General features: G+C 32.2%; 3 protein-coding genes across 8 annotated transcripts in view; 2 read left to right on the forward strand and 1 right to left on the reverse strand.

Annotated features, from left to right (window-relative positions):
- Nucleotides 1-323: 323 nt before the first annotated feature.
- LOC139489592 (calcium/calmodulin-dependent protein kinase type II delta chain-like) lies at nucleotides 324-90,165 on the forward strand. 4 transcript variants are annotated; one of them, XM_071276172.1, is made up of 20 exons: nucleotides 332-446; nucleotides 7,629-7,723; nucleotides 12,610-12,669; nucleotides 19,167-19,221; nucleotides 19,671-19,736; nucleotides 22,532-22,604; nucleotides 40,756-40,858; nucleotides 44,581-44,664; nucleotides 45,861-45,955; nucleotides 48,648-48,770; nucleotides 52,468-52,551; nucleotides 53,764-53,806; nucleotides 63,301-63,390; nucleotides 64,235-64,252; nucleotides 70,703-70,768; nucleotides 75,150-75,225; nucleotides 80,992-81,086; nucleotides 81,860-81,974; nucleotides 83,403-85,530; nucleotides 86,508-90,165. In XM_071276172.1, exons 1-19 carry the CDS (start codon nucleotides 385-387, stop codon nucleotides 83,518-83,520), a joined length of 1,521 nt encoding a protein of 506 aa, XP_071132273.1. In that variant the 5' UTR covers nucleotides 332-384; the 3' UTR covers nucleotides 83,521-85,530; nucleotides 86,508-90,165. The 4 variants fall into 4 exon arrangements, with proteins under 4 accessions (XP_071132274.1, XP_071132273.1, XP_071132275.1 ...); XM_071276173.1 differs by lacking the exons at nucleotides 64,235-64,252; nucleotides 70,703-70,768 and having other exon boundaries at nucleotides 324-446; XM_071276174.1 differs by lacking the exons at nucleotides 64,235-64,252; nucleotides 70,703-70,768 and having other exon boundaries at nucleotides 52,471-52,551.
- Nucleotides 90,166-99,815: 9,650 nt separating this feature from the next.
- On the forward strand, nucleotides 99,816-110,057 carry LOC139487721 (uncharacterized). 2 transcript variants are annotated; one of them, XR_011655871.1, is made up of 5 exons: nucleotides 99,830-99,964; nucleotides 101,649-101,777; nucleotides 103,080-103,108; nucleotides 106,177-106,293; nucleotides 106,914-110,057. XR_011655871.1 is itself a non-coding variant. In XM_071272751.1 (4 exons), exons 2-4 carry the CDS (start codon nucleotides 101,654-101,656, stop codon nucleotides 107,000-107,002), a joined length of 330 nt encoding a protein of 109 aa, XP_071128852.1. In that variant the 5' UTR covers nucleotides 99,816-99,964; nucleotides 101,649-101,653; the 3' UTR covers nucleotides 107,003-110,057. The 2 variants fall into 2 exon arrangements, 1 of the variants encoding a protein (XP_071128852.1); XM_071272751.1 differs by lacking the exon at nucleotides 103,080-103,108 and having other exon boundaries at nucleotides 99,816-99,964.
- A 19,284-nt stretch (nucleotides 110,058-129,341) lies between these two features.
- Nucleotides 129,342-144,179, reverse strand: part of LOC139489593 (probable ATP-dependent RNA helicase DDX5) — an 18,969-nt gene continuing 4,131 nt past the window's right edge. Inside the window, exons 4-14 of one of the 2 annotated variants that reach the window (XM_071276178.1) lie at nucleotides 141,242-141,375; nucleotides 140,947-141,012; nucleotides 140,462-140,603; nucleotides 139,976-140,136; nucleotides 138,132-138,304; nucleotides 137,862-137,972; nucleotides 137,474-137,535; nucleotides 136,859-136,918; nucleotides 132,565-132,798; nucleotides 131,526-131,596; nucleotides 129,342-130,617 (exon numbers count right to left, since the gene is read on the reverse strand). In XM_071276178.1, coding sequence (XP_071132279.1) covers nucleotides 131,568-131,596; nucleotides 132,565-132,798; nucleotides 136,859-136,918; nucleotides 137,474-137,535; nucleotides 137,862-137,972; nucleotides 138,132-138,304; nucleotides 139,976-140,136; nucleotides 140,462-140,603; nucleotides 140,947-141,012; nucleotides 141,242-141,375 — 1,172 coding nt within the window. In that variant the 3' untranslated portion in view covers nucleotides 129,342-130,617; nucleotides 131,526-131,567. The remainder of the gene's footprint in view (nucleotides 130,618-131,525; nucleotides 131,597-132,564; nucleotides 132,799-136,858; nucleotides 136,919-137,473; nucleotides 137,536-137,861; nucleotides 137,973-138,131; nucleotides 138,305-139,975; nucleotides 140,137-140,461; nucleotides 140,604-140,946; nucleotides 141,013-141,241; nucleotides 141,376-144,179) is intronic. The other variant, XM_071276177.1, reaches the window with a different exon arrangement.

Raw genomic sequence — 144,179 nt, forward strand, 5'->3', positions numbered from 1 at the left:
TTGTGCCCCCATCTCAAATGACTGAATGATCGTCCCAAAAAGGGGATTCCACCCTCCCCCTTTTAGGATCCGCCACTTCTATCTAATTTTATATAATGACATTTTTAAAAATCCAAAGTTTAAAAAAAAATTGTGGGTATTAAATGTCGTTAAACACCGCAGTAGAAGTAAATTACCACTTTCACTAATTATTCAAAACTAAATTTATTCTACAGGGTTCTTGAAAAATTAGAACCCACATATATACGCGGGTGTATAAAGAGCTAAGGAAAATCTTCTTGTGTCATCTGTTCTGTTCTGGTTTATGTAGAACCAGGAATTATAGTACAATCTCGCCTATGATACGCGATTACACGAGAAAAACTATGCTATTTCAGATTCAACATGGCGGCCCAGACAAATTCGAAGTTTTTCGAATTATATGAAATGAAAGAAGAAATAGGAAAGTAAGTCTTCAGTAAAGACTAGCTCTGTGTAAAATAAATTCCCACGAAAATCACAGGATAGCTGCAAATTCCTATCTGATGCTTATGAATTTTAAGTAATCCCAAACATGAGCAGAAATTATAGCAGAAGGCATAACGATGCTGTTATCATTTTACGACATCTTCTCGATAAACCTTCTCATTGAGAATCGAAGGTCGTAAAATGTTTTATGACATTGTCAGTACATTGTAGACCATTCCAATTTAATGTTTAAATCAATTCAACAATATGAAAAAAACACTAATTTACTCTTGAGGTTTTGCTATTTCACAGATACTATCCTTGATTTATACACATGATCGCTTATCCTGGATGACCCGGCCGCTTGAACTTTTGACGTCAACAACAATCACTTTTCCATTTGTGGATATTTTGTTTTTTGACGTCAAAGTTTTACGGTACCCTGTGTGATATCCAGTAATGGCGGACAAATAGCGATAAGGTGTATTGTTAACCCTCCAAATAGGGGAATTATATAAGGGATACACAGGACAATTCCTCATGCAAGGGATTCTCAGGAGAACAAATGCTTTCTTGGTTTGAAATTTATAAAAAGATTGTGCATAAAATACTCTTATACTGTTAAATAGATTTGTAATATCTTGGACAACAGTTTATTCTAATTCCTGACAAAAATCTGTCACTGTCATAATTCATCATAAAATACCCAGTCCCCACAAAGGTCATAATGCTAAAGAAATTGAAATTCATTTGCAAGAAGACCATGTTGAACCCTTGATTAAAACAGTCTGCAATAGAACTTATTTTTATTAAGGAATCGGTGACACTTAACCTGAGAATTTTGACAAAAAAACTATTGACGTCATACAACAATCACTTTTCTGATTTTAGACATTTTTTCTTATGACGTCAACTTCTATTGGAACTTATGTGATAGCCAGTATTCAGTTTGCAGACAAATAGCAATAAGGTGTATAATTTGTAATATTGAAATTTATGACACATGACATGTGCATGTAGCAATACACCTTATTACAATTTGTTTGCCATTACTATACATCACACAGGTTCCCGTAAAATTTTGACGTCATAATACAAAATATCTGACGCCACAATGGAAAAGTGATTGTTGTATGACGTCAACAGTTCAAGCGGGACAGATTCTCTGGTCTGCTGGAATAGCAAAAAGGTGTGTAGGCTATGGGGTAGAAGTAAGAAAAGACCATTGACTTGCCCTTGAGTTTTTAACTTGTCCTACCAATGCGGAAGACAAAGCCGTCTGTGGTAGGGGGGTCTTTGGGTGAATGAAGGCTTATCATAACAAAACTTGCACTTTTACAAAAAAGTAACAAAAAATTTTAGATGTATCTGTTAGTGATTTTAAGGTTCTTTTTAATTTTGAACTTCTACTTAATGACGGAGTACATGTTAATATGGCCTGTGCTGCTATTTTGGTTAACACAATCGGTTTCCATTCTGTATAAATAGTTACTTTGCCTAGCTACCTATAGCTAATGTATTGAAATTATATACAATTCTGAAGAAAAAGGGCATGACGTCAAGTTGTTGTCTCTTTTACACATTATTCATTTCCATTCTAAATTTTATTTATACACATATGTATAAGATGGGCATCTCTGTCCCATGGATACAATCTTTTTTTATTCTCACTCCACACAGTCATAGGAGTCTCTTGCATCTTGTTTTATTTTTTAGAGCTTTGATCAATGTATTATTTTCCCATTCTTTCATCAGACCACAGCCATGACAAGGCAAGGAAACAGCACCTTAAAAAGATTCTAAAAAATAACAAAAATGTATAGATTTTTTGAAAATATAAATTAATGAAAGCCTAAATGTGTTCCCTCTATTCTCCCTGTTGGGTCTTCACTTCTAGTCTTTTACCCTGTAAGGCTGCCAGGGGGAAAATACTTATCCATTAAATTTTGAAGTGTGGTGACCTGGGACTTCAATTATCTTTTGCTCTTGACAACATGCAGATGTTGGAGATTTCATTAGTACATGTAATATTAGGTGACATGTACATGTATATCCACAGCTTTTTTTCCATCAACAGAATAAAGGCCCCAAATCTCAATAAGAATAAAGGTTTCTTTTTCCCCAAATTTTTCAGCAGATATGAATGATAATCTTGAAAAGCAAGTCAGTGAATTTCTCCTTGTTATATAATTATATTGTTATGCCGTACCCTCATACATCAGTCTTCACGCGGAGTGGCAGCCCAGGCTTGTTAAATTGCTCTCGGGCCTGTAAAAATCATATATACAGGCCAACAGAATCTAACTAAAAATTTTCAAAAATTGAGCTCCGGGCCTGTAGATTTAACAGTTCATTGTGAAGACTGATACATAGGGTGGCATATACATGTAGTTGTCTGGTATGTGTATCTGTTCTTCTGACCCATTAATTATATATATATATATATGAGGCTTAAATTAAAATATTGTTTGTTTGCCCTTTACCGACCGACCCTATCAATTCGTTCCGCCTGAAAATCTTTTATTTGTATTTACCAGCAAGATTTTATTTTATTTTATTTTTTCGTTCCTACCAAAAATCTTATATTCGTATTTCCCGCTCAAAACTTTTTTACCGGAATCCTCGGGTTTTATCTTTACGTATAAGGTCCAGTCCGTTTGGTATCACCTGAGCGTTTGACATGATCACTTGCATATGAAGTTTCAAAGCATTTGTTTGAAATCGATGTTGAACGCTTTCTGAACTCATGATATGAAGTACGTTACTCTGTACCTTTAAACTTAAAGAGCAGGGTTCATTTACAAAAAAGTTCGTTTGATACAAAAGTATTAACGTCGTGTGTACAAACTAATTTGTAAACGGACGTTGTATTCTATGTAGGGATGGCCTTCTGTGATCCGCATATCAGAATTATTATGTTAACGATGCCGCTAAATTATTTATATCTGACATGAACCAAAAGTGACAAAAACCTGTAAAGTGGAGAATATCTGGCAGTAAAATCGCCAAGTTTTCCATACAGATCATTTATAAATGTGATGCAAAATACGTGACAATTGAGTTTTAAGTCTTATAGCATTTTTATTGGAAAAAAAGGCACACACGAAATTTGTAACACTCTAGGGACTTTTTCTACTAGTAATATATGTCTGCCCGGACATTATCTAACCAGTACAAAGTCATCTCTTATTTTTTTTTTCAAAACTAATAGTCCCAGCGGAAAACTTATTTGCAAAAACAAAACGGACAAAAAAATGACATTATGCAGATTTTGTATCTATAAAATAAAATATTTTACCTACCTACCTACCCATGACAAATAATATATCGAGCCAAGTTATTTTTTTTGGGAAAAAAATAAAATATTTTACCTACCTACCTACCCTGTTTCAAAACATAGGGTCGGAAAAGGGCAAACAAACAATATCTTAATTTAGGTCTGAGGTTAAAATTTTGGCTGAATTTGTCAAGGTTGTTTACCATGAATTTATGGCAGCATCAACTTAAAAAGACATGATCTCATCTGTAACACTCAAAGCCACAAATTTTAAAGCAAGGATGTATAAAAAGTGAAACCCTTAGGCCCCTTATATGACCAAAAGGGTCCCTCCCTAAAGATAAAAACCAGATCTATCTAAGGTCAACTTTGTCTGATGAAGTTCAAAAAGATAAGTACATTATGATGTTTTTTATATATGCCAAATTTAGATTTTCAACCAGATTTCTTGGTCAAGTGAACATATTCTTATTTCAATAAAATTAGTGCATCTAAATGTATCTGATAAGTTCCCAAAATTGTTATGCCCCCACCCTAGTGGAGGGTGCATTAAGTTTTACCTTTTACTTCTGTCTGTCCATACGTCCCAATGTCCCAAAATTTGTTTCTGGTCTCTAACCTTAGTTTGCCTTAGCTACCAAATGTTATGAAACTTTAAACACAAAGATTATTACCCCTTTTACAGTTCTAGACTTATGCCCCTTTAGAAATGTAAAAATGCTGATTTTGTTTGTTTGCATTATCTAACTTTAGTTTGCCTCTGACAACTAAATGTTATGACACTTATCAAACACAATGCTCATTACCACAAAACACAGATCAAATTTGAATTTTGGTGGTATCACTTTTACTTTCTAGAGTTATGCCACTTTAGAAATGGAAAAATCACTAAGATATATTCGTTTCTGTTCTCTAACTAGAATTTATCATGTCTGTTCTCTAAATAACTTTGCCTCAACCAAATGTTATGAAACTTATGGTGAATGCTTATTACCTCAAAATACAGAACAAGCTAGAATTTTGGTAGCATTACTTTTACCGTTATAGAGTTATGCCCCTTTAGAAATGGAAAAATTGCTGAATGTGGACTAGCACAATTTTGCTAATTTATGATTGCCTCTTAGCACTTGGTATGTGCTTTGATATAGGAAGATGTGGTGTGAGGGCCAATGAGACAACTCATCCAAATAACAATTTAAAAAAACGGAGCCTTGGCTCACACCGAACAACAAGCTATAAAGAGATCAAAAATTACTAGTATAAAACCATTCAAATGGGAAAACCAACGTTCAAATATATATAAAATAAAGAAACGAAAAACACGTATAAATTACATAAACAAACGACAACTTCTGTACATCAGATTCCTGACTTAGGACAGGTGCAAACATTTGCAGCGGGATTAAACGTTTTAATAGATTCAAACCTTCTCCTTTTTTCTGAAACAATAGCATAACATCAAAACATAGAAAAACACATGATAAAATATCAATTGGCAGGCTTAACTCAATCAAAAAATGTACATTAATACCTGTCTATTTAAAGATCCATTGTGGCTGTATGTACATGTACATGTATATGTTTAAAGAAAGTATTTTTTTGTGACTAAACTATTCAGATTTTTTCCTTTAGAGTCTCTGTTTTATGCACATAAAGCAATACAGAACAATACATAGATAAATTACAGTGTTCTCCCCAGGATTTTTGGATAGCGCTGTGGTAAGCGCGTGATTTTCGACAATTCTCAGTAACTTTGTCGCGGCGCGCGGTTGGTTTGTAATTGATTTGTTATGTTTTTTTCTTACATAATGCTATTGATGTTTTCTCTTGTAATGATGTCCTCATCATGCTCATAGAAGTTACCCCTTTGTTTGCTAATGTTATTGTCTGGATATAGACATGATAGAAGAAAAGTCTTTTTGTCTCCATTGTAAATACATATAATCCTCATATCATCTGTCTATAAAACCCAAGGAGAAGTCTTTTCCATGGTGGGTCTATACCAGACTGCCTAGATGTGAAGATTTCTTATCACTAACAGGTGATGTTGCAGAACATGTAGGACCAACAATAAAGTCATTGTCAGCTTCTGTGAGAAAGTTTTCTATGACAAGATTGGTATTTTTTACATTTACTTTTATTAACATTTCTAGCAAAGTACAACTTTTCAATAAAAATGAGTATAGTATTTCAAAGGAAGAAATGAAATTGACCTTTTAATAATATTCAAATCTTATCAAAGACTTGCTTAAAAAAAAGGCTAACCTATTCCAATTATGAATATGAAAGAAATCCTTTAAAAATATTTTAAAGAGATTTTTTTATTTCAAAGGTGAATTACCAATCAAATACATTATGTATTCCAATTGAAACAACTACCACCTTTAAAGGTTTTGTTTGATAATTTTATAAACATTTGAATACATGCCACCAGATAAGTTTGTCAAGATTTGACAATACTTCTTTTAGGTCTTTCCCTCCCAAATTATCTCCCTTACTGGCTGACATAACTTCCTGTTTACACCTGTGTCTTTTTTTAGCATTAAATACTATTCCTTATCCAAGCCATCCTCTGTTTACATTAAATTTAAAGCAATATTTAATTAAGATATATTGATGATTGGTTGACAAATATCGATATTTTATATATATTTACACAAAATTTTCGTTTTGTTTTATTCCCTTATCCATTTGAAAAAGAGCCATGTATGGTCAAGTAATCGTAAAATACGGGCTTATAATGAATCCCTTGATAACAGGGATGCTTCTTTCAAGCAATACAGGTTCGACAGTTCGGTTGTAAACGCAAAAAAAGTAATGATATAATCGTAGATGGTTCAAAAAATGGTCGCGACAACGTTGTCAGAGAAGGGGGTAAAACTTCCCTTATATAATATAGAAATGAACTTTTCAGCACCCGAGACATGTATTATATGTCTCTGTTAGCACTGTCCGTTCCTTTCATACGTTTCGGGATCTTTATAAAGCTAAAAAATGTAGCAGTGTTCTGTTAACCTTACGACGTTTAACTTGGCTTCACCCAAGCTGGACATCGAGAAAGTGAATTTCTCAAGTCTAGTATCAGCTTGGGGTTTGTTTTTCTAATCATATCCTCTTAATTGTTTTCAAAGGGTAAAATTCATTACTGTAGAATTGCTGATTAAACAGGTATTAGTTCGATTGGGTGATAATTAATACTTCAAAGACTAGCTCATTGAAGCCAGTTTGATCGTTGTTAAAATCAGTGTTTGTTCAAAGTTCGTTAAACAAGTTTGTGAATGTCGTTGGGAAATGCGGTCAATTTATTTCTTCTCATTTCATTCATATATGCCTCTATATATTCATTAAATAGATGTCAATGTTGAAATCTTTGTTTATTTTGATCTCTCAACGACGCCATTTTGTAAAATTTATTAGACTGGTCCCGCGGAGTTACTTTAATACAACGGAAATAATTCTTTCAAAAATCGTTAACCAGTCAATCACGTGATCCGAAAAGAAAAATAAGCGGGAAATTTTAAAAAATACGAAAAAAAATATAGCGACGCGGTTGAACGGGATAGCGACGCGGTCAGTGCAATAGGACAGCGGGAAATTGAAATAGCGCTGAAAATCGCGGCGCTAAAACGGCCTGGGGAGAACACTGAATTAATGTTACATAATAAAAACAAATAATAAATGATGTGTTAACTTTTCTGTTTTGATTTAGAGAAGAAAATAATTATTCAATTTGATATTTTTATGCACCAAAAAGAATGAAGGAGATGCCAAGAAATTTTTCTGTAGCTTATTACCAAATCTAAATATTTTATGTATACATTTGTATTTGTAATTTGTTAAGTCCTTACATTGTAATTAATAACCATAATACCTGTCTCATTGTTGACCCTTTTTTTTTTTGCAGAGGAGCATTTTCTGTGGTTAGAAGATGTATACAGAAAAACTCACTATTAGAATTTGCAGCAAAAATAATAAACACAAAAAAATTATCGGCTAGAGGTATGTTATTTGTCTTGCTTTGAAGTCTATCATATCATAAAGTTGCACTTGTTGTTCAGTGTAACTACATGTAGCTACATGTAAATGTATCTACAAAACCTGCTTTAAATTAGTATGTATAAACTAATGTGCAGATAATTTATATAAATTTCATCAATGACATAAAGCCCTGTAAAGTTTTTGTTTTTTCTAAAGTGTACATATCAAGACCAGATTTGTGTCACCTGACAGTGTCCAGCTGTAGTGACAAATCATCCCTGCAATTATCTTGTCCACCTCCGCATCCTTTGTCAATCTGGATCCCTGAAATTTCACAATAGCTCTCTAGAATTCAACACAATAACAAAAGTGATAATGGCTACCCTTATTTTATTGAACCTGCTAGACATGGCCATTAATACATTCTGTTATCCCCTGTGAGGTCAAAATATAGTTTTACTGTAAATTCATAGATTATTAGATGTACATGCATTTGTTATTACAATTTTTCAATAATGAACAAAAATGAGATTTTGATTGTTGTGATTTCAAAAAATGTCTGCAGAAAAGTTATACAGATCTACATTTAAGTTATCAGAATGTGAGTTCTTATTATTGCGATACTCATCCATTAATAAAAAAAACCTCGCAATAATTTCTAAATTTACAGTAGACTGTGATTAATTTTTTTTAAAGATACATGTATCATTACATGTATATCAATAACTTTGTTAGAGCTTCTTGGAAAGTCATGAAACTTGGACAGAGCTTTTTAAAAACAAGAAATAACATCTGAACAAAAAACTTTAATTATTTTAAGTTTTGTCGAGCTTTTGTTGCAGAAAGCTCGACATATGGATAGTGATCCTACGGCAGTGGCGGCGGTGTTAGCTAACTTCTTAAAAGCTTTATATTTTAGAAGGTAGGAGACCTAGATTCTTCATACTTTGTATTTGGATGACTCATGTTACAAAGTTTCCGTCAGTCACATGTCCAATGTCCTTGACCTCATTTTCATGGTTCAGTGACTACTTGAATAAAAAGTTAACATTTTTTGTAATGTTAAATTCTCTCTTACATGTATTATAAGTAATAGGATAACTATATTTGGTATGTGCGTACCTTGCAAGGTCCTCATACCCGTCAGACAGTTTTCACTTGACATCGACCTCATTTTCTTGGATCAGTGAACAAGGTTAAGTTTTGGTGGTCAAGTCCATATCTCAGATACTATAAGCAATAGGTCTAGTATATTCAGTTTATGAAAGCACTGTAAGGTGAACATGTCCAACTGGCAGGTGTCATCTGACCTTGACCTCATTTTCATGGTTCAGTGGTTATAGTTAAATTTTTGTGTTTTGGTCTGTTTTTCTTATACTGTATGCAATAGGTCTACTATATTTGTTGTATGGAATGATTGTAAGGTGTACATGTCTATCTGGCAGGTTTTATTTGACCTTGACCTCATTTTCACAGTTCATTGCTCAGTGTTAAGTTTTTGTGTTTTGGTCTGTTTTTCTTAAACTATAAGCAATAGGTCAACTATATTTGTTGTATGGCAGAATTGTTAGCTGTACTTGCCTGACTGGCATGGTTCATCTGACCTTGACCTCATTTTCATGGTTCATTGGTCAATGTTTAGTTTCTTGGTAAATGTTAAGTTTATGTGAAAGTTTTATATTTAGTATTTAGGACTATCAACATATATCAATGATAAGAAAAGAAGGCGACATTTCAGCGTGTGCACTCTTGTTTCTGTATTGTATTGATAAATAAACTTAGTGTTTGCATTGGTAGTTAACATAATACTTTTACACTGACAGCAGCAACGTCCGACAAAGTCGCAGGGTTTTGTTGTACCATTTAACCTTTCTCTTATTTAATCTAAGCAGTTTTATATTTATAATGTCCCAACATTAGGAAAAGCTTTTAAATTTACTGGGTTTTTTTGCCAATGAATAATTTCCCCCACTTACATGTATATGAAATAGATATAATTGCTTGATTGAGTCCCCCTATGACCCGAAACTATGTGCTGTGAATCTTATCTTTTAATCCTAACTTTGAAGAATTGTCATGATTGTATACACATTTTTCAGTGTCTTTAAAAAAGAATAGTGAATTATCAACCATCTCAATAAATGTCACAAATATGTGTAAAGGCCTTAGAACTAAGATCGTGGAACCCTTAAAATTTCACCTGTAATTTCAGGAATTTGCTATAGTATTAGTATTGTTCTAATTTATAATATTGATTGAAAGTCATTACTTTAAGGGATAGCAGTCTGGTTGATATGCACTACAGTTACAATAAAGTATCTCCATTGGACAGCCATTACCACATAATCTCCATATCAAACAGGATGATACATGTAATTAATTGTTATCATTAATTACATTGTAAACCAATAACAGTTGGTTAATTACTATATCTATTATCATTGCACTACTTGACCTGTCGATAATATCAATAAGTAATTTTGAATACTAGTTACTATGTTAAGTAAGTGTTAGACGTACCCCTGAGGGCGTAAGCTAGATGAGAGTTATTTAATTTACACCATGATATTATGGTTAATGCTAAATTTTAGCTTTCAATAATTTAGAAGGGGGTGGGGTTGGTTCCGGAGAGGGATCTCATTTAAAAATAAAGCATAATAAATGCAGAACATTTAATACATTTAAACAGTATAAAAAAGTTTTGAATAAATTTAATAGAAAACATCCCAAATAATTCCTTGACTTCCATCTGAGTTATAATTATTAATGATCAAATAACATAAAGGAAAGGGACAGGCGAAGTTGTAAAGTGCTGTGTTGAATATTAGAAGAAATGGCTGTTAAATGGTATTTTAAGATACCTTAACTGCAAATGTGATAATATCGTTATTGTCAAAATTGAATTTTGTCACTTCTTATATATATATATAGAAACCCTACATATATACAGTATTGAATATTTTCATAATTTCCTCAAAATTTTACATGTACATCTACATGTATTATATACAATGTATATATTTGTTCATGGAATGACTTATCCACAAAAATGCAAGTTTTCCTCAATCCACAAAAATTGGTACCCACATAAACAATGAATCCACAGTACATCAAAGATTTGTGAGATGAAAATCAGAATAAACTAATAACAACCTCTATGTTTAAGATATAGTAAATCTATGCAGAGTTCGCGAAGTCCTTGAAGAAAATCTACTGGTCCTCACTATTAATTCTATTGAAAAATACTAAAATTGTGTCAGTCCTATATATAGATGCAAAATTTTGGTGATAAAATCCTGAGGACTGACACTTTTCGCGAACTCTGTCTATGTATATATGCAACTGACTTGCACATACATGTACACTTTATATTTTTTTATAATAAACCATGCATGTTTCCTTTTGGAAATTGTCTAACTAATTTGTGCAATGCACTTAAAACTTTTCATTTACATTTTAAATACATTTCTAAGATTGTTTACACAGATAACCATTTCATCAGAGTATCATATTAATTGAGGAATGCACATGGATCATGTTTAAATAATGGACAGTCTTTCAGACAGAAACTGAAATGTTTGTCTCATTTCAAATAAATTTATTAAAAAATAAAAAGGCTATTTTTTAAGATTTGAATTCTTGGGTGTGGATGAAATTTCAAACATGTAAAAAAGTTATAATCATGGGACTATGTCTGTTCTTTTAAGTACTCCTACTTACTTGACCTGGATTGTATAATAAGGTTATTAAATAATGTTTGATAGTAAATGTGTGGGAGGAGGGTGTGTCATTTTATAATTTTCTTTATATTGTTTGAAGGAACACTTCCCCTATTTTATTACTAAGTTATAACCATAACAATTGATAAATATGAATTTCATAATGTCTCAACGCCTGTTGTAATGTATATATTGTATAGATTGTCTGATATTTATTAAAATTTACAAGGACCCTTAACTTTTACATTCTGCATGGTCTTTCGTAAGTAAAAGTTTAAAAGACCACAAAAGAGGTATTTTTAAATCTGTGACCAATATAATGCCCACTATTCTGACTACTTTGTCTGAGATAACTCTAATATCATGACTGAATGGCTGTTTGTAACTTGGAGAGGAGGGGGGGGCTATGTATGTCACATACAATGTAACCCACTGACTGTGGGTTTTTTTTTAGGGCGGGGTTGGGGGGGGGGGGGAACAAACATTTGAACCAAATTTCGCCTGCTTTATTATTGAATCAGATCTTGTTAAAATAAAAATAAAACACTTTTTGATAATCCATTCTTTCTTCTGAAATGTCAGTGGATACATTGCTAACGGTGTGTAGGTAAAGCATAAGAATTGGATCATGTCACAGTCAAGGCTACAATTACTAAAATGTTGATTATGTTTTGACAGATTGCATATAGTAAACAGCTGGTGTCATCATCTGCATTGTTTACTTTGGCATTGTTTATAATTGAAGTATCAATAGTTCTTTTGTTATCTGTATTACATAAAAGTAAGATTCTCAACCATAATGTTATCTCAGTGATTATTGTACATTCCACTTATATATTACATATAGTTCATACCATACAACTTTAAATTCATTGATTAACTATTACATTGGCAGATCCGGGGGGGGGGGGGGGGGGGGGGGGGGGGGGGTTCAGGGGGTTGGAACCCCCTTTTTTTGGCCAATCAATGCATTTTCTCATCACTAGCTTAGCTATAAATCTTAGCTTATCCTTTAAGCATTACAGATTCTATGAAAATTAAGTGTATAGAATAATTTTGTAGAAAAAGGAACTCCTGTAGAAATGTATGATACTGATGCAGCTTAAGAATGGACGAAATTGAAAACCAATATGTTTACGCAAGCTCTATTAATTAGGTTCTTTAATTTGTATTATTATTATTTTTCAGATCACCAAAAATTAGAAAGAGAAGCTAGAATATGTAGATTATTAAAACATTCTAATATAGGTCTGTATAAATTGTAAACTTTACATTTTTTATTATATTTTGAATTGTATATGAAACAATATTGGTAGTGCAATGGGCATATTTGATATCACTTAGATGTAGCACAGGTTGCTGGTTTATATAACTATACACCATTATGTTATAGACAATTACAGATCTTGCAGAAGTTAGAAGGCTTTCTTTGTCTGAATTAACAGAGATTTGTGGTTGCTTCAACTGTGGTATGATTAATTTTGTAACCATGTCTTATCAGAAATTGGGACATCAAATCTGAAGCCTCTTTTATAGAGAGAGTGCTACTGTCTGTAGTTATGAACCCTTGCAGCAATTTTTTAGGTGTCATTAAGTAACCTGTTGCAATGTTCAATTTGCAGAACTTGCCTGAAATATTTGCCACTGGATGTAAAGTAGACTACAATCATAATGAATCTCTATAGCTATACATGTATGCAAGGTAGTATCTAAAGTATGCATTTGGAAACTGTTGCTTGTGCCAATATTTTGGCATTTTAAGTGTTATACATGTATTAGTATTTGCGATGAAAAATTAATGCAATTCATAAAATATTTTGTAGACTAAAAACTGTCAAATGTCAATCTTGTTAACAACATAAGCTGTATTACTGAACCAGTAAAATTTACATTTTTTTTAAAAATGTCCCAGATGTTCCAAGATTATAATCTGTTTCTCAAGATTATAAACAACAGCATGCACATCTAAATTCTCAGAATTAAACTGTCACATAGAATGAAAAATTTATTTCATATTGAGTTAGAACAGAGTTACCAAATTCATGAAATGAAAATGTCAAGACTTATCCAGGCAACAACACTGACACATACTTATCCAGACATCACCACTGACACATACTATTTAAGACTACATCACTGACACATACTTATCATGCATAACCACTGACACATATTTATTCAGTATACACCACTGATACACTTATTCAGTCTATGTTGCTGAAACATACTTATCCAGGCTACATAACTGATCAGTATACACCACTGACATACTCATTCAGTCTCTGTCACTGACACATACTTATTCAGTCTACACCACTGACATACTTAGCGAGGCTACACCACTGACATACTTATTCAGGCTACACCACTGACACATACTTATTCAGGCTACACCACTGACACATACTTATTCAGGCTACACCACTGACACATACTTATTCAGGCAACACTACTGACACAAACTTATTTATGCTAAACCATTGACACATACTTATTCAGTCTTTTCCTCTAGATCTGACACATACTTATTTAGGTGACACAACTGACACATACTTATTCAGTCTACGCCACTGACATATACCTTATTTATTCATGCTTATTTCTGAATCATAATTTAGTCTACACCACTGATACATACTTATGCAGGCAACACCACTGACACATAACTTGTCCAGTCCATGCCTAATCAATTTGTATATACTACTTAATGTTGTCTGATCTATTAAAGATCACAGGACAATGGATAGATGATATAGCTTCACTTCATTTATTGAATGCTTGATAACGGCTATCACATTAATGACTTAGCGATGATCAATGGTATTTAAAGTTGGATTACACTGCATTGTTAACCGAGAAAAAATCGGATGAATTATTTATTCCAATTTGTTCTGTAGTATTCAATATTAAAACAAAGTAAGGAAACGGGATATGTTCTAGTAAAACTGTCCTCAAACATTTTAATGATTACCAATAGATGAACAAATGTTTGTTTATTTAAACGAATTTTAAGGTCACACGTTCAATGTTTGTGTAGTTGAGTAGCATGTTGTAAACTGATGAGTTTTCAGTCAGAAACCAGGAAAGCTTTTTATTCTGTTGATTTAATCCATTTCTTCTGATAATTGCCATATCATGCTTTGAGGATATGTGTGTGTGTTTTATTCTATTTATTATTTCTTTTAAGTACTTGATTTGGAAGATGTCAATATATCTGGATTCTTTAAGTGTAAAGCTGCACAAGGAAAAAGGGAAAAGCAATTTTTATGGAAAATATTGAATATATCAAAGCTGCTGTCAGGAATAAAAATTAGGTGACCCCAATTTAAACAGAAAAAGATGAAAATACAGACTGATCTAAAAAATGTTGTACAGCACAGAAAACTAAAAATGAGTTTAATATATATAACTACTTTAAAATCAGCCTTTGCCTAACTGTTTTAGTGTTAACCTGACAGGAAAAGATATTTAATTTTTTTCAAAATTTCTATGAGGCCAAAAATAAAATATTGTTTGTTTCCCCTCCCACCACCGACCCAGTAGAATCGCGGTGACTCGAAAAATTTTATTGGCCGTTCTTGCCCCAAATTTTTTTTTTGCTATGTTGGTTTTTGGTGATATCTTTTAGATGCTGTAGTAAATGTGCATAGGTTTTTTGTCATACCTTTCTTCTGATGCTGTAATCAAGAAGCATTTTAAATCAAAGCATTTTTGCATTGTAGCGTCTATATGATTCGGAATTAAAGAAAAAACAAACTGCCTTGCTACACGATTTGTGTTGTGTGCAAGGGTGATATTTGAAAATAAAATAATCTGAAGCATCTTTCAACCCACTGAGTGCACCTTGATTGGCTTTGTCTTTTACCTCTGTTCCTGTTTAAAGGATAAAATCTTTGAGTAAAAATGGTCTGAATCGTGCTTTGAAATCAATCTACTTTGTCTTCGACTTTAAATAGGTTGGACACAAGTCAGAAAATGTTGGATACATGAATTTCATGCTTTCACCTCTTGTGTAAACAATACCAGTTTAAAATAAATGTGTTTTTATTTTTCAATTTATGGCATGAAATTTACAAAAGGGCACGTTTTACGTTATAACTGCATCAGTTGAATTTGTAAATACTTAAAGTATTCTAGGAACAACAAAACATATAAGTGAAGCCTTGTTTTTTCTAGAACTCGAAAAAACATGCAAATCTTTTGTTAGGAATTAATTGACCAAGCTGCATGATCCAGATGCAACTGAACATAACTGAATTATGGTCACTGCTATTGAAAATTTTTATTCATTAAATTTTAGTTTCCATGTTATTAACATATCTTTTTGTCATCTTATAATTGATGATCAAGGTATTAATTGGTAAACAGGAATTGTTTTGTTGTGAGTTATGCATCAAATTAGACTTGAAATAAGCTTGATTTTTAACTTATTAAACACTTGCTTTCATTACACATTGTTATCACATGAAGGATGTGTGCTTTTGTAGATTTCATACCATAAAATGAATAGGAAAAAGGAGGTCCCTGTATACTGTTTTTAACATCAGTAAACTGGGGTGTACACTGAATACAGGGAATACCCCACTTTTCTTGACTTATCTTACCTGTTGAATTTTGTAAAATTCAATATAGAAAAATTATATCAAGAAATAAAATAAAATAATTTGCCTACCTACCTACCCATACCCTGATAACCTCAGTCGGGGAGGGGAAACAGATATTTTTAATGTTGGCCTGATAAGTTGTTTCTACTCCTCTGTTGGTACCATGATGTTATTAGTTAATGATGAGGGAGAAGGGGGTTAAAGTTAATGATGGGGGAGAAGGGGGTTAAATTTAATGAGACAACAACTCAATGACACAAATAACCAAAAGACATCATGGGGTTAAATAAAAACATGGTAAGACAATATTCCATGATGTATGCATTAAACTAGTGGTGCAATGAGAGTTTTTTTTTCTATTTTTGATGGCCTAGTTGGGGCTCAGATGAAGACTGTTAAACTAATTTTATTTCTTTTGTAACATTTCTAACACCATGTCCAAGAGATACAGCATAGTTTCAAAGACAATGAAAACAAAATAAGATATTGGCAGAAAGCTAGTATAAAATTGTATAAAACATAAAGGTGACTGTGGGTTGGTTACACTACCCCGATCATTTTTTACTTAAAATGAAGTAGTTTAGGATATTTAGTTGTGACATAACAAATTATGTGTCAAAAGTTTCTGTTCAGAATTCTTAGAAGTTTATATTTATAGATATGTTTATTTTTACCTTAAGTAATTTCAGTAAAGTATACAACAGGGATTAGGCAATATAGGAAAGGTGTACTGACATAAGTAGTCTCTAAACACATTAGCTCCAAATGGAGCTTTCGTTAGTAGAAGCCATATTAACTATGTGTATCAGTGAGAAAAATGTAAAAGCATAAAAATATAGTATATATACCAATACACATAATTAACAGCGCCTGGTGATGTTTTATAGCCTGACCGGTTTCGGTCCGAAACGGACCTTCATCAGAGGCAGAATGATGGATTAATGTTTGCACCCTATTTATATAGATATGGTAACCGGCGGTTGAGTTAATCGGCGGTTGAGTTTACCGGCGGTTGAGTTAACCGGCGGTTGAGTTATCCAGCAGTTTAGATTTAACTGGCAGTTTGTTTAACCGGCGGTTCAGAGTGAACCGGCGGATCAAAGTTATCCAGTGGATAATAAATAACATAAGTATGGCTTTTTGCTAACCTACGGTTACATATCTAAGTAAGTCAAGAGCAAAAGTCACACAAACCCCAAGAAATATTGGAATTAACCTTGGTGCTTTATCAGTAACTCCCCTCCACGTTGAAATGTTAAAATCTGGTAATGTCAAATACACTGGTAAATGGTAAATAATGACAGAAACAATGAATTTAATGAGGACAGACAAACCATACAAAGCACAGTGTTCTAGGATTCCCATTACCCGTTACCCAGGGTAAGTGGATTAGGACAACGGGTAAGTCATTTTTTAGCCTTTGTCACCCGGTGGTAAGTCAATTTTTAAGTTCGGGAAAGCCGAAAAACTCTTGAAATTTCCCGGTCCTCTTCAATTTTCCCATATCTGCTTTTTATTTTTATTAAATCACGAGAAAAAACTTTGATAAAAGATCGAAGATTTTGTCGATGTCTATCGGCGCTTTTATTCAAGCACTCGTTTACTAGGTGTAATCAAGCGCAAAAGAGACCACATTCTTCTCCTATCATTCTAAAAGTCGGTCACGGTGTCGGTAAAATCGGAAAATCCGGATTGATAACTGGTGCTTAAATCGGGACATAAACGATTTTTTTTCTTGTCATCGGAGGAAAATAAACTTACAGTTGCATTTATTATAGCTCTTAATAAATGACATAGTAATAACTATAACATATTTGTCAAATTTAGTAAGAAATCGTTTTTTTTAAATTTTGTACAAAATTCAATCGTATCCAAATCCAGCTTTGTTCAGACAAACTTCACAACATATAATTTAAAGCATGTCATAAAAGTTTTTAAATTTAAAATCTATGTGCAACAAATGACTTATCCTTAATCATTAATGTTCAGTGAATCAGCCTGAAAAATATTCAGTATTTTATAAAGAGCATGTCTGATTTTTAAAAAGAGTTGCATGTAAGTCCCTTATTTTTTTTACAGTGGATTATTGGTATGAAAGTCAGTGAAGTACTGTTATAGTTCAATGTACTTTTCTGGTGGTATAGGTATATAGTTACAATTAAGCCATATATTTCAAAACTTTTCAATACACTTTAGTCATCATTGCTTCATACAAAACATCATTTGACATCACAAAAAAGGGTACTTTCTGAAGCATGAAAAAGGTGCCAGGAAATGGCTAGAATGCAGGATTTTGCATCATTTATCCCAGAGCTTATGGGGGCCTTGAGCGGCCCCCAGACCCCCAGCCATAAGGGCGGGCGCTTTGCGCCGTCCGCATTGGTTGGCGGATTTAACTTTTAGATGTGGGTAAGTAATTTTTTTATTGATCTTACCCGTGGTAAGTCAAGGTGCCAAAAAAATCCTAGAACACTGAAAGCATATAGCCAGATCAAATCATTATAGCCATCTAGAAACTTATTAATTTGAAAACTTCAAATTTGAATGTTTTGAAATACAGAAAATGTTTCTATAAAACAGGAAAACATGAACCTCTGTATATTTTTATGGTCAGGTTCTTTTTTCTCTTGCATTGTCAGAAGTTTTAAAGCTTGAGTATTCTGTCTGTGAAGACCTAGGTGATACTGACCTTATATCCAATCTCTTGCATTGTCAGAAGTTTTAAAGCTTGAGTATTCTGTCTGTGAAGACCTAGGTGATACTGACCTTATATCATAGGATAGAAATGGGTGCCTTAAGCTTGTACCTTGTATAGACTATAGACATGCTTTAAGTTACCAAGTTTCCATGTCATATTATATCCATTGTCCTTGTAATAGAAGTAAGGAGATACTGATTGCCAATCAGGCACTTTTCCACAAGAGACCAAATGATGTGATTCAAGGTGTGTTAGCAATTACAGGTTACTGTTTGGCCTTCAACTATGAGAAAAACCCATACTGTAAAGTCAGTTATAAAAGCCCCCCAAAAAATGTGTTTAAACAATTCAAATAAAAAGTAAAACTGAGTGCACTCAGATTGGATGTAAATCTAAAGTATTGATAATTTGGTTGAATGTTTTTACTTAATGTCTAATTTCAGTACGATTACATGACAGTATACAAGATGAAGGTTGCCATTATTTAGTTTTTGATTTGTAAGTATACAGTTTTCTTGGCCAAATTATAGAAGAAAATCATGTTCTTTGTACATGTAAGTGCATGTATTGCTTTTCTATGATGATGTTTATATATGAATACATGTAAATACCAATAATTACTTTTTTTGCAATTTATTTTCATTATTATCTTTATGTGTTGATTTAAAGAGATTTTTTATTTGACTGGATAAATTTAAACATTCTTCAGTTTTTCAGTCCTGATTTAAAACTTCCATTTTACTTACCACCGTCCAGATACCAACAAGAAGTAATAGTAAATTATTGGTTCATATAGATTTTCAGACATGATACAAATTACAACTGATCATGACATTGTTTCAAAAAATAAAAAAAATTGACGAAGAAAAATCATTCTCAAACACTAAGATTAGTTACTACTTCATATTTGTTAATAAAGTAATATTTTCTTTTTTTTTTCTTTTTAGGGTAACTGGTGGTGAATTATTTGAAGATATAGTTGCTAGAGAATTTTATAGTGAAGCAGATGCCAGGTATATTTATTTCACACACATACATGTATCTACTATAAAGCTTAAAACAGTCATTATTCAAGGATTAGAATATTTTCATTTAAAAGCATTTTCTTCACGCACACAAATTTCATTCATGTAGTTTGCAACCATACCACATCTCTATCTTTATATTTGAAAAATTAATACATGTTTATAAAGATTGTCTACCAGAAAAGGATAATTGATTTACAAATTTGAAAAAAAAATCAACTATCAAATAAAATTACTCCTTCATAGACTCTTTATTTTATGCCTAGTTTAATAGTGTAAATCTACTTTGTCAGACTTAAGAAAGATGGTTTTGGATTTTTCATAAAAAAATAAATAAAATAGAAACATATTTTCAAAGGTCTGGATGAGGAAGGGTCTTCTTAATTCTTTGATAACTTTATCCATTTTTCTCTATTCATTTGTTTTTTTTCCTTTTATTCTCTGTTTTTTATATTCAACACCCTTTTTTTCTGTATTCTTTTATGTTTTTGCCTTTTTTTTACTATTCTTTCTTACCTTTTATTGTGCACTTTTTTTTGCCCAATAAGGTGGATCGAGACTATTCAACTGAGCATAATTTCACAAATGAATTACCATGCACACGAAAAGTTTGTGACTATAAAGATTAAAATAACAAAGAATGCGGCACTTCTAACAGAAACTTTGAAAAGGCAGGAGCCACCTTAACCTCTTTTCTACAAACCTTCTCCAGCCCGTCAAATTTGTATACATAATTTTGATAGTTTAACATTAGTATATGAAAAGAGATACTTTCATGCAGACTTGTGCCTAATTTTTGTTGTTTAGAAGAGTGCTATACGAAATCATTTTATTTTAGCCATTATACATATTATATATCAGCAAAATATTCTCACTTGCAGTTTGAGAGGCTTTAGATTTCAAATTCTTATTTGAATATTCTCCCTGACTATGCATGGATTTTGTTTCAGACAGGCTGTGTATATACTACTGAAGAGTTATGAGAGATTTTCTTGAATTCACTTTCATAAATGAATCCAGGTACATTCAGAATAATATGTAAACTTGATCATTTCAGTCACTGCATTCAACAAATCTTAGAAGGTGTAAACCATTGTCATCATAATTATGTTATACACCGAGATTTAAAGGTTGGTCTGCCGTCCAGTTCTTGTTGCATGTCCCCCGCTGGCCAGTGATACTGTAGTCATATGATTTCTTAAAGCTTAATGATTTAGGGTTTTGTGGTAGTGAAGACATAGCAAAGCTCTTTAAATTTGAAGAAAAAACAAAATATGCAAATTTCACCTTCAGTGTTTGATATAGAAGATGATTGTTTTCCCTAATAGGGCCGGAACATTGTACAATATTGGACTATTTTAGACAAAAACAATAAGGTACTAAGTGCAAACAGTTTGAATATACATTAATCTATATAAGAAGACAGTTCTTTTATTGAATTTCGGTAACAAATCTTTTTATAAAGAAGCTTTTAATGATGATATGAGTAAGTCTGGAAAAATAATTCAGTTAATAATATTTTTCATTATAATTTCTATTAAGACATGTGCTAAAGATATATGCAGACTACATATAAAAGCTATTTCATATCAAGTCAATATCTCTAAAATATAAATTTGATGTAAGACTTGTGTTCATTTAACTAAATATATATACTCTCATGATTTTGATTGAAAAACAGTGGACATAATCAAAACTTATTAAAAGAAATTGGTTCAGATTCTATAAAAGATTTTGTCACTTTCCTGCTTGAAGTTGAAAATATCAGATAAATTGTTTAAAATAGAAGTTTAAGGAATTGACGTGTGATAGAATAGTAATTGATATTTCCTTTACACAAATAATCCTGACTTTATCCATGATACTATTGATGGAAATCATGTTGATGCAGGTATTTTTTTTGTTATTTAGTAACAATTAATAATAAAATCAATATTTCATGAGTTAAGTTAGGCTTAAATTACGTAAATTAATTAAAGGCTAAATTATAAAATAAAAGAAAAAAATCCTTATTAAATTATAACTTAAATGTAGGATTTTTCGTATAAGCGCCATTACCAAAATTATATATGAAGCAGATTCTTCATAAATAGTTTTGTGTTTGTTGTCAGACGTAAATTTCTGCAGTTTTTCTACAGGACTTCTTTGCAAAGCTTAACTGTGTAGGCTGTTTTGCAGTATGGCATTAATTGCTAGCTTGAGTGAAATTGGAATGATTGAAGCTACAAATGGTTCATTTTTTTCTGCTTTGATATTAGAAAAAAAAATTATTTTTAAAGAAAATTGTTCATTAGGGATTTCATAAGTTAATGATTGGTTAAATAAGACATTTTTTCACAAAATCAGATTCTAGATAGGGATTTTGGTCTAAGGCTGCAGCCATGATATTGTTGTTTTTAATTCAAATTTTAATGAACTTTACAAGCAAACAAATTATAGGTAAATTACTAAAATTGAGAGAGAAGGATTAAGAAATCATATGGCAATTAACAAATGAATGTGCCTAACCTAATGTACAAATCATTCTTATGTTTAACTTGTGTTTTATCTCATAACACATTCATTTGACACAAAAACCATTTGCAGTACATTGAAAAAAATTCTGAAAAATTTCAAATTGAATTTTGAGAGATAATAAAATAGATTTTGACAAATATATCCCTGAGGGTGTTATGAGTTAGAAGATAAGTTAGTGTGTACAAGCTGACGATAGATTAGGCCGCATGGCCTTTTTCAGCTATTGAGCTATTGTAACATTGTAGTCTGGTAACTTGTTATTTCAGTCACTGCATGCAGCAAATTTTAGAGAGTGTTAACTATTGTCACGAACATGGAATCGTTCATCGAGATTTAAAGGTAAGTTACATGTCCTTTTTTGTCTTTTAACTGTTGTAACTCATGAAGAACCCATGTCAGTATTTCCTTTAAAATTTTGTAAATAATGTGTACCTACTGTAGCCCATTTGTTTATTCTACATTAAACTTCGTTGTAACATGTGGGCTATCCCATTAATCTTTTTAGGGGAGGGTAGGCAGATAATTTAATTTGGGATGCGGATCATGTGTCAATTATAGCTGTACGTCCATTTGATGCATGCAAACTTGCAGAAAGATGTTGATTGTGAGGTGAATGTATTTTTGAAGCCCCTTCCTATCCCAAACATACTTTAAATATAAATGTATTTATATATATATGACTTGTTCTTCAGTCTGTTTTCTTATAAATACTTAAGCAAATATTAGAAATATAATAAATTATATTGAAACAAGAGGATGTGGTATGAATGCCACTGAGACAAGTCCCAATGTCACGTGTGAAAAGTAAAAACAAAGTTTAAATTACATCCTTCAACATGCTCACACCAAACCGAAAGCTATTTAGGGCCCAAAATGACTAGTGTTAAAACAATTCAAACTGGAAAACCAACATATTGTAACGTTTTCGCTCTGTGTTGCTATAGCGTTTTCGTTACCCTGAAGTGAAACTCTGACCCACTGACAAAACTAGACAATTCGCCAGACAAACTAATACTCGGCAATAAATACTGTTTCAAATGACTGCTCCCTTGGGTTAACTCAACCCTGTAATCCAATAGATGTATTTAAAGATGCGTTAATTCAGAAGACAGAAATAAATAATTCGTTTAAAGTTAATGATTTAATGAAGTGTTACTATGATCAGTTATATATATATATATATATGTAATTCAGACAATTTCAATATTGTATCTCTTTTTACATCAGATCAACACAATAAATAACACTTAAATAGTATGCAAGCTAGTGAGTACTCTGGTCAAGTTCTATATACACATGTATTAAATAAACAATCTTATTAACAAGTAATTATAGAAATCTCTATAATTATATAAGTTATGTCGACTTCTCAAATGTATAAGTTGCGACTCCGGGTTTTACTGTACTTTTTGTGAATATTTGACTTCGTAATATATATGTAAAGAATCGTTAATAATTACAGTTTCTATACTATTGGTATATCGAGTAAATAATACAAGAATAACTTTAACTGTTACTTTCTCTGAAGAAAAACTATATTGACGTCTTATTGAATAGCGACTTTAAGACTCGAGACTGCGTCGGTGAGTCTCTGTATAAAATATGGAATATTTTATATTTCTGACTTTTCTGTACTTTTCAGTATATAACTTTTTGTACGTGTACTGATCTCTAATCTTTAGAGTCTCTTATAATATAAAATTATAAATCTATGTTTTACATAAAGTAAAACTCTGACAAAATATTTCCTAACCTTTTAAAAGTGCAAGACTCAAGTTGTAAGTTACAGTGAAAAAGGATTTATTATTAGGCTTGTGATTGTAAGCAACCTTTTGCCACGGTAGTCCGATCACGACTAACGCGCTCACTGGTAGTGCAATATATATACAACAAAAAGACTTAAAAGACTTCATATTGACGTCAAAAGCGACTCGAAAGACTCTATTTCAACGTAATATTGCCGTTCACGACAGTGCACTTTGACGGTTTACGGTAAAGCAACTCAAGTAAACATGGCGGACATTACAAGGAAAAAGAGAGACTCTGAGTCTCTAGAAACTTGACCAGGTTAACTAATTCACTCAATATAAATATATATAGAGATTAAAACAACATAATACAATCATCAACAAATATATAAAGGTAGGTCCAGTATAAGGAAATTCTGTATTTACACTGTACAAAAATAAATAGAAAGGCGACTCAGTTTCAGGGAGGACTTGACGTTATTTTTATCTTTGCTCAAGTTACTGTTCATAATAAATATCTAATATAACTTATTCTGATTAAAAGAAACATATTCAAAAATTTATAAGTATCCAATACGGTTTAAACAGAAATTTAATCTTATAAAAAGTGAAAAGGGGGAGGGGACTCAAACTGTTGAACAACGAGGCCGAAATCCATTACAATATAATAAACAAGTAATGAGAAACACTTATGTACCAGATCAAGAAATGACAACAACCAAACAACAGGTCCTAGCCAAGCACAGGTGCAAACAAATGCAGTGGGTTTAAATTTTTTAACAGGCCACAACCTTCACCCTAAACCTGAAACAGTGGTGTAACATTACAAAATAGAAAGACACACTATAAAATATCAATTGAAATGGCTGACCTCAATCAAAAAGACATATCAACAAAAACAAGTAAACATACACTGAACGAATAAATTTGATCTATGACACAATATAAAAACAAACTTGATTTTTTTTTTATCAGTCAAAGTTGTCAAAAATATTGAAATATATTGTACTATAAATGAGGAAGTTTGCAGTTGCATTATTTTGTGCTTAGCTAAAGCTGGAATCTTTTGTATATACCTTATTGTGATAAGGTTTTAACATACCTCATAAATACTTCAAGACAATTGCTAAATTTTCCATTGAAAATATTAATTGAACATCAACTTTTTTCGCAATAATAAAAACACTGCAATAATTTCTGAATTTACAGTATATATGTGTGGAAAAGGGAGAGAAAATACCAGTTGGATACCTATTTTGACAAACTATTGTAATTATTTTTTGACAATTTCAAAACTTGTACAAAAGAAAATGATGAAAAGGCTAGCTAGCAACTGTTAACAAAACTACACAGAAAACTTAAAGCAACAACCCCACCAAAGTCAAGGGTTTTTGCCAACACAATATACTAGTTTTCGAAATATAGGTTCACATAATTACTTGAAAATACCTGTAGTTATCAATTTTTTAGAAGACTTTTGCCTGGTTTGTGACAAAGTTGCCCAAATGGAGAAAACTTATTTTGCAGCAGGGAGACAAAAGTATATTTTTGTGATTAGGTTTCTCATATACAATGAGCAAAAGGTCAATTATTTTTTAGGAAACAATTGCTTTCAAGCAATCTGTAGACTTATTCCATTGACTCAGGTCCATGCCCTCACGTCACCCGTTTATTCTAAACATTAAGGAACATGTCAGATTCTTATGATTGTCTTGCCTTAAAAGGTAAAAACAAACAAAAGGATTGAACTTAAACAACTGTCCTATAATGTTCTTCTCATAATCTTCATGTTTCGATATTTCCCTTGACTTATATGTGTGTTTTAACAACACGGATAAGCAGTATTTATATAGTGTTTTTATAAATTTAGAAACATGTCAGAGGGAATTCCCCAGTTTTGATAAAATGCGAGAGTTCTCTGAATTCCGATAAATCTATTTCTGTCATATAAGAACTGAAGTGAAGTTTTTTTCTTATATGTCACCGTTATGAAACTGATATTTGATATTATACTCTCATAAAGAAATGGAGAACCATCTAGGTCGTTTAATTAACATTTGATATACGTTCTTGCTCCAAATCACAAGTCTAGGGTTTGTTTAGGTAATTATGCGCATGCGTATAGTTTTCTTGACTTCAAGGGGTATCAGATTGAATGGTTGCTTTGGATTCCCCACTCCATTGATTAATTTGAAACTCATGGGATCCTTTCATCTGACCTCCTTTCATAGTTTGAATTTTGACCCCACCCCCCATATTATGATGTCTCATATCAGTGGCGGATCCAGAACTTTTCCTAAGGGGGGGCCCGCTGACTGACCTAAGAGGGGGCCCGCTCCAGTCATGCTTCAATAATTCCCTATATAATCAACCAAATTTTTCCCACGAAAGGGGGGGCCCGGGCCCCCGTGGGCCCCACCCCCCCCCCCCCCCCCCCCCCCCTCCTGGATCCGCCTATGAATATGGAGCAAAATTTACAATTCATCATGAATCTCCTGAAAGAAATATAATAAAATAATGATCTAATTCATTTTAGAAACTAAAAGATAGAAGATCAATTTTTTTATTCTATATCAAGAGATTTGAGAATATTAGCCTAGTTATACCTCAGCTATTTCCAAAGACTTAGGGATTTATGTTTGAACATCAAAATGTCACAATCAAGTAACTAGGGTGTGGCATTTGTATGTCAGTATGCTGCATTCTCTATTTGTTATTCTAAGTTGGTCACCTTCTGTCTGGAAAGACATAAATAGAGATATCATGTCTGTAATCTCAGTGAATATAATGCCAGTTCTATGTCTATTTTGAATGTACATGTATTGCCAGAACTATTTCTATATATCTTCGTTCTATGAATAAGAGTTAAATCTGGTTTACAGCTGGTTTTCAGAAATAGAATGGACCTTCAACCTTGTAAGTTGATATATTGATATTGTTGGTCAACAGCTTTGTAAAGTTTTAAATCCTTGGATGAACTGTGCAACATGTTGTAGTTGTAGGTAGTCCAGCATTTGTAAAACAACATTCAATAGATATTTCTATCATTTGCTTAACTTAAAACATGCACAAATTATTTACCATTAGATGTTAAGCAAACAACAATCAATCATTACTTAACGATAGATCTTAAGGTAAATCACATGGTCAAAGAATCCAAATGGTACATGTCTACCCAGTCATTAATGTCAAGGACAAGTATCTCTAAATAATTTTAGTTCAAGGACATTTTTGGTAGTTGAATGGTTTGTTAGTTACGGATGAGAAACGCCTATAGCTATAGAAATGTTTTTATTTCTCCTGTTTGTAGTGATACCAAACTTCTGATTTATTGCTGAAATTGGAAGTAAAACTTCCTTCATGATGTTTTTCTACCACAACAAATCTGTTCAGTGTTATGAATTATTTGTAAAACAAAACACTGTCAACTGCTTTTGAATAGATCAATACTCTCGTAAAATGTAGTAATAGAATAAATGAAATCTTAGAAAAGCTATGTTTTATATCCATCAGTAATAGAAGTCCACATTAAATACTGGTTGTAGATTTGCTCTTTAGATCTCGTTGACAGAACGCTTTGATCATTGCATAATATGTGAGATTTACATGACCTGTATCTCACAAGAAATCGCACCCTTAGGAAATTGCATATTAACGTGCCACCAATATTGATTAAAGGCAGTAGAGTAATTCTAGGATGGCACAAGGTTGGAAGGTTTGATGTAAGTGTACTACGATTAACTTCCAGAAACGTTATACAGTTTTATAGCAAAGATGAAATTAAATTATTCATAGAATGATATTGACAATGAAATGCACAAATTCAAGTGATATGTTTACATATAATCAATGAGGCAGTACGATTAACATTCTTTGTATGTCTGTAATGAAGTTATAGGTAGATCATTTGTTTAGCATTAGATTTGCATCCAATATAAAGGAATTGCTACTAATAAAAATTTCTGTGGTTCTTGATTTGCTTGGGATTTTTAGTAAGAAAAAAGAAATACTGCACTTCGTCAAATAAATGGACAATGTTGCCTGGTAAACTTAAAATTTCTTAAAGGCCTGTCTCCCTTTATAATGGGGGTCACATTAATAAAAAGTTGACATTTTGGATTCTGTAAATTCAGAAATTATTGCGTACATTTATTGTTGCGATTTCGTAATTTAAGACTAAAATATGATTTCAATTTTTATGCCCCACCTACGATAGTAGAGGGGCATTATGTTTTCTGGTCTGTGCGTCCGTCCGTCCTTCTGTCCGTTCGTTCGTCCGTCTGTCCGTTCGTTCGTCCGTCCGTCTGTCCTGCTTCAGGTTAAAGTTTTTGGTCAAGGTAGTTTTTGATGAAGTTTAAGTCCAATCGACTTCAAACTTAGTACACATGTCCCCTATGATATGATCTTTCTAATTTTAATGCCAAATTAGAGTTTTTACCCCAATTTCACGGTCCACTGAACATGGAAAATGATAGTGCGAGTGGGGCATTCGTGTACTGAGGACACATTCTTGTTGCGATATAAAGAAAAGTCCTGTTTTATTCGGATAAAAAAGTTGAAAATGCTAGATTTAATTATTGCGATTATAACCCTGTTGCAGTTTTGGCAATAATAAAAACATGGCATTAATTTGTGAATTTACAGTACCTCTCTATAACTCGTGTATCTACTCGCAACTTTAAATCAAAGTTACTGTTACGATATTTGTTAGAGCAATTTTAATCTTTCCTGAAATAGCATCCTAATGCAGGTTTGAATGATTTGGATGTTTCATTTGAATATTGCCTTTTAGATCAGATGTTCTATCTTATGTATAATGAAAAAATGTCAATTTTCATGCTTCAGATGCATATTTCCTTCTGAGTGGGATATTTAGAAGCAATTAGGGGAAACACATTCTCATCTATCTTTAAATTTGAAGCGGTAGTTTTTCCTAACTTTGCTACGATTGTGATAGAATTTTGAGAAAGTTTGAAGCTGCCAATATCAATAACATATACTAAAATTTCACAATAAGAACAATGTTTACATAAACCCTAGAATTGCTAATTATGATTCATAACTCATATTGTGTTATGTGTCTGGCTATTTCATTAATTATGCAGTGGGTTTGTTTTCCAAACTATGCTGATGGCTTTGAGAAACAGCTGTGAAATAACCCAGATATATAGATATTAATGATAAGTTATGCATGTACATAATGTGTTGTTGAATATTTAATATTTTTTTTATAAATGAATGCATTTGATGCCATTAATGGTCAAATGTCAAAATTTTCAAAACCGTTAATTCTATTTCAACATAGAAACATCTCAAACAATCATGAAACGATTCCAAAAATTTACATTTTTTACAAACCTATCTAACAAGACTGATTACTTCTGTGGGACTTTGCTGTTGAAAATGGAACTTTAAGTCATTTCAATTGCCAATCTATTTACTATTATTTATTCTTGATTAATAATAGTGTTTAACATCTTTTCAGTTCCATTTTCTCACAGGATCTATCAGAAGATGTGAACCAAGTTTAATTCCACCCAATCTCTTTCCTCTGTGTGACATTTACCTGTAATTGATCTGAGCTGCTGCCCAGTTAATATAAAAAAAGAAGATATGGTATGATTGCTAATGAGACAACTTTCCACAATAGACCAAAATGACACAGAAATTAACAACTATAGGTCACCGTACAGCCTTCAACAATGAGCAAATCCCATACCGCATAGTCAGCTATAAAAGGCCCCTAAATGACAATGTAAAACAATTCAAACAGTAAACTTATGATCTTATTTATGTACAAAAAATTAACAAAAAAAAAACCAAATATGTAACACATAAACAAACGACAACCACTGATTTACAGGCTCCTGACTTGGGACAAGCACATACACACATATTGTGGCGGGGTTAAACATGTTATTGGGATCGCAACCCTCCCCTAACCTGGGACAGTGGTATAACAGTACAACATAAGACATCCAAATCAAGTCATCATAGTGCGAATGACAAACATCAAAATTTTGTCTGTTTGTCAATAAAATAATTTACGGTAAAGTGTGAAACATCAACAATCTTCTAAATGTAAAATTGAAGTTAAAGAGAGATGGTATGATGTATACTTTATTTACCATTCTGGAGTCAGTTTCACAAATAACTTACGACTAAGATTGATCGTAAGTCATAAACAAATCAGTATACTTACTATCAATCTTAGTCATAAGTTTTATTGCGACACCTACTCCTGTATTTTTGTTAAAAAATAGTCTTGAAATTCTGAAAATGGTAGTTGCGAACTGTTTAAATGCAAAGATAAGTATACATTGACCACAACAGCAGATCGTTGTTGGGAACGTTTTTTTTTTCAAGAAGGTTTTAATTAGTATTCACAACATTTAATTAGATATTCAAACACAGCATAATAAACAAGTCCTTTTAAAGTGTGATAGATTGATTTTTGAGCCTGCAAACTTGCATTGACATGTCATATGAACAAATGTAAATAAGTACTGATATATTTGAATACCAGTAGAAGAAATATTAGTCATCATTAATGAGGCCCTGATTTAGAGAAAAGTTGGTTCATGCCAGTCAAAGCCATGGGATGACATCTGTGTATTTGTTTAATGCTTTATTGTGTTTTTATTTGGGGTTTCTATCTCCTTGATGTGTTCATCCATCTTTAAAGTCCACAATTCAGTCAAACTTTGATAATCAGGATTACAGGAAGAATTCTCATTCTGTTTGAAATTTGCCATTATAACTCCATATAAACACACGATAATTATGTAGCCATCTAATTAATCTTTTGATCTGGCCATTTTCCTAATCATTATCTTTCACTTTGTTGATAAAAATGATGAAAATCAATAAATGAAATTCTGCCAGACTGAATAAATGACACTAATTGTGACAAATGTTTTTGTATTAATTATCATTGTAAAATATCTGGGAGTCGTGATTCACAACTGCTCCAAGATATATTGGGCTTCATTTATACTGGTTTAAACCAATAAGCATATTGCCAGATATCTGTTATTTCAATATATAAATGATTTTTTTTTCTCCAGACAAAATTTGAATGTAAGAGGAACATGTGTTTATTTAAGATGACACTGACAAAACTGCTTTAATATGTTATGCATCACAAAAAGAAGTGAAAAATATTTTTTATCATGTACTGATAGTTTATCTGACAAGAAGGGGTCATACTGGGGTAGCTTTATCCCCCTGAGAGGGAGATACATTCATAACATTCTACAGACAACAACTTAGCAAACAATAGCATTGTAGTGCCTCTATTCCAATGAGACCACATCACTTGAAGTTTTGGACACTTTAAACATGTGACTGTATGGAATATGTTTTGTTCATTGACATTTTTCATACCCTTAATTGAACTTGATCTAATGAGTAATGGTAATGTCTAGTAGTCTGTTTGGCTATTAGCATACAATTTTCCCCTTAAACAATTCAGACCTTACAAAAGTTTGGATGATATGTATGTTTGGGAGAGTCTGTCTTTTTGTTGTGATAGCTTAACAAAGATCAGATCTAAAGAGCTACAATAGACAGAAAATTTGGGTTTTTGGTCATTATAGATTTTCTTTCATAATGATCAATATTAATAACTCATATTTGATGGAAAATGTTTCTAAGGAAAGATAAGAAGATTGAATTAATCCAAAAATACAAGGTTAAAGCAGCTATAAACAGGGGAAATTAAATTTCCTGATGTTTAGAATAATACCTTCAACCTTTACTTGCACATTTTCTGTAGTGAGAAAAACATTATTGATTGTTAGGTTACTAGTTATATTGTAGTATTGAATATTACAAATACCAACATTTTCTCTGCAATGAATGTCTTCCTCTCTAACAGGAATAAGAAAGGATAATGTTACTTCTATCAGGAAGGAAACTTCAGGAAGTGACATGTACATTTATTGTTTAACCTGAAATAATGCAATAAAAACATATTTGCTTATGCAGCATGGTGAAATTCACATTAACGAATCTATTGAAAATGAGGTTCACTAAAATTTCACTTTATTTACACTTGTTTAGAGATATTCTAAAATAAGAAATTGCATAGATATTTCTTACTTGTACCAAACCCATGAACATTTAAGAATCTTTCAAGACCCATAGTATAAATTGCTTGGATACAGGAGCGTATAAGAAAAGAAAAGTAAGATTTATGATGTTAACTGAAGCAAACTTTCCATAGATGCATTACAATAATCCATTAGCAGACATATTCTATGACAATCAGTAGGGTTTCATCACATGAATTACCATCAGTAATCAAAATATACAAATCTCATAGTCTAATCTTTTACTATCATTACATATGAAGGGTTTGTCAGTTTAATTAGTCTATAAGTCCTAGGCTTACATAATTTGTTATGCACAGAAAAAGACGTAATTTAATTTGTTATGCACAGAAAAAGACGGACATATTTTGATGTTATGGCGTCATTAAAAGAACATCAAGCAATCATTACAGTAGGCTTTAATGAATCATTAACAAGTGTTTAGGTAATGCTAGATTCCATTAACACAATTAATACTTTGAATTTGATAATTTTTAGTTATAAATGAAACTTTGATGATTAAAAATGGAGCAATTAAAATTGAGAATGGAAATGGGGAATGTGCCAAAGAGACAACAACCCGACCATAGAAAAAAACAACAGCAGAAGGTCACCAACAGGTCTTCAATGTAGCGAGAAATTCCTGCACCCGGAGGCGTCCTTCAACTGGCCCCTAAACAAATACATATTAGTTCAGTGATAATGAACGCCATACTAATTTCCAAATTGTACACAAGAAACTAAAATTAAAATAATACAAGACTAACAAAGGCCAGAGGCTCCTGACTTGGGACAGGTGCAAAAATGCGGCGGGGTTAAACATGTTTGTGAGATCTCAACCCTCCCCCTATACCTCTAGCCAATGTAGAAAAGTAAACGCATAACAATGCGCACATTAAAATTCAGTTCAAGAGAAGTCCAAGTCTGATGTCAGAAGATGTAACCAAAGAAAATAAACAAAATGACAATAATACATAAATAACAACAGACTACTAGCAGTTAACTGACATGCCAGCTCCAGACTTCAATTAAACTGACTGAAAGATTATGATTTCATCATATGAAGATCAGGCACAATCCTTCCCGTTAGGGGTTTAGTATCATACCATCATAACATATATGAGAAGAACATAACCTGTGTCATGCCAACAACTGGTTTTTGAATAAATGTGTTTAGTTCCGATGCAAAGACCCTATAAGTGAATCAATATTAACGCCAAAATATGCAATCTTTAATCACCTGACAACAGTATCGTAACTATATCCCTTCTTAATAAGTCTATTCAAAGGTTTTGTTAGTTTTTGAGGTGAATACTGACACCTTTGTGCTTTATAAAGAATATTTCCATAAAAAATTGGATGTGAAATACCTGAACGTATAAGAAGTCTGCATGTTGAGCTATATTTACGAATGATGTCCTTATACCGATGATAAAATTTAGTAAATGTTTTGACTAGTTTGTGATATCGAAAACCCTGGTGTAATAATTTTTCAGTAATACATAAATTTCTCTCGTTAAAATCTAAAACATTGTTCACATGTATCTGTAAATATACTCCTCAAACTAGTATATAATGCTGCTCTAGAAGTAAATATACTCCTCAAACTAGTATATACTGTTGCTCTAGAAGTAAATATACTCCTCAAACTAGTATATACTGCTGCTCTAGAAGTAGAGGATATATTACTATCAATATACTCCTCAAAAACTAGTATATACTGCTGCTCTAGAAGTAGAGGGTATATTACTGTCAATATACTCCTCAAACTAGTATATACTGCTGCTCTAGAAGTAGAGGGTATATTACTATCAATATACTCCTCAAACTTGTATATACTGCTGCTCTAGAAGTAGAGGATATATTACCATCAATATACTCCTCAAACTAGTATATACTGCTGCTCTAGAAGTAGAGGATATATTACTCCTGAAACTAGTATATACTGCTGCTCTAGAAGTAGAGGATATATTACTATCATTTTATCTGTAAATATACTCCTCAAACTAGTATATACTGCTGCTCTAGAAGTAGAGGATATATTACTATCATTTTATCTGTAAATATACTCCTCAAACTAGTATATACTGCTGCTCTAGAAGTAGAGGATATATTACTCCTGAAACTAGTATATACTGCTGCTCTAGAAGTAGAGGATATATTACTATCATTTTATCTGTCCAAGCACATATTTTGGTCACTCTTTCCTCAGTAGCTTGACAATGATGCGTTGTGAGTTGGAGCAAATAAGGATCTGTCAAGACACTATCTTCCTGTTGGGCAATACTTGAAATTTTTCATTATGTTGAATACACTTTATGGTCAAGTTTATTTTGGAACATTTGTCAGGACATAGATTAATTGTTGCATTGAATAACTTTACAATTATTATTAGCGCTGGTAATTGTATTGTAGGGTATATGTATCCTGAAGCATTGCGGGAAATAGATCAATAGGCTCGTACACATTAGAAATTTGATGAAATAATCAAATACCCTAGTGATTAGGTTATAACTTTATCATTCTTTGGTCAATGTCTATTAATTTACAATGTTAGACAATTACTTAACCATACCCACAGAATAATATCCTGGTGAATTGAATGTTTGTAAATCACTTTTTTTAATATCACAAACTTCATTTTTCAGGAAAAGATAAAGTGAAATGAAACACTGCTTTATTCACAGGGGGCATTTGAATGATAATTGAATTGTCTGTCTATCCATTAGTATAATTCCTCATCTTTGTCAAGGTGCGAGCTTACTATTTTGTGATGGATTTTATGAATTAAGAATTTCGTTTAGTGTGACAATAATTTATGAGGACAAATGTCTTTGCTCTTATAGATATGCTAAGCAATTGTGATGTCCATAAGGGAGTTGACATTTATAAGGATCTTTTTCTTTCCCCATACTGTAAATTCAGAAACTATTGCATGCTTTTATTATTGCAATTTTTGCAGAATTGACAAAAATGAGAGAATATCTATTGTGCTTTGGGGTAAAGCTGCATACTGATATATCTGTCAGATATCAGAATGCAAGTCTTATTCTTACAATTCTATTCCAATATTCAGTGACTGATCCAAAACTGTTTTATAAGAGCGCCCACTGACTGACCTAAGGGGGTATGTTCCAGTCATGCTTCAGTGATTCCCTGTAAAAGCATCCAAATTTTTTTCCACAAAATGGGGGAGGGGGGTCCTTAGGGCCCACCTGGATCTGCCTATGGTATTGTATTATTGGTAATCATTAAAACCTTTCAATGGTTTCTGAATTAACAGTATTATAAATAGAGGCCATTTCTCATTGAATTCGTCTACTGGTCAGGTCTTCTTTCTGTCTAACACATACTAGTTATACTTTTCTCATGTACTACTGAATAATATGAATCCATATTTTGTTAGCAGACTAACAATGGTGAGTAGTTAGTTGTGACACCAAACAAAGTGAGAAGAAACTTTTGACATTTAGTCAGTAGGTCCAAGGTCACAGTAGCTAAAAGACTGAAAGTTTAGAATAACTTTGTTTTAGGACAATTTCTATTGAGTCATAAATCAGATCTTTGTCTATCTTTTTTATATAATATGCCATAGGGTTTTTGATTTTGTGTCAAAAAATCTACATGCACTGAATTTATCACTAATCAACAGTCTAAATTTTTTTTGTCAGCTGCGTAACACGTTGTAAGGTACATGGAAATACTGGGCGTCTGTGTGTCAGAGTGTCCCTGTGTCCATCCAGTCATGTTAGCGTTCTCACATGTACTATTCTTGCCAGATTTTTATAAAACTTATATTATAGGTAAATATCAGAATTGTCTCGGATATGTTACATAATGGTGGGCAATCAACTTTTTATACGACCGTTAAAAAAATTTTGGGATCAAATGATGGTTTGATGTCTTGTCGTCGTCCGAAAAACACATTGGTTTCTGGATAATAATTTTAGCTTAAGTGGATAGATCTTTATGAAATTTTTTCAGAAGGTCCAATACCACAAAAGGAAGGTTGGTATTGATTTTGGGGATGATGGTCCCAACTGTTTGGGAATAAGAGCCCTAAAAGGGGCCCAAAATAAGCATTTTTCTAGTTTCATGATAATAACTTGTGTGTAAGTGTATGGATCTCTCTGAAATTATACCACAATGTTCCATATAACAAAGGAAAGGCTGGGATTGAGTTTTGGGGTTATTGCACCAAATATTTCCATTTCCTCTGAAACTGTACCACAATGTTTAATACCACAAGTAGAAGGTTGGGATTCAATTTGACGGTTATGGGGCTAACAGTTTAGGAATTAAGGGCCAAAAACAAGCATTTATCTAGTTTCCAGACAATAACTTGTGTGTAAGTGTATGGATCTCACTGAAATTATACCACAATGTTCCATATAACAAAGGAAAGGCAGGGATTAAGTTTTGGGGTTATACTCCAAGGGTGGTTTCAATAAGTTTGGGAAGGGGGGGTGTATTTTTAGTTTACAATTTTATTAAGGGATTCATAATTTTTTTTCCAAATTTTTCAAATTTCCAATTTTTGAAAAGTTTCAAGAAGAAATCTTCAATTGCATAGTATTGCCAAATAGATTTGTAAAATCTTTGACCAGATTTATTTTGTGTCAAAAACCTATGTTATGTCAAAAATTTGATCAAAACAATCCAAAATTCAGACGGTATCAATCTTGAATATTGTGTCCAAATTTGTCCCAACTGTTCAGGGTTCAACCTCTGTGGTTGTATCAGGCTGCGATCAGTGAAGCATTTTATTTTAAAGAGTTATGCCCCTTGGAAATATAAAATTTATGCACGGCTGGGGACATTGGAACTCTGTTCTTTACAATTATTTGTGATTTGTGTTGTTGTAAATATAGAGATTTATCAATGGAATAACCAATCTTATGTTGACAAAAATGAATCACTACATTGAGATGTCATGAATGGCTATTAACTTCACATGAGCTGCAGATTGCTACAGATCGCAGCAGATATAAGATAGCTTAGAATGCATTGTGACGATTACTTTATAGATATATTACTACAGATTAGTAACAGTAGAATAGCATTCTTTTTTATGCTAAACACAATTAAGCAGTGTTTATACTTTCATTTCTTGTCAGATTTCTATGTCAGATGGTGAGTTGTGAAGTCACGATACAATTATCACATTTCTTAGAATATAACAATGTGTTAAGTTTTGAAAAAAGTTCAATTATAAAACACACGGCTTTGAGTGTGGTAAACTTAATGGTATTTGAATAGTGAGAACAATTGATTGTCATTTTCCATATAATAATTCTAAATAGTCTATATATATGTTAGTGTTAATTTTAAAGTTAATGTGATAATTAAGTCACATCCTCAATTGTGGACATTGACATCAAAATTTGAATAACTGCGACCTTAACGACATAAAGGATTGTCACAAGTTATTACCTCTTCCTATGATTCCTAGGTGTGAATGTAAGTCAGAACTTAAGATGTGAAAGGCTACAATCATAACTGTTTCTTTAGTAATTTAGATAATTATTAGCAAAAGTGTTACAAAGTCAATATCAGCTTATGATATGATGAATGTCGCTGACTGCAATCAAAATTTTGGTTTCCAGACAAACTATTTTGAGCCGTCTTTACTAATGTTGGCTTGGTGTTGCCCCATGGGTAAAGAAAGACTTCTATTGATTATGGGGACACATGATAAAAGTTCAAGGTCATATCAGCTATTTATAGATTGAAATTTAGGAAGATGTTTGGTTGCCTTATGTTATTCTTTGAACGATTTGTCTGAATTCTACCAAACACTGTTTGATATTGTCCCATAGAATGAGGATGACCCTGTTTAATTTTTGGTAAAAAGGTCAAGGTCACAGCAGCTATTTAAAGACTAAAATTTGGCTTAATCGCGGTATCTGAAGGTTAAAAAATTTATCTCCAACTAATACTGAACTTGCTATGTTACTCTAATTGGGATAGAGACAATACCAACTAATTTTGCCAACTTTTAACAAATTTGATTTGGTTGTCACCATGAGATAAAATCTTTTTAATTTGTTATCACTAGGATAATGGTCAAGGTTTCAGTAGCAATAAATAAACTGAAATTTGCAACATTTTGGTTTTGGGGTGTTATGGTTTGAATCCTGTTTCAACATTACCAAACTAAACTAGAGAACATCACTGGGAAAGTAAAAAACCCTCATAGTTTGGATGTTATCTTATGAATCATTTGTTCAACCTTCACCAAACTGAACTAGAGAACATCACTGGGAAAGCAAAAGACCCTAATAGTTTGGATGTTATCTTATGAATCATTTGTTCAACCTTCACCAAACTGAACTAGAGAACATCACTGGGAAAGCAAAAGACCCTAATAGTTTGGATGTTATCTTATGAATCATTTGTTCAACCTTCTCCAAACTGAACTAGAGAACATCACTGGGAAAGTAAAAGACCCTAATAGTTTGGATGTTATCTTATGAATCATTTGTTCAACCTTCACCGAACTAAGGTTACCTCACTAGGAAAGTAGAAGTCACTAATATTTTTTTAGAATTAGTAGGTGGAAAAAAAAGTCCCAGAATGGTATTTATACAGAATATAGAGAAAGTATGTTTCAGTAACTCTTTAGAGTCATATATAAGATATTCAGAAAATGTTATGGGCTATGCAATTAGTTCATGCTTCACTATGACTTGTTGCACTGTCTTTTTCATGACAAATATAAATATTTTGGTAGAAATAGAAAATGAAACATATCTGTAGTCATTTGTAACACAGATATTCCATAACAGTCAAAGCTATTCATGGTGATGTTGATAAAAGTTTCTGAAGTGAAGATTGTGTGCTGTACTGTATGCTTGTAATACAGTTAGTTCAAGTGAAGATACTGTGTAGGAAGACCTGACCAGGTGTCACTGAAGAATTATATATTGACTAGCACTAAATCAGCTTATGTTAATCTTCTGAAGCTTCGATAAATAAAGTCATTTTACCTCATTTCTGAAAAAGGATTACTTGTAGGTTTTAATTAGAATACTGGTAGAATGCAACCGACAAAATACTGATAAGGAATTTATCATCATTGGTTTTGTGGGGAAATTGATTTCCATATAAAAATGACTGTGTAGTTGAAAATTAATTAAAATTGACATTTGAATATCCTTATACATGTAACAGTAAAAATGAAGATACAAAATTTATTATAACAGGAGATATAAGTTTCATGGAAAATGAAAGGGCAAAGCAGTTCATGTTGCCTGGGTTCTGCCTTCATTTTTGGTCATATCACCTGAAACTGAAAAACAAAATGTAAATTCTCATCCAAATCCTTTAAAAAAACAGAAACAGACAAAAGGAGACATGGTATTTTATCAGTAATTCTTTGACTTCTTATTCCTTTACTACCTTGTACAGGCCACAATGAGTAAACCTATACCCTATTGTAAGAAAGAAAAAGGCCTCTGCATGTCAAAATATGAAACGTGTTTTGTCTATGCTAAAAATAATTTCAATGAACTAAAAGCAAATACTGCAGACAGAAACCAATGAGGACAACTAAATGACTGACTCCTCCTATCTTTTGACAGGCAAACGCAGAATATGGTGGGGGTTGTAACCATAATTTTAAGTGCTCAACCCTTCCTAACCTTGGACAGTGATGTAACAGCATTAGATCAGAAAAATCTGTAACTATCAGTTGAAAAAGGCTAATTGACAGAGTGGGGGCTATATTGCATTCACCTTGTCTGTTCATGTGTCCAGCAAAGATATCTGTCATACTTTTCCTTAGGATCTATTGAACAGAATGACCTTGCATGTAGCTGGCAGTTTACCAGGAATGAGTTGTGACGTTTTAGCACTTTTCTGATCTGTCAGACACCTACTTCCTGTTTGTCGATACTTCAAATTTTTGATATATTGATTTGAATGTTTCAGGCCAGTAGATTAGTTGACAAAGTTTTACGTTCCATTCCCGTCAAATTCTTATGATGATTTACTCCTTTAAATACTCTTAATGATATGAATTATCAGAAAAATCATGAAAAGACATCATTTTTCTAGAAGGTTTTAGGGTTTGGAGAGGAAGTGAGGGTTCTGAAATTGTTAAGAAATAATTGTCTGCTACCATCCTCTAGTGATGACTGATGTCAACCTGACAACTTGTAATTTGAAATTTATAATTTGCATATTTAAAGTTGTGATAACTAATTTCTTTTACTCTTAAACATGGAGGTATACCTAGAACTGTGGAAGTATGATATATATGGATATTTTTGTGCTAAAACTACCAACATAAAATTTTATACCGCTAATTATTCATCGACAAATAATATCGAAGTAGTCCAGCATTTGCCAGATGTGTATGACTACAATCTTAATTGACTGGGATTGTTAGGGCAGTGGTTCTCTCTGGTCACTCCCACTCCGCCACTTATAAAAACTTACTGCTACATAAATAGTTCAAAAGTTCTGAAAGGGGCATTAAACACCAATCGATCAATCATAATCAATACTATATAAGTTGTTTCTTTCAGAATAAATCTTTTAAAAGGATGGTATTTGTATGCATAAACCAAGTTTATATCAATTAATCTAATTAGAGACCTTTTTTTTTTTGCTATAATACTTATTTTGAATTTGTTATAATTTCAGCCAGAAAACTTATTATTAGCCAGTAAAGCCAAAGGAGCTGCTGTTAAATTAGCTGATTTTGGTTTAGCCATAGAAGTTCAGGGAGATCAACAAGCATGGTTTGGTAATAATACATTATACTATATAGACTCATTTTAACCTTACCGGTTTGGTTCTGATTTTTTTTCTCAAAGATTCATCAATGAATAAAATTGGCTAGATCAATTTCCCAAAATATCGTAAGATAAAAATACTCGTAAGTTATGATAATTCTATTTTAGTTGTTTAAATTTTTTTTAAAAACAAGCTACAGATACTAGGCACAGTATGAATTCACTTACTTAAGGATTCCAAATATAGAAAGAGTGATCAAATTGAAGAAGAAAAAACAAAAATAGACATAAGTGACAATGTAAAGATTTTTCCTGTATTTGAGATTCTGCTACTGATAATATAAAAATAGATGTAAACCATGTGCTGTAGAATTTCACTCTCATTATTGTGGTATACCTGGACAATTAATCTGCATTTAGTTGAAATAATATGATAGTTATTGGGTTATTGAATATTTAACCAGATTTTGTAATAAGATCATTAACATTTGAAATAAAATAGGATTTTTAATGATAGAGGTTGTGCATGACTTGCAGTCATAAACCATTTTACAACCTGAATATTACAACTTTATGTAGTTTATGTTGGAATATTACAAACTCTAGGAATAATGAAGTTAATACAAGCACCTGTCAGTAATGGTTCATGAATATTTTTCAATTAGTCCATGAAATATTAGATTTGTCTTTGTATTGTCAGAGATTGGCTTACAGTTGTCCTTCTTTGTCAATAAAAGTTTATTTTATTTCTCAGAAAGGATGATTGTTAGACGAGATCAATACAATAAGTGGTAGTTTATCAGTCCAATTCATCAGCTGGTTTATCATTCCATTTCATTGTCTGTCTGCTAAATTACTTAACAATGCATCTCATTCAACAGAAATGTATAGTCTGAAATAGTCAGCTTTTTGTAATTGATCTCTGATAGCATTCTGTAGTGAAAAAACATATACTGTTTGATTTGTTTTCCTCATTTTATACCCAGCTCAAAAGGAGGTGTATTATTCTGTTTTACCCTTTCTGTCACATTTTTTCTCATGATCATCAAACTTCGGGTGAACCTGTTATACAGTGCAATGCATTTTCATATATGTTGCTCCTGAACTTCCTGTTAACTGAACACTTAAGGATATTATTAGTGATCAATACCTCGCAATTTTCTGTGGATGTTGAATAGAATTATTGCAGATTCTTCCATGGCATTTTTGATATTGGGATTGGTATCAGCGCTAGAACTTAAGCTTGGGGGTTAATGCCTAGGACAATGTGAAAATTGACTTGGAATGATCTATTTATCACATATATTTACACATTGATTTTATAATCTATAATAATTTTTTCTATATAATTGACTTTTCTGGTAGGACTATTAAGTAGTTTAAATGGTCAGTCAATGTTTGATTGGCAAAATCAGTTTTGTCAAGCCTGCGACTTTTGTTGCAGAAAGCTAGACATAGGTATAGACTATAATGAACGGCGGTGGCGTTAGCTAACTTCTTAAAAGCTTTATAATTTAGAAGGTGGAAGACCTGCATGCTTCATACTTTGTATATAGATGCCTCATGTTAGGAAGTTTCCGTCAGTCACATGACCAATGTCCTTGACCTCATTTTCATGGTTCAGTGACTACTTGAAAAAAAAGTTCAGATTTTTTGTCATGTTAAATTCTCTCTTCTTATAAGTAATAGAATAACTATATTTGGTATGTGTGTACCCTGCAAGATTATCATGCCCGTCAGACAGTTTTCACTTGACTTCGACCTCATTTCATGGATCAGTGAACAAGGTTAAGTTTTGGTGGTCAAGTCCATATCTCATATACTATAAGCAATAGGTCTAGTATATTTGGTGTATGTAAGGACTGTAAGGTGTACATGTCCAAGTGGTAGGTGTCATCTGACCGTGACCTCATTTTCATGGTTCAGAGGTTATAGTTAAGTTTTTGTGTTTTGGTCTGTTTTTCTTATACTGTATTCAATAGGTCTACTATATTTTGTGTATGGAATGATTGTAAGGTATACATGTCTAGCTGGCAGGTGTCATCTGGCCTTGACCTCGTTTTCATGGTTCATTGGTCAAAGTTAAGTTTTTGAGTTTTGGTCTTTTTTTCTAATACTATATGCAATAGGTCAACTTTATTTGGTGTATGGAAGAATTGTACATGTCTGCCTGGCATGGTTCATCTGACCTTGTCCTCATTTTCATGGTTCATTGGTCAATGTTTGGTTTGCTTGGTTAATGTTAAGAATGTGACAGTTGTAATCCAATAAAAGCTTTATATTTAGGACTATCAACATAATATCAATAATTAGTAAAGAAGGCGAGACATTTCAGTGTGTGCACTCTTGTTGTCTTATTTAATTATCATACATTTTTTTTTTTAACCACTCTATAAAAAATAGACAAAAGGAGATTTAATATTAAGTAATAGCACCAACATCTCTGTTCTGTTTGTTTAGTTTGCCTTACATTACACTGCAATTAAAATTCAGGACATCATAATACAAGTTAGGACATGTACTTCAAATTCTGTGACTTCTGTTTTGAGATACATGTATGAACATTGAATGCCAAATTTTAGTCATTTTATGGTATTTTAAGAAGCAGTTTAACTGCAATTCAAAACCTTAGGTTAAAAAAAAGACATTAGCACTGTGATTTTGAAGGTCAGTAACTATTTATGTATTACAGGTCTCAAAATAGAAATGTTATGTATTATTGTTCAGTCATTACAAACATGCCTATCATTGCTAAATATCAGATCAAAAGGAGAAATAAAACAGGGTCCTGATTTCAATAATTAAGGTCAACTCAGAAAGCATAGTGACTAGAGTTATGATCAATGTACTTTTATTTTTTTTATGTGTATATATGTTTGATATGTTTTTGTGTGCACAACACAGAAAAACTGGAAAAATATCACAAGGTTAGCATTTAACCAAAAGTTTTGAAAGGCAAACACTTTAATCGTTTGAAGAAAGCATAAAAAGAGTCCTGAACAAAATTCTCTTAGGTTAATACTACAGCACAAAGGAGTAGGTTCAGTAAGACCCCTTTTTGGCCCCAAAATATAGCAATTTTACAAAATTGTTTAAATGTAAACTTTTCGTTATGTTTTGGAAAGTATAATGCCTCTACTACATAATTATGGACTGTTTTTGGCATTACCATACACATATATCGGGTACTTGCATCAGTAAAACATGCTAAATTACTGAAATCTTTAAAATTTCAGCATTTTAGTCAAATTTTAGACGGTTTCCGTCATAAATGAAAATGGCCGCATTCGTGTTCATTCTTTATATTGAAATGTAAGTTGTGTTTAATGATAATACATAACATATATAAAGGTCGAGGATGAACACGGATGCGGCCACTTTCATATTTGACAAAAACCATCTGAAAAGTGACAGTTTGTGTGGCATATTTGATAGATTTTTCATATCTAAGTTAGAATCGGAGCGTTTTTAATGAGTGAATCAGTTTAAATCTTTCACAAAAAATAATTGAATCAATTGAAATAGACATTTAAGTGTTTAAAAAGTGTCCAAAATCTTTCGTCAGATGAACTTGAAATTTGAGGCCAAACCGGCCCTTACCGAACCTACTCCTTTTAGCACAGTTAAATTATTATGTGAACTAGAAATTACAGACCAAATGAAATGTGTATCATTAAATAGGATACCTTCACATGTATTTATATATCAATATGTTTATTTTATGTTATTTTAGGATTTGCTGGAACGCCTGGTTATTTATCACCAGAAGTTTTAAGAAAAGATCCATATGGCAAACCTGTAGATATTTGGGCTTGTGGTAAGTGTAGCATCACTTCTCGGGAACTGTCCAGGGGCAATTCAGATAGGGGCGTGGCAGACGTGCAAACTTTGCAAAGCATGGGTTGTCTTCAGCTTAATATAGAAGATTTATGGTTATGACCAACTCTGCAAAAATTTAGTTTGCACCCCCCTAACCTAAAATCCTGGATCTGCCCCTGCTGTTTAATTGTAAACAAATATATTATTGTGTCATTTACCCAATAAAACAAAGTTTATATTTATATTTAAAAAAAAAAAAACCGCACACAAATAGAATTGACTGTTGAAAGAATGAACATACATGTAAAAGGGGAGATAATCTAATTTGTGTGAAAGGTACATTCATAAATTGTTCATTTCAAAAATTACCTTGATTTTTAAAATCAACACAAAATAATCAAAAGAAAAGCCTTGATGAACTTATACCTGCAATATAATTATTTGTAGAGGATATGGGTTTATCAATCTTACTCTTTCTCCTGATGACGCCGCATTAGCAGTGAAGCATGTCGACTTAATATAAACCTGTGCCTTGTGGTCTTTGTTTAGTATATAATCTTAATCTTTGTACAATATAAAGCCATGAAATTTTGTGTTTTGAATTATAGTTATTGTCAATATTGGTATATGTGGATGCATTTGATTGTGAAGGAGTATTTTTAACTCAAATTTTTTGATGATTTTCTGTGATATTTATACTTTAATATCAAATTTAAAAACAAATTCTATCTCTAACAGTATAAAAAAAGATCTTTGACATTCGAGTGAATGGATTTACACAGCAAGTATCAAAACATTAACCCCATGGAACCTTGTGAAATGAATTGCCTGGTTCTCAGACCCTGACTTCCAAATTATTGATGAGGGAGGGTATACAATTTGATTTTGTATTGATATATTGACAGCAACCAGTATTTTGTTAGGTTATGTTTATAGAAAAAAACATAGAAAAACTCACAGACTGACCATTACATCTCAAAACAATACACAGAAAACATAACATTGAGCTACAAACCTGACATATTTAACTTCTACTTGGTATTTTCATTATCCTGAATATTTTAATTATGCAATATATGTATGTAATATTTGCCACTGGACATCAGTAGATCATAAATCAACCACAAAGGGCTACCAAAAACTAAAAGATAATTCATTCCAAAAAGACGATGCTTATATGTTTTATTATTTCAGGTGTGATATTGTATATATTGTTAGTTGGTTATCCACCATTTTGGGATGAAGACCAACACAGATTATATGCTCAGATCAAAGCAGGTGCATACGATGTAAGTAATAGTTGTGGTTCATAAGTGTTTCTCGTTCCTGTTTTTATAGGACCCCAAAAAAATTTTGGGATCGTATAATGGTATGATGTCGTCGTCAGCATCGTCTGTGTCGTCGTCGTCCGAAGACACATTGGTTTCCGGATAGTAAGTTTAGTTTAAGTGAATAGATCTTCATGAAATTTTTATGCCCCACCTACGATAGTAGAGGGGCATTATGTTTTCTGGTCTGTGCGTCCGTCCGTCCGTTCGTTCGTCCGTTCGTTCGTTCGTCCGTCCGTCTGTCCCGCTTCAGGTTAAAGTTTTTGGTCAAGGTAGTTTTTGATGAAGTTTAAGTCCAATCGACTTCAAACTTAGTACACATGTCCCCTATGATATGATCTTTCTAATTTTAATGCCAAATTAGAGTTTTTACCCCAATTTCACGGTCCACTGAACATGGAAAATGATAGTGCGAGTGGGGCATTCGTGTACTGAGGACACATTCTTGTTTCAGAAGGTTCAATACCACAAAAGGAAGGTTGGGATTGATTTTGGGGATGATGGTCCTAACCGATTAGGAATTAGGGGCCTAAAAGGGGCCCAAAATAAGCATTTCTCAGTTTCAGGATAATAACTTGTTGTTACAAGTATTTCAATTGCTCTGAAATCATACATCAATGTTTAAAATCACAAGTAGAAGGTTTGGATTCAATTTAGGGGTTATGGGGCCAAGGTTTAGGAATTAAGAGCCAAAAAGGGGTCAAAACAAGCATTTTGCTAGTTTCAAGACAATAACTTAGGTGTAATTGTATGGATCTCTCTGATATTGTACCACAATGTACCATATAACAAAGGGGAGGCTGGGATTAAGTTTTGGGTTAATTGCCCAAAACATGTAGAAATAAGGGGCCAAAAAGAAGCATGTTTCTAGTTTCCAAACAATCATGACAATAACTTGTGTTTCAGTGTATGGATCTCTCTGAAATTGTACTCCAAGGTTCAATACTGCAATGGAAAGCATGGGATTGAGTTTAAGGTTTATTGCTCCAAGGGGGTTTCAAAAAGTTGGGCGTGATTTTTTGTTTACCATTTTTTGAAGGGCTTCCTTTTTTTTCAACATTTTTCGAATTTTGAAAAGTTTCAAGAAGAAATCTTCAGTTGCACAGTATTGTGCAATAGATTTGTTAGATCTTTGACCACATTAATTTTGTGACAAAAACCTATATTATGTCAAAAATTTGATCACAATCCAAATTCAGACAGAATCAAGCTTGAATATTGTGACCAAATTTGCCCCAACTGTTCAGGGTTCAACCACTGGGGTCGTATAAAGCTGCGCCCTGCAGAGCACCTGGTTTATATAGAGTAGGCTGTTGGGGTTCCTGTTTGAATGGTTGTACACTAGTAATTTTTAGGACCCTTTATAGCTTGCTGTTAGGTGTGAGCCAAGGTGTTGAAGACAATACTACGACCTATAATGGTTTGAGTTTGATAATTGTGACTTGGATGGAGAGTTGTCTCATTGGCACACATACCACATCTTCTTATATCTATCTACAGATTATTATATGGATGTGAGTTTTCGTTAGAAAACATTTTAGCTTAATGCTTAAGCTATTAAATAATGCAAACTCAGCATATATTATTAAGTCAATTATGTTTCCTTGAACTCTTTGTAAATCCCTTTTATACCTGAAACCAGTTTTACCAATAGTCTGACAAAGGTCTGGGATAAATTGTCCGTTTTCTGTTTCCCAAAGGAAGGTGGCATTTTGATAGGAAATCCTAGATGAAAGAGTTCATTTTGTAGTTCTAATATAAACCAATTTGCAACTCATATTGATGAAATGTCAAAATACTTTTGTAAGATCATTCTCAGTGTTGTATTAGTAAACTTTTACTTGTTTACTTGCCTGCAATGAGAGCTGATTATTTCTTCAAAGTACTTTGTGCTTATTAGATATAGCAATTCTAAACTGATGAACAATTTATTGTTTATTTTTAAGTTAATCTGCCTAAGAATAAGGTAGTGTTGAAAACATGATAAACAAAAAACTTGCTCAAATTTACATTAATTTAAGTTTAGATGTTAAATAACATTGTTTTTTTCCTGTACTCTTATTTCAAGATATAATTTGGTTCAAATGCACTGAAAATTACCAGTTAAGGGGAGTTAACCCTGTTATTTGCTATCTATCTAATCAAACATTATCTGGAGATTTCTCAAACTACCTAACAAGCAGTAATAAAAGACCTGCCATTTATAAATTAGGATGAGGGTAACAGTTAGTGGGGCAGGTTTTTTTCTGAGTTATGAAATTCTTCTAAATTGCCGATTCTTAAAAAGACTGCACTTATACATTTGTTGATATGTGAGACATCACAAGCTAGATTACCATGGCTCATTCAAAGGTCATTAAAAAAAGTATATGCCTTTCCCCCAGTTCAAAGATGAAGCAGAGATGCCTTTTTCATAGCACAATGATTTATCCAACACTTAAGGAAGTGACATTAATACATATAAATGACACTTTAGTTGAAATGACTTAAAAACTTTAAAACAAAATTAAATATAAAATTTTGTTTTCCTTAAGATGGTTTAGGCAACTTTATTAATTATGCTGACAGGGCTTTAAAAAAACAAACAATTTTAGGAATGTTTGGATGGATTTAGTTCATTTTAGATTAAAATGCTCTGTTTTTCTGATTTCAGTACCCATCACCAGAATGGGATACAGTAACACCTGAAGCAAAGAATCTTATAAATAGTATGTTAACAGTCAATCCAGCAAAACGTATTACAGCACTAGAAGCTCTCAGACATCCTTGGATCTGCGTAAGTTGCATTCAAATTTGTTTGGTTTTCCTTTAGATATAACATACTGTAAATTCAGAAATTATTGTCATTTTATTATCATTATTGCAAAAAATGTAACAGCGTTATAATCGCAATACTTTAAACACTCGTTTTGAAATTTTTTGAAATGAGTTAAATAGGTTTTTTCTTAATACTGCAAAAATTAAATTTGCAGTTTAGTCTAAAATGAAAAAAAAAGCAATAATAAATGTACGCAATAATTTCTGAATTAACAGTATAGTATTATTATAAACTTTAAGTCCTTGTACCATAGAATATATAAATTCAATATTGTTACTTGTTAATTTGAATTTTGGTTGCTCTCAACTTGCAGCAAAAAGTATGTTACTTAAGATGCCATTTGACAATTCAACGTTTCTCTGATGTTCTTTGTACATTTTCTTAAGATTCAGAATTTTTTAATTGCTGCACTTGACAGTGAAAATCAACACGATAATTGTGAGAGTTATATAGTAAAAATATTTTCAAACATTATTTAAGTTAAAGGAATAAATTTATATGATTTAAAAAAAAATTATGTATAAAACATTGCTCGTTCAATTAATATGTCGTTAACTTGTTACATTGTAAGTTAATGTCCTAGTTTATTTTAACCATTATATTGAAACTACCTGAATTCGTAGGTCCATCAATCTATTAATTATATAAGATTTATTCTGAAACCCTCCTTAAAAAGTACATTGCAGGTGGGGCAATATATACCTGTAAGAATTGTTAAATATCTAAAAGATAAAATATTTATCAGTTATTCATATTCCTAATCTATAAGTGTTTGATAAACATTTTTTGAGATAACATACTTGTTAAATTGAATAAGGTAGGATCTTTTGGTAATTAAAGTTTTTAAGCTAATGCCTGAAAATCTTATCACGGCACTTTTAGTTGAATTTAAAGTTGCCTATCTTTGTTCATGGGATAAATTCAGTACAACTTCACTGTTAACTAAAGACAAAAAAATAATTCACAATGATGAGGACAAAGTTCATTCAGATAGGGTTTATATTGTAGTATTATAATAGATTGGTAATTGAATTTGAACAATGGTTTTTATACGACCGCAAAAATTTAAAATTCTACCTTTTAAAACTTTAGTATCAGTTCATTAAAGTCACAGCTAAAAAAAAAATTTTATATAACCTTAATTCTTAAAAGTCACAACCAAGGAAAACCCCAATTCATATTGGTCACAACAAAGGGGGGAAAAATTAGTAATGGTCACATTTTTGGAAAGTATTTCTCTGATTTTAAATTTTTCTAAAAAAGACCCACCTGTTAAACTAATCACATGCACAATTAATTTCCAATAAAGACCTCCAAAGGTCAAAATCTACTCCACTATTTCACCTAAATGGCTGTATTTTTATCTCTGCATAGTGCATGTGATATGATCTGTTTTCATTAAAAATGTTAAGCCATTAGTCAACATTGTTTTGTTGACTTTTCAAACAATCAGGTATTAGTATGCTTAGGATTAATGAAAAGGGTCCCTCTAAACCTTCTCAAAGGGATGTTATTACAAAGGTCTTGTCCTTAATACTTTCTATGTAACTTGTATGAGGAAATCATTGTGCTTATATACTTCAATATAATGGTTGAAACTAGGGCAGACTGACCATGAATACGAATCTACTGGTTAACCATTTATGGGTATATCAGATAGCCATGTGTAGATAATACAATACGTCAGTTGTTATAAAGCTGGCAATCAGATGTGTTATGTACATCGATATACTTCATTCATAGGAGGAATGATTTATTGCTTTGATTTAATATTAAAAAAATAATTTAAAAGCAATTTGAATAAGTTTCAAATGGAATTTTATAGCTGCTTATATATATATGTGTTACTGTCAAGTCCAAACACCATGAAATACCATACTATTAGAATAAGAATTCTGAGATGTCCCTTTTATCATAATTTACTCACTCATTCAGTTTTGATTAAAGGGACTTTTTTCTAATGATTATTAATTGTATTGTATTTCATATAGTTTCGACTTGACTAAATATTTACAAACTTTGATTATCAATGAAGGTTGATTAAAAAATCTTATTTAAATCAGACAAACATTTGAACTTACAAAATACTTTTTGTAGCAGTTAATATTACAATCATACCTATGTTGCAAAACATTTTGGCTTATTTCATGATAAATGAATTATACCTGTCAATAGTTCTAATCAGCTGTAATATTCTTTTGTTCATAAAATCATCAAATTTTAGATACCTTTTAACAATGTTTAAATGTTCAATGCATTAAATCAGTCTTTTGTGATTAAATGTATTGTAAAAAAGTTGGTGTAGATGAACCTATGATTTGACATATGGATTATTGTGGTGAAAGTTGAATTCTGCATCAGATTAATTAAGGATATAAGCTGGATAAGTAATAACTTACTTTCTTTATTGAGGCAAAGTCAAATTATATTTTATTAGATTTTTAAGTTAAACTACTATTTTTCAAAAGTAACAAAAAGATAATTTCAGAGAGATGAATGAATTTGACTCATTTATCAATTGTTCACTTTATGTTGTGATAATCTTTGGAAGGGGGATGAAATTTAAACAGTCAAAAGTAATGATTTAAGTCGAATGAAAATCAGGTGCAGGTTTCAGTATGATGATATATTCATTATGAAAAGTTATCTTTAATAGTATATACTGTAATCATGGAGATTTTTGCTTAGGGGATATTTTCGTTCTTTTCATGATCATATAAAATGCATGAAAATATCCCAGCACAAATAGTTTGTACAAATCAACCATAATGATGTGATAAATACAGTTATTGTACACTTGTTTGTGTAAAAATGTTAATTTTGATATAACAAAAATCTCCATGTTTACATATGATATTGTAGAATTTGTAAGACAAATATAACCATTATTATCGCTATTTTGTGCATTTTTCCTTTGATCTTTTTTTGTGATAATTTTTCATATCATGCTTCTCGCTTGAGATGGAAAATTATCGCTAGAAACTAAGCAGGCACGTGGCGTTGCTAACGAAATTGACAGAAATTGACATGAAATTGACAATGTCGTAATAGGTAAAATAGCGATAAACAGATTATCATTGGTCATCTCAACTCGATTGCCTTTCTCGAGAAAATCAATCTCGTTGAGATGATCAACGATAATCTATAAATATCATAATGATTTATATCTGTCTATATTTGAATGTATACATTCACTTATATCTATTTAAAAGTAATGATCTACTAAAACTTATAGCATTATATAGTATCTTAACATATATCATTAACAAAAACTTGTAGCATTTTATAGTATCTAAAAATAACACTTGTAGCATTATATACTGTAAATTCAGAAATTATCTCCATGTTTTTATTATTGCGAAAAATGCAACAGAGTTATAATCGCATTAATTTACACTAGCATTTTGAAATTTTTTCTTTGAATTTAATAGGATTTTTCTCAATATCGCAAAGATAAAAGTCACATTTTAGTCTTAAATGACAAAATCGCAAAATTAAATGAACGCAATAATTTCTGAATTTACAGTAGTATATTTATTATCATGCTTAGTATTAGTTAGTATTTAAGAAGTAAGAATCTACTAAAACTTGTAGCAATAGAAAGTATTAGTAGTGCACATCTTTGCCAATGATCTGTGTATTTTTGTCTTTTCAGCAGAGAGAAAGAGTGGCGTCGGTGGTACACAGACAAGAAACTGTAGACTGCCTCAAGAAATTCAATGCCAGAAGGAAACTTAAGGTATTTATTATAATTTAAGGTCTAAACTAAACCAAATCAACATAAACTAGAAATTACCTTTAATTGTGCCAAGACAAACAGTGACTATTCTTCAATAATTTAACCTGTGTAAACTGAAAACCTGTATAATTCTAACAAAAATTGAAAGAGTTTGGGTTGAAAGGTTATACTGTATTGTAAACACCTTCTACCACAAATAAATAAAGATGCATCTCTGCATTTGCTGATGAACTATGTTTTGTATATTAAATACAATGTAACACTTGTTACCATGCTAACATTTTTTTGCATTCTCAAGAAAAGATTTGATCTTATCAAGATAATAGATACATGTACATGGTTTATTTGCCAATTTTTTTAGTAGTTCTATTTATGTTTCTCTTGAATAAAATCTTGTCTGTTGTCTAGAAAGTGGTTTAATTTAGTATATGTTGACTTAGTTTGGACCATTGATGATAGAGAATTATCATTTGTTTTCATTAAACCTTGTTTTCTGTATTGATAGTACAGGTGAATGCCTTAATAGATCATCATTAGATAAGTAATATCTGGTCAACAATCTATCCTCAATTAAGTAGCAGGTGCTTGATAAATGTTTTATATAGATATATGTTTATATATCAGGTATAAAACTAGTATGGATTGATACATTGAGAGATTTTAATACAAATATATGTGTCATTATTGTTAATCTTAAGTCAAAGCTTACAACATGATTTTCCTGGGAAATATGAATGAAGGGTACATTTGTTCAATATTTTGGATTCATTTAATTTGGTGGATCTCACTCATAATTTATAATGTCAAGTATAGTTGATTTATCATTTCTTTTTATTAAAAAAACCAACAACATATTTTTACAGTTCAATGTATGATTTTGAAATAATGAACCACTTTGCTCTATGTAATACATGACAATTGTTACCATTGCAAAGAGAATTGTCATGAATAAATACACCTCATTCTTTATGTTTCATTCGATTAATTTGCATGGTGGTGACTTGAGAGCAAATGTACTAATGAATGAAAAAAAAAGAGGTTTTTTTGTTTGTTCATGTTATATTTCCTTTAGAAAGGTGTTGCAGTAAAAATTTATGATTTATGGTTTGTTTGTTTCTGGTTAATCTAAAAAGGAGTAATTGATTCACTGTATCTCTAAGCTATTGTACATATTCTTACCGTAAGATCTTATTGTTATGATTTATATTCTAGGGAGCTATCCTGACCACAATGCTGGCCACAAGGAATTTTTCCAGTAAGTAAATAATTGTGGATTAATGATGTTGTCCCTGTATTTGACATTGTCTCAGCCATGTGTATTTCTAGCACTTCTCTGTATAAGCCACACACCTTTTACTATAACCATGTGTGTCAGTCTTCCATTTGAAAATGAGATTTATATTTGTAATGGAAAATTTATTGATATTATTTTTGAAGTTGTGATTTATTGTTGGTTTCCTGAGATTTTATTATAGAGTTGAGATTTATTGTTGGTTTCCTGATATATTATTATGGAGTTGAGATTTATTGTTGGTTTACTGAGATTTTATTTTGGAGTTGAGATTTGTTGTTGGTTTACTGATATATTATTATGGAGTTGAGATTTATTGTTGGTTTACTGATATATTATTATGGAGTTGAGATTTATTGTTGGTTTACTGATATATTATTATGGAGTTGAGATTTATTGTTGGTTTACTGAGATCTTATTTTGGAGTTGAGATTTATTGTTGGTTTACTGATATATTGTTATGGAGTTGAGATTTATTGTTGGTTTACTGAGATTTTTTTTAGTTGAAATTTATAAATTGTTGACCTGCAATTTTTTTATGAAGTGGTGAGTTGGTTTACTGATATATTATTATGGAGTTGAGATTTGTTGTTTGTTTACTGAGATTTTATTATGGAGTTGAGATTTGTTGTTTTGTTTACTGAGATTTTATTATGCAGTTGAGATTTATTTTTGGTTAACCAAGATGTTATTATTGAATTGCAATTTGTAGTTGTATGATTGAGATTTGATCATGGATTTGAGATTCATTGCAGCTTTTCTGAGACAATATTATGGAGTTGAGATTTATTGTTGGTTTACTGAGATTTTTATTATGATGTTGTAATTATTGTTGCTTTACTGGATTATATTTTGGATTTGTGATTTGTTGTTGGTTTACTGAGATGTTTTAAATATATTGTTGGTTTACTGACATTTTATCTTTGAGTTGGGATTTATTATTGGTTTACTGACATGTTATTTTGGAGTTTGATATTTTTTATTGGTTTCATTTACCAAGAAATTTATTATGGAGTTGCTATTTTTTGTCATTTTATTGAGATTTTATTATAGAGTTGAGATGTATTATTAGTTTACTAAGATTTTATTATGGAGTTGAGATTTATTGTTTGTTTACAGAGATTTGATTATGGAGTTGAGATTTATAGTAAGTTTTTTGAGATTTGTTGTTTGATTATGGAGTTGAGATTTGTACTTAGTTTATTGATATTATAATTATGGAGTTGAAATTTATTGTTTACTGTGATGCCATAATGGAGTTGAGATTTATTATTGATTTACTGAGATTTTATATTGAGCTGTCATTTTATTGAGAGTTTGTTATTGAGTTGATATGTATTGTTTGTTTACTTAGATTTTTTTTATGGAATTGAGATTTATAGATGGTTTAATGAGATATTATCATAGAGATGTGATTAGTGGTAAATGTTTTCTTTACACAATCTATTAAAACTTGTTGTTAGAAGTTCTTTGTAATCTCAAATACCTTGATGTTTTTATTACTGAATACTGTTCTTAAAGGAACATATAAATGATATAGAAGTTTACAAAATGTACAGGGAGATATAAATAATATAGAAGTTTACAAAATGTACAGGGAGATATAAATGATATAGAAGTATACAAAATGAACAGGGAGATATAAGTATATATTATCAGGTTTTCTACACATTGATATCGTAAAATATCAGCTGCGAGCCACAATGTGAACCTTTTTGGCGAGTGAGCGTAGCGAACGAGCTAAAAAGTTTCACATTGTGTCGAGCGGCTGATATTTACGATATCTATACGTAAAAAACCTGATTATCTGTTTATCGTCCTATTAATGGTCTTTTTTCCTCTCCCTGAAACAGTTTTACGCTTGACGAAAGCAAGCTTGATAACGTCTCCTCTCGCATTGTGACGTCGCTGATAACTTCTCCTCTCCCATTGTGACGTCGCTGATAATGCCTGGTCTCGTTTTGAAGTCTTGATACGAGAATTACTGAGTGACAGAGCAGGGTGATATAGGCGGAGGGAAGCACGATAATGTTAGTTATTAGTCTTTATAGGCCTATTACATTAATTGGACTTTTGACAACTGCTAAAGGATATAAAAGCTTTGCATTATGATTTACAATATTTGATTTGGGTACTTTGGCCAGATTAACACTTCAGGGCATTTATCTTCCACATAGTTTAATGTGAGGCTTTTATCAACAATATCTTAATTGATTTGTAGTAAGATATGATTCCTAAAGATATGGAATATGTGTAAAATTGCTTTTGTAAGCCTTCCTATCAGTGCAGATCTTGAAAATGTTGGTAAAATTTATTGAAAAGGTTAACATCACCAAAATTGAGATTGATTTTAAAAATCGGTGAGGATTTGAGTTAAAGCCCCCTGGAAGTGCCAAAAAAAAAGATACTATCAAGGTTTTAGGTGTAATAATAAAAATTATTTGAAAGGGTTATATTCACATATATGTGTGTTGTACCACTTCTGTCTAATCTTTGGAAGCACGTCAATACTTAAAGACCATTTGACAGAAACCTTTCATACTTGGTAGGATTGTTTCCTGTCATGTTTCTCTGACAGGATATATGGTCAGTTTAATTTTACAATGTTAATGAGAGTTGTTGGAATTGACAATTTTTTTGTAGTAATCTTACAATGACACTGTGTGAAAGCAACTCCCTGCAAGTCCTTTTTACAAATTTCTCATACTTAATTCTATTGTTTGCCATCATGTGCAGTTGATCACATTTTATCACCATTTTTATTTGACCATTTTTGGGGTAGTTATTGGGACATTGACCATTTTGTTGGAGTATTGTAACAATAACATCTTTTGAATGCAACTGTTTTCTAGAAAGCTCTCTAACTTGTTAGGATTTTTGATAATACAATAGTATATAGATAATAGTACATAGTATATATAGAGGAATGCCTCTGATATTTGACAAAACAATAGTATATCTATAGTATGTATAGAGGAATGCCTCTGATATTTGACAAAACAATAGTATACTGTAAATTCAGAAATTATTGCGAAAAATGCGATCGGGATTATGATTGCAATAATTAAAACTCACATTTTGGAATTTTTGGTATGAACTAAACAAGATAATTCTGAATATTGCAAAAATTTTAATCGCATTTTAGTCTAGAATGACAAATTTGAAATAATAAATGCACGCAATAATTTCTGAATTTACAGTATATATATAGTATGTATAGAGGAATGCCTCAGTGTATTACTACTCTATCTTTTGCTTAACGTAAAGTGTTTATGCATGCTAATTTTGTGTTCTACTCTTTTTTATTTTTGCCTGCTTTTGTCAGTGAGTAAAGGTAAGTGGTATTATTCTGGTAAAATGGGAAGTTTACTATTGGAAATTTATGATTTTTTCTATTTTTCTTTTCTTAATAATATTATTTTCTTTTAACTAGATATTTCTCTGTTTTTTCTCTCAGATCTTCTTGCTCCACTTTTTAGCTCATTGTTTATTTTTTATGGTGTTGGTAAACAAATAAAATTAAGAAAATTAGATAAATTAAGAAAAATTCTTTGAAAGGTTTTAGTCAATAGTTAAATATTTAAAAAAAAAAGGGGGAGATAATAAACTACCAATATTGATCAAAAAATTATTTACAGATCCATCAGTTGTGTAGTGGAGCAGAAGTTAGGGTATCTAATCAAACTTGTATTACACAGACCAAGCTTAAATAACAAAATATAAATTATAGCCACACAGTATGGTTCATATGTATGCTTCAGTATAAAACATTATGCAGATAGTTTAATTATGTGAAAATTGTATATGCTACGTTCCATAATGAAATAAATTTAAGCAAGGAAAGGACATTAAAAGACAATAGAAAATGAGATTAAGTTATGTTGATATGTTTCTGATTATATATCAGTAAAACCCTCTAACACAGATATTATTGAAATACAGAACAGTAAATGTGTAATTATATGATTATATTTTGCTCTTTAAGAAATTGCTATATCATGGGATTTTATTTGTCCTTAAAAAATCAGTGGCAACATATTATTCTGCTAAATAAATGTGTTAGTCATATTTTTTTTCTGTTTACCATACAAAACATTCAAACTTTATAATTGTGATTAAAGGAATAAAATAAAACGGAATCACTATGATCAGGATGATCAGTTAGGTTTTTCTTCTTATACAAAGTCTAAAAAATAATATCTTAAGTATTAACCAATTTGGAGAAATGACTTAGCAGTTGTATCTGTTTTGATCTATAAAGAATGACTTATATTTTGTATTGCCTGAATATCCACCCATAGGTATAACTGTTGTCTTATGTCTGTCCTTGGTTTTCTATTTTGCTAAGATACTTTAATCTATCTTGCAGGCATTGCCATCAAAACAGAACGTTTCTACAAAAAAGCTTACCTCCAGTTTTGTATTTTAGATTATTTTATATCTTGGCTTCTCCATTACCATAAATGATTCTGTGTGACAGACACATATCTCTGTCTAGCTCTGATCTAAAATCTTGTAGTTGGCAAGACAGGTCAAGAAACAAATGGTTATTAGTAATTTACATGCCTCCATAAAGACTTGATGAAGAATCATAGCCTGCAATAGTCCATTTGCCAATTACCAATTTTATTCTGTTATTACACACTTTTTAAACAAATTACTTCCCTTTGTCATTCCTAGACTGGTTCCATACTGGACAAAATTGGCTATTGCCTATGCAAAGCATGATGAATGGAAAGTGATGTACATGTATCAGCGGAAAATAATTCTGATGTCAAAAGCATTTAGCTGAACAACGAATTAATGTTAATTAAAGATTTGAAAACCTTAAAGATTACTCACATTAGGCACAGGTAAATTTGCTCTTTCTGCTAGCTCTCCATTGTAAATAAAAATTAATGTCCCTCATAAGGGAGACAACTAAAAAAGGGATATCTCATTACAGGGTCAAATACGGGAATTGGCAAATGGCCTATTGATAAGTTTGAATATCTTTTTAAAAAGAAATTTAACATGCTACAGGGAAAAAGATTGGCAGGATCCCAGTAGCCAATGCTACTGAAAATTGGGTTGGGCCCCTAAAACTTTAATGAAAATGCTCATAGTGCTTACATGAATATTCATATTGTGGCAAGTTGGGCCCCTAGTCAGAAAATATTAGTCTTATTTGTTTCATTAAACTCTAAGAAAGTAAGTCAAGATGTAACTAAGCAACGCAAATTTATTCAGAAATTGTTAGTTTTAAGTTTTGAGTTTTAACAATCGGAAAACTAACACTATATTCAAGTAATTGTTTAAAGTAGATATTTGAATATCTTTACAAATTCTCTTCTTTCTTATACATCTTGAGTTCTAGATAGACAATATAACTGCTTTCTATTTTCACTAGTATTGTTTCACGCTTGATAGCTCTGATTTTCACTGACAACATCCATAGGCTCATTAGGAACTGTGATGACATCAGTTTAATCTTAAAAAAACTTTTGTAATTCAGATGAGAATTTAAAATCATTCATTGACAAAAATAAATTCTATAAAGATAGTATTGATTTTTCCTCCAACAATATTTACCAATATTAAAGTTGAAAATTTCAATGAAATTGAATGGAATTCTAACTGTTAATGTTAAACATTGCTAGGATCTGTGAGATTATTTATAGGGAATAATTTTAATGAAAAGACGCAAGAAAAACTTAAACATATCTGGTATCCTTACGATAGGTAATCTGACTCCCGGATCGGGAGGTAACTCACCAAGGTCAGGTATGTGTCTCATTTTTCTTGCTTATGATTCTTGCTTTATATCTAATAGATTGGAGGTTTGATTCTAGAAATGTATAGATTTTAAGTTTTTGTTGAAATGCAAGTTTTAGGCATTTTCTCTTTGGATTATCAATTTTAAATAAATATCTCCATGATTTATAATGCTGAAAAATGCAGGAGAAAAATATATTTTTGTTACAATTACAATGTTTTGAAAAGATATTGAAATTGCCAATGAATTTCAAATTCATCAAATCTCAAATAAAAAACAAGGCATATTTGGTTTTAGTTTCCAGTCTTTCAAATGGATTTTTGAATTAAAGAAAATTAATTTAAAATTTTTTTATTTTTCCAAATTTTCAAGATATTTATATTTATTTTGGAATCAGTCCTCAATTTATTACAACAAATATGAGGTATGAAATCTCCTGGTAAACAATTGTGGTGGTCAGTTATTGGGATATTTTTCTCATGGCAATTTGTTTATACAATATATTACAAGATATCCTTTCCTCTGCTGGCATTCCAAGTATTATATAAAACCTTTCAATTAAAAAAACAACAACAGCACAAGCATTTATCAAAACTTAGCAATACTGAAGTTATGTTCGGCGTTTTGCATTTGCGCCGATCTGCATTTCATTTGCGCCGATTTTTTCTTTCATTTGCACCGATTTTTTTTTTCATTTGCGCCGATTTTTTTACAGGTAAATAACAGGTAAATTACAGGTGTAATGATTAAGAAGATGTGGTATGAGTGCCAATGAGACAACTCTCCATGCCAGTAATGTTATTTTCATTTATCATTAAAGACCTCTTCCGTTAGCCAGTTGTACATATGTTATGAATTGTCATAACATGTATAAAACTGTTGTCTCCTGCTTAAAATCAAGAAGTAAAAACCTAAGATAAAAGCACTTTGTTTATACTTAAATGACAAATTAAAAATATATGTGCAGCATTCAAATCCATAAAAACGCAATACAATCTGTTCTTGTCGAGTATGTATAGGCAACACATCTAATATATTCCTTTCGTATGATTTCGCATCTTCTATATTTGGCGTAATTGTCGATAACGAAGGCCATCTTTTTCTTTGTCTGGCATTCGTACTGGTGGGGGCATTTCTAGAGTTCGCATTTTCTCACAGGGAAGCTATTAAACCAAGAGTTCCAAATGGTGAAGTTGAAATCATCCCTTCATTAATTTTATGGACGCCATCACGAATTAGTTAACCGTTATGGAATGTGTACTTGTACGTTGTCTAAGAATGTATGACATTTGTCATCAGAAGGAGCGTCAGACAATGTCAAATGTGAAGCAGTCATCGATTTCATTTAGGGAAAGGAATGGTAACCTGAAACATTGGGATAGCCATTTACCAATTGCAATGTCACTTGATTTGTCTTTATACTCTATGCTCAGCCAATATAAAAGTATAAACTTACCTGTAACTTACCTGTAAATCTAATTAGGAAAAAATATAAAATCGGCGCAAATGAAAGATTGAAAATTTTCGAAATCGGCGCAAATGTCATACGCCCGTTATGTTGTCCAACAAATTTGATTGGTTGCCTTAAGGAAATGTAACAACCAATGGATTTCTGATTGAATAAAAACCGATTGTGAACCAACATTTTATGGTAACATATTGTGAAATCATTTTCCCTCCACAAATTATTATTATAATTCCAAAGTGTTACACCCTGCTATGCTGTAGCTGCTTTCCAATGTTATTCTGAGATCAATTTGCATAGAAAAACCTGGGCTATGTCACTGATGAAGTAACTACCATTCTAATGCAATGTGGGTTGATTTTTTTTTTGTGACAGATGTGGCAGAAGTTGAGATATAGACATTATCATTGGGTGGTTGCTGCAACATAAGCTATTTATATTGTCATATGTGCAGTGTCCTTAACTTCATTTTTTGCGACTACTTACAAAAAATGTATAGTTTTTTGTCATGTGAATTTCTATCTTCTATGCTGTATTTTGCATATGGGTTCCATGCAAGGTCTATCTGTCTCTCAGACAGGGTAAATCTGGCCGTAACCTTATTTATGGATCAGTGATCAAGGTTAAAGTAACATGATTAGGTCTGTTTCTCAGATACTATAAGCAGTTAGTAGGTCAGCTATGTTTGGTATATTAAATGATTGGAAGGTGAACATGTCATCTGACAGTGACCTCATTTTCATGGTTCATTGGTAAATTTTAAGTTTGATGGTTTTGTCTGTTTTTAATTTAAATACTAAAAGCAATAGGTCAACTATATTTGGGGTAATTTAAAGATTGATTGTAAATTTGTAAGGTGTACTTGTTTGTCTGACATGTAATATCTGACCATGACCTCATTTTCATTGATAATTTTCAGTTTTATATGATACTTTAAAGAAGCCCCCCCCTTTTTTTAGAAACAATATAAAATCAATCATGGTCAATAAAGCAGGCAAGACATTTGAGTATGTTCACTATTGATAGATTTGTTGTTTCATAGTCATTTTGTGTCTGTTCTAATTCAGATGTGTTGTTTCTGTTTATAGATCTATTTTTGAAGGAGTAGGGTAGCTAGTGTGGTCTGTTGGACTTTCCAACAACACATAAGTAGTATCTTTAAGTCCTAACTTTTCATGTTTGATGACAACTTACAGGTTTGATTTTCTCTAGTATTCACTCATTTTTGTGATCAGAATTCTGGCAGGGGTATATGTGTCCTTCCAACAAGACATATAAGGTTTGATGTATGATCATCTGACAGAAAATATTTCTGTTTTAAAAGTACAAGATATTGTGACAGCCTCTCAGTGACTGTCCTATTAAAACCTCTGGCTGTAATATATGTTAGTGGGTAATTTTGTTGTTGATTTACATGTATGATAAAAATTAAAGTTATTTAATTTTTTTGTTATGTTCAACTTTTAGAATCTGATAAATATAAGTTGGAAGCTTTAATAAGAGGAGTTCTCAGATCAGATAGATATTTGCAAGCTTGTACAGTTATTGTGGCTTTTGTTGTAAAAGAATTGTGGATATTGTTTATAGCTTGTTGTATGTATTAATTATCTTTGGTAAGTGAAACTTAGGAAAAGAGGTAAATGAACGATCAGATGATATGATCACTGGGACTCTGTAAAGGAAACACGCCTTTGTGTAAGAAAAAGCATAATTTGTTTTTTAAAAGGTTTTTTTTCATCTGTATCCATAAGGGAAAAGTTTGTCAACAATAAATTGTAAGATTGTTCACATAAAGATATTTAAACAATTGTATTGATTAAAGTCATTACCGGTTTAGTAAGAAGGAAGTCATCAAGATTTTAATTCATTAATTTCAAATTGTATTCAATAATGCCAGAATATACTGACAAAATAAATGGGTGAAAAAGAAAGAAAATTTAATATTCAACAGTTTAAACAGTGCAGTGGGACTATATTTTGCCTATTTCTTGGAGTATTATTTAGTTAATGTTAGGTTTAAACCAATATCAGAAAAGAAACAGGAAATTTGAGAATATTTTTCCTACACATATTTTGTTTTATATTTCTTCCTATTTTGGTGATTCTCAAAGTTCTCTTTCATGTAATTTAATTTAATAATTTAATAATAATAATAATATAATAAAAAAAAAATAGATGTAAATTTCTGTGGTCTTTACACAGTACATTAGATTTATGAAGAGCGGTTTCTATTTTCAGGTCGAAGTCTGATGGTGAAAAAGAATGATGGTATCAAAGAAGTACAGTCAACAGATAGTACTGCTACTATTGATGATGAAGATACTAAAGGTTTGTACCGTACCAAGGTTAACTAAGGTCAACCAAGGACAAACTTGTCACATTTTATCAACCAGCATAGTCTACGTTTTATCAATTTTAACCTCATTTTAAATTATTCTTGATAGAAAAATAAGGGTATATGCAATTAAAAAAGGGAAAAAAGCCTTGAATGGCATAACCTTATGGCAAGTACACCAAAAAATATTTGTTGTTTGCAAAATTAATGGTGTAAAATGTATTATGCATTAACCATTCTTCATGAAGATTTTATTTCATACCTATATAGATACTACAGTAATTGAATACAAATCACATCATATAAAGGTTAGAATTTCTACGTTAACACCAATAAATTTCTATTTCTGATTTAACTCTCTTATGTTATGGTGTAACATCTTCATACTATAAAACAGTGGTTTATAGCTCTATATTTTGAAATAGAATAAGAATCGGTTGAATCTATTTTTACTTAATCCATTAAAAGCGTACGACATTTGTATTCAGAGAGGAAGTAGGTGTTAATCTTTCTCTATAAGGAAAACCACATTACGTGAATTTTATTTATGAAAACTGATCTTAATTTGTAATGGTGCAGTTTGGATTAGTGAAATAATGTGATGACTGAAACACCTACTAGTTGTATCTATTTTTAGAACTAGTAACCTAAATTTTTTTTATGTAAATCTGAAATTTGTTGGAGTAATTACATATATTGAGTAGAATCTGACGAAGTGAAAAACGTAATAGTTTGCTAGTTTGCTCACACAAAGTGATTCTTTTTGTGATAAATGATGATAGAAATGAAAAATGATTGTATTTCTGTAATTGATGTTAGTTGACAAACATTTTCTAGGAAAACCAGAAATAGATAGTGAGTACATTAGTTGGCAAACCCTTCCAATTAGTACTGGTTTTCATTGTAGAATTTTCAAAAATAGAGAGTGCATTTTTATTCTGTTCTCTTAGTGACATGACTATTTAAAAGATTGGTAGAAATATATAAAAAAAAATGATGTTTTTTCTGTTATGTCACTGGTCAACACTGGTAGAAGCAATACATTTGATAAGTATAAATGATTAATCAGATAATTTTTTTAAAGAGTACATTTTTTTGTGGCTAAATTCATTCCTGTTTTATTTAGATTTACTTCAATTGGATATCCATCAAACTATATAAGGTTCTTGTTTAATCTGTCACCTACAAAGCAATGGTAGAAATTTTTACAAAACGGAGTAACATACTCACAGAACTGTCGTAGTTATGTGTAAAGTCATGTGTTAGATTCCTCTATAATTTGTTATATCAGATATTGACTTCTGTTTAGGACTAAAAATTCATTTAGATTGTGGAAGAGCTAGAAATTAGCTGAAATTGGGAGTTTAAAAAAAAAATAGATTTTAGGCCACACCAATTTGATTTATAGTTCTTTGGATTTTCCCACTCCTGTTTTTTCGAAATCAAGTTTTCAACAACAACAAAAAACTACTGCTTCCGTATATTTATGGTCCGCATGCCGCTCCGAAATTAGTCTTGCCTTGAAATTTTTTTTTCACACTGACGCTTTTTTCCCCCTGTAATCAAAGCTGGGTTCAAACGCACGTGTGATCAATCAATAAATGTGAAAGGAAATATAAAAATCAAAATGTCAAGCCATCAGTTTTTGTGGTTTCGGCTCAATGCCGAGGACAGGCAATCATTGAACAAACGGTTATCCGTTGTTCGTCATCATTTACAATTCTTTTATGAAGCCAAAAGGGTAAATATAAAAAAGAAGATGTGGTATGATTGCCAATGAGACAACTATCCACAAAAGACCAAAATGACACAGACATAAACAACTATAGGTCACCATACGGCCTTCAACAATGAGCAAAGCCAATGCCGCATAGTCAGCTATAAAAGGCCCCGATAAGACAATGTAAAACAATTCAAACGAGAAAACTAACGGCCTTATTTATGAAAAAAAATGAACGAAAAACAAATATGTAACACATAAACAAACGACAACCACTGAATTACAGGCTCCTGAAGTCTGTCAATATTTCGATATCAAACACATACAAATTCGTCAACAGCCGTTGGCATCACCTCTCATAATCCGAGATTACTCTGACGTCTAACAGCTGTTTGCCAGAAAAGCTGGGGCTTGTCTTGCAAAACAGCCGTTTGACGTCAGAGTAATTTTGGACTACACCTATCAATGTTGGCACTGACATGGATATTTCTGTGTTGGGATAGTTAAACTGTAAATTTGTGAATTTTGAAATAGATAGAACACCCTCCGATCCAAACAATAATTTAAATGAATTTCCCACAGGTCCCACTTAAAAAATGTGTTAATGAAAAAAACAATAGAACTTCCTACCTAAAAAAACTAAAACAAAATCGTGTGAACAGGGCGAGGAGATATTGATAGGCCCAGAGAAACTGTTGTGTGACCTCATTGACCTGGCTATTACTATAGAGTGTGGGTGGCCTTCAGAAACTTTAGAATCAGGGACAATTGTGCAGAATAAACTTCAAAAAGCTTTGAAGTTCGTGGTATATAGACCACATCCATATAAAAGACTGCAATTTACTATGAAATATGTCAAAATCCTACTATCAAAATAAAGTCTATCCGATAGTAAAAATTTATTCATTCCCAGAGTGCATCTTACAATTCACAGTAGTAGCTAGTTTTGATGAGAACACATATCCTTCTGTTTGCCTTTTAGTTTCCAAGCACAGCTCTTAATATAACAATAAGGAGATGTGGTTAAAATAAGACAACTATCCACCAAAATTCAAAAGAAGTAGATGTAAGCAATTATAGCAATTAAAATGTATGCATGGTGGGGTCAAATAATTCCTTCCCTCTCCTCTATTCAAATGGGATAACAGGCCTTATGCATCAAAACATCAGTGTTTTTCCTTCTTATTCTGTTTGATAAAACTAGCATGTAACAATTAACCAAAAAAAGATATCACTCGCTCCCCTTGCAGACCACTCGCCTGTCAAAAACTCATTTTCAAGAATTTTTTAAAAACAAAAAAATTTTGCTCGCTCGCCCCATATTTTTTAGAGCAAATGTCCGAAGAACTATATATCAAATTTGTGTGGCCTTAACTTGATTGTTCATCATACTGCTTTTAACAAGTCATGTCAAAAAACAAATATTTTTGGTTCATTCTTTTTAAGTTTCTGATATATACTATCTTACAAAAAAAACTTAACTTCTGTTTGGTGATATATTTTCAAAACCTTGACGGAGTTTTCTTCATCTTTTAACAACCCTGTTAATATGGGAGAGGCATTTACTTGCTATAACCAAACTTTTGTTTACTTACTTTTGTAATTTACCTTGTTATAATAATTTGCTTTTGCTTGAAAAACAAAAGAAATTTAAAGTTTTGAATACAGCTAACATGTTGAGATTCAATGGTGTATTATCAATTCAGCAAGCCAAAAAAGAGTTATTATGAAAACCTACAGACTTATTATATGATCAGAAGTGTTTAATCAGGAGTGATCCTTGTAGCTAATATTGCAGAATTTGTCTAGTTTATCTGTTATTTTGATAAAGTGCATGTTTTTTAAATAAAATAGTTTTATTCTAGAAATTCCCATGAGACAAGGAAAATTCAATTATTAAATAAGCTTGTTAATGTAGACTGTTCTCTTAGATGTCCTTCCTAAATCTAAAATTATGAGGTTTTTTTATGGCCCACCTTGGAGCAATATGTTTGTTGATCTGTGCGTCTGTCTGTCCTGCTTCAGGTTACAGTTTAAGTTGAAATTCAATTAACTTGTATCTTAGTAAACATGTTCCCCATGATATGATCTTTTAACTTAAATGCCAAATTAGAGTTTTGACCCCAATTTCACAGTTCACTGACTATAGATAGTTATAGTGTGAGTGCAGCATCCCTGTACTATGGACACATTCTTGTTTAAGCTAATTGCAAGGTCAGTGTAAACTAGATGTATAATTTGTATATGTTGTAGACATCTCTAAAGCTTGTACACAATGTACTGGTTTTCAAGGTTCAGCTAACAAGCAAGCTAATCAAAGATATTACCTTTGCCTACACACTCAATGAAATCAGCTGTTACGTCAATGTAAAGAAACATTTGTTTTGGACCCAGCCAAAAAGTAAAATTGGCCTATGTTGTGCTGTTTGGGAAGGGTTCACAATTCACAAACATGTTGAACCCTGTCTCATTCATTATGTGCCTGTTGCAAAATCAGGAGCCTGTAATCAAGTTAAAATTCTATGGTTGCTGGTTTATTTTGTTTTGTTAGCTTTAATGAAGCTTTCATAATTGAGTTGTATCACATTTGGGGCATGTTGGGGTCAGTTATAGCTTACTATTCTGCATTGGATTTACTCCATAACTTCAGTCGGTTTTGTTTACAGATGTGCAGATCAATTTAATCTGGTTTTGTCTCATGGGAATTAGTTAAATACATCAGATGTTGCATGTTATTTTTAATTTAATTTTGAAGTTTCATGCTTGCATTTTCTTACTTTTCTTACTTGATATTTTGAATATGATATACAGACATTTGTTTTTATTATTAATAAAAATACCTTAGATAATATAGATACCTGTTGAAACTGTCAGCTGTATCTGCTCCACTTCACTTTTCTATTAAAACAATTCTGCTCCCATTGATATTGCCATCATTAAAGACTGCTCCCATTGATATTGCCATCATTAAAGACTGCTCCCATTGATATTGCCAACATTAAAGACTGCTCCCATTGATATTGCCATCATTAAAGACTGCTCCCATTGATATTGCCATCATTAAAGACTGCTCCCATTGATATTGCCATCATTAAAGACTGCTCCTCTGTCATCAGTTAATTGCTCCTCTGTCATAAGTAAATGCTGATCCCCCCCCCCCCACATTGTTATGAGTAAACTTTTTTATCAGATCAATCATGCTTTCATTCATATCACAATCAATCAAGTGTGCTTGTCTTGACATTTTCACCAGTTAATTCTTCTACCCTTCATGTCTGCAGTGATTTTTGTGCCAATTCATATTGTAGTCAGTAAAGGCAGTTTCCCATCTCAATGTAGCCAGTAACATCTGCTTCCCTTAATGCTGTCATCAGTTAGCTCTTTTCCCTTCACATTGATATGAGTACATGCTGCTCCCCTCATCATTGTTGGAAGTAAATGCTGCCCCCTTACCCTTTTCAAATTGTTATGAGTAAATGCTGCTCCCCTTCATATTGTTATGAGTTAATGCTGCTCTGCTCCCCTTTACATTGTAATAAGTAAATGCTGCTCCCCTTCACATTGTAATAAGTAAATGCTGCTCCCCTTCACATTGTTATGAGTAAATGCTGCTCCCGTTCCCATTGTTATGAGTAAATGCTGCTCCCCTTCCCATTGTTATGAGTAAATGCTGCTCTGCTCCCCTTTACATTGTTATGAGTAAATGCTGCTCCCCTTTACATTGTAATGAGTAAATGCTGCTCCCCTTCACATTGTTGAGTAAATGCTGCTCCCCTTCACATTGTTATGAGTAAATGCTGCTCCCCTTCCCATTGTTATGAGTAAATGCTGCTCTGCTCCCCTTTACATTGTTATGAGTAAATGCTGCTCCCCTTTACATTGTAATGAGTAAATGCTGCTCCCCTTCACATTGTTATGAGTAAATGCTGCTCCCCTTCACATTGTAATAAGTAAATGCTGCTCCCCTTCACATTGTTATGAGTAAATGCTGCTCCCGTTCCCATTGTTATGAGTAAATGCTGCTCCCCTTCCCATTGTTATGAGTAAATGCTGCTCTGCTCCCCTTTACATTGTTATGAGTAAATGCTGCTCCCCTTTACATTGTAATGAGTAAATGCTGCTCCCCTTCACATTGTTGAGTAAATGCTGCTCCCCTTCACATTGTTATGAGTAAATGCTGCTCCCCTTCCCATTGTTATGAGTAAATGCTGCTCTGCTCCCCTTTACATTGTTATGAGTAAATGCTGCTCCCCTTTACATTGTAATGAGTAAATGCTGCTCCCCTTCACATTGTTATGAGTAAATGCTGCTCCCCTTCACATTGTTATGAGTAAATGCTGCTCCCCTTCACATTGTTATTAGTAAATGCTGCTCTCCTTCACATTGTTATTAGTAAATGCTGCTCCCCTTTATATTGTCAAGAGTAAATGCTGCTCCCCTTCACATTGTTATGAGTAAATGCTGCTCCCCTTTATATTGTCAAGAGTAAATGCTGCTCCCCTTCACATTGTTATGAGTAAATGCTGCTCTCCTTCACATTGTTATGAGTAAATGCTGCTCCCCTTCACATTGTTATGAGTAAATGCTGCTCTCCTTCACATTGTTATGAGTAAATGCTGCTCTCCTTCACATTGTTATGAGTAAATGCTGCTCCCCTTCACATTGTTATGAGTAAATGCTGCTCTCCTTCACATTGTTATGAGTAAATGCTGCTCTCCTTCACATTGTTATGAGTAAATGCTGCTCCCCTTCACATTGTTATGAGTAAATGCTGCTCTCCTTCACATTGTTATGAGTAAATGCTGCTCTCCTTCACATTGTTATTAGTAAATGCTGCTCCCCTTTATATTGTCAAGAGTAAATGCTGCTCCCCTTCACATTGTCATGAGTAAATTCTGCTCCCATTTCACATTGTTAAGAGTAAATGCTGCTCCCCTTCCTGTTGTTATGAGAAAATGCTGCTCCCCTTCCCGTTGTTATGAGTAAATGCTGCTCCCCTTCCCATTGTTATGAGTAAATGCTGCTCCCCTTCCCATTGTAACAAGTAAATGCTGCTCCCCTTCACATTTTCATAAGTTAAGTTTGCTCCCTTCCACTGGTCATCAGTAAACTCTGCCCCCTTCACATTGTCATAAAATAAGTCAATAGCTCACCTTTTTAATGTCAGCATTAAACTCTTTTCTATTTTGCATTGATAATTTGAAAATATGTTCCCGTCTATATTCAAGTAAGATTATTCTGCTCCTGTTAACATTTTTCTCTTGCTAACTTTTATTTTCATTTATTAGTTCTGATTATTTTTAAATAGTTGTTTCTAAATTTCTAGATTGATATTTTTTATTACAAGTACATTTGTACATTCAAAAACATAAATTGTATAGATTTCAATCAGTTTATGGAGAAGGATAAGAATTCAAATATCTGCAAACAAAACATGATTTTTTTCTATGAAAAAAATATTTAAAGTTACAAATTTTAGATTTTTTGGGCAAATTTCAACATTAGAACTGACATCTTTAGTGGTTTATAAAATCAATTGGAATATTTATATTTAATGTGTGCAATTTTTGTTTGCCACACTTCAGGATCTATAACTCTGACAGAATTACAGATAAATGAGAGATCTGGTTCTCCTAGTCTAAGAATACAATGTAAGTAATGTGAGAACCAGAGTGAGGCTGACATCTTGCTCCTAGTCAGCATGTGTAGAAATACTCAAGTTTTTATGTTGTCTTTCTCTAGTCCAATTGTGTGCATCATTTATTTTTACTTTTAGTCTTTTCTAGGATATTTAATAGAAAAGCATGGGAACTTTTATTTTCATCTTTTTCTTTCTATCAGAATTCCTGAATGCTACAATACATTTCAGTTCATTCTTTCTGTAAATTGTTGCTCTTGTTTATTTTTTTTTGCTAAGTTAGATTGATATTGTTTTCCACATTGTAAAAGAGAATATTATTCTAGTGAACAAAAAAATGTTGTTCTGTGGCCATTTGTCTTCCAAAGCTTTCAATAGTGTGTCTTAACTGGTTCTCTTTATTGTCACAAAGTTTCCATGCAGAGCTTTATGTATGACCCAATGCTTTCTGTCTTTGAAGCTTTTGTTGGTAGATTGACCCATTAAGCAGTAGGTATTAACTGTTAAATGTCCAATTTTTGCACTGTACCAAAGAAATGAGCATAATTTCACATTTGTAAATTTCTATTATTTTTATGCGACTGCAAAAATATAATGGTATCATGTTGTCTGCATCGTCGTCAGAAGACGCATTTTGTTTCCAGACAATAACTTTTGTTTTAGTGAATGGATCTCTATAATTTTTTACCAGAAGGTTTTAAAAACCGCTAAAGGAAGGTTGGGATTCATTTTGGGGGTTATGGTCCCAGTAGTTTAGGAATAAGGGGCCAAAAAGGGGGCCCAAAATAAGCATTTTTGTAGTTTTCCAACAATAACTTGTGTTTAAGTGAATGAATCTCTTTGAAATTATACCACAAGTTTCAATATCATGAAGGGATGGTTAGTATTGCATTGGGGGGTTATCGCTCAACATTTTTTAGAATGAGGGGCAAAAGGGCCAAAAAAGGGGAAAAACTAGTTTTTTCTGGTCAATGGACAATTAAGACAATTTAAAAGCAGTGTAAGGGAGGTAATTCAAAAACATTTAACATTACAATGTTGGGCATGTTCTGATTTACCTACCTTACACTTCTAGTAAATTATGTATAAAGAAATGTCAGGTTTTGGACTAATTGCAAGAAAAAAGTTCTCAAATTCCAAATTTTTGAAAAGTTTGAAGAAGAAATCTCCAATTGCACAATAGAGTTGTAGGATCTTGACATTTGTTTTGTGTCAGAAATTCATATTATATCAAAAGTTTTATCACAATCCAAATTCAGAGCTTGAATGTTATGTCAAGACTTTCCCCAACTGTTCAGGGTTCGACCTCTGTGGTCGTATAAAGCTATGCCCTGCGGAGCACCTGGTTGTCAGTGTTGTAATAAAAAATGCTTTCGCTTTAATTGGTCTGCATGCTGATATTTTATTTTGTTCTAATGTTAGCTATGAAAGGATCATTTCCTTATGAGAGTCTTGAAATAGAATGTAAAGTAAGATTAGAGATTGTCTTTGTTACATTCAAGTTGTGTGTTATAGATGTTAGATTGACTAGAAAGTTTTTTCTTCCAGAACTGTTGATTTTTTTTTAAAGAAATCATCAGTTAAAATACATGAAAATGTCAAAATGTTGGCACATGTCAGGCTGTTGTTCAAAAATTAAAAATTTAGACCATTTAATCAAAAACTATTTTGTCGTTCAAATTTTAAATATGTCATTATGTAAACAAATAGACTTCAAGACATGACTTAATATAGGGTCAAAGGGGATTTTTTTAAACAAAAAAATAAAGAAATTATTTAATAGGTACACATTAACAAAGGGAATCAAATTTCCTCTGTTGCATAAGATATGTCAGAATATTGGATTATAAGGGCCTATATGTGAGGCATAAAGAATGGAAGGTATTTAAAACATTTAAAAGTTGATAAGCTTTGCACATTTGAACTGCTTAAAAAAAGGAACTTTAGATATTGTTTACGTAACATTTGTAATTTGACATCAGTGATAAGTAACTTAAATAGTGGATACATTGTGAAATGTAATTAAAATGTCATTGTTTCAGTGGTTTACATACAACGCTTACCTCATTGTTTGGGGTGTATTTAGGAATGCCAATACAACATATAATTTTATATTGGATCTAATGTAACTTGTTTAGTTTATTTGTGGCTGCCTATAAAAGTGGTTCATCTACAGTGATCATATATAATTGACCAGTGATCAGATTTATGTACTGTATTAGATATGTCCTTCAGTAAATATCCATGATATCTGATACTGTGGATTCATTTATTTTCGTGGGGACCAATTTGTTGAGATTGAGGGAAAATTATATTTTTTGGTGGATATTTGTGGCTTACCTCTATATCCACAAATTTTTAAATCCCTGGAATATAAATGAAACCACAGTATTGAAAAAAGCTACAAGGAGCAATGTGCCTGACATAGGTCATAGGTTTTGATTTTATTATGCCCCTGCTGGAGTGGAGGGGGCATTTTGAGTTTTACCCTTGTCTGTACGTTCCAAAATTGGTTTCTGTTCTCTTATTTTAGTTGCCTCAGCCAATTGTTACGAAAATAATACACAATACTAACTAAAATAAACACAGATCCAGTTTGAATTGTGGTGGTGTCACTGTAAATGCTCTAGAGTTATGCCCCTTTACAAATTGAAAAATTGCTGAGTTTTTGTTTCCTTTCTCTAACTTAAGTTTGCCTCAACCAAATGTTATGAAACCTACACAAACCTCAGATCAAGTACAAATAGATGGATAGCCTACCTTTTACTGTCTTTTTATGATATGCAAGCAGGGACATCATCTGTGTCCCATGGACAAATTCCCTATTTAGCTTCATTCTCCATTGGTCTGGTAATGTTTTGATAGGGTTTGTAACTAAGAAATTATTTGTCATTAAGTTAAAAAAGCTATTCATGACAGGTGTCAAAATGAAAGAAAAAAATGTGGGCTAAACATGCAATGTAGCAACCCAACAATATTTAGTATGATGTCAGCTCTCAAGAGGAATGTCTTTTTAACAGAACGTATGGCCTCCTTTTCATCTTACAGTTGACATGTTAAATTTTGATAATTTTCTTATTCCCCAGCTGTATGTTTGAACTTACGTCAGTCGGTACGTCCCTAAGTTGATTTCCGTTCTTCAACTTTAGTTTGCCTTAACCAAATGGAATGAAACTTTCACACAATATTTATTACCACAAAACTCTGATCAAGTTTGAATTTTGGTGGTGTCAATTTAACTATTCGAGAGTTATGCACCTTTAAATTGTTTCCATTCTCTAACTTAAGTTAGCCTCAACCAAATGGTATGAATGAATTTTGGTGGTGTCAATTTAACTGTTCAAGAGTTATGCACCTTTACAAACGGAAAAATTGTTTTTTGTTTCCATTCTCTAACTTAAGTTGGCCTCAACCGAATGTTTTGAAACTTTTACAAAATGTTTATTACCACAAAGTACTGGTCAAATGTGAATTTTGAGGAGGTCACTTTTGTAGTTCTAGAGTTATGTTCCTTTACAAATGGAAAACTTGCTGATCATTTCTGTTCTCTAACTAAAGTTTTCCTCAACCAAATTTTTTGAAACTTAAACACCATGCTAATAACCACAAAACTCAGATCAAGTTTAAATTTGGGTAGTGTCACTTTTACCTTTCTTCAATTATTTCCCTTTATAACTTCATATGATATGCAAGAGGGGCATCATCTTTGTCCCATGGACACATTTCCCATTTATTTATATCAGAAACTATACATGATTAGTTAGAAAAAGTGTGTATAAGAGTTCTCTACTTATATTTGAATAGCTGACATGCCCATATGGCAAGGGTTTTTTTTCGTTATATCATTTGTAGAGTTCATACCCCTTTTAAATATTTTAATTTGATAGCAGATGATGCATTTTAAAGTGTCTGTCATGTTTAAATAATAGCGATTTGAAATTTATGTAAGCGTGAACAATATGTATTTGAAGTGTTACAAAGTGTTGTTAGTTGAAACATGTTTATCCGGGGACATAACTTCTCTGATCAGGTGAGTAAAACAAACTTTCTGGTAGTTAGTTTGACACAATGATAATTATGATGACTCTGCTTCCATATGAGTGTATTCTTCAAGAGTCATTTAAGTGTAAAATGATAGATCAGGAATATGTAGGGAAATTTTGATGTGTTGCTTTTGATAGGTTCTTGTCAGTGTATGAACCTACATTGAACCTTAATTTGAATAATTTATTTATGTTACTATTAATGCTGGTTGATAATATTTTAAGCATTGTCAGTATATAAAATTCTTTAAAACACAAAGTATACATTTAGGATCATTGAGTCAAATCAGTGCCGAAACTAAAAATATCTTCACAGTTTTTAGAGTGAAATATTCTTGATTATTTCAATAGGTAGAAAACAAGAAATAATAAAGCTGACAGAACAGCTGATATCGGCCATAACTGGAGGAGATTATGAAGCATATACGTAAGTATAAAAACCTTTAATCTCATTCTATTATAGTGAAACATGTCTCAAAGAATTATAGTAGAGTAAGGGACATCAGGGAATATTCTGTAATAAGTTAACTTGTGTAAATTGAACATATTCAGAACAAAGCAAACTGTCACAAAGTGGTGAGTTTTAGACAGATTTCACTGTTATGTAAAATTGCTGATAGCAAGCGGAGAGAAGTCTGGGGATGAACAAAGCCAGTTGAAAAGAATAAGGTCACTAAAAATAACTGCAGTCCTGATTTTTAAAACTGTTGTTTTACCTACTCCATAGTTTTCTTAAGATAAAAAAGGATTAATATAATCAAGAAAATATGGTATGATTGCAAGTGAGACAACTTTTCACCAGAGACGTAAAAGTTAGTAACTATTTGTCACTATGAACCACTGAGTAAAACACATATCCCATAGCAATCTATAAAATACCTTGACATGAAAAATGTAAAACAATGAAACTAAAAAAAAAATGGCCTGATTTATGTATATAAATAGCCATAACTCAATGCACATCAACAGAATAGAACAGCAAAGTAAGGATGTGTTGTAATAGTCCGGCGGCTTTGTAAAAAATTGTGCACATCCTGTTACAAGCATGAAATTTGGCATAGACCTTCCTCAACTATTACTCTTTTATTTCAGATAGGGAGGCATTTGAAAAAAATGTCTCACTTCCGGTAAAATCCAAAATGGCGGACGTTATACTTAAATCAGCCCAATATCGAAGACTAGCGTGTAAAAATGTCCTATTATCATGCTACTATCATAATATTTGGTACAGACCTTTGTGTTTTACTACTTTTGGATAAATTAAATAGATTAGATGTCTTCAGAAACCCCACTTCCGGTTAAAATCCAATATGGCGGACATTGTACTTAAATAGCTTATTTTTTAGAGAGGGTAATTGAAATGTGTTTTAACGTATTGCTACTATAATTACATTGTGTATGAACCTTTCTTTGGTGCTTCTGATGGAGACAATGTATAAGACATATGTCTTAAAAACCCTTACTTCCGGAAGTATCCAAAATGGCGGACAGAGAAATATCAATTTTTTATTCAAATTTTCAACTTTCTTCAAAATGTAAAGAAAATGATTTTATTTTGTGCTGGTCATTAAACTTTTGGCTTTAAGTTATCCCCAAAACCACTTATTCTAGCATGTTGTAAATGCTAAGATATAAAGTTGACACTTCCGTTAAAAATATGACGTAAATTTTAAAGATGAGTCCTCAATCTATTTCTTCGATGTAGAGTTTTGGATAGATTGATTTAAACAAAATAAAATCACTATAGTACTAAAAAATATTTAAAACTACTTCTATTTGGCCAAGAATACATGCTTATTCACAATCACCACCACATGCACACAAGGCAGTGCACGGGAGACCCGATTTTACACATTAAAAATAACCGCGGCATCCTTTCTTACATCCATAATGTACAAGCTTCTGAAAAAATGATGAGGTCTCAGAAAGAGTTTTTTTTTAAAGGGACCCTCTTTGTCCCTTCGCAATCCATTAGTGACAAGACTAGGTAGCATAAGAGTCAATCCAAAGCTCGTCTCACTAAACAACTGCATTAGTATATTACACGTTTTACATGCTTGAAAAGACTAGAACAAGTCGTGGGAATAGCCTCACTTAAAATGAGATTTCCCTTTTGTGCAAAAATTGACTTTCTTGGTTCGTTAATCATGTTAGATCTGATAAGTTTGTACAGTACAACCCCGGTGATTTAGGCTGATCAATCATCATTCTTTATGTTAAAGTCACATCTTCAAATACCATTAATGTCTCCCACGCAGTCTTTTTTTTCCTTTTCAAGCAAAGAGAGAACAGTATCACAACCCGTCATAAGGTATTGGTCAGAAATAAAAGTGTGTGATCACTCATTGCCTAGTGCATTTGAAAGGCCATTGATAGATATTAATCCAAAGATTTTTGCCTCCCCAAATACAATCAATAGTTCGTCTGCCCCTTTGTTACGGAATAGCGAAATACTGGTAGTTTTAAAGCTGCTAAAAGAAGCAAGGGCAACATTTAGGGGAAAGGAAATACACAGACGAACCCAGGATTAAAAACATCCTCAAAGATGGGAAAGTTTTCTGAGAGATGACGACAGTAAGAAAGAACTTTTAAGTTTTCATTCACAGGAGCTTGCTCAATACAATTTTGAGTACAAGGTAGTTGAAGCAACAAATGCTCAGGATGTTTAGTGTTATCCACCACTTGATGATGTTTCAAGTTTAGCACCATGTTTACAGGAAGAGACTGACACTAGAATCAAGATAGATGTGTCTGATGCAGTGAAACATAGACTTAACTGAGTCATGACTCAAACAGTTGATACTGATGTCATTGCTGTTTTGCTATTCCGTGACATAGGGCAGACAAACTTTGGTTTGCATTTAGAAGGGGAAAAGTATAAGATATATATCAATTAATGACCTTTCAAATGCACTAGGCATTAAAAGATAACACGTTCGCTGGAAAAGGAACTGCGTTGGTGACATTAATGGAGTTTGAAGATGTGACTATAGCATTTAGAATGATGATTGACCAGCCAACATCACCATATGGATTTGATGTTTAATGTCATTGAAAACGATACATGGTTTTGTTGGAAGGTAAAAAAAAAAGAAACAGATTAGGTTAACAAGGCAAGAAAATATGTGTTTTTGCAGAATTTATTAAGATGTGAGAAACAATACCACAGTCTTTGTAAATGTTGGAAATCAGCTCTCCGATTGTGAATTGCGGCCTACTGAGTATGCTGATTGGGTATTATGTCCTTACCTAAATAAAATACCTTGAAACTGAAATACGAGTGGATGAAGTCTTGGATGCGTATGGTAGTTATAGCAACAAATGGTCAGGATATTCTATCTTATCCACCACGTAATGTATTTCAAGTTCAGCACCAAGTTCACATTTAGAGGCAGACACTAAAATCATGGTGCATGTGTCTGATGCAGTGAAACACGCACTTAAACGAGTCATGATTCGAACAGTCGTTAATGATGATGTTGTCAATACTGTTTCGCTATTCTGTGACATAGGGGTAGACGTTGTGTTTGGGAGGGCAAAAGACTTTGGATTAATATCTATCAATGGCCTTTCAAATGCACTAGGCAATGAGTGATCTGGGTGATCTGAAACACTTATTGTTATCCATGTCTTTACCTGTTGTGATATGGTTCTCTCTTTGCTTGAAAGGGGGGAAAAGACTATGTGGGAGACATTGATTGCATTTGAAGATGTGACTTTAACAAAAAGAATGATGATTAATCAGACTAAATCACCGGGGTTTTACTGTAAGATCGCACAAACTTAGCAGATGGGTATAACATGGTTAAAGAAGCAAGAAAATAACTATTTGCGCAACAGGGACGGCTTTTCGAGGCTATTCCCTCAACTTGGTCTAGTCTTTTCCAGCATGTAAATAATGCAATATACTTAGGCAGGTGTTTAGGGAGACGAGCTTGGGATTGGCTCTTATGCTACCCACTCCAGGCGGGGACAAAGAGGATAACTTTTGAAAAACTCTTTTTGATGCCTCATCATTTTGTCAAAAGCTTATACATTGTGGATGTAAGAAAGGATTCCGCAGTCATTTTTAATGTGGAAAATCGGATATCCCGTGCACTGCGATGTGTGCATGTCATGGTGACTGTGAATAAACATGTATTCTTGGCCAAATAGTAATAATTTTAAATAATTTTTAGTACTATAGTGATTTTATTTTGTTTTAATCAATCTATCCAAACTCTAAATCGAAGAAATAGATTGAAGACTCATCTTTGAAATTTACGTCATGTTTTTAACCAGAAGTGTCAACTTTATATCTAAATATTTACAACATGCTAGAATAAGTGGTTTTGAGGATAACTTTAAGCCAAAAGTTTAATGACCAGCACAAAATCAAATCATTTCTTTACATATTGAAAAAAATGAAAATTTGAATAAAAAATTGATATTTCTCTGTCTGCCATTTTGGATATACCCGGAAGAAAGGGTTTTTAAGACGTATGTCTTATGCATTATATCCATCAGAAACACCAAAGAAAGGTTCATACACAATGTAATGATAGTAGCAATACATTAAAACACATTTCAGTTACCCTCCCTAAAAAATAAGCTTATTTAAGTACAATGTCAGCCATATTGGATTTTAACCGAAAGTGGGGTTTCTGAAGACATCTAATCTATTTAATTTATCCAAAAGTAGTAAAAAACAAAGGTCTGTACCAAATATTATGATAGTAGCATGATAATAACACATTTTTACACGCTAGCCTTCGATATTGGGCTGATTTAAGTATGACGTCCGCCATTTTGGATTTTACCGGAAGTGAGACATTTTTTTCAAATGCCTCCCTATCTGAAATAAAAGAGTAATAGTTGAGGAAGGTCTATGCCAAATTTCATGCTTGTAACAGGATGTGCACAATTCGTCTGAAATATGCTTGTAGCCGCCAGACTATAATGAATAGTTGATACATTAAGACTAGAAGATTTAACTTAATAATATATTCATTGATCTACTGATACCAAACCTGATATTTTATCTCCTTTGCACATTTAAGAGATGTTCTTTTCTTTCTTTCCTTAAGCTATAAACTCAAATGCATGTTTATAAGGAAGAAATGTGACTTAAATTTTTAAATCATTGGGAATTTTTCATATTTTTGATAATAAAGTACTCAGATTTTGTTTATTTTAGTAATAAGATATTTTAAGGGGTTTATTTTTGTGTTAACTCAGTCAACAAAAGTCTAAATTGATTTGTTAAATCGTCCAACTCAATCACAAACTAGACACAATGTTTAAAGGACTTTAGACAGTTTTGAGTTAGTCAGTCAAGTTAACACATCAATTAACTCTGTTGAAATGTCCTTCATTACTTTTAACTCCAATTAAATGTAAAGATTCATCAACACTTAGAGAAGGATTTAGCTTGTTTAGGACTTCCTACTAGTGGCATCTCATATAAACTTAAGTTGCCATGACACTCACCAATGAAATAAAAGATACTATGACCAACTTTTCCTTGGTCTCTAGGGACCCATTTGTAATCATACCACATGTCCTTATTTTATAAATAACATAACAAAAAACAGAATTATTCAGTTATAGTTCTGATTTTTATTGCTGACAGGGGAGTATTGATTTTACTGTGACATAAAACTTAATACTAATCTCTGTTTTATGATAAATATATCACAAAAACAAGTTCACCAACATTCAACTACTCGTCAACACCACAAAAAAGCTTATCAAATGAGTTTAAAGGGTTTTAAAGGCCATATATACTCATTCAAACAATATAATAGTAGATTAAGAACACTTATGAAGATATAAGAGGAGCATTAGGTCCTTTAGCACTTAAATCCCCCATGGAATTTGAAGAGTTAGCAGGTATGACATTTAGTCAATGAAAGTAACCATATCCAATACTAATACTTATTTTTAAGATAAAATATTTGGTGTATTTCATAACATATTAATAGATTATAGATTGAAATGATATAAGGTATATTTGCATGCTCTTGAATTGCGTACTTTAATGACCATTTTATATTTTCGATTCATGGTCACAAGTTAGAGGATTTTCCTTCTTCTTAAAACAAGTTATAAAATGATCCGGTTTTGAGGAAAGACAATCGTTTCACATATGTTGATTATATAATCAAATTGACTGAAACTACTACAATAGTTTGTAAATATTGTTTGTTTACAGGAAATTTGTAGATCCCCATGTTACATGTTTTGAGCCAGAAGCTTTAGGAAATCTGATTATTGGAATGGACTTCCATAAGTTTTATTTTGACCATGGTAAGTTAAAAAATATCTTTACTACTGAAACATCAAGATCCAATTTGTTAGCTGGATTGAGGAAAAAAATTATGAATCAAAGAATTCTCCCTTATATATAACTAATATAGCACAATTGATTCAATTTTCCTGCAACGTTTTGTAGAAGATAACAAAACAATAAAATACAACATCAATAGACGACATCACCATTTACAGTAGGCGTGACTTCATGGACCCCCAATGATTCCATAAGGGGTCATTACTTTACAGTGTTTAACTAATCATGTCATAATTTACCCCATGGTGCGATAAATATATATATCATATATCTTTGCTGAGAAAAAAAAACCAAAAACATCAAGGATATATGGTAATAAATGATGTAAAAAAAAAAAAAAACTAGGACTTGAAAAATAAGGTGGACACAACTGCAACTTTCATTGGTCACCTTTCAACGAATAATCAAAAGTGCAAATGCCAATACAAGATAACAACACAAAGACTAGATACCAAGAAGAAATGGTGTGCTAAAATATCTTGTCACCTTAAGGTTCAATGAGAAATATTAGAAAGTCATTCAGATTCAAATGCATAAACAAATATTAGTTGTACATAAGTTGAAAATTATATGTAGTTTAAAAAAACATAATTTTCTGCTGTGTAATGAGTGAATAATCACCTAGAAATATTGATGAACATTATAAAAAAAAAAATATTTATGTTTTGAAATTAATCATGTTATAACATAGATCATCTAGACAATATTTAAGTTTGGTATGCATGTTTTGTAGTGTTCTCAAAGAACAATAAGCCAGTTAATACCAGTATCCTGACACCTCATGTTCACTTACTGGGAGAAGATGCAGCTAGTATTGCTTATATCAGATTAACACAGTTCATAGATAGGTAAGTTTAATCACTTAAAGATGTATATATGTTTAACTGATATATAGGTTAGTTTAATCTCTTAAAGATGCATATATGTTTAACTGATATATAAAAAAATGAAAGGGGATAAAACTTGAAAGAAAGGAAATCTGTTAATCTAATATCCATGATAAAAGGAAACAAATTTGAGCCAGCTCATTGGATATTTGATTATTCATTAATTCTGTCTTTTTTATGTGATATTCAATTATTGAATGGTCCAGAACCATGTGTGAGGTATGTGTGCCTGCACCCAGATCAGACTAGGAATGTTTCTTTTCCAAACATCTGAAAATTTATTTGTTGGACACAGATTGACTTCTGATCTCTAATCGACTTCAATTCCACAAATCAGAGGCTGCACTTAACTCACTTTGTCTTGTCTATGATAAAAGTAACAATAACAGAATTTTTAACCGGATTTTTGTGACAAAAATGTCGGTTATTGATTTGGGGATGTACGGTGGGCGGCCGGGCGGCCGGGCGGGCGGCAATCAAATGTTGTCAGTGCATTAACTCATGAACCGTTCAACCAAAGCTTTCAAAATTTTAATATGTTATTACTGACAACTATACGAAGGTCAAGTTCAATAATGGCGATTTTGACTTTTACCGTTCAGGAGTTATGGTTCTTGAAAGATTGAAAAACGGAGTTGTCCGTGCATTTACGCATGAACTGTTCTACCAAAGCTTCCCAAATTTTAATATGTTGTTACTAATGAAAGAATGGAGGACAAGTTCAATAATGACGAATTTGACTTTTACCGTTCAGGAGTTATGGTTCTTGAAAGATTGAAAAATGGAGTTTCCAGTCGTGTCCGTGCATTTATGCATGAACTGTTCTACCAAAGCTTCCGAAATTTTAATATGCTGTTACTGATGACAAAATGGAGGTCAAGTTCAATAATGACGATTTTGACTTTTACCGTTCAGGAGTTATGGTTCTTGAAAGATTGAAAAATGGTTTTTCCCGTCGTGTCCGTGCATTTTCTCATGAACCATTCAACCAAAGCTTTTGAAATTTTAATATGTTGTTACTGATGACAAAATAGAGGTCAAGTTCAATAATGACGATTTTGACTTTTACCGTTCAGGAGTTATGGTTCTTGAAAGATCGTAAAATGGCGTTTCCATTCAGGTTGTTGCATTTACTCATGAACCATTCAATCTAAGCTTTTCAAATTTTAATATGTTGATACTGATGACAAAATGGAGGTCAAATTTGATATTGACGATTTTCACTTTCACCATTCATCAGTAATGGTTCTTGTGATATAGCCAGGACACAAATAAATGTTAATAAATCCGGTTTGCTGTCGTTGTGACAGCCTCTTGTTAGATATATATATTGAAACTTTTCTCAAAAATATAACTATAAGTATGAACAATAGTACTTTTACATTGCAGAAGTGGTTTGCCAGTTACAACACAACAGGAAGAAACAAGAGTTTGGCAACGTAAAGATGGCAAATGGCAAAATGTCCATCTCCATAGGTCAGGTGGTTCCTCTGCCCCTAACAAATAAGATGGAACACTAAATATGGATAGAAATCTTTTCCATTTTTGCTCATTGGTGTGTCTGCTTTTGTCAAAGGAAGCAGAAGCAGAATTTAATGGCAAAGGAATTCTTCAATCCCTTCCCTTGTCAGTGGTGTACTCATGGTGGTACACACAAGTCTAAACAATATTTTGTCATTTTTAATGTAACAGTCAAACTTTTTTTTTTTAGATTTTTCATAGTGTTTTAATCTTAAAAATTTATATTTATTATAAAATAAAAGTCTTGTCTTTATAAAGAAAATAATGAGATATTTTATTTATCTCGCATAATATTATTCTTTCAATTTTTGTGAGTACAGTTGTTGAGAATGATTTTTTTGTATGAGGTTTTTTTGGATAGCAGTGAATTCCTAAGATGATGCCTTATGTTAGGTATGGGATATTCGTTATTTATTTTAATATATCTGGATAATCCCTTATTCTATTTATAGAACAAATATCACTGTATTTAGAACATTGAGGAAAGATGGATTTTGTAAAGTTGTAATTAGGGAAGTAATATATGTGGTACTGGTTAGAGACTGTATTTTTATAATATGCAAATTATATACTGATTAGATTTCCTACTACAACTTGAATATTTTGTCTGGTCTTTCTTAGCATGCTTTACTACACATATACAGTTTTATTTATAAACACAATATGTAAAAATTTGATATTTTTTTTCTATATTCTGTACAAAACTACTTTTTTGCTTATATTTTTTAGTAAAAGAGCATTTTATAGTTTTATTTCTACAGTTTTGTCTATAATTTATTTGTTTTCATAGTTTTACAATGGAATTGTTGAATTTACTTCTAATATCCTTTTTCTTTGTGAAGTTGTAGGTTTTGAAATCTTGACGACAGAAAATTATCTTACAATTTTTTTAATTGTGTATCTGACATTTCATTCAGAAAATTAGTTTATCTGAGTATTTTTCTCAGAAAAAAATCATAAAAAGTGCAATATATGTGTTATTTTTGTTTTTCAGATCAGATTTATGTCTGTTTGTTGTATTTTGGATTTCTGGTGTCATATTTTGTCTAACATTTATTACATTTATAATTTTTTTCCCCGAGTTAATTGGAAAGTATACTTGCTTTATCTATGAATACAATTAACATAGACTTATGCAGCGTTATGCAAATTCATTGTTTAATCTGATTTCTTGAGTCATAAGAGGCCACATCAAATATTTTCTTTTGAATTTTGAATTTAAAAAAGTTTAACAGCTGAATGACTGAATTAGAAATTTGACAAGATTAAAATAATGAAAAAAAAATCGGCTATTTATAACAAATAATTATAGATTTGAAGCATTTTGAATGTATTTGGATGTACTAAGATAAGAAATGGCAATTACATCATTTGTCCTACCTTACAATTTTGATTTTGTAAATTATAGAGGAGTTAAAACTTTCTGTAAAATTATTTATAAAGAAAAAAAGTCACAGTATGTTAAGAGATATTTTTTCCATATTTTCTACAAATAGCAATTGATATTGCAATTAAAGCCATAATTAAATACATACATTATACAAATGTTCTGGAGGAGGGGGTATGTCATTCATTACTTCTATATAATAATTAAAATATTCAGACTTGTATTTGTTTCATTTATTAATGTGTTATGTTGTTAACCCAATATAAGATTTAGCCCTTAACATTATTGCATAAATAGTAAAGCTTTACATGAATCAGAAGCAAATACTTTTTGTAGTATTCTATTGGTATTCTTCAAGTTCAGTATATTTGAAGTGTTCAGTATGAGTGTACAGTTACTATTAAGTTCTCTTGTCACATTTCTTATTTGGTATATTATATAAGTAATAAGATAGGGGTATTGTCTGCAGTTATTGGTAGATTTTCTGTGTAAAATAAGCAACAGATATCTGGCTCATTAAAATTAATGTGAGATTTCAGTGACAAAATGTTGAGATACTAGAAGGTCAATTTCTGCAGACTTATCTAACTCTGTTACCTGTAAGTAAATGCTTTTTAACCGGATTTTTGTGACAAAAATGTCGGTTATTGATTTGGGGATGCTCGGCGGGCGGCCGGGCGGCCGGGCGGTCGGGCAGTCGGGCAGTCGGGCGGTCGGGCGGTCGGGCGGTCGGGCGGGCGGCAATCAAATGTTGTCCGTGCATTAACTCATGAACCGTTCGGCCAAAGCTTTTAAAATTTTAATATGTTGTTACTGACAACTAAATGAAGGTCAAGTTCAATAATGACGATTTTGACTTTTACCGTTCAGGAGTTATGGTTCTTGAAAGATTGAAAAATGGAGTTTTCAGTCGTGTCCGTGCATTTACGCATGAACTGTTCTACCAAAGCTTCCCAAATTTTAATATGTTGTTACTGATGACAAAATGGAGGTCAAGTTAAATAATGACGATTTTGACTTTTACCGTTCAGGAGTTGTGGTTTTTGAAAGATTGAAAAATGGAGTTTCCAGTTGTGTCCGTGCATTTATGCATGAACTGTTTTACCAAAGCTTCCCAAATTTTAATATGTTGTAACTGATGACAGAATAGAAGTCAAGTTCAATAATGACGATTTTGACCTTTACCGTTCAGGAGTTATGGTTCTTGAAAGATTGAAAAATGGTGTTTCCAGTCGTGTCCGTGCATTTTATCATGAACCATTCAACCAAAGCTTTTGAAATTTTTATATGTTGTTACTGATGACAAAATAGAGGTCAAGTTCAATAATGACGATTTTGACTTTTACCGTTCAGGCGTTATGGTTCTTGAAAGATTGTAAAATGGTGTTTCCATTCACGTTGTTGCATTTACTCATGAACCATTCAATCTAAGATTTCAAATTTTAATATGTTGATACTGATGACAAAATGGAGGCCAAATTTGATATTGACGATTTTCACTTTCACCATTCATCAGTAATGGTTCTTGTGATATTGCCAGGACACAAATAAATATTAATAAATCCGGTTTGCTGTCGTTGTGACAGCCTCTTGTTATGTAAATATATTACAATAATCTGCACAATGGTGTTAAATCAGCATATATATTGTTCAAATTTAAAAATGTTTTCAAGGTGTATTTAAATTATAGGGAAAATACATCCCTGCCAAATAACTTTATACTTTCCAAGTATTACACTGTCTCTGTTTTCATCGGGGAGGATTTTACATGTCATATGCATAATAAAATCAATTGTCCACATGTCATATGCATAATAAAATCAATAGATTTTTAAGGTCGTCCGCTTTAACAAGTACTCAGTAAAAATGTTTCAATCACTTGATGTGCATGCTACATTGTTAATCATTTGCAAAAACCTACTCAAAACTAAATGTCCAATCTTAATTTTTAGCCTTAATCTTGAAAAGTTGTGATTTATTCCCACGCAAACCAAAAGCTACCACAGACTGGATTAATATTTTGTCTTTGAAAAATTCTTTTATTTAGATGCAAATGTAAACTAGTGGCATCGGTCAGCTTAAACTTTTTCATGAATATTCCACTATAGAATCCATAATAAAGCTATTAAATGCAGACTTGCATGCATAAAAATGTCATAATATTAGCCACTTGAAATGAAATTTTGTATGTAAAAAATCTATGGGAAAAATGAAATCTTAAAGCTCCTGAAATGTTATGCATTGTTGAATAAGCAGAAAGTTCGTTCCGTTTTCCTTTACATTATTTTTTTTAAACTAGAACCGAATCATACATAGTTTGTATTTGTATCTGGACAGTTAATTTAGTTGTTATAGGGCAAACATTTTATGAGAGTTCTGCAGTTCTTATATCAATTGTCAATGTTTATGTTAGGTGTACAGTTTTATTGAAATATTTATTTACGCATCAAAGCTTTGGTCATTTTTAATTTGCTTCTTATGTTAATTTTACTGTCATATTTGCTTTTATAGATAAGAAAATGTACAATAAAAAAAAATTACTGGCAAATTATTTTTCTAAGGGTAAACAAATTTGGGCTTAATTTAGTTTAATTATTATGTCCAACTGCTAAACTGTTTTCCATTTCTTGTCACACTAGTTCAGTTCTCAGGGAAATGATTTTAGTTTATTTATACTTTTACTTTAGTGGCAACAGTGGTTCATTCTTTAGAATCAGTATCATTAGAGTACTCAAGATAAAGATGACTAGCTCAATAGTATATAAAAAGGGACAAATTTTACATGTCACTATAGTCTTTTATTTTATTGTTTAAGTCTCTACAATTTGTTGACCGTTATTCATAACATGCAGACTTACCAAAGTAATTTAATTACTGGTCAGCATCCTAATTATATTTGGTCCCGACCTTTTCGAAAATTTGTAGAAAAGCTGAAAGTTTAATTTAGACATATATAGTTGTTTCTAGGAGGGGAATCTTTTAAGTTATCATCATATTTAAAGTTATCATCTTATTTAAAGTCATTTACAGTTAAAACCTTTGAATAAATAATAGATAATGATAACAAATGGTAAATTTTTGACAATCTTTTTGTACCTTTTTTTCTACTGTTGCTTACTTTTCCTGGTTTTATAGTAAAGTAAAATTGCAAAAGAATACATTATTACTTTCATTTTGATACTTTGCTTTTCTTTTTTCCTTCTTTCTTTTTTTTATTTCAAGTTAGATCTGTTTTTCATTTCATTCATTACATGTATAACATCATTTACTTGCTTCAGATTCAAGTTATAACAATATACAATGCAAAATTATCATATTGAGTTATGGGCTATATTCATCAAAATATCAGCCATATATCACATCCAATTTGATGTACAGGTTCTTAAAGGAATCTACCATTTATGACATTTTGTCAATCTTTTAGAAGTTTTATTTGCTGCATAACTATTTAAGTTAGATGTAAAGAAATAACTGATAAGATTACTTCAATAGTAACGGTAAAATTGGGAAGTTTGGTTTAAAATAAGGATATTCGTACAATTCATATATGTCCTAATCTACCTGACAAAATACGTGAAAAAACTTTGTTCCTGAGATTTGCAAGAAGAGATATTTATGCACTCTTTTGAATATGTTCACCATTGAAAGTATTATTACTGATTGAGTCCATTTTAATATCATTGCTAAATAATAGCATCTTTAATACTGGGTCTAAGAGTGAGATGATATTTGGTAATGAACAAAGGTTGTTGTCAGTCACATGACTGTATACTCGACATTTCTTGACACTTCACCTGTGATAAACATTCTTTTCTAGTTCATCATGATAATCATTTCTAATCATTGATATTTGCTCAAAACTTGATACTTGTACAAAAATAAATCTAGGATTTACTGCACAATCAGCAGTTCTTTTCATTAGTGAAAAGAACTTAGTTTAGTGACAGTTGAGTTATTCTGCCAATAAGTGATTGGTAAACATAAGAGCATTGCCTCTTTAGAAAATATCTCTTTTTCGTGCCATTTTGAATATTTGATAAACATCAGCAACTAAAAACTGGGAGGGCCAAAAATTGGAAACAGTTTATATTTCATATAATGTTTCTGTACTTATAATACTATCTGGCTTTTGAAACAAAATATGTAGTTTGCTTAACACCCAGTGTTAGGAAGAAAAAAGGAAACTACTATTTTGTAGGTTGATGCTTGGTTACATTTTGAAAATTCAATGTAATCCTTTAGGTATTATTATTTAGATGAAATAAGTATTTGTTTTGTACAAGCACCTTGTTTTGAATGTCATGTTTTACTGCATTATTTGTTTTTTATTCCAGATATTATTTATCTTTTTATATATTTTCTGTTTTGTTATTTCATGCATATCATCAAAATTTGTCATTTAGTGAATATGAAAGTGTATAGACATTGTATATATTTTGGATTCATTCCTTTGTCTGTTTTGGTTTGATTCCTGGAGTTTGTAATGAACCAGGCGTACATTAGCTTTTTTACCTTTGCTTCTTCTTTGCTACTAATGTACAAAAAGAACTGAATTTTCGTATTCCTTTAATTCAATAAATTATTTTTCGTAAACCAAAGAGTACTAACAAACTTATTAGATGGTGAAACTTGTGAATAGTAAAGGCATAAGTGATTTGACTATAAACGATAGCTATCGCGGGTGTTCTAAGAATGCCACATAAAAAAATAAAGAAATCTGTTAATCAGTTCAATGCAACAACTCTTTTGTATGTTAAATTTAGCTTGTATTGTGACTAAAACTTATTATTTGGTTGTTTACTTTATTTATTTATCAGGCCATGGCGAAAAAGACATCCTTTTATCAAATTTATTTTCCCAGATAATGTCAAAGTTTAAAGTTTTAAATTTTGACTAAACACCAATAGTAAAGACAATAATACTCCAATTCAGCAATATGTTGTTTCTTATTTTTAACCTGCTTGAACAATCTTACAGATTAAATTTTACATTGGTTGAAGAATGATAAAGGGTAAAATTTTATTGCTTTTGTTAGAGAATAAAATTCATGTATTTAAAGCATGAAGGTAGAAACTATTCATAATGAATAAGTTGTGCAGGTTCATTCTGTGTGTATGAATTAAATTTTATGTATGTTTGTAACAATGTTGTCCTTCCTCAGCAATTTTTTTCAAATTATATCTGTTTATGTAGTGCTTCAAAATTTTAAAATGTACTTTTCAAATAAATCACATCATAACTTAATATTGGTTTGTGTTTTTTGTCATGGTAGTTAGTGGTTGAATGACCCAGAATATCTCATGCATGCTGTTGTACAAACGGCCTGTAATTGTATAGATTAGAATATTTTATTTTATGATACTTTTTATCAAAGACTGGCTAATCTAGAAAACTTGTTGCTTGCCTTTTGTATATTCCACAGGTGACTGAATAGTTTGGGAAATCTATTTAAACCTATCATGAACTAGCTCAGGGGCGGATGCAGGAATTTTCGAAAGGGGGGTGCTAACCCAGGGCACCCAGGGCAAAGGGGGGGTGCAAAACATATGTCCCGATACAAATGCATTGATCGGCAAAAATAAAGGGGGGGTGCGCACCCCCGGAACCCCCCCCCTGGATCCGCCACTGAACTAGCTTGAGGAATGGTATTTAGTTAATAGGGCCTCGCTGAATGGCGGACGCCCTTTAGTGATCAGTCTGTCCTGTCTGTCCGTCCATAAAACGATGTCCGCTCTATATCTAGAGAACCGTTATGATTTCAAAGTTTATACTTGACATGTTTATAAACCATCTAAAGGGGTTGTGTCATAATTTATGTACAACTTCCTAGGTCAAAGGTCAAGGTCAAAAACTTTGCCTTCAGTTGACAACCCCATGTCCTATTGTAAAGATCATGTCTGCTCTTACCTCTATATCTTGAGACTTGTTATGATTTCAAAGTTTATACCTGACATGTTTATAAACCAACACCAGGGGTTGTGTCATAATTTATGTACAATTTCCTAGGTCAAAGGTCAAGGTAAAAAATTTGGTTTCAGTTGACAACCCCATGTCCTATTGTAAAGATACAATTTTTTTACCATGTAGGTTATTCAGAGCGGGGCCTACAGAGATTGTTCTCATCTCAATGAATTCTGGATTTTCAGTCTTCTGTCATTTTCTTTTTTCGATGCTTACTCAATTGCAACTTTACTTGAAAATATGTTATCACATATTTAAAGGAAGTTTCCATCTGAATTTGAGGTCACAACATCCAAGATCAAGGACAGAGTTACTGAAAATAACTAGTAGACCCCGATTGGTGCTGAAAAGTTATTTCTCCTGGATAAATCAAATGCTACATATGGGAAGCAGTCTTACTTTAATATATAGTAACATATAATGGAAGAAGGATCCCATTTGAATTTTAGGTCAAATTGTATAAGCTCAAGGTCACAGTATCTTAGAAAAGAGTAACACCAGTGCAGACAAGTGGTTAAAGGTTATTAGCATACAAAGATATAAGGAGATTGTTATATAGTTCTAATGAGACAGTTTTTCACCAAACCAAAATTAACAAGGACATTTACAATCACAGGTCATTGAAGAACCTTTAACACTGAGCAAAACCCATACCATGTAGTAAGCTCTAAAAGGCATTTTATATAACAAAATGTAAAACAATAGAACAGAACTGTCTTATTTAAGCAATGCTTTAAAATAAATGATGACAGAGTTTCCCGAGTTTAGAAGTTTTAAGTATTTTTTTGTTTATTTTTTTATTTAATTTTGTTCAATGTTATTTTGATTTGGACAAAATTTGGTTGTTCTAGTATCATCAATTTAAAATCAACTTTATGCTTGCAGAATCATATACACAACGTAATATTGGAAATAAGATTAATGCAACAGCAACTCAACAAACACATGTTTACAAAACAAACAGAAATATCTCCAGGTCAAGATACATCTGTAACACTTTTTTACTAAATAACTAATTAGTCTTGATAAGTTGTGAATACATTCCACAGAAATACTCTGGATTCATTTTTATTCCCTGATGAGAACCAATGTTCACTGATCTCTTGGGTAAAGTTGAATCATTAACTTTAGTGTACAACCAAGTTCAAATATTATGTATGCTTGTTAGCAGCCTTTGGCAAAACCACGAAATCAAGTATCCACGAATATACAATCTTTCATCAAACTGCAAAAATTGGTACCCAAAAAATAAATAAACAAACTATCTATATACAATATTCCTACAACTGTCAATGAAAAAAAGGGTGATAGAAAAAAAATCCAATTGGCTGGCCTCTTTCTAGACCAGATTACATCTCTTTTTAGAGGCAAAAGACAGTCTTAGAATAAGTTGCTGATGTTATTCCTGTTTATTATGGAGGTTTAGTCAGCTGTTGTTATTTATATTTATCATTGATGTCTAGTCAGCTGTTGTTATTCATGTTTACCATTGATTTCTAGTCAGCTGTTGTTATTCATGTTTATCATTGATGTCCTGTCAGCTGTTATTGTTATTCATGTTCATCATTGATATCTGGTCAGCTGTTGTTGTTATTCATGTTTATCATTGATGTCTAGTCAGCTGTTGTTATTCATGTTTATAATTGATGTCTAGTCAGCTGTTATTGTTATTCATGTTTATCATTGATATCTAGTCAGCTGTTATTGTTATTCATGTTTATCATTGATGTCTAGTCAGTTGTTGTTGTTATTCATGTGTATCATTGATGTCTAGTCAGCCGTTGTTGTTTTTTTTTGTTTATCATTGGTGTTTAGTCCGCTGCTATTATCATTCATATTTATCATTGATGTCTAGTTAGCTGTTGTTGTTATTCATATTTATCATTGGTGTCTAGTCAGCTGGTGTTGTTGTTCATGTCCATCATTGGTGTATAATCAGCTGTTTTTCTTATTCATGTCCATTGTTGATGTCTAGTCAGCTGTTGTTGTAATTCATGTCCATCAATTGTTTCTAATCGACTGTTGCTGTTATTCATGTCCTTCATTGATGTCAAGTCAGCTGTTGTTGTTTTTGTTTTGTTTATCATTGGTGTCTAGTCCGCTGCTATTATTATTCATATTTATCATTGATGTCTAAACTGCTGCTGTTGTAATTCATATTCATCATTGATGTCTTGTGAGCAGTCGTTGTTATTCATGTTTATCAATGATGTCTAGTCAGCTGTTGTTGTTACTCATATTTATCATTGATGTCTAGTCAGCTGTTGTTGTTTTTGTTTTGTTTATCATTGGTGTCTAGTCCGCTGCTATTATTATTCATATTTATCATTGATGTCCAAACTGCTGCTGTTGTAATTCATATTCATCATTGATGTCTTGTGAGCAGTCGTTGTTATTCATGTTTATCATTGATGTCTAGTCAGCTGTTGTTGTTACTCATATTTATCATTGATGTCTAGTCAGCTGTTGTTGTTATTCATATTTATCATTGATGTCTAGTCAGCTGTTGTTGTTATTCATATTTATCATTGATGTCTAGTCAGATGTTGTTGCCATTCAGGTCCATCAATTGTTTCTAATCGACTGTTGCTGTTATTCATGTCCATCATTGATGTCTAGTCAGCTGTTGTTGTTTTTGTTTTGTTAATCATAGGTGTCTAGTCCGCTGCTATTATTATTCATATTTATCATTGATGTCTAGTCCGCTGCTATTATTATTCATATTTATCATTGATGTCCAAACTGCTGCTGATGTAATTCATATTCATCATTCATGTCTTGTGAGCAGTCGTTGTTATTCATGTTTATCATTGATGTCTAGTCAGCTTTTGTTGTTATTCATATTTATCATTGATGTCTAGTCAGCTGTTGTTGTTATTCATATTTTGCATTGATTTCTAGTCAGCTGTTGTTGTCATTCAGGTCCATCAATTGTTTCGAATCGACTGTTGCTGTTATTCATGTCCATCATTGATGTCTAGTCAGCTGTTGTTGTTTTTTTTTTGTTTATCATTGGTGTCTAGTCCACTGCTATTATTATTCATATTCATCATTGATGTTTGGAGCAGTCGTTGTTATTCGTGTTTATCATTGATGTCTAATTAGCTTTTGTTGTTTTTCATATTTATCATTGATGTCTAGTCAACTGTTGTAATTCATGTTTGTCATTGATGTCTAGTCAGCTGTTGTTGTTATTCATGTCCATCATTGATGCCTACCCAGCTGTTGTTGTTATTCATATTTATCATTTATCATTGATGCCTAGTCAGCTGTTGTTGTTCATGTTCATCGTTGATGTCTAGTCAGTTGTTGTTGTTATTCATGGTTATCATTGATGTCTAGTCAGATGTTGTTGTCATTCAGGTCCATCAATTGTTTCTAATCGACTGATGCTGTTATTCATGTCCATCATTGATGTCTAGTCAGCTGTTGTTGCTTTTTTTGTTTATCATTGGTGTCTAATCCGCTGCTATTATTATTCATATTTATCATTGATGTCCAAACTGTTGCTGTTGTAATTCATATTCATCATTGATGTCTTGTGAGCAATCGTTGTTATTCGTGTTTATCATTGATGTCTAGTCAGCTTTTGTTGTTATTCATGTCCATCATTGATGCCTAGCCAGCTGTTGTTGTTATTCATATTTATCATTGATGTCTAGTCAGCTGCTGTTGTTCATGTCCATCATTGATGTCTAGTCAGCTGTTGTTCTAATTCGTGCTTATCATTAATGTCTAGTCAGCTGTTGTTGTAATTTATGTTCATCATTGGTGTCTGGTCAGCTGTTTTTAGGTATTCGTGTCTATCATTGATGTCTAATCAGCTGTTGTTCTTATTCGTGTTTATCATTGATGTCTAGTCATCTGTTGTTGTTATTCATGACCATCATTGATGCCTAGCCAGCTGTTGTTGTTCGTGTCCATCATTGATGTCTAGTCAGCTGTTGTTCTAATTCGTGCTTATCATTAATGTCTAGTCAGCTGTTGTTGTAATTTATGTTCATCATTGGTGTCTGGTCAGCTGTTTTTAGGTATTCGTGTCTATCATTGATGTCTAATCAGCTGTTGTTCTAATTCGTGGTCATCATTAATGTCTAGTCAGCTGTTGTTGTAATTTATGGTCATCATTGGTGTCTGGTCAGCTGTTTTTAGGTATTCCTGTCTATCATTGATGTCTAATCAGCTGTTGTTCTTATTCGTGTTGATCATTGGTGTCTAGTCAGCTGCTGTTGTTATTCATATTCGTCATTGATGTCTAGTCAGCTGTTGTTGTAATTCGTGGTCATCATTGATGTCTAGTCAGCTGTTGTTGTAATTTATGATCATCGTTGATGTCTAGTCAGTTGCTATTATTCATGTCCATCATTGATGTCTAGTCAGCTGTTGTTCTAATTCGTGCTTATCATTTATGTCTAGTCAGCTGTTGTTGTAATTTATGTTCATCATTGGTGTCTGGTCAGCTGTTTGTAGGTATTCGTGTCTATCATTGATGTCTAATCAGCTGTTGTTCTTATTCGTGTTGATCATTGGTGTCTAGTCAGCTGTTGTTGTTATTCATATTCATCATTGATGTCTAATCAGCTGTTGTTCTAATTCGTGCTTATCATTAATGTCTAGTCAGCTGTTGTTGTAATGTATGATCATCGTTGATGTCTAGTCAGCTGTTGTTGTTATTCATATGTTTCATTGGTGTCTAGTCAGCTGTTGTTATTCGTGTCCATCATTGATATCTAGTCATGTGTTATTGTTATTCATCATTGATGTCTAGTCAGCTACTTTTGTTACTCATGTCAATCATTGGTGTCTAGTCAGCTGTTGTTGTTATTAATATTTATTATTTATGTCTTGTCAGCTGCTGTTGTTATTCATATTTATCATTGATGTCTTGTCAGCTGTCGTTATTATGCATGTCCATCATTGATGTCTAGTCAGCTGTTGTTGTCATTAATATTTATCATTGATGTCTAGTTAGCTGTTGTTGTTATTCATATTCAACATTAATGTGTTGTGAGCTGTTGTTGTTATTCATGTTTATCATTGATGTCTTATCAGCTGTTGTTGTTATTTATATTAATCATTGATGTCTAGTCAGCTGTTGTTGTTATTCATGTTTATCAATGATGTATAGTCAGCTGTTGTTGTTATTCATATGTTTCATTGATGTCTAATAAGCTGTTATTGTTATTCATGTCCATCATTGATGTCAAGTTAGCTGTTGTTGTTATTCATATGTTTCATTGGTGTCTAGTCAGCTGTTGTTATTCGTGTCCATCATTGATGTCTGTTCAGCTGTTGTTGTTATTCATATTTATCATTGATGTCTAGTCAGCTGTTTTTTATTATTAATGTTTATCATATACTTAGACTGAATAACATATAAATTTTACCGTATGATAATAGCATTAAATTGACGTAAATTCCATATTTTTCGAATTGGTGCTTAGCGGGCTGATATGAAAAGTTTATCACATGCTTCGATTGTTATCACATGCCTTTCCGTAACGTTATCACATGGCATTCCGGTAATACTCGGCTAATTCCGGAAAATACACCTCAATGCTACATTTTCAGTGAAAAACATTACAAAGTAGTGTACAAAACAATTATTTGAATACTGGAAAGTATATTGTTTAAAATAATAGAAAAAAAAAAAAAAAAAAAAAAAAAAAAAATATTTAATAAATGCATTTTTTAAGTTTTTCTGAAATATAATTTAGAAAGTTTCTTTAAAAAATTGACTTTTCCAAACAATGATTATTATGTATATTGTTGAATTATTTTTTTGTCGATTCGTCCATATTAAAATGTGTTTTTTTTTCTTCTCTCTCTGTTAAGGCATATGATAGAAAGATTTCATATTGAATGTATCAAATTTTGGGTCCGACGGCCGTGAACCTTTTTACTCTTTAAACTTCGGGAACCACGAAAATGATCAATATATTATAATGAATCTGTTATTTTTCTCTACTGTTGAAGCATATGATAAAAAGATCATAACATGTCATTTTTCATATCGCATGTATTATCAGCCCTCGGTCAATATCAGCCCTCGAGCCATGCGGCTCTTGGGCTGCTATTGAACCTAGGGCTGATAATACATGCGATATGAAAAATGCCATGTAATAATCTGATATTATCATTGATATTTAGTCAGCTGTTTTTTTTTTATTATTCATGTTTATCATTGATGTCTAGTCAGCTGTTGTTATTATTCATGTTTATCATTGATGTCTTCTCAGCTGTTGTTGTTATTCATGTTTATCATTGATATCTAGTCAGCTGTTGTTGTTATTCATGTTTATCATTGATGTCTAGTCAGCTGTTGTTGTTATTCATGTTCATCATTGATGTCTTGTCAGCTGTTGTTGTTATTCATGTTTATCATTGATATCTAGTCAGCTATTGTTGTTATTCATGTTTATCATTGAAATCTAGTCAGCTGTTGTTGTTATTCATGTCCATCATTGATGTCTAGTCAGCTGTTGTTATTCATGTTTATCATTGATGTCTTGTCAACTGTTGTTGTTATTCATGTTTATCATTGATGTCTAGTTAGCTGTTGTTGTTCAATACTTTACTCTGGCATAAATTATATAACTAATGTATAAATTAATAATTCTATTTTTCACAAATGCATGTTAACTTATGGTTACAATAAAACAAGTGATTAAATCCAAATTATATATACAAATATGCCACTGGAATAGGTCTCTTTTTTTGACAGATCAAATATATCGATGGGTTGATTTTTTCACCACAGTAATATGTCAATGGGTCAATATTCAATTTTCATATGTCGATAAGATTTGTGTATAAATGCTGTTTTATCGTTAAAAATCAAGTCAAGATGTAACAAAATAATAATATGTGATAACTAAGGAATATATGAATGGCTTATGATTTTGCCAAGAAATATGTTTATGGTGTCCTACTAAAAAGCGCCCGGGAGCGCCCGGGTGGAGAAAAAGCGCCCGGGGAAAATATATAGATATTGCATTGGCATGAGACAACTTTGTGTCGATGATATAAGTTATGCACATTGATTTTTATTTTTTTATTTTAGACATATTTTTTTTGCAAATTCAGATAATAGACATTTGTAATAAAGCACAAAAACAAGTATGAATGTTTCGATTTTAACAATAATACATGAATACGATTTCGAAAAACAGATAATAATGGATCACAGTTTATGTTGAAGCTTTATAAAATGTAAGACATCAAAAGACATGTTTTTAAAAAACGATATAAAAATGAAAAATGCAAAAAAAAACTTAAATTTCGCAGATAAATATTAATTTAATCAAAATTTAAAGAGTTACACATAATAAATCATCAAATAAAGCAGTACTATACATGAACCGTAGTTAAAACAGTTGCGAATATTAGACATCGGGCACTGATTATTTGTAAATAACGAAATATACGTTTTGACCGAGGACAATATTGTTCATGATTTTTTCTATTTAATTACTATTGTTTATAACATTTACTTTCTTACTTACTTATATACAATTTTGAAATCTAATATGTTATAGTGCAACAACACTATCTACACACTTTAGATGTATAGCATCGTACATATTCCATTTATAAATATTAAGGGAAAAAAAAATCAAAGTTTTTTTTTATTCAGGAAAACATTTGTTGTTATAAAATATTTTTATTTTATTCTCCCGGGCGCTTTTTTCCTTCCCCGGGCGCTTTTTAATAGGACCGTGTTTATGGGTCAGGATTTCACAAAAACTACAATATATGAATGGTGGTCAGTTTTTTGAAATCCCAACTGCACATCTGTACCCCCAAAACCCTATGTTGTGACCCCTCCCCCTCTTTTCCGTGATTTTACCAAACGTCTTAACTATACCAAACCGACATATGACAGTTGTTATTCATGTCCAGCTGTTTTTTTGACGACCAATGCTTTTAAATTGCGACTTGTGGTTGGAATCCTCCACCTTTTTATCCTTGGTTGGAACTCCCCCCTTTTAAAATGAGCTGTAGTTATCCCTGCTTCTCCAATCAGTGTACACATGTAGCTTATCGACATCTAACAAGCTTTTAGAGATTAAAATAAGCAGATCGCGTGATACAAGTGATTGACAATAATTTAAAAGTAATCAAAATTGACTTGGAAAGGGGGAGGGCAATTCATGCAGTCATAAACTCATCGAAAAGGTAAGGACCTCTCAGTGTCAAGTGAACACTCGACAAAATGTAGGAAATAATAGCCTGTTAAACCTATCACGGTTTGAGATATGATGTATTAATTTCCAACAATAGGTCATTTAAGGTGGTATGCCGGGGAGTCTAAAATAAAAATGATAGAATTTGTTCATACTTTGCCAAAACGTTGTATCTATTGATACATGTTGAAAAATATAATAAAAATGATAGGTCACCGCGCATTTTCTCAAGCTACAGGACGGGACAAAATGACACATTTTGTATGGATTATACAGAAAAAAACACCATTTTGTGATTAGAAACTAAACAAAATGATAGAATTGTTAAATACTTCAGGAAAAGATAGCTTTTAGACACTGCTTTGAGAATATCAAAAGAAAAGATAGGGTCACCGTACGTTTGTTCCGGCTAAAATACAAAATAGGAAAATTCCATACAGAATCCTTCAGAAAATGCACTTTTTTGGAGTTACCTCCCCTTAAAATGCCAATTTTAAAAAAAGATAAAAACAACCAAAAATAATTAACATTTACAAAAATATCAATATTTAGAAGTTATATTCTTATAAATTGGTACTTTTAAATGAAAATGTACATTAAACATCTGCATTCCTGCATCAAATTTTGCTAACTTGATGGAAAATCTGGACCTTTGATTCTCTGTTTTTTACAATCCAAGATGGAGGAAGACACCCATACCTCCTTAAGTACGGAAATATACACTTATCCTCCCCTTCTAATAGGACCATTTAGAAAATATTAGAAAAATGATTTCCGGTTCTGAATGAGGGTGGAAACCCCAAAAATGTTATCAACATCATAAAAATAGCAGTGAGATATATACAGACAAAGCTGCTCATAAATTGTCCAGTTGATTAGTTGAAATACAAAAAAAGGTGAAAAGATTTTGCATAAATAAAAATACTAGTGTAGGCCTAGATCATCACAATAGGGATAGGAAATTCATCTAGATGATCTAGGCCTACACTTATAATTATGACGTCTTGAAAGGCTATTATAATTTTTTTCTTTGTTACTTCGAAGTAAGGCGTCAAAAATAGCCTTTCAAGACGTCATAATTATTTGGACTAGGCCTACACTGAGGGGAGGACAGGGGTAAGGGAGACAGGGAGAAAGGGGGTAGGAGAAAGGAGAGGAAGGCTGGGAGAAAGGAGAAAAAGTTGGAGAAAAAAATAAAATATGAAAAAATAAAATATCTCTTTTTTCCGGTAAATTAAAAAAAATAAAATAAGGAGAAGAGGGGTAGGAGAAAGGAGAAGAGGGGTGGGAGAAGGGAGAAGGGTACCCCCTGTCCTCCCCCTCTACACTGAGTCTTTACAATTTTACAAGTTAGTGTAATAGTCCCAGCAATTTTTCCACCAATATGGACATTCTGCATTCTTGCAAACAATTCTTAATAAATTAACAAATGTAATAAAAAAATTATTATTTTTTTAATTTAACTTCCTTGTATATAGACAAACGATTGTACATATGTCACCCATCATCTCACACAGAACAATTGATTTTAACTTGAGTGTGTTGCTTAAGCATGTTTGATTAGTTTACCTTCCCTTTTCAGGATTTGTTTAAATTATATTAAAATTGTAAAGACTAAGGAAAATTCTATCAACAACCAACAAAAACAATAAATATCGCAACACCTGTAACAATGAGACAACAACCCAACAAACACAATAAACCAAGACGTCTTTCGGTCATCATTTCTTCAAAAATTAATATTCAATTAATCCTGACTAATGTCTATGCAATATATATTTAACCAAGGATTTGTATAATAATAATTAGTCCAAATAATTATGACGTCTTGAAAGGCTAGACGAAGTAAGGCGTCAAAGAAAAAAATTATAATAGCCTTTCAAGACGTCATAATTATTTGGACTAAATAATAATAATAATGATAATAATTCTTTATTTAAAGAGGGTTACACAGTTAGCTATAAAGCTAATCTTCCCTGAGCCCCTCATGAAATACAATGAAATATAACAAACAATTACAAAATATCAAACAAACACACATTCATACATGAATAATGAAATAAAAAATGTTAAGAAATATACAATTTTCAAAACAGGTAAATAAAGACATCAGTAGTATATACCGCTGTTCAAAACTCATAAATCCATGGACAAAAAACAAAATCCGGGTAACAAACTAAAACTGAGGGAAACGCATTAAATATAAGAGGAGAACAACTACACAACATTAAAATGTAACACACACAGAAACGGACTAAGCATTAAACAAAATCCTATGAGAATGACAAATATAACATCAAAACCAAATACATGAATTTGGGATAGATAAGTTAAAAGTAAAAGTTACAAAATAATGTCAAATTCATAAATGACATATAGTATTGGCATCAACAATATCATAAGTTTGAGTAAGTGTGTGAAAATTATTATGAGTCTGAAAAATTTAAAAGAACATTTCTTGGGATAAAAATATATGACTGATATTTAATTAAAACAATCTTTTAGATGTTTTAAGAGATACATGTTCCAAGTTACTTTAAATATGGTAAATGATATGAATTTCTTTTTCTTTATTTTTAGAAACCATGTCCATACGAAGTTGTATGCAGGTATGCTGCTCACCAAATACTGTATCTAAGTTTATAAGATTCTTTCCAAAGTTTGCTGCTTTGTTCCTTATTTTACATGTTATCCTTCTTATCCTAACCAGTGAGTATTCATGGTATTTATTGTTATCAAATTTGAAAAACACAAATTTCAAGAATAATGATTTGAATTTTTTTTAATATTTATTTGTACATCTCAACCATCAGCTTCGAAGAGGAGGCCATATTATACATTTAGATACCATTTTATAATAGTTTGCACACTGATCATTTCTTAGATATAAGATGACTTGCATTGATCCAAAGTTTCAAAATAATGTATAGATCTAAAAGAGCCTGTTAAGTTCCTGCCAAGAGAATTTAAGCCCCACCATCATGTACATTGTACTTGTTTGCCATTGATTGTGAACAAAATCTTTACTAACAGTAGTAAAGTGAATGTTTTAAAAGGAATGAAAATGTTATAAAACTAAAGTGCATTACAACACTTATACCATATAAACTACCCTAATATTAATGACAAATTATAATTCAAAGCTTTTGAAAAATTACTATCAACAACTCATTGGGCTGATCTCTAGTTATTGAAATTACTAAAATACCATAAAACAAATTGAAGTCAGCCCACACTGAGCATGTCAGTTAAGATGAACATTTGTTTTTGGACACAACAATACCAGAAACAAAACAACATTATACTATACAATGTACAATGGACAGCTATTTGTCTGCCATAACTGGACATAAAAAAAATTCCTGTAAAATTTTGAGGCTATAAGAGAAAATTTCTGATACAACAAATAACAATGTTGTGTGACATCAAATTACTAGTTCAAGTGTCTCAGATTCTAAAATAGCGAAATTTCCATCCCAACAGAAAATGATAATATTAGGAACTTCAGAAGAATGTTTTATGCCAACTGTGACAATGCATTGAGAGTATTTAAAACAGGTCATTTCAAAATCCAATGCATCAAATTGGATATGAGAAAAGAACACATTTGGAATTGGAAAATATTTCTCAAGTCTGACATCAGTTTTCTTATGGTGACCATAAAACCTTCAGTGATGATGAGTTTTGTCTGAATATAACCTGACTTTTATAAATTGTGACTTGGATGGAGTTGTCTCATTGGCACTCCTACCACATATTCCTACATATAATTGATGCAGTATTTCTGCTCTGCCAGGGAAGTAGCTTTATTTGATTCAAGCTTTTAACATAATAGCATCATAGTTGCGCTGCTGCCCTTGCGAAGATATTCCCAGGATATCTCAGGGTAATCTTGAGATATCCTGATCCTGAGATAGGGGTAATAGTAGCAATGCAATACTAATTTTTCCATCTACATGCAAACAATTTTTATGTTTATCCTTATTTGATGCATAGATATTAATTTTTCAGCTTTATCAGTGGTAATGGTTTATACTGAGGTAAATGACACTTGATATTGGTTGTGGATTTCTAAAAATCTTCACATTTTAATTTTTATTTGACGGAAATTTCCCCCATAAATAGTAGTTATGTATAAATTGTAGTTATAGCAAATATTTATCAAAAGAGTGTTTTATTGAACTAAGCCATATAGAAATCAACCTTGCATATTGCTGTAAGAATATGTTTTGTACTGGTGTTTTAAGTATCAAACAGAATGGTTAAAAGGAGATAGATCTGTCTTATTTCTAATAGAGATACCAGAATGTCTGTGAATTAGATATTTAAAAATGTTGCTTGTTTATGTCAGAATTTATTTCTACTGCATGATCAACTTTCAACACTCATTTTGTTCAACTAATAGACCTTATATGTGTTTGCTTAGAGTATCTTATAGGCGGGTTTTAAATACATATAGAGCCTAGATGGTCGAGTGGTCTAGGGTAGGGCAAACTGCAAGGCGATTTGGTACCACAATATCTCAGTAGCATGAGTTCGAATCCCTTCCAGTGAAGAAACAGATCTAACATTGCTGTGCTGATATTTAGATGAATTATATATATATATATACACACCAGTATATATATGTTGTGAACAGTAAAACTTTCTTCTTAATTAAAATAGTTTAAGATATCAATTTACTCCTTTGGCATGGAAATGGAATGTTGTCTTGATTATAGCTTAAAGAGTACAAATGAACTGATAATACTATTTTAAAAACTCAATTTAAACTCAATTTAAATAGGGAAGAAGTTTATAAATTATGTCATTTACAAAGTTTTTTAAGGGTTGATTTCAAACTGGCATATTTTTTACAAGTTTACCATAGCTTAACCTCAACTTCTACTAATACCATGTATTTTTCACAGAATTAGATTACTATGCACATATATTTTTAGCATTTCCATATGCATTGATGTCCTCAATATGTACTGCTCTACTAACCAAGATGTTTTAACCTGATTTGTTGTTGTTAATCTTCTTCAATATGTATGTCTGCACTAAAATGTCATCAACATAATTCATGAAATATGGTTCAATTTCCCTTAAGAAAATATGTGGTGTACAACATTATGACATAAGGTCATGAACTTTGACCTCAAGATCAATTTTTATTAAGATTTGAGGTAACTTTACCAGGGGCGGATCCAGCCATTTTAAAAAGGGGGGTTCCCAACCCAGGACAAAGGGGGGGAGGGGGTTCCAACTATATGTCCCCATTCAAATGCATTGATCGGCCAAAATAAAGTGGGGGTTCCAACCCCAGGAACCCCCCCCCCCCTGGATCCGCCAATGCTTTACTGACACGAGAATAAGTTGTGAACCTAAATGTGTCCAAAACTATTTTATTTGACAATTCATATTTAGCATGATTGACCATAATATCAAAAGTTTTAAATTAACCTGATTGACATATAACCTTGATCTAGCTTAGACGATAAAGCTGTAATTATTGAATTCTAGTTCAGACCTTAAAACTCTGATATCTTTTAAGTATTTTTAAGGTAGATTTATGATATTTGACCTGTTAGTTAACCACTTTATTACTCTGTGTCTTGTACCACCCTGACTTACATATGACCTTGACATTTGACTTAAGTGTAAAGTTATTAATGTTTTGGCAATTCTGAGTTTAAAGTCATAACTTTGTTATCTTGAAAAATAAGAATTTTTAAGCTTTAACATTCTGTAATAGTCACCGTGATGCAAATTCATCAACTGCAGAGGATTCCTTTACTTTTGTGGGTACCAACTTTCATGGATTGAGGAAAACTTGCATTTTTGTGGATATTTTATTTCCTGTTTTTGCCAAATTTGGTCTGCTTACATGCCAATCATATGTAATTCGTTGAATATTTCAATTTGTGGTTCCCCTGTAACTTCCATATCCACAAAAATTGGTAACCAAAGTATGAATAATGAATTGACAGTTATAGTTGAGAGAAATACAGTCAAATGTTTTTACTTGCTGCTTCTTCATCATGACTTTTATTTGACAGTGACCTGTACAAATCACTTAACATTCCTAAATTATTTGAGGTGGATAACTTTCCTGCCGTTTTCATGGAGTTTTTCAAACACAGATCTAAGGAGGTGTCAGACCACCAATTACTCCCTCAAATTTAGAATGTATGTAAAAGTAGACCTACTCTGACACAAAATAGTGCGTTTGATGTCCTTGTTTACCTAAACTAACCAACAAATTTGCAGAAATGAAACTTTTGGTGAAAGAGAAATATATTTATACCATTTTATGCCAAAATTTACTTGTCTATGAGTTTGCATTAAAAATTTAAGATTAATGCGCTCCACAGTATACTAATTTAAGATTTCCAGAAAACCAGGGGCTATTTTTGGAGTACCTCTTTTTGAAGGTCAGTTTTTTTCTTAGAAGGCTTTAAATGTATGTTGAAAATTGGCATGCAGAAAGCTGATACATGTACAATTCAGGTTATACCTGGTTTCTATGAAGTCAAACTTAAGGTAAAATATTTAGAAAGCTGTGAAAATTGCAAAATTTGGTTGAACAGATAGGGATATTTAATTGGTGGTCTGAGGATGTTTATACCTATAGTTTATATAGACTTTGGTAATAAAGATATATATATCTCTCATTAATGGGGGATGGAAGAAGATCCCTGAAAGGGGATTATTGTCCTCCCTACAGAAGGTTTTAAATATACATGTATGCTTTTGTTGATTAAAAATTAGTTCTATATATTTATCCTTTCTAATGTCTGTTTATAATATGATTTTTTATCAAAAGCATGTTTTCAAATGGCCATATAATTTATATGCATGCTTTTGTTGAGTGGTATTTTTTTACTGATTGCTTTTTTTTTTTACATATATATTGTTAATACTATTCTGGCTTACAGTTTTTTTTAATGTCAACAATGCATCTTTTTTTAGACAAAGATGGCAACTTTTACTCTTCTTGCGTAAATATAATAGCTTAGTAATTACAACTTAGGAGAATGAATACTCAAAATATTATGGACTCTTTAAATATAATAAGACTTATATTATTATTTTTTGCCAATATATTAAAAACTGTATATTACAGGTTTGAATAAAACGCACAAAGATAAGAAGGAAAATGGAAAAGAAAACATAGATCTACAGGATTCAATTGATGCTATGCAAAGAGATGACATGCTAGCTTCCAAAAATATACAAGGAGGTACTGTTACAATTCAAGAATAGTCTCTACTTTTGCTTTGCCATAACTATCCCCAAACCTTGTAGTCAATGACAGAATCTGAAAATGAGAGCTCCAGTACTATTGCATATACTGTCTGTATGTTAGAGGGGCATTATAGCTAAGAGATGTAAATTATATCTGAGTGAGGGCCAGATGTTAAAGTTTGGTATCTCTTTTCTTTGCTTTATGTAAACACAAACTTTGAATTCTATGTTAGTTATATTAAATGCCATAAAGGATATAAATGATACTTATTTTCCTGTAGCTAATCACTATAGTATTTGTTGAAATGTCTACATAGTAAGTACTAATTAACATATTTGTTATTTCTAAGAATACAGCAAGGTTATATTCCAGCTCATATTTAAAATGCCTTAACTACATATGTACTTCTTAAATTTAACTGTCTAAATGGCCTCAACAAGTGCATGTATTATGTTGTAAAAAGAAATAATATTGGGTCTCTGTAAAAGAGGCAATGGCCCAGCTTTCAAACACATGGACAAAAAGGCTAAGGAATATCACTTTGTAAGCACTGCTTAAATTACCTGTATTTTATTTATATGAAATTGAGTTTAAGTTTGGCTTATATCTTGTAGATGATGTGCTTCTGAAAAGAGAAATAAAAGATCCAAGATTACGAAAGAAAAAGAAAAGAATAAAGAGACAAGAAAATGGTTTCCAGTAATACATATGTGATATTCTATTTACAGGAGCTTTAAACTATGTTATTGTTAAAAATCACAGCTTTAAAGGGGCACTCACTGTCAAATTTGTGGTCACCGATTTGACTCAAATTCTCATATTTGATTTATAATAATGTAAAACATTTATCCTAACTACCAAAAGTCTAAAATAAACTGTTTACAGAGCATGGGGTAGATAATATGAAGGTTTGTTTCATGTGTATTTTAGTCCAGACGCCATCTAATTAACTATTGCTTTGACCTCAGATGATCATATAAGCGATGTAAACATAAATAAAGATATGAATAGATTAAACCAACACGTGCAATAGGATTTATTTAGGTCTGTTTGAGTTTATTTTATAGATTAAAAATATATGTTTCTTATTGTTTTTAACCGTATAAGAGTGATTTTATATGAATCGAATCAGTAATCAAATGGTTTACCGTAGTTTCACTTTCATTGTTGACATTCTTTTTCTTAAATAACCAGTACACGTACAATGCATGTGTTGTCAATCTCTAGCAAGGGATTAAATTGAAGTTCACATGAATACGGATGTAATGAGGTCAACTAATTCACTTGCAAGTGAATGAGTAATTATCAATGTTTCTTAGCTTAATTTGACAAAATTGAACCATTTTGGATGCTAAAAGCGAATTATTATTTCACTATTTCACTTTCATTATTGATTGAACATCAAAAAATCTTACTTTAGTCTTTTATATATCTCGTAGCTAGTGCCCCTTTAAAAAACATTGAATTTTTTACAGTTTTTTTCCTTGAGAAATCAAAACCATGTATTATGACATAAATTACTATTGACTGTTTATTGAAAGTTTACATTGCAGGAATCAAATGAAAGTAGTCTTACACAATCAATCTTTTGCATTGGCATTATTTATAAAGCATTCAAGTTCAAGAATGTTGATTTTTTTTTTGCTTACAACTAATTTCCTAATGCTTGGAGAGTAAAACTTTGATTGGCTTGCTTGCTTTGTTTGTATAATTGTTTATTCAAGCATTGTAATGAAGATTGACATTTCCAAACAATATATAATCAAATCAAATCAAATATTTTATTATAGTCTCACCTCTCTACATGTACAGTACAAACATGAATACAATATATACAACATGTTTTAATTAAAAGTACAAAACAATCTTAAAAACATTCGAGAGCCACTCTCAAAAGAGTTATGAGAGACTTTTACATAAAAAAAAAGGACAGCTCGATAAAAATACAAAACATTTTTTATCTATATAAAACATTCTTCCTTTGACATAGTTAAACCTGTATATATCATATTTAAATTTAATTATATAATTGTGCAGTATACAAACAAAGCAAGCAAGCTAACCAAAGTCTTCCTCTACATGGATTAGGAAATTAGCTGTAAGTACTTTGATTATACTGGTGTCGTTAAATCATTGTGTGAATACTCTGTATTTGTTTATTTATAGTTTTTAACGCAAGAATCTAATTTTGTTTGCAATTATTTCCTTGATACAACATTACCGGTGTTAATCATTGTTTTATTTATATTGTTTTATTATAATGTTCAGTTGCTTTTTTTACCTGATTTTTATTGTACAATCATTTATACATCTTTTGTTATTCCGCAGATTGTGATTCAAAGGGTAAAGGGTAAAGGTTAAGTGTTCATTAAACTAGTTGTCGGGGAATCAGGAGCCCCATCATTGGTTGTGTTAAGTTATATCATATTTTTGATAGTTTCTGTTAAATTTTTATTGTAAGGACCAGGGGTAACTTAAAGCTTGACATACTTTATACACTCTTGTCTATTTTTGAACACTATATTTTAATCTTAAGATGTCTTTTGTTGATGTTTTTGTGTTTCTGGAAAGTGTTTTTTTTCTCATTAATATATACTCCACATATTCTTTAATAATGCATGTCTCATCCAGTTTAAGATTTTATGGCCAACATACATGAATTAAGCCATGTTAGCAGTTAATGTCAGGTCTGAAAGTTATTGGTAAACCCATTACCTTATTTAAAAGTTGTGATGGGCGAGAACATAGGCTAATGACTAATTGACTAGCATCCTATGAAGGGGGAGGGGAGATTTAAAGCTTAAAGGAACTGTAACTCTGCAGATGAATCAAATTGTCAAATATTTCTTATAGACAATAAATCAGATGCGCAAGTTCTGTCAAAGTAAATGGACTGGAATGATTTTTTTTTAAAAGTAAACTAAATATAAAGAGGTAATGATGGGTAGAATTAAAAACTTAAGCTTGGAACACCTCACCTTAGGAGGTTTCTGTAAGGCTTTTATATTAAAGATGGTCATTAAACCCTTATGACTAACTCTTAACACAGATATATACAGGAGGTGTAGACTTTTGTTCTTCTGTTATCTATGAGTACCTTTAGAAGGAACCTCCTCTTCTAACAATCTGTATCTAACTGTTCTGTCACAGTGCAACGACAAAGTAATGCAATGTTAAATTATTCTAGTGTGTTAAAGCAATTGTTTTTTAAGAATTAAAGAAATGCTAAGAACAATACATAAACCTGTTATTGGTCTATTGATAAGCTAAGATACTTAGTAGCTGCTAAAGAAATTTTTGAAAGGCTGTCCAAGGCATAAAATGGGTTCAAAATTATTTTTCTAATTTGTTGAGAAAGGAGAGTTTTATACGCTACTTTAAGGACCACTAGCTGATAGAGGAAATAAGATTCAGTATGCAATATGTTCAATGTTCAATAAGGCAGAAACCTTAACATTTTTATGTGACAAATGTATTTTCTTTTGTATAATATACATTTCTTTTGTATGTTACTAATAAAATTGAGAATGGAAATGGGGAATGTGTCAAAGAGACAACAACCCGACCATAGAAAAAACAACAGCTTACTAATGAATAATAAAGCAAATGCTAACATAGATTTAATATTTTGCAGTAATATTTAGAATTGATCATTTGTTAGATAGTTGAGTTTTGTACATTGTTGTATTCTTTGTTCTCAAATGTCTATCATTAAAATAATTTCAGAGAGTTAATAAATATGGATTCAGCAACCAAAATTAAGATGGTGTATCAGTAGCACAGATCCCCTAGATAGACTAAAATTGAGTGAATGTACCTGACATTTCAATAATAAGATATCAATTTTGGAATGCAATAACATATGTCTGACCTAGAACTTGTTTTGCCCCTGTGGCAAAATGTCATTGGACATTATAATTTACCCCTGTCACTCCATTTGTCCGTCCTGATAAAGATACATGGTTTTCTGACTATCCTTTCATTAAGTTTTTGAGCTACAGCCTTAATATTTTGTAGGATATTTCTACATGTAATAGAGATGTAAATAAAATTTAGAATGGAAATGGGGAATATGTCAAAGAGACAACAACCCAACCCAAGAGCAGATAACAGCCGAAGGCAACCAATGGGCCTCCAATATATTCTGACATGGTTTAAAAATGTTCATATATCTGCTCTTATATTTTCAAATAATCAGACAACCTGATGTTAGGTTGCTGCCCTTGAATGGGTAATTTTTATGAAAATTTTGCAGTTTTTGGTTAACTTGACCAAAATTGTCAATTGACCCCATAAGGAGTTATTGCCCTTTAAAGTCAATTTTTATAAAAAATTTGGTAAATATTTGTAATTTTTTACAAGAATCTTTTGAAACTGTGTTTCAAATTCAACCAAATTTGACCATAATCATTATGGTCTCTGGTTAAAACAAAAATGTGTCGGGTGACCCCACCTTCGAAACCAACAAGTCCCACATTGCTAAAAATAGAACATAGGGGTAAAATGCAGTTTTGCTTATATCTCGGAAACTAAAGGATTTAGAGCAATACAACAAGGGTTTAAAGATTTATCAGGTTTAGATCTATATGTCCTGAAGTTTTCAGACGAACCAGACAAGCAGTTGATGCCCCTGAATTAGTAATTTTAATGAAATTTTGCAGGATTATTAGGGCCCTATAGTGATCAGTCTGTCCATCCGTCCATCCGTCCGTCCGTAACACTTTAACTTTGTGTCCGCTCCATATCTTGAGAACCGTTATGATTTCATACTTTATAATTTACATGTTTATTAACCACCACCAGAGGGTGTGTCATAATTTATGAACGACTGCCTAGGGCAAAGTTCAAGGTCAAAAACTTTGGTTTCAGTTGACAACCCCATGTCCTATGGTAAAGATTGTGTCTGCTCTATATCTTGAGAACCGTTATCATTTTAAAGTTTATACCTGAAATGTATATAAACCAATATCAGAGGGTATGTCATAATTTATGTACAACTTCCTAGGTCAAAGGTCAAGGTCAAAAACTTTGGTTTCAGTTGACAACCCCATGTCCTATGGTAAAGATCGTGTCTGCTCTATATCTTGAGAACTGTTATCATTTCAAAGTTTATACTTGACATGTATATAAACCAACACCAAAGGGTGTGTCATAATTTATGTGCAACTTCCTAGGTCAAAGGTCAAGGTCAAAAACTTTGGTTTCAGTTGACAACCCCATGTCCTATGGTAAAGATCGTGTCCGCTCTATATCTTGAGAACCATTATCATTTCAAAGTTTATACTTGACATGTTTATAAACCAACACCAAAGGGTGTGTCATTATTTATTTACAACTTCCTAGGTCAAAGGTCAAGGTCAAAAACTTTGATTTAAGTTGACAAACCCATGTCCTATGGTAAAGATACAATTTTTTAATGCACATTATTCACAGCGGGGCCCACAGAGATGGCTCCCATCTCAATGATATCTAGTTGTTATTATCTTGAATATTATTAAATAGAGTGAAACTGTAAACAGCAATGATGTTCTACAAATAAAACAATATAACCGTCAATTGTACCTTAAACAAATTTTGAAAATTTTTATACAACCGCAAAAATTGAAAATTTTTTGGTCGTATATTGGTATCACGTTGGCGTCCTCGTCGGCTTCCGAAGACTTTTGGTTTTTCGCACTATAACTTTAGTATAAGTGAATAGAAATCTATGAAATTAAAACGAAAGGTTTTTGACCATAAAAGGAAGGTTGGGATTGATTTTGGAAGTTTTGGTCCCAAGCAGTTTGGGAATTAGGAGCCAAAAATTGAATCCTTGGGGTTCTTTGATATGCTGAATCTAAAGTTAAACATGTACTTATAATTTTTATTATGGGCCCAGTTTTCAAGTTGGTCCAAATCATGGTCCAAAATTAAACTTTGTTTGATATCAACAAAAATTGAATCCTTATGGTTTTTGATATGCTGAATCTTAACTTGTATTTAGATTTTTGATGATAGGCCCAGTTTTTCAAGTTGGTCCAAATTGCGGTCCAAAATTAAACTGTTTGATTTCAACAAAAATTGTATATATGGGGTTCTTTGATATATGCTTAATCTAACCATGTATTTAGATTTTTTATGTTTGGGCCCGGTTATCAGAATCGTCCACAATTAGGTCTAAAGGGTCCAAAATTGAACTTTATTTCATTTCATCAAAAATTGAATTCTTCTGGTTCTTTGATATGCTGAATCTAACCATATACATAAGTGTTTAAGTTTAAGTTCTTAGACCACATTCATTATGTGTCAGAAACCTGTGTTGTGTCAACTATTTAATCACAATCCAAATTCATATCTGTATCAAGCTTGAATGTTGTGTCCATACTTGTCCCAATGTTCAGGGTTCGAACTCTGCGGTCGTATAAAGCTGCGCCCTGCGGAGCATCTGGTTGTAATCTTTTACAAAATTCTTTTCCTCTGAAAATACGTTGCTTAATTTAATCACACTTCGGCAACAATCATCTTTCGGGTATCTACATGTAGTTTAAAAATAAGTCTGATATTCCAAGACGGTCAACATGGCTAAAAATAGAAATAGGGGGTAAAATTGAAGTTTTGTCTATTATTTTGAAAACCATTATAAAGAGAGAAAATCTGACAACAGCAAAAATGTCCAGGATGTTGAGCTCTACCAATTGTCCATACTCCGTCGTTACATTATAGGCTGACAAATTTTACCATTTTTCTCCAATTTTTGTCTATCTTGAAAACTAAAAGATACAGAGAGACTTTAAGATGACAAAAAGACGATTTCTACAAAAAGGTCAACATGGTTGAAATCGTCAATCAAATTCCTCATTAGAGTTTAACTGATGAGGTTTTTTGTATGGATTTTCGCCATTTGAAAGAGAAATTTTACAATGTTGTTTAGTTTCAGATGCAAAAACTTTAATCGATAAAGAGAAATTAAACAGTAAAAACTTTCAGCAAATAAGGCAGCTTGACAGAAATTGTAAATTGACCACTAAACAGGGAATATTGCCCCTGAAAGATAATTTTTACATTTTTAAAAAGTTTTTTTATACGCCTGTCAAAATTTTGACGGGACGTATTATGGTATACAAATAACCGGTGTCCGTCTGTCGTACCGTCCGTCTGTCCGTCTGTCTGTCCTGCGTAAACATGTCGCACCGTAACTTGAGAACAACTTATCCAAATTTCATGAAACTTAACATAGTTGTTTCTTATGATGGTCAAATGATCTGTATACTTTTTGGTGAAAATAAGATTAAAACTTTTTGAGTTACGGCACTTTGTAACTAAACAGAGGTGGGTTTTTTTTCACATGTCGCACCGTATCTCAAAAACGATTCTTGATTATGGCTTAAAACTTTAAACACTTCTTAGTTATATTAATCTTAATATCTGTATACTTTTTGGTGATGATTCAAAATTTTATTTTTGAGTTATTGAGTATTTTGTAAAAAAGGGGGAGGTTTTTTTTACATGTCGCACCATATCTCAAAAACGATTTATGGTTATTGCTAAAAGCTTTACACATGTCTTTGTTATATTAATCTAAAGATCTGTATACTTTTTGGTGATGATTCAAAATTTCATTTTTGAGTTATTGATTATTTTGTAAAATAGGGGGAGTTTTTTTTTTTACATGTTGTGCCGTATCTCAAAAACAATTTATGATTATTGCTTAAAACTTTACACACTTCTTTGTTATATTAATCTAAAGATCTGTATACTTTTTGGTGATGATTCAAAACTTTATTTTGGAGTTATTGAGTATTTTGTTAAACAGGGGAGGGTTTTTTTTACATGTCGCGCCGTATCTCAAAAACAATTTATGATTAAAACTTTACACACTTCTTTGTTATATTAATCTAAAGATCTGTATACTTTTTGGTTTTGACTCAAAATTTTATTTTAGTGATATTTAGTTTTTTGTAAAAAAAAAACCAGGGTTGGGGGTTTCACATGTCCCGCCGTGTCTCAAAAACAATATATGGTTATTGCTTAAAACTTTCTCAGAAACTATTTATGATTATTACATAAAACTTCCACACAAGACGTCGGGCGTATCATGCGCTCATGGCGCAGCTGTTTATTTAAGAACTGATAATAAAAGGTAGAGAGAAACTTCGAGGTGGATCTCCCACTTTTATGGAAGGCTACACACTGTGGTTACAAACGTATGTTTAAGAGGTATTGCCTTTAAACATACATTTTTCTGGAACAAACCTTTCGAGTTATTGCCGTCACTTGGCTTCCGTGGTGGTCCGCCGCTAAACTTACCAAAAAAAAATCTTCTCCTCTGTAACCACTTTACTAATTTCGACCAAGCTTTAACTGAATGATCCGTTTAGTATCTAATCTAGTTTATTTTGGTTCCTTCCTGGGTTTTTTTCTGTGACGAATTTGCATGGTAAGAACTGAAAAAATAAATATTTTGACCGACAGAATCCAAGAAAAACCTGTATAAGCAAAGAATATTCTGTTTGAATCCCACACCCCCCTCCCCAGAATAAATATATAAAAAATCTTCTACACCAATTTTTATCGAGCCGTCGCAGAAAGCTGGACATAGGGATAGTGATCCGGCGGCGGCGTTAGCTTACTTTTTAAAAGCTTTATATTTTAGAAGGTAGAAGACCTGGATGCTTCATACTTTATATATAGATGCCTCATGTTACGAAGTTTCCGCCAGTCACATGTCCAATGTCCTTGACCTCATTTTCATGGTTCAGTGACTACTTGAAAAAAAGTTAAGATTTTTTGTAATGTTAATTTCTCTCTTATTGTGAGTAATAGGATAACTATATTTGGTATGTGCTTAGCTTGCAAGGTCCTTATGCACGTCAGACAGTTTTCACTTGACTTCAACCTCATTTCATGGATCAGTGAACAAAGTTAAGTTTTGGTGACCAAGTCCATATCTCGGATACTATAAGCAATAGGTCTGGTATATTTGGTGTATGGAAGGACTGTAAGGTTTACATGTCCAACTGGCAGGTGTCATCTGACCTTGACCTCATTTTCATGGTTCAGTGGTTACAGTTTAGTTTTTGTGTTTTGGTCTGTATTTCTTATACTGTATGCAATAGGTCTCAGGGGCGGATGCAGGAATTTTCGAAAGGGGGGGGGGGGGGGTGCTAACCCAGGGCACCCAGGGCAAAGGGGGGGTGCAAAACATATGTCCCGATACAAATGCATTGATCGGCAAAAATAAAGGGGGGATGCGCACCCCCGGAACCCCCCCCCCCCCCCCCCTGGATCCGCCACTGGGTCTACTAAATTTGGTGTATGGAATGATTGTAAGGTGTACATGTCTAGCTGGCAGGTGTCATCTGACCTTGACCTCATTTTCATGGTTCAGTGGTTATAGTTAAGTTTTTGTGATTTGGTCTGTTTTTCTTAAACTATAAGCAATAGGTCAACTATATTTGTTGTATGGAAGATTTGTTAGCTGTACATGTCTGCCTGGCATGGTTCATCTGACCTTGACCTCATTTCATGGTTCATTGGTCAATGTTTAGGTTTCTTGGTTATTGTTAAATTAATGTGACAGTTGTAATAAAGCTTTAGATTTAGGACTATCAATATAATCTTTTATACTATTAAACGAGAAGACCTCATTTTGTGTGTCGCTTCTCTTCCTTCCACAATAAATTAATCATCATGCCTTTAGGTAACATACATAGTCGCATTTGTCATCTATTCTTATGATTATTCAGATTGAGTTATTTTGGGAGAAAAACGACAAAATAGGTGTCCGGATATTGTTGCGTTATCAGACTGACTTTTAGTCATAGATAAGACTTCCGGTTTTAAACATGCACAAGAACAACCAATCGTATGATAGATTACAAAAAATGAAAAATAAATAAGCCAATCAGATCGTTCTCCAAATCATGGTTTTTAGATCGCAAAAACCACAACCATTACCTCCTTAGAGACAATCATGTTTTCGCGTTTATCCACCTGTAAACTACGATTATACTACTATAATACACAGAGACTCTCTATATTCTGTCTACTTTTTTCTGAAATATTTACTATCTAATTAAGGGGTCAAACCAGTTGCGTATATATTGAAATAACTAAAACAAGTGAAAACAAGAATGTGTCCATAGTATATACGGATCCAACATCCGCACTATCATTTACTATGTTTAGTGGACCGTGAAATGGGGTAAAATCTCTGATTTGGCATTAAAATTAGAAAGATCATATCATAGGGAACATATTTACTAAGTTTGAGTTGGTTGGACTTCAACTTTATCAAAAACTATACCTCGACAAAAACTTTAACCTGAAGCGGGACAGACGGACGGACGAACGAACGAACGGACTAACAGACTAGAAAACATAATTCCCATAAATTGGGCATAAAAAATTATTGTTGAAAGTGAAAACTTTAACCTGAAGCCGGACAGAAGGACGGACGAATGAACGAACGGACGAACAGACTAGAAAACATAATTCCCATAAATGGGGCATAAAAATTTATTGTTGAAAGTGAAAGTAGTGATTTGGCCAAAATGAAAGTAGGGTAGATATATGAGGTAGACAGGACTTATTCGATAATTCGGGACGTTGGTATCGGGTGTTTTTAAGCTCGGGATTTCGGGATTGATCTTTACGGGATGCGGGAAATTTTTTTTTAATTTCAAGATGTCGGTATATGAATTTCGTTAGAATACGCACCTCCGGATTTCATGTTTTTAAGCCCGGGATTTCGGGATCAGGGCCCCTAAAATGAGCCTTAGTCATTTATACGAGATTCAAATATTGCCATTGGCATGTTAATAGGGCTCCCAAAGGGAGAAGCACCGATGGATTGTCCTAGAAGCACATTTTATTAGAATAATAATGGTCTATAAGCAGTTTCATTTATTTCATGTTTGAAGCGGTGCAAATTTTTAATTTGATTTGACTTTTAAAAAAATGCATTGTAGCAAAGGGGAAGAATAATTGTAGTATAAGGCCAGAAACACGAAAAATAATTGAATTTAACAGAAAAGAAACACAAAACGGACTTTGGAAAAAGGGAGAGGGCTTTTGATACCTTATATGAAATTCTCCAGTCATAATATCTTTTACAAAAATTCATCCTACAACAGTTTACAAGCTGTAAATGCCCGCGATTTAGCGGGTATGTTCTAGTATCAATTATAAGTAAAGAAGGCGAGACATTTCAGCGTGTGCACTCTTGTCTAAATTAAGTAAACTGAACTATTTGAACATATTCTGGGAAACAAACTTGAAGGATATGGTATAAGTTCATGACACAGAAGAACTTTACAAAAAACAAAGCAAAAAATTCGAGCACTTTGTTTGTTAGTTTAATATTGCTACTAAAACACACCCGCGAAATCGCGGGCCTTTATGCATGGTTGAAAGTATGCATACTATTTCAGGATGAATTTTTGTAAAAGATTTTATGTTTGGAGAATTTCAGAAAAGAAAAGTAATCATTATAGGTACATGGAAACAGGACAATATTTTTAAATCTCTCTTTTTTCAAAGCCCGTTTTTATTTTGTTTTCTGTTATATTCCATTATTTTCGTGTTTCTGTATACTATGAACATACGTATCTATATTATAAAGTATATAAAGAAAGTGTATTTCTATATTAACTATTAATTCTAACTTTTCTTCTCAATGGCGATAATGCATGTATTGTTATAGAGTTTCTATATATTATAGAAGTATATTAATCATAGTAAACATGCAGATAAACGCAAAATTGATTGCCCTGTCCCCATCCGTGTATTTCTGAAGATTATGTGCATGTAATTTTGTTAAAACCGAAGTATAAGACGTGGTTATTACGATCTAAAAACCACGATCTGGACCACGCTCTGATTGGCTTATTTATTTTTCATTTTTGTTATCTATCATACGATTGGTTCTCAATGTTACAACCGGTAGTCATGTCTGACTTAAAAGTTGATGAACCAAACATAATCGGATGCCTTTATTTTCGTTTTTCTCACAAAATAAACCAAACTGAATAATCATAAGAATGGATGACAAATGCGACTATGCATTGTACCTATAGGACACAGAGGCATGATGATTATTTTATTGTGGAAGGAAGAGAAGCGACACACAAAATGAGGTCTTCTCGTTTAAATGTATAGCCTGATATGTCGACCGTCTACTGTATTTGAATAAATCCTTTGTCATGAAAAAGATTAAAAGAGTATTTGTCATCACTAAGTACTAATATGTACCATAGGCGGATCCAGGGGGCCCTCCCTTTCGTGGGAAAAATTTGGTTGATTATATAGGGAATCATTGAAGCATGACTGGAGCGGACCCCCTCTTAGGTCAGTCAGCGCCCCCCCCCCCCCCCCCCCTTAGGAAAAGTTCTGGATCCGCCACTGTGTACAGTAGTCCATAGAAATCTACTATAGAGACTGTGGCCAAAGCGGGGCGGATCCAGTCATTTTTAAAAGGGGGTTCCAACCCAGTCTAAAGAGTGGTCCAACTCTATGACCCCATTCAAGAGAATTGATCGACAAAAATAGGGGTCCAACCATTAGATCCGCCACTGCAAAGAACATGGCCATTGTCTCCGAAAATATATGTTTTTTAGATGTTTAACATGTACCCATATCGTTGTCCGTCTGTCGTAAAATAATAACTCAAAAATGCTTTTATAAACCAAAGTGCATCACACTTTAGTGAATTGTTTATATCTATTGACGAACTCTTTCGATTTTTATAAATTTCAGATTTTACCGTTATCCGAGTTGTGGGGTTTCATTCATTTTCATTAAAAAGGCGGATTTTCCAGTTTTCATGAAAATTTTGTCACTGGTTTATATCTCCTTTTAGTTTTAATAAATTTCTGATATGACAGTGAGGAGTTCAATAGTATGGAACTTTATTCTTTGAAAAGGCGACAGGCGTATCATGCGCGCACATTGTCCAGCTCTATATTTAGCGCTAGCGGAGGCTCTCTCCGCCCGACGATAAGTTTTTAGAAAAAAAAAACAGTATATTAATTTTAATGGTAGCAACTCATAATCAGGACTTTTCCTTTTGTGATGATAATAAATTACCAATCGAGATGTTAATATTCTTTCTAAAATTTGAAGTGAATATGTCAGAGATATATACTGTCGTTGGTTTATAGCTCATAGTCCCAAGTATTGTAATACGAATTTATCAGAATATATGACATAATTTGCAAGACATTTTTTTATGTCTCGAGGTTAGGGAGCTACCATTTGATTTTTATGGGGGGCTAGGATGAAATTTGAAAAAAATAGGCAGGACCGGAGTTTTGAGTAAAAAAAAAGGCAGGATGAGACACTTACAAAAAAAAAAGTCAGGACGACAATTTAGGTAAAAAAAAGTCAGGATAAACTAAAAAAAAAAAGAAGGCAGGACCAAGCAGAGTGAAAAATAACTAGACGCTCTAAAGAGCCTGTGTCGCTCACCTTGGTCTATGTGAATATTAAAGGAAGCAGATGGATTCATGAAAAAATTGTGCTTTGGTGATGGTGATGTGTTTGTACATCTTACTTTACTGAACATTCTTGCTGCTTAAAATTATCTCTATCTATAATGAACTTGGCCCATTAGTTTCAGTGGAAAATGTTAGTAAAAATTCACAAATTTTATAAAAATTGTTAAAAATTTACTATAAAGAACAATAACTCCTAAGGGGGTCAATTGACCATTTCGGTCATGTTGACTTATTTGTAAATCTTACTTTGCTGAACATTATTGTTGTTTACAGTTTATCTCTATCAATAATAATATTCAAGATAATGACCAAAAACAGCAAAATTTCCTTAAAACTAACAATTCAGGGTCAGCAACCCAACAACGGGTTGTCCGATTCATCTAAAAATTTCAGAGCAGATAAATGTTGACCTGATAAACAATTTTACCCCATGTCAGATTTGCTCTAAATGCTTTGGGTTTTGAGTTATAAGCCAAAAACTGCATTTTACCCTATGTTCTATTTTAAGCCATGGCGGCCATCTCGGTTGGATGACCGGGTCACCGGACACATTTTTCAAACTACTAACCCAAAAGATGATTTTGGCCAAGTTTGGATTAATTTGACCAAGTAGTTTCAGAGGAAAAGATTCTTGTAAAAGATTACTAAGATTTACGAAAAATGGTTAAAAATTGACTATAAAGGGCAATAACTCCTAAAGGGGTCAACTGACCATTTCAGTCATGTTGACTTATTTGTAAATCTTACTTTGCTGAACATTATTGCTGTTTATAGTTTATCCCTATCTATAATAATATTCAAGATAATAACAAAAAAGAGCAAAATTTCCTTAAAATTACTAGTTCAGGGCCAGCAACCCAACAACGGGTTGTCCGATTCATCTGAAAATTTCAGGACAGATAAATCTTGAACTGATAAACAAATTTACCCCATGTCAGATTTGCTCTAAATGCTTTGGGTTTTGAGTTATAAGCCAAAAGCTGCATTTTACCCCATGTTTTATTTTTAGCAATGGTGGCCATCTTGGTTTGATGGCCAGGTCATCGGACATATTTTTTAAACTACCAAGTTTGGATTAATTTGGCCCAGTAGTTTCAGAGGAGAAGGTTTTTGTAAAATATCACTAAGATTTACGAAAAATGGTTAAAAATTGACTATAAAGGGCAATAACTCCTAAAGGGGTCAACTGACCATTTCAGTCATGTTGACTTATTTGTAAATCTTACTTTGCTGACCATTATTGCTGTTTACTGTTTATTTCTATCTATAATAATATTCAAGATAATAACCAAAAACAGCAAAATTTCCTTAAAATTACTAATTCAGGGGCAGCAACCCAACAACGGGTTTTTCGATTCATCTGAAAATTTCAGGGCAGATAGATCTTCACCTGTTTAACAATTCTACCCCATGTCAGATTTGCTCTGAATGCTTTGGTTTTTGAGTTATAAGCCAAAAACTGCATTTTACCCCTATGTTCTATTTTTAGCCATGGCAGCCATCTTGGTTGGATGGCCGGGTCACCGGACATATTTTTCAAACTACTAACCCAAAAGATGATTGTGGCCAAGTTTGGATTAATTTGGCCCAGTAGTTTCAGAGGAGAAGATTTTTGTAAAAGTTAACGACGACAACGACGGACAACGGACGAGGACGGACGCCAAGTGATGAGAAAAGCTCACTTGGCCTTTTAGGCCAGGTGAGCTAAAAAGGCTAGCCGTCTCTTAGCTGGTGAAAATGGAAAGTGTTCTCGCTTTATAGATTAATTCATTCAGAATAGCCTTATGAAAAAAGAAGATGTGGTATGATTGCCAATGAGACAACTGTCCACAAGAGACCAAAATGACACAGACATTAACAACTATAGGTCACCGTACGGCCTTCAACAATGAGCAAAGCCCATACTGCATGGTCAGCTATAAAAGGCCCCGATAAGAAAATGTAAAACAATTCAAACGAGAAAACTAACGGCCTTATTTATATAAAAAAATGAAGGAAAAACAAATATGTAACACATAAACAAACGACAACCACTGAATTATAGGCTCCTGACTTGGGACAGGCACATACATAAATAATGTGGCAGGGTTAAACATATTAGCGGGATCCCAACCCTCCCCTAACCTGGGACAGTGGTATAACAGTACAACATAAGAAAGAACTATAAAAATAAGTTGAAAAAGGCTTAACTCATCAGATGGACAACAAGAATGTGTCCAAAGTACAAGGATGCCCCACTCGCACTATCCTTTTCCATGTTCCATGAACCGTGAAATTGGGTAATAATCTAATTAAAATTAGAAAGATTATACTATAGAGAACATATGTACTAAGTTTCAAGTTGATTGGACTTCAATTTCATCAAAAACTGCCTCGACCAAAAACTTTAACCTGAAACTCCCACTTTCATTTTCTATGTTCAGTGGACCGTGAAATTGGGGTCAAAAGTCTAATTTGGCTTTAAAATTAGAAAGATCATATCATAAGCAACAAGTGTACTAAGTTTCAAGTTGATTGGACTTCGGCTTCATCAGAAACTACCTTGACCAAAAACTTTAACCTTAACGAACGGAAGGACGAACAAACGGACAAACGAATGGACGAACGAACGGAGCCACAGACCAGAAAACATAATGCCCTCTACTATCATAGGTGGGGCATAAAAATACAAGTGGAAGTGGCCGGGTTGCATTATATCAATCAACAAATTTTACCACACACGTTATAAAGTAGTATATTGTTTAACAGGTCGGGAACTAGATTTCCTGACATCAGAATATATTTGCATATTAATTTCCAAAACACAAGGCCAATACGGCCTTGAAAACTGACCAATCGACTCAATGAACTACAATGGATTGTGGGCTACTACGAGTTTACTTACACTTGAAAACACGTGGAATTAGCTGAAAAACTGTCAACTAATAAATAATGTCTGAGACCCTCAAAATATTTTTTTTTTCTGAATATGTTTATTGTAAAATATATAACATAATCTTCAATTTGCATGCTCAGATTAAAAAAGTATTATTTATGGGCTTCACCAATCGACTTTCTTTTTTTGCCTAGTAAAACAGGTTTTTTCCATTGTTATGCATTGTACCTGTGCAATAATTTCACGGCGTGAAACAGCTAAATGTTAGATGAATTGACCAGTGTATAGTCTGAAAAATCATTGAGATCTTTTGAACCTGTATGAGAAGAAAAAATATTGGTGGCATTCGGCTGTTGTCTGCTCTATGGTCTGGTTGTTATCTCTTTGACACATCCCCCATTTCCATTCTCAATTTTATTTTATAATGTCATTCCAAAAACCTTTCTGCCTCGAAAAAACACGAAAACTGGCACTGAAACACTTTTATATGTAATGGATATGTGAACTTTTTTTATCAGGACCTGAACTAAAAGCAAGAGCATCATGATATTCAGTATGCTAAAAATAAGTGTTGTAAACGAGGGGACAGTAAATAGCTAAACAAACTCTGTATAGTGTCATTCTTGATTAAGTCCGTATGTTACTAATTTTATCCCAAATTATACCTCAGAGATATTCTTATCGTTCGGCTGCTGTCCTATTGACATAAGTTCAATGTCTCCAATATATATTATATACGGTCTAATTTCATATTCTAAAGGAGAAGAAACTTATCCAATAAATAAAAGAAGTATAATAGGTTTAGATCCAACGCTGCAATTTTCACAAAACATCAAAGTTTCTACCTTGTCGCACAGAAAATGGATAACATCATTAAAGGTTTTAATAAGGTTTGTAAATGTCTGGGGCCATTAAAAAGATCCAATATCTCCATTACTAATAGAAAACAAGAGGCTCTCAAGAGCCTGAATCGCCCACCTTAATTTTTTTGGTTAAATCTCTCATCAATGATTATTTTGGCTTTTCAATTTATTTAAATGTTCTTTGAATCGTCCTATTTTCTTCAAAAGCAAAAAAAAAATCATTTTCTCCTATGTTCTATTTTAGCCAAGGGAGCTATGTTTCTGACATACAAGGAAATGAAATATAAAATTTATACTAGATACTCTGAAACTCATTTAGCCTAAGTTTGGCTGAAATTGATACAGCAGTTTCAAAGGAGAAGATTTTTTAAAGTAAGTCAACATGATGAACAAATTGTGAAAAAAAGTCTTTAAAGGGCAATAACTCCTTAAGGGGTCAATTGACAATTTTGGTCAAATTGACTTATTTGTAGATCTTACTTTGCTTAACATTTTTGCTATTAACAGTTTATCTGTATCTATAATAATATTAAAGATAATAACCAAAAACTGCAAAATTTCTTTAAAATCATCAATTCAGGGGCATTATACCTGAAAAACCAGTTACCCAATTCGGCTGAAAATTTCAGGACAGGAAGACCTTGACCTAATAAATACTTTAACTTCTTGTCTTATTTGCTCTAAATGCTGGAGTTTTTGAGATATAAGCCAAAAACTGCATTTTACCCTGTGTTCTATTTTTAGCCATGACGGCCATGTTTTTTGACGAAATAAAAAATAAAGCACAAACTTTATTTTATACACCCTACTGATCATTCAGTTGAAGTTTGGTTGAATTTGGTTAAGTAGTTTATGAGGAGAAGATTTTTTAAAGTTAGCAAATATGATGAACAAATTGTGAAAAATTGTCATTAAAGGACAATTACCCCTTAAGGGGTCAATTGACAATTTTGGTCATATTAACTTATTTGTAGATCTTACTTTGCTGATCATTTTTGCTGTTTACAGTTTATCTTTATCTATAATAATATTCAAGATAATGACCAAAAACTGCAAAATTTCCTTAAAATTACCAATTAAGTGGCAGCAACCCAACAATGGTTTGTTTGATTCATCTGAAAATTTCAGGGCTGATAGATCTTGACCTAATGAACATTTTTACCCCATGTCAGATTTGCTCTAAATGCTTTCGTTTTTGAGATATAAGCCAAAAACTGCATTTGACCCCTATGTTCTATTTTAAGTAACGGCGGCCATGTTTTTTGACGGATCAAAAATCGAAGCACACTTTGTGCAGGATAATCTAAGGAACAATCATGCTAAGTTTCATCCAAATCCATTCGGTAGTTTCAGAGGAGAAGATTTTTTAAAGTTAGCAAATGTGATGAACAAATTGTGAAAAATTGTCATTAAAGGACAATAACCCCTTAAGGGGTCAATTGACAATTTTGGTCATATAACTTATTTGTAGATCTTACTTTGCTGATCATTTTTGCTGTTTACAGTTTATCTTTATCTATAATAATATTCAAGATAATGACCAAAAACTGCAAAATTTCCAATTAAGTGGCAGCAACCCAACAATGGTTTGTTTGATTCATCTGAAAATTTCAGGGCTGATAGATCTTGACCTAATGAACATTTGTACCCCATGTCAGATTGCTCTAAATGCTTTCGTTTTTGAGATGTAAGCCAAAAACTGCATTTGACCCCTATGTTCTATTTTAAGTAACGGCGGCCATGTTTTTTGACGGATCAAAAATCGAAGCACACACTTTGTGCAGGATAATCTAAGGAACAATCATGCTAAGTTTCATTCAAATCCATTCAGTAGTTTCAGAGGAGAAGATGTTTGAAAAATTGTTAACGACGACGACGGACGCCAAGTGATGAGAAAAGCTCACATGGCCTTTTAGGCCAGGTGAGCTAAAAAGGCAGGGAAAAAAAAACAAGAGGCTCTCAAGAGCCTGAATCGCTCACCTGAATTTTTTTGGTTTAATCTCTCATCAATGATTATTTTGGCTTTTCAATTTATTTAAATGTTCTTTGAATCGTCCTATTTTCTTCAAAAGCAAAAAAAAATCATTTTCTCCTATGTTCTATTTTAGCCATAGGAGCTATGTTTCTTGACATACAAGGAAATGAAATATAAAATTTATACTAGATACTCTGAAACTCTGAAACTCATTTAGCATAAGTTTTGCTGAAATTGATACAGCAGTTTCATAAGAGAAGATTTTTTAAAGTAAGTCAACATGGTGAACAAATTGTGAAAAAAGTCTTTAAAGGGCAATAACTCCTAAAGAGGTCAATTGACAATTTTGGTCAAATTGACTTATTTGTAGATCTTACTTTGCTGATCATATTTGCTGTTTACAGTTTATCTTTATCTATAATAATATTCAAGATAATGAATAAAAAATTGCAAAATTTCCTTAAAATTACCAATTAAGTGGCAGCAACCCAACAATTGGATGTTTGATTCATCTGAAAATTTCAGGGCTGATAGATATTGACCTAATGAACATTTTTACTCCATGTCAGATTTGCTCTTAATGCTTTCGTTTTTGAGATATAAGCCAAAAACTGCATTTGACCCCTATGTTCTATTTTAAGTAACGGCGGCCATGTTTTTTGACGGATCAAAAATCAAAGCACACACTTTGTGCAGGATAATCTAAGGAACAACCATGCTAAGTTTTAACCAAATCCATTCAGTAGTTTCAGAGGAGAAGATTTTTTAAAGTTAGCAAATATGATGAACAAATTGTGAAAAATTGTCATTAAAGGACAATAACCCCTTAAGGGGTCAATTGACAATTTTGGTCAAATTAACTTATTTGTAGATCTTACTTTGCTGATCTTTTTTGCTGTTTACAGTTTATCTTTATCTATAATAATATTCAAGATAATGACCAAAAACTGCAAAATTTCCTTAAAATTACCAATTAAGTGGCAGCAACCCAACAATGGTTTGTTTGATTCATCTGAAAATTTCAGGGCTGATAGATCTTGACCTAATGAACATTTTTACTCCATGTCAGATTTGCTCTAAATGCTTTCGTTTTTGAGATATAAGCCAAAAACTGCCCTTGACCCCTATGTTCTATTTTAAGTAACGGCGGCCATGTTTTTTGACGGATCAAAAATCAAAGCACACACTTTGTGCAGGATAATCTAAGGAACAATCATGCTAAGTTTTAACCAAATCCATTCAGTAGTTTCAGAGGAGAAGATTTTTTAAAGTTAGCAAATATGATGAACAAATTGTGAAAAATTGTCATTAAAGGACAATAACCCCTTAAGGGGTCAATTGACAATTTTGGTCATATTAACTTATTTGTAGATCTTACTTTGCTGATCTTTTTTGCTGTTTACAGTTTATCTTTATCTATAATAATATTCAAGATAATGACCAAAAACTGCAAAATTTCCTTAAAATTACCAATTAAGTGGCAGCAACCCAACAATGGTTTGTTTGATTCATCTGAAAATTTCAGGGCTGATAGATCTTGACCTAATGAACATTTTTACCCCATGTCAGATTTGCTCTAAATGCTTTCGTTTTTGAGATATAAGCCAAAAACTGCATTTGACCCCTATGTTCTATTTTAAGTAACGGCGGCCATGTTTTTTGACGTATCAAAAATTGAAGCGCACATTTTGTGCAGGATATACTAAGGAACAATCATGTTAAGTTTTAACCAAATCCATTCAGTAGTTTCAGAGGAGAAGATGTTTGAAAAATTGTTAACGACGACAGACGACGACGACGACGACGACGACGACGACGTCGACGACGACGGACGCCAAGTGATGAGAAAAGCTCACATGGCCTTTTAGGCCAGGTGAGCTAAAAATGCAGGACATAATTTTTTATCCTAGCCCCCCCCCCCCCCCCATAAAAATCAAATGGTAGCTCCCTTATTTATGCATTAAGCTTCATATGAATACGAAAAAGAATAGTCAGCACAATCAGAATTTCAAACCATCAAGAAGTCCTAAATCTGTTGGAATCATTGTGGTTAATCTTTATGGCCTGAAACACCGGCACTGAGAAAAAAAAAGTCCTATACACCTCAAGCCAACATGCTATTCATTTTTTTTATTGCTGTTTTATTAAGGTAGTGAGAATCATAAAAACAAGCCTGTGACTCATCTGTTTTCGTCGAAAGTTCGACATCGATCCGGCAAGGTCAATGAACTATACAAGTGTACTTAACAGCTGTCAAAATGTGGTTGACCTTGATGCTTCTTACTCTGTATACAGATGCCTCATGTTAAAAAGTTCCAATCTGTCATATGTCCATGACTTCAGTCATGGTTAAGCACCAACTTAGAGAAAAAAAAAATTATGTAACGTTAATTTTAATTTTCCTCTTTAATTATATTTAGTATGTGCTGATCTTGCAAGGTCTTTGTGCCTGTCAGACAGTTGTCATCTCACCTTGACCTCATTGCAATGAAGGTTTTAGGTGAAGATATATTAGTACTCAATAAATCAATTTTTTTGTATGAAATGATTGCAAACACCTGAAATAGGTAGGTGTCATCAAACTATGACATCATTTTCATGGTTCAGATCTTTTTCTAATACTATATGCAATAGGTAAACTATTTTTTAGTGAATAGAAATTTTTATCAGATGTACCAGGTTTCATTTGACCTTGACCTCATTCTTACAGATCACAGGTGCGGCAAGCTATATTTGATGTACATGATTGCAAGGTGTACATGTAGGCATCTGATCTCATTGCTTTCAGTTTGTTTTTAGATACTGCAAGCAAGTTGCAATTTAAATTTATGCAGATTGATTGTAAGGTGAACATGTCGGTCTCGCATGATTTATCCAACCTTGAACTTATTTTCTTGTTGAGGTTTGTTTCCAAGATGTACATGTATTTCAACCTAACCGACCTCAAACTCTTTTTTCTTGGATCATGTCTTTTTCATGTGTAGTATATGTGATACTTGTAGCGAAGCTTTATGGGACCATCAACATAAAATCAATGCAAGTAAAGCAGGCATCACATTCAGCATGTGCGATCTTAACTACAAATGTAATATAAGGAAATTTGAGAATGCTTTCATGACATAAAAGGAAATTAAAATCAACAATATATCAATAGACAAATTTTACCTATATTTAATAACTTAACAATTCCACATACAACTGGAATTGAAAAATTCCACATACAACTGGAATTGAAAATCGGGTCGCCAAAATACTTAAAAAGCATACTGCAACAAGGCAACAACCGGCACAGTGACCTATAGTTCTCACTGTTTATTATACCAGGCCTCACTGTCAAAACTTTCGAGCATGATTTTTGTACTCGAAAATCAACCAATCAAATTGCTGGATTTCATGAGCTTTTTTATAAACCATGACCAAGTTTTGAATCGAATACTGAAGCATAAAACAAACTACAGAATTAAATGGGTCGAAATTTCAAGCTGTTGGATGTGAAAAATGCTTCCACTTTACAACTTAAACTTATCAGTATCCAACAGCATTCCCTTCTACAGAAGCCAAAGAAAATTGTGTGACATACCAAAGTCTTTCAGATGGACAATGTCTAGCGACTACTATTCAAGACCTAATTATGTTTTCTGCAATACATGTGATACATGAACACTTTTTGACTCCAGACAAAAGTTTAAGAGATCAGTAATTTTTGAATCAATCAAACTACATGTAAATAAATATATTTCAACATGCAACTAGCTCATTGCATTTAACAGAAAAGATTTTAATTTCCACCTTCAAAACTGGTTTTGACAGCTTGATAGTATATTTGTAGTGCAATGACAGAAATTTGAAACAAATAATTTACAATTTTTTTTATTTTAATTTCTTTTCTTACATGTTGTGGTAAAACATGACCACTATAACAAAATAACAACAATTTGTGGTCAATGCCAGACCGGCTAAAAATGAGATGTTAAAAAAATCCTTTTACTAGTTATCTTACTAGTTGTTACATTTCTTGTTTTTATATCCTTTAATGTTATACTTACCTGACCTGATTAGTTTATTTGTCTTCTGTTGTTATATTTTTTTCACATTATTATGTCATACAGAGAAAAGACAATAAAACTATTTAACTTCCTTATAAAACATGATAAAACACTTCTTATTGTACATACATTAAAAACAAATGAACATGGATTTTTTGCAAACTGAGCACTTAAAAATGTTATTTTTATATCTTGGTAGTGCTAAATTTGACTGGACCCTATATCATATGCACAGATGAGAAAAATAACAAAATGTTATTAACTGAACAGATGAATATTTCATAAAATCATAAAAGACATCACTATGAAGAAATGAGTATTTAAGAATAATTTGTACACTTTTGTTTATTTTCTGTCAGTTGACAACAATTTTGCATGTAGAGAATGACATGACATGGGACTTACATGATATGAAATTTACAATAAATAAAGTTACATTGCAACATTGAGATAAAATCGTGAGACTAATTAGAGATTTATACTGGTGGAGGAGGGGGTATTTTGGGTGGATTACCAGCTGGTAATGGAGGTTGAGAAGAAGTATTCCACTGATTACCCCATTGCTGCTGAGTGTATTGTCCACTGTAACCATTATTATAGCCATTCATTTGGCCCTGTGATGCGTCATGTTGTGGATGACGTAAATTATAATGTCCACCTCCTTCTTGTGTTTGATTATAACTTCCACTAGACTGGCTATAACCACCACTAGTATTTCCAAATCCTTTCTGTCCTCCACTAGTATTTCCGAATCCTTTTTGTGCTCCAGATGTATTTCCAAATCCTTTTGTTGCTCCAGTTGTATTTCCAAATCCTTTCGTTGCTCCAGTAGTATTTCCGAATCCTTTTTGCCCCCCATTGCTAAATCCACTACTGCGATTTGCTCCACCAAAACTAGATCCCCCAGAGCTGGCCCCATACCCTGAACGACCCCCTGCACCTCCACCAGATCCATATGAACCACCCTTATTCCCAAACCCACCCCCACGACCCCCTCTGCTTGAATCACGATCACCAAAACGTCCTCCTCCTCCTCTCCTGTCGTCCCGTCCACCACCTCCTCCTCTACTATAACGATTACGACCTGAAAAAGAAATTTAAAATTTAAGGAAATTTACCAAAAGTAAAAAAAAATACTTGATGCAATTTCAGCAGACCAAGAAAATATTCCAATATTGACTGACAATGCAATAAATCCTTATTAGTCAAGTGTCCATTATTTTAGTTACTTTAAAATACACAAAAAATTTCAAATTAAAAATATTAGAAAGGAATCTGAAAATTCTTGGTTCAGGAAAATACAATTAAATCAGATTATTACGTCTCTGTATTTTCCTCAAGTTTAATGCCACTTTAAGATTTCTTTTCTATCAGGATAAGCACTTGAAAACTGAATTTTGAATAAATTTTCCATTATTTAAATAGTGGCACATGCATAGTATTGTATTTATAGCTGTTACTGCCTCAATATATATATGGCATTCCCAGCTTTATAAATAAAATCATGTCTAATGTTTTGTATTAATGTCAAGCTTGTAATCGACTCTAACCTCCCATTCATTCCATAGTCCTCAATGTAGGTTACAAGTTACAAGTCTACAAAAATGACTTTTTTACAGAACCATTAAAAAAGTAAAGTATACCCATTATCAAATGAAATTAAAGTTTGGATTGTTCTTTTCTCTCAGTGAAGTGGCCAACAGTTCAAGTATATTCATGACAACTAAAAAGTGGAAATTGCATCAGCATACATTAAAAAATTTTACAATTTAAGATGATTGTTGGGGGCTATTTAATTTTCTCACTACATTACGAGACAAAAGACTTAAATGTGATTATTTTTTTAAAGAATAACTTAACATGTTACAAGCAACTTATTAACTTCCTACTTTAACCTGGAAAATTAAAATTTTTGAAACGTCAGCAATGGTGCAATTTAAAATTTTCTTTGTCCATCGTACAAAAAAAACAACTGATGGTCAAAATACTTACAAGAAGAAAATATGGAAGCATCTAGAAGTCAACAAAGGCCCTTCACCAAAACAATGGTTCTGTGATCAGGCCTAATTAAAGCAAAAAGAAACAATTTTTAATGCTCCATAAAAGTTTTTAAAAATTTGGAACAAACTTTTTCTGACCATCAACTGTCTATTATAAATATTTCACATGTTCGCCTTTACTTTGGACAAGTTCATTAAATTAGATATGGGAGGGAAGGAAATGGACTTAAAATTTTCCAGACTTCCAAAATACGCTCTCAAGATTTATTGTGCTTACATTAAGTAGACCTACAAGCATAAATGGTACCCTTAATGTCAGAAACTAAAAATTTCCCTTCAACCCTCAAAAAGCATTTATAACAAATAGTCCTTATTAATGATGCCGTTCATTATTCCCCCCTTCTTTGTCTGAAAGCTCTGCTGTATTATCTCCACCTTCATACACCTGAAAACATCTATTATTTAAAGGCAATAACGAATTATCATTTCTCACAATATTTCTTATTAAAATTTATTTTGCTTGAAAATTCCATCTTCATCTCTACAATAACCTTGTTACCATCATGAAAACTTGAGCTATTTTTACAAAACAAATGATACCAACAGGAAAATATGCAATGGATTTTGGATTGCATCTCACATGTATGGACCAACATAAAATCAAGATTCCAAATTTAAGGAAGATTTTACGGAGTAACTATGTCTTTGAATTAATAAGTTTTCTGTAAAGAGGAAGTTGTTGAGCACTGAATTTTAAAAATGCATTACAAAAACATCCTCACATGATGCTCCATGCCAATTTTGTACTCATTAGAAAAAATGGACAAATATGATTGTGAGGACAAAGTACTTATCGACCACTCCTTGCAGGGCTAGGATGTCATGAACAAAGATGAAGTTACTTAATTTCGGTAAAGCCCTTCAACATTAGATTTACAAGAAAATTGCATGCTACACCAACCCTTTATAATACCATTCAAGTTAATTTATGTTACATCTTTATTACACAAAACATTTGCCTAGACGTTTACCTTTTCCTAAGAATCTGGCACTTTCTCCAAGTTGCACTAGTTTTGGATTAACTTGTTGGTTGGCTTCACGCAGTACACTTATCAAATCTGCAGCCTGTTTACAGTTATTTTGTGTGAAGAATGTGTATGCTGTTCCTGTGTTGTTTGCACGAGCTGTTCTGCCTATTCTATGAACATAGTCCTCTGATGAGTTTGGATAATCAAAGTTTATCACAAATTTGATATCGTCTACATCTGTATGTCCCAAATGTGATCAAAGCACAAAAGTGACAATAAAATAAAACAGAAATACAAATAAGTACTAGTACATTACACATGTAATACTGCAAATGAATATCAATTAGTTTAAGTATTACTATCAACTCATTTACACAAGTCTGGTTACATGGCATTTATTTACTGATAAAACATGCATACTCCCAATTATTATTTATAACGCAAAAATAGGAACGGTCATGCTGTTTTCATTCTCACCCTGGGTCTCAAGTATTTTAATACAAGGAAATGATTAGTGACTTACCTTATTCACATATCCATACCATAAATACCTGCAATCAGAATACCTTAAACCCAAGGCACGTCCAACAGAAAACAACATGAGACAAGTGGGAGCATGCAATACTGCACTTTGCTTTTGCGGCTGATGATTCATGCACTCCTTTTCCATCTGAATGCTGCATCAACACATATCCTTCTATCTCCTTAAACCCATCACATATTTATTTGTATGTCACTTGCCAAAACCTACATTCTCTTTCAAATTTAAATGTCAACATCCACAAATAGTATAACTTTGCAGTCAATATGCATATTCACAATACATAGAACTTTGCAGTCATATAAAATACATTCATAACGGATACAAGACCTTTATATTACAAAATACTTGATTTAGAATTGCACAAAAAATTTCATAAGTAACAATTAAGAACAATCAACCCCCAATATATAATGCAATACAATAATTTAGAATTGAGGGGGAGGAAAGAGATTTAATTTAACTTCTTGAGAAAGCTAAAGAATTAAAATAAAGGACAAAATAATTCATCCTTTTCTCCCCCCCAATTATCTTCTAAGTTGTTTTTCAATATTGCGCTCTGGCCAAAGTAAACATAACCAGGTGCTCCGCAGGGCGCAGCTTTATACGACCGCAGAGGTCGAACCCTGAACAGTTGGGGCAAGTATGGACAAAACATTCAAGCATGATACAGCTCTGAATTTGGATTGTGATCAAATTTTTGACATTACATGGTTTTTTTTTACACAAAACAAATGCCAAGATTTTACAAATCAATTAAAGATTTCTTCTTCAAACTTTTTAAATCTAAAATTAAATAGTTGACACAGCATAGGTTTCTGACACAGAATGAATGTGGTCTAATGAACTTAAAAGGTTTTTTTTGCCTTTGAGCAAATCACTATGCTGTTGAATATTAATCCTCTCAAAAAAATGTTTGAAGAAATTTTCTTTTTATTTATGAAATCTGAAATGAGAAAAATTTAACCCCCCCCCCTTTTTTTTCACATCCCCGTTTCCCTTTTTCAAAACTGATATCAATTCAAATTTCTAATGGAGTTTGCAACAATAACTACTCATTTAAATACATCATAAAATATTAAGATGTAAAAAAACTGCTTGTTATCACTGAATGGTAAAGATTATTTAAATTTATCAGTTGGTAGTAAAAAGTGTATATACATTGTATATTGTACATAACAAAGATTTAAGTTGATTCTGGACAAAGAAAGATAACTCCAATTAAAAAAAATTCTTGCTATTGCACAAATAGGATATTTCTTGCTTACTATTCTGGACAAAGAAAGATAACTCTAATTAAAAAAAAATTTGCTATTTCACAATATTGTGCAATTAGATATTTCTTGCCATTGCACAATACTGTGCAATTGAAAAGACTTGCTATTGCACAATACTTAATATAATAATTTTAGATCCTGATTTGGACCAACTTGAAAACTGGGCCCATAATCAAAAATCTAAGTACATGTTTAGATTCAGCATATCAAAGAGGCCCAAGAATTCAATTTTTGTTAAAATCAAACTTAGTTTAATTTTGGACCCTTTGGACTTTAATGTAGAATTTGAAATTTGAAAACAGGACCAAAAATGAAGAATCTACATACACAGTTAGATTTGGCATATCAAAGAACCCCAAGGATTCAATTTTTGATGAAATCAAACAAAGTTTAATTTTGGACCCTTTGGACCTTAATGTAGACCAATTTGAAAACTGGACCAAAAAAACTTCAATAATCAAGAATCTAAGTACATTTTTAGATTCAACATATCAAAGAACCCAACCGATTCATTTTTTGTCAAAATCAAACTAAGTTTAATTTTGGACCCTTTGGACCTTAATGTAGACCAATTTGAAAACGGGACCAAAAGTTGAGAATCTACATATACAGTTAGATTCGGCATATCAAAGAACCCCAATTATTCAATTTTGATGAAATCAAACAAAGTTTAATTTTGGACCCTTTGGGCCCCTTTTTCCTAAACTGTTGGGACCAAAACTCCCAAAATCAATACCAACCTTCCTTTTATGGTCATAAGCCTTGTGTTTAAATTTCATAGATTTGTATTTACTTATACTAACATTATAGTGCGAAAACCAAGAAAAATGCTTATTTGGGTCCCTTTTTGGCCCCTAATTCCTAATCTGTTGGGTCCTAAACTCCCAAAATAAATACCAACCTTCCTTTTGTGGTCATAAACATTGTGTTTAAATTTCATAGATTTCCATTTACTTAACCTAAGGTTATTGTGCAAAAACCAAGAAAAATGCTTATTTGGGCCCTTTATTGGCCCCTTATTCCTAAACTATTGAAACCAAAACTCCCAAAATCAATCCCAATCTTTCTTTTGTGGTCATAAACCTTGTGTCAAAATTTCATAGATTTCTATTAACTTAAACTAAAGTTATGGTGCGAAAACCAAGAAAATGCTTATTTGGGCCCTTTTTGGCCCCTTATTCCTAAAATGTTGGGACCAAAACTCCCAAAATCAATACCAACCTTCCTTTTATGGTCATAAACCTTGTGTTAAAATTTCATAGATTTCTATTCACTTTTACTAAAGTTAGAGTGCGAAAACTAAAAGTATTCGGACGCCAGACGACGACGACGACGACGACGACGACGACGCAGACGCCAACGTGATAGCAATATACGACGAAAATTTTTTCAAAATTTGCGGTCGTATAAAAACCCAATAGATAAAATAAATACAAACAGGTCTGGTACCTGCTTCGTTAGGACTGTAGTACAATATAATAAGGTACAGACGTCATAAAAATGTTCTGATGTTTTTGATTGGCCAATTAAAGCACATTTGTATGCCAAATGTTCACTGTTGAGAGCTCAAAACTGCTTGACCCCCTAATTCAAAGATCTCTCTCTTTCAGTAAACAAGACCTTTTGAATAAAGAAAGGCAGCAATAGTGATAACTAGATAAATGCTAACTTATACATGCATGTCCTATTTCTAAAGCAAATATATGAAGAGAAAGGGATAGACATCTCGTTATCACAAAAAATGTATTGGAGCGGAACTGCAATAATTGTGGTATGCTGACAGATTGCAAAGTATAAAAATAACTGAAGAAAAAAAATAGACGATTAAAATGGTCGTCCATTAACATTTGGCCATTTGTAACAGCCAGCTTGCTCTATTCCTTGTTTAACCTTTGCAACTACTCGTGTTTTGGCAAGTTTATATCTCCATACAAATACCTTCTCTGATTTGTTTACTGAGTCTTGAGGACATGTCTTGTAAAATCTACATTCCAAGCTGTTTAGGAGTGCATTCCTTGAAGGGTTTGTGCATCTGCAGTTCTAATATATATCCCATTTTAAGTTATTTTCAGGTTTCTTCTTAAGTTTTTGAAAATGCACATTCCCTCCTTTTGCATCAGTCAGTTCCACGAAGCAAAGTCTATTATTTTCCTCCTCGCCAGTACCAGACATAAGTCTATTATAAAGTTATTTCCGTTAGATCAACATTGAAAGCTGATTCAGGAACTCTTCTTTTTAAAGAGATAAGCTTCTATTCAAAAAGAAAAAGCAAAATAATAAGTCAGTATTGTGAATAGAATTAATACACGTTTGAAATTATGCAAAACCACTTACAACTTTACAAAATGGTACACAATATTTTGATCAAATGATCATCAAGACTTGTTTACTTCAAAATGACTCAATTACAGGTAAATTCAGGAATAATTTAACTCATTATATATACTTTAGTCACTAGTGACAGTTTTTGTGTACAAACCTAGACCTCTGGACGCTACATCTGTGGCTATTAGAATTGGTGTTTTTCCTACTCTAAATTCTGAAATAAAATAACAAAATACAATGATATTATTACATACACTACTTCAAAAGAATACAATATTATATCAAACAAGGCAATCAACTTTATATTCTGACAGACATATATATTATCAGTTGTTTCAAAATTATATGAGTAAAGGATACTTTACTTTGAAAAGTAATATTATCAGTTGTTTCAAAATTATATGAGTAAAGGATACTTTACTTTGAAAAGTATTATGAACAGAATATGATGAAGTATCATGATATTTTATAATTGTCGGCTCAATTTTAAGACGTTCAACATTTATGGAAAGACATCAGGATCTGTGTACAATTTTTTTTAATAATATATAATGTGGTCAGTACGTTTTATTGGAATCATCCCAGTGGCTTCGAGTTAATCATACCCTAAATCACCAGCAGCACAGACACCAAATGCAGTATAATGAATTCTCAACGGTGAAAAGACAAGAATAATTTTTGACAGTGTCTCAATTCATGTATAGTTTTTGAAAGCCATCCTTTCCTTAAAATATCCAACTGGATTGTTAAACAATTATTTAAAGCCTACCTTGTAGAACCCAATCTCTTTCTTGTTGATTTTTATCTCCATGTATACACATCACTGGCCATCTGTAAGTAAAACAAATATCTTTTAACATAAAAACATACAATAATATGATTACATTTGTAAATAAAATAGCCCTTCAGCATGTTCAGACATACTAGTTTTTTTGTCAAAGAAAACAGAAATTGCAAAAAAAAGTTTTTTTGTTAACCTGTAAAATATATAACAGGTTGTTAAGCATTTTTAAGATTATATAGCAATTACATGCTACAAATATTTGAAATAAACAATTAAAAATCAAACATTTAAGGATCAACTTTTAACATTCTGCCATTTAAAGCTGTGTTATGATTGGGAAAGAACATTTCTATAGAATTAATCAAATGCATACCCTTCTCTTCTCATTCGTCTCGTCAATTCATCAGCTCTTCTCTTTGTTTCTGTGAATACTATTGTTTTATTTTCTTTTTCTTGCATTATTTCGTCTAATAATTTCATCAATCTATAAAAAAATAAATTATATAGAAATATGACAAAACTAATATTTTATTTCCAAACAATTGGTATATTTCTTTACATGTTGGTACTGCCAAAGAAACATTCTTTCTAGTTGTTATGTAAATGAACTAGAAACAGGAAAGAAATATGTAAATATAATTACTTGTAGTCTTTTTCTGTTTCTGTACACACATCAATTATCTGTAGTATATTATGATTGGCATGAATTTGAAGGGCTCCTATATTCATCATGATGTTATCACTCAGAAATTCATCTGCTAATGTTTTGACTTCTTTTGGCCAAGTAGCACTCCACATCAAAGTTTGTCTATCGGGCTGCAAAAGATAAAAAAATATGCTTAAAGTGAACTTTTTCAATATTTTTTCATTTCACCGACGATAACTGAACAATGCACAACCAATAAAGAGATAATATTAAAAAGCTACACAATTGAATATATTAGACAAGTTTTGGAGACACCAATTTTTTTTCTCCAGTGTAGTCCTGTTTACCTTTTATTTCTTTTTATGCACAAGGTTTTCTTTTCTTTTATAACAAACTACTGTGCAGTCAGAATAAAATTAAATCAGTGCACTTAAATTCCAAGTTTAAACTTGTACTTTTAACCTGCAGAAATTCTAGATGTTTAAGAGCAATTTTTGTATAAAATAAAGTGTTCTGCAATAAGTAAACAAGAGTGCACACGCTGAAATGTCTCGCCTTCTATACTAATCATTGATGTTATGCTGATAGTCCCAAGTATAAAGCTTAGTTTTATTACAACTGTCTCATAAACTTAACATTAACCAAGATAACTAAACAAAGACCAATGAACCTTGAAAATGAGGTCAAGGTCAGATGAACCATGCCAGGCAGACATGTACAGCTAACAATGCTTCTATACAACATATATAGTTGACCCATTACTTATAGTTTAAGAGAAATAGACCAAAACACAAAAACTTAACACTGTGCAATGAACTGTGAAAATGAGGTCACCGTCAAATAAAACCTGCGCGACTGACATAAAGATCATAAAATATTTCCATACACCAAATATAGTTGACCTATGGCATACAGTATTAGATAAAAAGACCAAAACTCAAAATCTTAACTTTGACCACTGAACCATGAAAATTAGGTCAATGTCACATGACATCTGCCCGCTAGACATGTACACCTTACCATCATTCCATACAACAAATATAGTAGACCTATTGCATAGAGTATGAGAAAAACAGACCAAAACACAAAAATTTAACTATAACCACTGAACCATGAAAATGAGGTCAAGGTCAGATGACACCTGCCAGGTGGACATGTACACCTTACAGTCCTTCCATACACCGAATATACTAGCCCTATTGCTTATAGTATCTGAGATATGGACTTGACCACCAAAACTTAACCTTGATCACTATTCCATGAAATGAGGTCGAAGTCAAGTGAAAACTGTCTGACGGGCATGATAATCTTGCAGGGTACACACATACCAAATATAGTTATCCTATTACTTATAATAAGAGAGAATTCAACATTACAAAAAATTTGAACTTTTTTTTCAAGTGGTCACTGAACCATGAAAATGAGGTCAAGGACATTGGACATGTGACTGACCGAAACTTCGTAACATGAAGCATCTATATACAAAGTATGAAGCATCCAGGTCTTCCACCTTCTGAAATATAAAGCTTTTAAGAAGTGAGCTAACACCGCTGCCGCCGCCGTATCACTATCCCTATGTCGAGCTTTCTGCAACAAAAGTTGCAGGCTCGACAAAAACAGGAAAATTCATACAAGGATATGGTTTCAAATCTTTGTTCACATAGAACAAATTATTTTATCCAAACACCTTTGAGGCATTTTAAAAATTTAGCTGGAAAAACAATCAAAATTAAGAATGAAACAGGGAATGTCTCAGCAGAAAACAGTCCATGACCTGGCACCATTGGGTCTATGATTTAACTAAGATTGAAGATAAAGTTACCACTGCATTCACTACTTACTCTAATTTGTTCTACAATTTTTCTGATTTGTGGTTCAAATCCCATGTCCAACATTCTGTCAGCTTCATCTAGTACTAAGTATGTACATCTTTTCAATGTTGTTTTTTCTGCCTCCAGTAAATCTATTAATCTGCCTGGAGTGGCTATACATATTTCAGATCCTAAGAATGAGCAAATTGATAATATTAAAACATCATCTACAATAACTGTTGTCCAAGATTGTTTGCTGCTGGATTGATACATAACAATATTTGAATTGAATAATCTTTAAAGTCTGACATATATCTATGAAAGAAGCATTATATTTTTTTTGTTCTCCAAATTTGAACATCAAAAAGGAAATCAGCTTGTTTATAAACTTTCTAATTGCACTTTACTAGATTTTTTTCAAAAAGCTGAAGATGAAATACAATCAAAACTTTCTGATTTGTGATTCTATTTAAATAAACAAGACTGGCACTTGAACATAAGGTAGACATTACAAACCTCTTTCTAAATCTCTGATTTGTGGTCCTTTGGGAGATCCACCATATACACAAACATTTCTGATCCTTGATTGTCTTCCGAATTCGTTAGCAACTTCCTGTACTTGTTGGGCAAGTTCTCTTGTTGGCACTAAGACTAGAACCTGGAAAAAGTTTTTGGTGATAAAACGGGCACTCAAAAATAAAAGAAAATGGTTCCTGTGCTTCAAGTTTGATTAATTTCTTGGAATTGCATTCAGTGTGAAACATGATCTGAATACCTTTTAACAGATACTGTTACTAAATTCCATCTTAGAGGATTTCTGTCAACTTTGGCTTTCCAGCTAATTAATAAATATCAATCGTTTTTGAAAATTTTCTGCAGTGTAACCTAAATAAAGCTATCATATTTTTTTCTTATTGATCTACTACAAAATTGTGAATTGTTCATGCTAGGATGAAGAAATTAAAAACAAGACTTAAATCAATTCTCAACAATACACTTACAATTGGTCCATCTCCTCTTAGTAGATGTGGCTGATTCATTATGTGTACAATGGCTGGTAACATGAACTGAAAGTAAACAGTGGAATCTTATCAATAAAAGGACTTGTTCACAGATCTTCACACAATGGAAAGTAAATGTATACATTAGATTGGCTTCTCAAAGAAAAGAAATATATCACTTTATTAACCGTGTTTTAATCATTTTAGTTTACAAGTTTTTCTTTCTATTTCGTTTCACCCCAGATCTGTATTAATAATTTAATGATGCTTTAACAATGTTTTAAGTTTGACCTACCCCTGCAGTTTTTCCTGAACCAGTTTGTGCGATTCCAACCATATCTCTGCCGCTTAGTGCAGCAGGCCATCCAACAGACTGTATAGCTGTTGGGCTTACCCAATTTTGTCTTTGGATACTCTGCATAACATAATCTATTAAACAAAAATTAATAATAATCACACATATAATACCATCCCTTATAGCAAAATTATAAATAAATTAAATGTTATCTTATTACCATAATAAATTTATTAACCATATGAAATTATCATTTTTTTTTTCCCTCCAGTTGACAAGTCTTCAAATTGACACCTTATTTTTTCCGTTTATTTGCAAATCATTACTGCATTTTTCCTAGTGACAAATTACCAGTTGTATAGGAATTTATGGAACACCAAACCTCAACACAAGTTTTAAGTGAGATTTACATAGGTATATATATATAAATGCATGAATTATTCTGTGCATTTCATTTTGCCATGAAGACTATTGTTTTAGCTGCCCTCACGTTAACTTATTTTCTGATTGGACTATGGGGCTGCTTGTCCTTAACCCTTAGACTGCTGCATTGATTTCTATTGTACTTTTGTGTAATGCTGAGTAAAATTTTAATCACTGATGAAATAAACATGTTCACTTACAATTGCTGTATCTTTGTAAATATTGAATATTCATCAATAAAAGTTATATAAAAAAGTATTGTTAGATTCTGTATTTTTAATTTATTTTATTTTTGTGTGAGTCTCTGGTCATGTTTTACCTGTACAGGTGCGAAAATAGGTAAACAAAGGTAAACTTATTTTTTCATGTTTTATTAAACGATCCATCAATGTAAAAGTATCCATGACTTCAGAATTGAACCAATATAGTTTAAAATCTCTTTTAAGAACTAAGTTCCATTGTGATTATCAAAAAATAAAAGTTTCTTCTCAGACCAACGGCCTTTTTTATGCAAATATTTTCCGGTATTTTCCTCCAACTTCACTGCGCCGACTTTTACTTCCATGTACAAATATATTTACACGACAAGTTCATTTTTAAAGCTTTCATCGATATATAATCTTGACAAACTTAAAGTTCGGGTCTATCGATGTTAGTCAATATTGATTCACATTTGAAAGGCGAAATGATAAACATCCTGTTTCATGTCATCCATTTTGAACAATGTCTGGGAATCCCCGTAATTCTCGCTTTAAAAGTCTTCTGTTTGCAGTTTTGATAGAATACTTCCATTTCTGTCTATTATATCTTCGGTTCTCGTCCAAATCCTTTTAATCGTCCGCCACTGTTAAATCGTTATCATTGAAATACTTCTGAACGTGTTGGCCATTTCTCCAAACAATGTCCGCCATTTTGTCACTTTTTTCATCAAAAATTTTCACTTTCGGTTTATCGCTTATACCTGATTAAAAGTCAAGAGACACTCGAAAGAACGCAGATTTTAAGCCAATCAGAATCCATACAAGTCTAAACTGCCGCAATCTCATGAATATTGACTCCGCCCATTCCATGGTAACTGTGTAAACAAACGAGTACAGAAAACGACTATAGTCGCGAGTAGCAGTAGCGGACTGTCTTATCGGAACGACAATAGTCGCGCGTAGCAGTCTAAGGGTTAAGTAATCAGTGATTTTGCTAGCGCTCGTCACTTTCGTATTTTACGAAAGGGTTTTCTCATTGACGAAAGTATTTCAAATCAATTTCGTCACTTTAATTTTGAAAGTGTAAAAAAAATTTCACAATAAAAACTATAAATCTACCTGTCTTCATGTTTTTGACAAGTTTATGACCTCCAGGTAATTAACATTTTCAACAGGTGTTACAAGTTGTGATTACAACTAATCCGCTTATCGCCATCAGATGGGTCACTTATCCGTAATTGAATGACCATCATAATTATTTCCCCAGGAAAATCAGTCAGTCGGCATTTCAACAACCAGGAGTATAATTTCGTCATTTAATCAAAAATGTAACAACCCGGACAGTTCGCATTTGAATTTCAATATTTCCCAAACGATCACAATCTGAAGTTAGTTTGTCGTAGATTCGTCATTCGAAGGCATTTTCGTCATATTTGATTTAAATTTTCATCAAAAACTTTCGACAATTTCCATTTAAAATAAAGAACTTTCATGTGTTTATTCAAAAAGTTCACGAGAAATGATTTAAACAGGTGCTTCCTGTATTGTGTTCTACGCATGCGTGAAAGTATCCTTTTGACTATTAAATGTTGTATTTGTGTTTGCTTGACCCATATGGGTGTATTTTTGCAAATAAAATTATCACTATTTATAGACATTTAAAAAAATATATCTCTTACTAAAGGAATTTAAATCGAAAAATAATAATATCCCGATGAATCCGGACTCGTTTTGAATTTATTATCCACGTGTCACTTCCCGTTTTCGTTTCATTTTAAAACCGAAAGTAGTAAACGTGATCTATTGTTGATTTGTTTACAACCTCCTTTCAGTCATTATAATCGTTCCAAAAAGGATATAATACATTTCCAACTTGATAGAAATGATATCCAAATATCGACTTAGACGTTTTATAAGGATAATGATTATGCAGTGAAATAATCATTGCAAATTAATTTCTGCTGTGATTCCTTGTTTAAAAAAAATAGAATCCAACTTTTGTTGTTCAGGAATGACCCCTGGAATAAACTGAAGAGAAATTGTGAACTAAATTTGTGGATTCCATGTCAGAATCTTTCATAATAATGGCCAATACAGTCAAATCATACAATAACTGCCAATCATGCTGGTGCCTCAATCCCTTAAAATCTTACCAAGTCAAAAGATGAAGCTAGTAATATACATCATTGTTCTATTGCTTATACACAAAATAATGTTGATTTTAATAGCGTGCAAAAGTGACTAAAGCCCTCAAAATCCTAGCTTAAACCCTGAGTAATATCAGAAATTTTCTGGTTACCTTTATATCATCTTAT

This window comes from Mytilus edulis, chromosome 9, assembly GCF_963676685.1.
Source record: "Mytilus edulis chromosome 9, xbMytEdul2.2, whole genome shotgun sequence".
Classification (NCBI taxonomy): Eukaryota; Metazoa; Mollusca; class Bivalvia; order Mytilida; family Mytilidae; genus Mytilus; species Mytilus edulis.

Coding starts and splice junctions, on each gene's coding strand:
- LOC139489592 (XM_071276172.1), top strand. CDS start 385: ATGGCGGCCCAGACAAATTCGAAGTTTTTCGAATTATATGAAATGAAA. Junction 19,737..22,531: donor TATAGTGAAGCAGATGCCAG/GTATATTTATTT, acceptor TTGTTATTTCAG/TCACTGCATGCAGCAAATTT. Junction 52,552..53,763: donor ATGCCAGAAGGAAACTTAAG/GTATTTATTATA, acceptor TTTATATTCTAG/GGAGCTATCCTGACCACAAT.
- LOC139487721 (XM_071272751.1), top strand. CDS start 101,654: ATGTCCATACGAAGTTGTATGCAGGTATGCTGCTCACCAAATACTGTA. Junction 101,778..106,176: donor TATCCTTCTTATCCTAACCA/GTGAGTATTCAT, acceptor TGTATATTACAG/GTTTGAATAAAACGCACAAA. Junction 106,294..106,913: donor TTCCAAAAATATACAAGGAG/GTACTGTTACAA, acceptor TATATCTTGTAG/ATGATGTGCTTCTGAAAAGA.